The 144,179-nt window shown below is 39.0% G+C and overlaps 2 protein-coding genes across 2 annotated transcripts; one reads left to right on the plus strand and one right to left on the minus strand.

Annotated features, from left to right (window-relative positions):
• The first annotated feature begins 205 nt into the window (after positions 1 to 205).
• LOC127412637 (uncharacterized) lies at positions 206 to 23,933 on the plus strand. Its single transcript, XM_051649179.1, has 8 exons — positions 206 to 261; positions 659 to 750; positions 1,588 to 1,938; positions 2,406 to 2,751; positions 3,390 to 3,430; positions 23,077 to 23,193; positions 23,354 to 23,391; positions 23,497 to 23,933. The coding sequence occupies exons 1-8, from the start codon at positions 206 to 208 to the stop codon at positions 23,626 to 23,628; spliced, it is 1,173 nt and encodes a 390-aa protein (XP_051505139.1). The 3' UTR covers positions 23,629 to 23,933.
• Positions 23,934 to 31,872: 7,939 nt separating this feature from the next.
• Positions 31,873 to 83,513, minus strand: fgfrl1b (fibroblast growth factor receptor like 1b). The gene is made up of 7 exons (XM_051649074.1): positions 83,311 to 83,513; positions 82,918 to 83,004; positions 55,411 to 55,683; positions 36,395 to 36,475; positions 35,901 to 36,179; positions 35,312 to 35,665; positions 31,873 to 33,335 (listed from the first exon to the last, which is right to left on the minus strand). Exons 2-7 carry the CDS (start codon positions 82,985 to 82,987, stop codon positions 32,953 to 32,955), a joined length of 1,440 nt encoding a protein of 479 aa, XP_051505034.1. The 5' UTR covers positions 82,988 to 83,004; positions 83,311 to 83,513; the 3' UTR covers positions 31,873 to 32,952.
• Positions 83,514 to 144,179: the final 60,666 nt, after the last annotated feature.

Here is a 144,179-nt window from a genome sequence, read left to right on the forward strand (position 1 = left end):
TACAATTGTGTTGAGAAGAATAGCATCCCAGAATGCTATTCTGAGATGTGGGTTGGTGCTGTTTTGGCAGCACGAGGGGGGACCTCCACAATATTAGGCAGGTGGTTTTAATGTTATGGCTGATCAGTGTACACACACACACACACACACACACACACACACACATATATACAGAGAGAGAGAGAAAGCTGGATTGCATGACACAATGGTAAACTGCCAGCAGGAGGTGAAGACACCAAAAGTGTACAGGCGGCCATCTTAGTATGCCCAAACTGCAATATAGCCTCATTGACTGACAGGCGATAATACCACCGTTTAACCATCTTCAACCTCCGGATACAACAGTCGCCCTCTAGTGATAATCATTATTAACTTTTAATTTGCTCATTATGGATACTATTCGTTATAAGGGAGAAGTCATATGCAGATTGTGATAAATGCAGCTTAGCAGTGCAGCACAACATTTACCAAGGGATGTGGCGAAACTGTCCAGAAGTTATAATGTAAGTAGGAGAATCTGTAATATCTGCTTGTTATAAAATGACAACATGTTTAGGTTTAGGGTTGGAGTTGGGGTATGGGTTAGAGGTTCCCATTGATGCAATAGTGTATTGTATCATTTACAACTAAAACAACTTGCTTTACAACTTATTTTTAGTGACACTCTGTGGACATGCTCCCACACATGCCCATATGTGCCCATAACAACACTTCCAGCTTTGGACACTGGGGGCAGTAGTCTGAATTACGGTAAGTAAAGACCAAATTTAGCAGAAGATCTTTTGACATATTGTTGCTGAATTTACAGTGAGATCAGTTACCAGTTATCAGATAAGTCATCATTTTGTAAACTATAAACAACATAGATGTGAACCCTATCATTACACCTTGAGAGGTTACGTTGCAAATGTTGTGGTCGATAAATGTTGACAAGAAAAGGTAGCAGGAAGTCTGTGATGTCACAAAAAGGATGCCATCAGTGAGATTAACAGTACAGTATAATCTTGCTGTAGTTTCTAAAGAGGCAAGCCAAACAGCCAAAGACTACAGACTGAAGATGATGATACTGTGGATTTCTGTCATGCTTTTATGTAAGATGTGTAAGTATTTAAGTAAACATGTATATAGATGAATTTATTTAATGATAAATGGGTAGTTGAAAAGAAATATGTGACATGTCACGTATTGTGACATATGTCACATATGCTCCATTTATTTTCACTAAAGCAAGTTTGAGTATCCCTTAAGTATTTCAAAAGAATAAAGATATTCATATACAGTAAATACATTTTTAATAAATTCTGTAGTTTACGTTTAACTCTTTTGACAGATGGCGTGGAAAGAGGTTTTCTTTAGCTGAAAATAATGACCTTGTACATAAGTGTCACGTGTCAGTTTGATTTAATTTGAAATGCAGAAGACTTTGTTTTACTGTATGTGTTTTATTTTTTATATGTAAGCCTAAGCCTCACAATAACATCTTCAGTTTTCTGAAGAAGTATGAGTTTATTTTATTAAGCCTTGTCATACAACCTAGATGAAAAAATATTATCTTGATTATGTTCTTATTATCTCTTTCTCCTATAGACACTGCACATTCTGAGGTTGTCCATCAACCAGACTCAGTGGTGACCGTCTCTGTTGGTGATAATGTCACTCTGCGTTGCTCTGTTCTGAAAGAAGATCATAGTGATCCAATTGTTTGGTACAAGCAAACTTCAGGACATCAACCACGTGTTGTTGTACTGGTTCAGAAATTTGCGGGGAAACCTCAGTTCTATAATGAGTTTAAATCTTCACGTTTTACTATTGAAAGAGCACATGAAATCTGTCACTTAAAGATTTCAAATGTCATTTCATCTGATAAAGCAATGTATTACTGCGGCTGGAGAAAGTTTGAGACCGTTTTCGCTGGAGGCACATACTTGGCTTTGAAAGGTAAATGTTTTTAACCTTGAGTAATTAAGTAAAAAATCCCAACAAAATAAAAATAAGTTCTAAAAAAACATAGTTCTAAAACTATGATGGAAATAATTCACTATATAAGTTTCATATACACTACCGGTCAAAGGTTTAGGGTCACTTACTCATTCTTCATTATTATTTTATTTTCACATTTTAGAATAATAGTAAAGTCGTCATAACTATGGTATAACAGAAATGAAACTATAAGAATTATGTTGTCACAAAAAAAAAAAAAAAAAAAAATCAAATTGTTTTTTTTTTTATATTTTAGCATCTTCAAAGTAGCCACCCATTGCCTAGAATTTGCAGAAACATTTCTGTCAAGTGACCCCAAACTTTTGAACAGCAGTATATATATATATATATATTTACTATCTGACATTTGTTTAAACATGTAATTTTGTATATTTTAGGATAAAATGTCTTTTGTCTGTGTTTAGGGTCACAAAACAACCAACATAAATTCAACGTGTCTATTCACCAGCATCCAGTGACGGAGTCTGTCTACCCTGGAGTTACGGTGACCCTGCTGTGCTCTGTGCTGTCTAAACACACAACAGCAGATATGAAAATGTTCTGGTTCAGATCTGATTCAGGGAAATCTGTTCCTGAAATCATGTACACTCGTAATCAGAGTGATCAATGTGAGATTGATACTTTTAGGCAGAGTTGTACATACAATCTCTCCAAGAACATTGTCAGCCAAAAAGACACTGGCACTTATTACTGTGCCGTAGTCACCTGTGGAAAAATTCTGTTTGAAAATGGGACAAAAACAAATATGGGGTAAGAGCCATAATTTCTTCTTTAATTTTGTCGACATTTTGTACGGAGCTATAAAAATAGTTTTTCATCATTATAATAGCTGGTTGAGTTTTTCAGTTTCATTTTAGTTATTGCATGCTATATTTGATGGACTCTGAGTGTATGTAGCAGAAAGAACATACTGTAAAACAAAATATGAAGTAAAATTCAAAGATAACTAAAGTAGGTAGCTCTAGCCAGGGCTACTCAACTTCGGAAAGCTCAGGGGCAAAGCTGGATCCTTGTACTCTCAAGGGCTGCACTCTTAATTTTTATAGTACTTCATATATATATATATATGACGAATGATAAAAACCACGAGTGTTCAACATCACACGCACTAGAGATAAATTCAAAAACAAGAGAGATATATTTAATATTAACTCAAAAACTGTTCCAGTAAGAAGTCATAAAGATTTGTTCAACCTATGTAGCATTTTGTGGTGATGTAACGCAATTACTACTAAGCAATTGTGTGACGATGTATCAACAGTGTGATTGCATGATAAACTATTATTTTTTCCTGTTAACACTGTTATCATGACTGACACAGATTCATGCTGTGATAAGTGACTCTCTAGTAAGAGTGCATGTTTGATTGACATATTGTTTCTATACAGGTGCGCAGACAGACCATCGCTCTCATATAACATCAGCTATGGTCGGATGTTCTTTGTTGTTTATTTTATTCTTTACATCATTTTGCAGTTTATTTCCCTCTGTAACTGTGCTGTAATACAGCAATACTCGTGAAAATGCACACCTCACAATTCATACACATTTAATAGGCTATATATAAATATATTTTTGATAATAAATAATAATGTGTGCCGCAAAAGACGTGCCTGCTGTTGACTGAACTAAAAGAGAATCACAAAGCAGTTGTAGTGGGTATGCTTCGAATGCGTTCGTATTCGCTTGCGGTCAAAAATATATACTTTGAAAGGCAATGCGTTAGACTGGGCGCGATCCGATCTGGAATGCAGAAAAACTAAGTATACCCAGGTCTTAAGCCTATTGGTCATTCTCTCCAGTCCATTGGTTGACTGTGACAAACAGAATAAAAAAAAAAATAAAAAAAGCCTAAAGGAATAGATTATTTTAATTTGAATGCCTTTTCAAATTGACCTTTTTAATAAATTAATAAAAATTTTAAAATAAGTGTTTAAATGTTTGACATTAAGGATGACCTGATACCAATACTGGTATTGGAATCGGGTCTGATACCACGCTCATGTACTTGCGCTCTTGCTCATAAAAATGCTCCAATACCAAAAAATGTTACTATCTGATATATGAATGTCATTCCATAAAGTCCAGGGTATACTTAATTTTTCTGCATTCCGGATCGCACAAATTAAAATCACGTTATGTCATAGTGTGATTATTAAAATGCAAAGGCTGCGATTTAATGAGATAAATAGTTTGCATGTGCTGTGCGCTTCAAATGTAAGCACTTCTGAATGTGTGATGTTGTGCCAGCTGCTCCAACATTTTAGAGCTCCTTGGCTCATACATGGAAAAAAACATACAGTAATTATGAGCAATGCACGCACTGTTTATAGCAGATGACAGCAGAGTGTTAATTCACTTTATTTGAATATACTTATTATTGAATTTATTTATTTAGACACCATTTTGATGATAAAATTGAAATAAACAATTTATATGGAATTCAGAAAAAACAGGTATCTTATCGGCAAGTACCGAAAAGGAAGTATCGGTACTCATACTCGTTCTCAAAAAAGCATCAAATACAGTCGCTTGTGCAAGAGCCAGCACATCAGTCTACATACACCAGGGCAGTGTCATAAGGGAGGTATCACTATCAATCTTTGGATATTTGATATTTGGTGTTCAACTGCAATATGTTTTATTATACTTGTATGTATTAGTGTTGTTACATTATTCAGTCATTTAGATATTTTACATCCCTTAACCCAACCCCATTTCTAAACCTAACCAATTATCAACAATATATAACGTGTAACAGACAGGTAATTTTAGTCACAATAATTTGATTTACATTACACTATTATATAGAGACAGTAATTTTGAACACCTGACCCCACCTCTGTGCCTAAACCTAACCAATTCTCAACAAAATAAAAGACGTAATAAGCAGATAAAAGAACAGTCAAAATAATTTATACAAAAATGATTCAAAAGCACTATAATAGCATTGTGTGAGGAACAGAGTGAAAATGCTGTTAAATGGTTTTAATTGCTGGAAAAATATTTTCTTTCTCCGTGTATGCAGTGACATTGTGATCCTAGCTAGGAGCTCTACCGGTCACATCTCATCATTTGAAAGTTACATCCAAACTTGAGTTCGTTACAATCAGTCCCAAGACATGCCAGACCCAATGGCGTTTAACTTCACTGACGTCAAACCTGTGTCGTAATGCTCCTCGCAGCGGCAATTTTGGAATATGTTAGAATAAGTCGATTGTTGAATAAAAACTAAAGTTTGGTTCCGTTCTTCACATAAAGCGATTGGAAGACATGGGGTGTTTCTTAGTGCTAAGAACACAGAGAACATACTTGTGTTCTTAAGAAGAAGTTTTGACAAGCTTCCTGTCCTATTGTGAGCTCTCAACTCCAGATAGACTCATCGTTGCTGTGACAACGGTGCCGCACTTTGCACGGACCTCTGGGAGGAGGGGCCGTGGGTCATTGGAAAGTTAAGTTGGTTAAGTGCTTTTAAGATTAGAATGTTTTTTTGTGTGTCATAGGCCTATGCATTTAATCAAGTTTAATAAAATAATATTTTAAATTCAAGGGTAAACTTTAGGGTGGGTTGAGTCTTAGATGGGGTGGTAGGTGGGAAGTTAAAATCCTATTTAATTCTTGCACATACTGAATAGTTGTGTGGTTAGTTTGTCAGTAGTGTGTAGTGTTTTTTTCATCACTGAATTGAGTGATAAATTCACTTATTCTTGGTGATAGCACTGCCTCTTGATGTCTTTGGCCAGTCCAGTTAATTTACAGTGCCCCTGTGAAAAATAAATGTAATTTGCTTTGGAATTGATTGTGGTGGTGTGTTATCCTCTCTTGCCAGACACTCCTGGTGTAGAAAATTAAAGGTGATAGCAGCAAATAACAATAATAAATAAATAAATACATAAATAAATAATCCAACATTACATTGGTGGCAGCAGTGGGATTTTAGGGCCTATCATGTTTGACCCAGAAGGTGATAACACACCAGCTCCATCTTTAAATGACGGGGGGCCTGCGAGGCAAGATTTAGTTTCTAACATGGCGACAGTACGACCTGTTTTTATGCCTCAGACTTTCACAGGAGTTAGCAGGGAGTGGTCAGATTGGATAGGACAATTTGAAATAGCAGCTGAGGTTAATGGTTGGGATGACAATTTGAAATTTAAGTTCCTCTCCCTATTGTTATTTGGCAGAACTCGAGACATATATAGTGGTTTGTCCACTGAGTCAAGTAGTGACTTATTCTGTTTCGAAAGCGTCACTAGGGAGATGATGACTGGAATCATGCCAGTTTTTTCGCACGCAGGCGTTTGCATAATGAAACTGCCAGGGAATTTGGAAATGCATTGCGCCGACTTATAACAAAAGCTTATCCGTCGGCTAACAACAACACACATGATCTTTTGCTCATGATCATTTTATTGAGCATGTAGGGAGTGGGGATTTGAGAGTACAACTTCATAGTGCAAAACCTCCAACCTTAGAAAATGCAGTCAATTTGGCTTCTGAATTAGAGTTAATTCTGAGCCTGAAGAGAAATAGTTTGGTTGCTGATATAAGGTGCGAGCTGTATCTGAAAATGCTCCCGATGGTAAACAAATGGAGATGTTGTTGGGGGTAGTGGAAGGGTTGAGGCAAGAGCTGAAAACACTGCAGCAGACAGTGCAGTCTTTACAGTCCTTTCCCGAGGGTCCACAGTCTAGGATGCAGAGTGGTCCCTTGGAGACTCGTAGGCCGAGTGGGTGGGTCACTGATCAGCCTTCTCATGAACAAGAGGCCTGCTGGGAGTGTGGGTGCTATCGCCATTTATGCCGTAATTGTCCTTATTTTTAGGGAAACTAGAGGGGGTGGAGACAGAGGGCCAAATGCCTGCCCCCTCATTGAAGTCTGCAAGACTGGCCCCTGGCAATCAACCCAGCACTGGAGTGTACCTCAATGCTAAAACTGGTGGGTCTGATGTACATTTATTGCTGGATACTAGTGCACAGAGGTGGGTAAAGTAGCCAAAAACTGTACTCAAGTACAATTATTTAAAAAAAGTGCTAACATAAATAATTACTTGAGTAAGAGTAAGAAAGTATACAATTAAAAGAGTACTCAAGTAGTGAGTAACTCATTACTTTCACAAATGACATTATGGCGTTAACTCCCTACATTCCATTACATAATACACATTTAACATGTATTAAATAATAATAATAATTCTGTCATCATTCACCATCATGTTGTTCCAAACCCATATGACTTTCTTCTATGCAACACAATAAGGAGATTTTAGACAGAATGTTAGCCTTGGTCACAATTTACTTTCAGTGATTGTGTTTATATATATATATATATATATATATATATATATATATATATATATATATATATATATATATATATTGAAAGTGAATGGTGACTGAGACTGTCAGTCCCTAACATTCTGTCTAACATCGTTTGGATTCCACAGAATACAGGTCACATGGGTTTGGAACAACATGAGGGTAGGGAAATGATGATGGAATATTAAATTATGGATGAGCTATTACTTTAAAGGTGTAGTTCACCCAAAAATGAAAATTCTCTCATCATTTACTCACCCTCATGCCATCCCAGATGTGTATGACTTCCATTCTTCTGCAGAACACAAATTAAGATTTTTAGAAGAATATTTAAGCTCTGTAGGTCAGTACAATGCAAGCGAATGCAAAAAGCAAATACAGGCACCATAAAAGTTATCCTTACAACTCCAGTGGTTAAGTCCACATCTTCAGAAGTGATATGATAGGCGTGGGTGAGAAACAGGTCATTTTTTGCTAGAAGTTCTTCTCCTAGCCCAGCAGGGGGTGATATGCAGAGAAGAATGTGAATCATCAAAAACACAAGAAGAAGAATTTTATCTGGTTCTCATCCACACCTATCTCATCGCTTCTGAAGATACTAATTTAACCACTGGAGTCTTATGGATCACTTTTATGCTGAATTATGTGATTTTTTTTTTTTTTAGCTTTAAAATGTTGGCACCCATTCACTTGCATTGTATGGACCAAAAGAGCTGAGAAATTCTTCTAAAAATCTGCATTTGTGTTCAGCAGATAAAAAAAGTCATATACATCTGGGATGGCATAACAGTGAGTAAATGATAAGAGAATTTACATTTTTGTGTGAACTATCCCTTTAAGGGCTCTTTGTCAATAAGAAGAGAGATTTGGAAAACTTTCTAGTAATTATTATGGTGAAAACGTGAACAATGTCCCACAGGGAAATATAAACCAAAGCAAGATCATGTTTTATTAATGCCTATTTTCACTATTTCATAGCTTTTAGTTGTTAGTTCAGTGTAGTTACAGTTTTCAGTGTCAAAAGAATTTAGATCATTAGTTCTGTACAGCAGTACAACCACTCCCTAAACGCAGAGTATGCAGCCTGCGTAGGGCACCACACGCAGAAATGCTGTCTGTTTGCACTACAGTTGTCAATAACGCGATCGGCAGAGCAAAAGGCATTTACACTTAATGTGGATGTTTACATAGATTTATACAGTTAATCCGCCCGAAGTAGCTGCAACAGTTTCTGCGAGGGTGCGGGTTAAATGCATAAATACTGCTTATGACATGCAGGACAAAGTGCATATATTGCTGCAGATTTAAAAATATACACTTAAAAACTGATTTCACAAGAGCCCATATTTACAGAATCACCCTGAAAATCACCATCACCATGTCACAGAAAAGCCCGCGTTATCATTAGAGCCAAAACTTACCTCAGCGTGCTGCTTTAAGTTGGAGCTGCAATTTTAATCTTGAAATAGCCGCTTGACTTGGTGTTGGATGTCGAAACTATTCTTTTTGGTGTGGAAAAGCAACTTTAATAAATAAAAGGAAGGGAATGGTCACATGACGCCATGCGAGGATCGGACGCGTGAATAGCGAGCTCTGAGCACTTTGCTAGTTTTTACACTTTTAATGATATAAACTGGTGAGATTCGATACACTCTGTTCCATAACTGTTCTAGGAGGACAATATGTCAAAGAATTCAACATCCTTGGGCTCTGGAGACATTAAAAGACACTTACGTGCTCAAGCTGACATCCCCGAGTAGGCCGCGATCCTGGGAGTCGATTTGGACGGAGAGATGCGGGAGATGTGTCGAGAGATGCTGGGCTTGTCGGCAATGCTGATGAAGGTCGTTGCTGACTTGGAGGATCTTGCTACGATATGTTGATTGACCACTGCCATGGAGGTGAGGATACAAGAGTGGGGGGTGTCGAGAAATGGATCGATTATCTGGGGTCATCGGATAGGGAATTATCTGCTAATCCACTAGTGACCAAAGTGGATTTGGAGCGTGTCTGGGAGAAGTTGGAGGACATGGAGAACCATAGCCGGTGGAATAATGTCCGTATTGTCAGAATTCCTGAGGCCAAAAGGGGTCAGGATATGGTGAAATTCCTGGATGGGCTCCTTCCAAATCTGTTCGACATAAAAGGCCATAAGCTGGAAATCGAGCGAGCTCACAGGGTTCCTTCTCAGAGATCCTGGAGGGAGACAGGCCTTGATCAATTCTGGCCAAATTTCTGAGATCATGTGATAAAGATCTTGTGTTACACGAGGCAGGGAGTAAAGGAAGGCTTTCTTGGAAAAACCACAGCATTTTCTTGTTCCAAGACTTGAGAATTTGACAAGAGAGAAAGTGATCGATTCAAGGAATGCAAGAAACTTTTACATCAACGGAAGGTCACTTTTGCTCTGATATTCCAGGCCAAATTGAGAATAGAATGCTAAGGATGACCGTAAAACCTTCACATGCCCACAGCAAGCGATGTCCTTCATGAAGTCAATGGAGTGAGTGAGTAAGTCATCTCGTGATATGTTGCAGCCGAGTGGACTGGCTTACTGAACATTCACTTGACTGTTTGAGGAAACTGAGTGCTTCTTTTTTTGTGCTGGTTCCGCCTAGCGGCTGGAGTTTATTTTGTAGAGTAACACACCTTCAGGACAGCTTTATGGATGAATCTACTTACACTTTGTACTTATTCCTCCTACTGGCTTGAGTTTGTTTTGTGGAGTATTTGTTGCAAGACATTGGAGTGATTAAGTCATTTGTTGCACTCATGTTGCAGCCGAGTGGACCGGCTCACTGAACATCCACTTGACTGTTTGGGGAATTGGCGCGCTCTTCTTGTGCAGGTTCCGCCTAGCGGCTGGAGTTTATTTTGTAGAGTAACACACCTTCAAGACAGTTTTATGGATGAATCTAAACGCTCGTTGTGTTTATTTTGCCTATTGGCTGTAGTTTGTTTTATAGATTATCTTTTGCCGTGCAATTCTATCTCACAAAATTTGTATATTAACACTGGACTTGAGTAATCTGATGGCAAAGCTGTTGTGGGGGTTCTCATCGGCATGCATGGACTGTTTGAGTTTGGAGGGATGCACGCCAGTTGGCGCTGTCGTGCACAGAGTTAATGTGCATGTTTTTCTTTTTTCTGTTTATTTGGTTCTGGGGGATGTTCGAGTTTTGATGGATGCAGTAATGTTGGAATGTGGTCTTTATAATCTTGTTTTTGACACACAATCTATATTTTTATATGCCAAAATATCAAATGTTTTTATTTTTTTAATTTAAATTTTCTTCCCTTTTTCTCCCCAATTTGGAATGCCCAATTCCTAATGAGCTTTAAGTCCTCATGGTGATGTAGTGGCTCGCATCAATCCAGGAGGTGGAGGACGAATCTCAGTTGCCTCTGCATCTGAGACCGTCAATCCGTGCATCTTATCACGTGGCTTGTTGAGTACGTTACCGCGGAGACCTAGCGCATGGAGGCTTCACGCTATTCTCCGCGGCATCCACACACAACTCACCACGCGCCCCACCAAGAGCGAACCACATTATAGCGACCACGAGGAGGTTACCCCATGTGACTCTACCCTCCCTAGCAACCAGGCCAATTTGGTGGCTTAGGAGATCTGGCTGGAGTCACTTAGCATGCCCTGGATTCAAACTTGCGACTCCAGGGGTGGTAGTCAGCATATTTACTCACTGAGCTACCCAGGCCCCCCTAGAGCAACATTGACGCTTCACAGGATGTGTACAAATCTTGGTCTTACAGATATTTGGAGACTTTTGAACCCATCTTGGAGAGACTATACATTTTTTTCATCAGTCCATAAGATTTACTCTAGAACAGATTTTTTACATTTATTTCTAAGTCCCTCATTCCATCTGTTGTTGATTGCTTAACTGGAAATCTTTTAGTCTCAGATCACGCCCTGGTGTGTTTAGAGGTGTTGCCACATATGAAGAAAAGGAAATCATATAGTTGGTGCTTTAATGTATCCCTTTTGCAAAATCCTGAATTCCAACAAATTTTAAAGGCTGAAATCAATATCTATATGGAGACCAACTGGTCCTCAGTATCCTCTGTGGGTGTGGCTTGGGAGGCACTTAAGGCAGTTCTTAGGGGCCGAATCATACAGTATGCCGCATTCACCAAAAAACCCATCTTTTGCTACAGAACTGGCTCCACTTTTGCTAGAAGATTATATGGAATCATTAAAGAACGGAAAGCTTCCACCAACCACGACACAAGCCCGGATCAGTCTGATTCTTATAAAGGACAAAGATCCAAGCGAGTTACCGTCCAATTTCCCTGATCCAGCTAGACGTTAAAATATTGTCAAAATTTTGGCTAACCGATTGAGTAAAGTTATGATATCTCTTATACATATAGATGAGGTGGGGTTTATTCGGGGCCATAACTCTTCTGATAACATTAGGTGTTTCATTAATGTCATGTGGACAGTGGTGAACGATCAGACTTTGGTCGCTACCATCTCGCTTGACGCCGAAAATGCGTTTGATATGGTAGAATGGGATTATCTTTTTAAGATTTTAGAAATGTACGGATTCTGGAATACTTTTATTGGGTGGATTAAGTTACTTTATAGACACGTGGTAGCGGCGGTTCAAACGAATGGATTAATTTCAGATTATTTTACTCTGAATAGGGGCACCCGGCAGGGTTGCCCTCTTTCCCCTTATTGTTCTGTCTTGCCCTGGAACCATTAGCAGCCACAATAAGAAAGGAGGATGATTTTCCAGGGGTGGTGGTGGGAGGTGTGGCGCATAAGCTTTTGCTTAACGCAGAAGATATTTCATTATTGGTCTCCGACCCTACTAGATCTATGCCTTGCCTCCACAGAATTATCAATTCCTTTTCTAAGTTCTCAGGATACAGATTTAAAGGAATAGTTCACCCAAAAATTAAAATTTGCTGATAATTTACTCACTCTCAGGCCATCCGAGATGTATCTGAGTTTCTTTCTTCATCAAAACAGAATTGAAGACTTTTAGGATTTCATTTCAGGCCTCCTCCTCTAAACAATGCAAGTAAATGTCCTCCATTTTTTGATGGTCCAAAATGCATAAATAGGGAGCATTAAAATTATCCACACGACTCAAGTCGACAAATAAAGTTCTTCTGAACCCAAACGATTGATTATTTTGAGAAACATAACAATACTTATATACTTTTTAACTACAAATGTTCACTTCCGTACATCTCTGTGACTTAAGCTCATGAGAGGGATGACTTAAGCTCGTTGATAAGGTCACGCGTCACGTGGAGGAGTCAGGAAGCAGGAGGGAGTGTGGGCTTTGATTCTAAAAAAACATCAAGTCTGCATTTAGAGATGCAAGGGTGCGCCTTAAGCAATTTAATATTTTACATCGATTCTGTTGGAGCCCCTCTAGATTGTATAGGCATGGTCTTAAAGACACACCCACCTGCTGGCGATGCCAATCAGAAGATGGGGACACAACCCATGTTTTTTGTTGGTGTGTTAAGATCCAAGAAATTGTTTGAGGGTCCAGAGTTTTATATTTGACGTATTGGGCACTCAAATTTCATTTTACCCCAGACTCTGTATTTTAGGAGATGGGGCGGTTATTAATATATGGGATAAATATATAAGAAATTGGGCTCTAGCCAGTGTTATGATAAGCAGACAGATTATCCTTATGGGATGGAGGTCGGCTGGAGCGCCCTCATTTTGGGAGTGGTGCACGGAGATGGGCAGGGTGGCAGCATTTGAAGAAGTGTCAGATAGAAGGCTAGGCAACCTGGGGGTATTTAATAGGAAGTGGGGCAGTTATTTGACCTTTTTGGAAGGCTCTCAGGGAGGGGCAGTGGAGAGGGATTTATAGTTTTAAATGTGTGTGATTATTTATATATATATATATATATATATATATATATATATATATATATATATATATATATATATATATAGTTTTTTTGTTTCTTTGTATATTTTAGCTTTGACCACAGGAATGTTCATTGGGGGTCAGGGTGGGGTTGGTGATTGGAAGGGGGAAAGGGAATAATGGGGTTAAAAGTTGATTCTGTACATGTGTTTTATTTTTCTGTTTCATTTGTTGGAGTAAATAAAAAGTGTTAATCGAAAAAAATTAAAAAATAAACAACGGATGGCTACCGTCATTAAATTAATAAATTAAATTAATATTAATATGTGGTCATGCATTTGTTCTCTGTACACTTGTCGATGATAGGTGCACGATACAAGATATTTGTGTTGGCACTCCTGGAAGTGTCATGACGCAGATGTGTTTGTAGCATTGGATCTGTGCAGGTATGCCGTTAAGACAAATCCATAACAATGCGAGTAATGCTTCACATACATTAAATTGGCTTTCAAGGATGTATACCTTGTCGTCATGATTAACACAGGCTAACGATTGGGGTAAATTCTGTCATGTGACACTATATTTTTGTGTAAATGCCAATTTTCTCTACAAAAAGTGTTTCCAAATCAGTTTTTGTGACAATTGAAGTATTGGCATAGAGTTTATGTGCTAGAGTTAATTGGAAAAATATTATGTCAACACTTGTGAAATCTGCAGCTAATGGGGCTACTATGCATATTTTGGGCTGTTGGCAGATTATATGTCAGTTTGACTCTAGCATTAATAGGTGAATTTTTGGTGGCAGATCTTTCCACCACTAAGATCTTTGTAATGAGGAAGACTCATCAGGCTCATTAAGATCCATGTGCAGTATTTATTATGCAGTAAGCAGATCGGGGTCATAAACAGGCAGAAGCTCCAGTACACAGTAATCAGTCCAACCAGGCAAACAAATCCAAAACGAGAGACAGAGAATAAACAGGAAACAGGAAGCAAGGTAATACACAGGATAAACAGATCAGGCAGGTAAATAATGCTCAGTAATGTTCAGTGACGAGACAAGACTTCGCAAAGTTAGAGTGTGAGTCCAGGACTATTTATAGTGATCTTAATGAGTGATGGCTAGCAGGTGTGTGGAGAGTTCAAAATTCGGGTGAGGGGAATGGCGGAAGCAAATGTGACAGTACCCGTCCGCCCCCCCCCCCCACCCCGAGGCCCCCTTGATGAGGGGTAATAGTTGCTTTCCGTGGTTGACATCGAGGTCTAGGACGAGGGCAATTAGGATAACCGGTGTGGAATTCTGTGATGAGGTTGGGGTCCAGGATGTCATCGGCTGCCACCCAAGAGTGCTCCTCCAGACCATATCCCTCCCAGTCAACCAGGTAGAACATTTTTCGGCCCCGACGTCGGGAGTCCAGAAGGGATCGGATGCTGTATGTGATCTGGCCGTCAAGCTCAAGCTGGAGCGGAGGAACTGGATCGTCCATCGGAGGTTGACCAGGGCCACCCACAGGTTTCAGTAAGGATACATGGAATGAGGGAGATATGCGGTAGTTAGTGGGAAATTGCAGCTTATATGTGACAGGGTTAATACTTTTGATGATCTTAAATGGGCCGACATACCTGGGACTGAGTTTCTTGCAGGGTAGATGGAGCCGGAGATTGTGGGTGGACAGCCAGACTCTTTGCCCCGGATGAAGTGAATGGAAGGGACGACGACGCCGGTCAGCCTGAATCTTTTGTTGACGAATAGCCCGTTGCAGATTTACATGGGCAGCATCCCAGACTTGATTGCTTCTCTGAAACTAGTGATCAACAGCAGGGATGTTGGTGGGTTCTCCAGACCACAGAAAGAATGGAGGTTGAAACCCCAGCACACATTCAAAGGGGGAAGGTTTGTGAAGTGAGTTTTGTGCATATTCAGCCCAGGGCAGAAACTGGCTCCAATCAGACTGGTTTTGATGGCAGAATGTATGTAAAAAGTGGTTGATTTCCTGATTGAGACATTCAACTTGACCGTTGGATTGAGGGTGATAACCAGACATAAGACTCACACTGATGTTCAGTCTCTTGAAGAATGCCTTCCAGACGCGAGAGATGAATTGAGTGCCCCAGTTGGATACGATGTCCTCAGGCAAGCCAAAGAAATGATACACGATTGAACAAGGCTTTAGTGGTTTCCAGGGCAGAAGGGAGCTTGCTGAGAGGAATTAGACAACAGGCTTTAGAAAAACGGCAGATGAGAACCAAGATGGTAGAATTACCTTGTGATGGCGGGAGGTCAGTTAGGAAGTCGACTGCAAGATGTGACCATGGTCGGTGAGGAATGTGTAGCGGTTGAAGTAGACCCCCAGGTAGTTTTGAGGACTTCATCTGAGCACATGTGGCGCAGTTGCGTTTGAAAGTAGATACCTCTGCGGTTAACTTGGGCCATAAGAAATGATTCCGAACCAATTGAGTAGTGCGATTCTATCCCAGGTGTCCTGAGCTTAGAGAAGTGTGAACCCACTGAATGACACAGGACTGAAGAGCAGATGGCACATAGGTGTGATTATCAGGACACAGAGGGGGAGATGGTTCAGTACGTTGAGCCTCTGCTATCTCTTCCATGATGTTCGGAAGCGAACGGGAGCTACGATGACAGATGGGGTAGAACGGAAGTAGGTGTCTCAGAGTGAATGGAATCGGAGTATATACGGGACAGAGAATCTGCTTTGACTTTCTTGGAGCCTGGGAGATAAGAAACAGAGAATTGAAATCTGGAGAAGAACAATGCCCACCTGGCTTGACGTGGATTGAGTCGTTTGGCACCCTGGATGTATTCGAGATTTTTATGATCGGTTAGAACCACAAACGGATGCTTAGCTCCCTCTAGCCAGTGTCTCCATTACTCGAAAGCCACCTTCATGGCCAGTAACTCCCTGTTTCCCACATCAAATTTGCATTCAGCAGCTGACAGTTTCCTGGAAAAGGATGCACAAGGGAACATTTAGCAGGTGAACCATGATGCTGAGAGAGAACGGCTCCCACACCTGTGTCTGATGCATCGACCTCGACCACAAAGGGAAGTGAAGGATCGGGATGCTTGAGTATGGGAGCGCTGGTGAAGTGTGCTTTGAGGTCCGCAAATGCCTTATCAGCAGCAGGAGTCCATTTCAAAGAACGTGGTTTTCCCAGAGTAAAGAGGTGAGAGGTTCAACTACCAGACTAAAGTTGCGGATGAACCATCTGTAGAAGTTTGCAAATCCTCAGAAATTTTGTAATTCCTTCACAGACGCTGGAGTAGGCAATTCCACCACCGCTTGGGTCTTTGCAGAGTCCATACGAGCGCCCTCCTCACTCAGTATGTATCCTAAGAAGGAAATAGTGGGGACATGGAACACACATTTTTCTGCTTTCACGAACATCTGATTCTCTGCCAGACATTGTAGTACCATGTGTACATGTTCTCTGTGTGCTTCTAGAGAAGGGGAATAAATTATAATATCGTCAGTGTAGACCACAGCAAATTTGTTGATGATGTCTTTGAATATCTCATTCATGAACGCTTGGAATACAGAAGGTGAGTTCAAAAGCCCGAAGGGCATGACCCGATATTCATAGTGTCCCATTTTGGTTACGAACACTGTCTTCCACTCATCTCCCTCGAGGATGTGAATCAAGTTATAGGCACTGCACAAGTCCAGCTTGGTGAATATTTTGGCCTCTCTCATCTGTTCAAGAGCTGCGGGTACCAACGGCAATGGATAATTACATTTTACTGTGATGTCATTGAGCTTATAGTAATCGATGCACGGGCGTATACTGCCATCCCTCATTTCAACAAAGAAAAAGCCTGCAGCAGCAGGAGAGGTAGAAGTTCGGATGAAGCCTAGGTGCAGAGCCTCCTCCACATACTCCTCCATGGCCTTGGTTTCTGGAAGAGACAAAGGATATACACAGCTTTTGGGAGGATGTGTACATGGGAGAAGATCAATGGCGCAATCTTGAGGGCAATGTTGAGGTAGTTCAGTGGCTTTTGTTTTGCTGAACACATAACTCAGGTCTCAATACTCATCAGGAACATTGGCAGGGAGGTCTTCATGCTCTCTGTGCAGGTTTGTAGAGAGACAGCATACAGGGCGAGGAGTTTTCAGACATGCGGCATAACAAGAGGGACTCCATTGAATTATATCTCCCTCCCTCCAAGATATTATGTGTTATGAGTGACCAGCCAGGGAAATCCAAGGATGAGATAGTCTTTAGAAGATTTAGTAACAAATAGCTGAAAAGTTTCATGGTGTAGAGCTCCTACTAGTAACGACATAGTTTTCATTATATTCTGAACGGCGCCGGATTTTAATGGGCATCCGTCTAGCGCTGTGATACACAAAGGGGGAATACAAGGTACGGTATCAATAGCCAGAGTGTGAACTAGGGATGCATCAATGAAATTCCCAGCTGAACCAGAGTCAATTAGAGCAGTCACTGTAGCAGACTGTCATTATATCTTATTGTCACCAGTAAAGAGAGATGAGAGTTAATGATGGGACTCACTGTAGGATGTTTGGAGGTAGAGGCTCCTGAACGATGAGGGCAGTTGGCTAACAGATGACCAGATTCACCACAGTAAATGCATAGACCCTGGCGGCGTCGGCGTGAGGTGTATTCAGCCGATGAACATGGGTTCAGGAGCGGAAGCAGGGCGCGTCTCGGATGAAGGAGTTAATTGAGCTGATGCCAGTGGTGAGCGAGAGCATGTCAAATTGTCAATACGAATGGACAATTGGTTGAACTTTTCAAGAGCTAGCTGGTCATCACGGCTCGCCAGCTCAGTTTGGAGAGCCGGTGATAATCCTCGTTGGTAATGGGCTTTGAGTGGAGCATCAGTGCATCCACTTTGAGAGGCCAGTGTGCGAAATTGTAAAGCATATTCAGCAGCAGTAGATATTGCGATATTGCGAGCAGGCGATCTTCCACACTCATTCCTCCTACCGGATGCACAAATACTTCCTGAAGATGAGAGTTAAAGATCTCGAGAGAATTGCGGATAGTGGGATTGTTATTCCACACAGCGTTAGCCCACTCCAGTGCACTTCCATACAACAAATTAATGACAAAAGCTACCTTGGCTTGTTCGGAGGGAAAAGCGTGAGCCAGCTGCGCGAAGTAGAGAGAACACTGGAGCATGAATCCATTGCAGTGACCCGGGGTGCCATCAAACTTCCCTGGTAACGCAATGCATGGGTAAAAGTGAGTGGGTGGAAGTGAGCGCTGCATGAGGGTTGGAAGCAGAAACTGGAGGACTGGGAGTCACAGGCGCTTGTGCAGCGGTTGGTTGGCGGAGATGGCGGAGCACTTCATACATAGACTATGGTGATGCTCAGCTAACATGGCCGCTTGTGTAGCCAGCATGGTCTGCACCGCCGCCTCTGCTGGATCTATCGGTGGCGAAGCCTTCTGTAATGAGGGAGACTCATCAGGCTCATTAAGATCCATGTGCAATATTTATTATGCAGTAAGCAGATTGTGGTCATAAACAGGCAGAAGGTCCAGTACACAGTAATCAGTCCAACCAGGCAAACAAATCCAAAACGAGAGACACAGAGAATAAACAGGAAACGGGCAGCAATGTAATACACAGGATAAACAGATCAGGCAGGTAAATAATGCTCAGTAATGTTCGGTGACGAGACAAGACTTCGCAAAGGTAGAGTGTGAGTCCAGGACTATTTATAGTGATCTTAATGAGTGATGGCTAGCAGGTGCATGGAGAGTTCAGAATTCGGGTGAGGGTTCCCTCTGTCTTGTTGGGTATGGACTTCTTGTTGAATTATGGGGCAGTTATCAATTTAAGTAAACAATGTTGCAGTGTGATGGGTAAGAAATTCCCACTAATATCATCTGTGGATTCAAGTCAGCCTAAGACTGTTACGGTCCAACTAGATACAGTATTACAGCCACATAGTGAGGCCATTATTTCTGGGGTAGTGGAGGGGTTCCTCGCAGGGCCGACAGGTGGTATGTTGGAACCTTCTACTTCATTATCTAATCAATGTGAGGTTTTGGTGGCCCGGGTGGTTTGTAATGTGGGGCAGGGGATTAGAGTGATTAATGTGACTGATAATCCCTTTACACTCAGATGGGGAATGAAGATTGGGACTTTGTTGACGGACATTGTGGTTGGACAGGAAGCAGTAACCCCTAATGGACGGTGTGAGTTAGAAGTACCCCCAGGTTGGTCTATAGACACCCTTTTGTCACAATTGGGGCTGGAACAAAAGGGACTGTCAGCAGCTGAGCTGCAGTCTATTCGTGACTTGCTAAGACATCATGCCTAAGTTTTTAGTATGGGTGACCATGATTTGTGGCAGACCCACTTAACATTACATCAGATTAATACAGGCAATGCTAATCTTATTAAGATACCCCTGCGTCGGGTTCCACTTCACTTACAACAGGAAGTGCAAGATCATATTAAGCAGATGCAATAAAATGGCATTATACAACCCTCCTGTAGTCCATGGGCTGCTCCTGTGGTTCCTGTAAGAAAGAAGGATGGTAGTTTGCGTTTTTGTGTAGATTGCAGAAAGCTTAATGATGAGACTAAGGATGCACATCCCCTTCCCCGAGTAGATGATGCTCTTGATAGCCTGTTATTTTCTACCCTTGACCAAGCCAGTGGTTACTGGCAGGTGGAGATAGACGCTAGAGATAGGTGTAAGACAGCTTTTCTACAAGACATGGGCTCTTTGAATTTAACGTTTTAAGTTTTGGCCTTTGCAACTCACTCAGTACATTCCAGTGTTTAATGGATCTAGCCTTGGCTGATTTGCAGTGGACTATATGCTTGGTTTATTTGGAAGATATTATTGTGTTTGGGCGTTCATAGTATTGCTATTATGACATGACTTCAGTTAAAAATATGGGTCTCTTTATATGCATATATTCATAGGCCTGCACATTATATAATTCATTGAATAAGTTTACCTTTCAGATAAATCTCTTTGACTGGGATTGTGTTGTTTGATTTGCCTGTCATTGCTTAGTTATTCAATTATTCAAATAAATTGTGAAAATAAACAATTACATAAAATATTTGATTTCATATTTTACTTTAAAGTAAAAAACAAAACAAAAAACATGATATCAGATATATTTATACATTCTGTAAAAATCGGATGACACCTGGGACAAGGTGTGGGGGGTAAGATGGTCCCTTTTACTATTTTTCTTTTATTTGATTTTGTGCTATGACAAAAAAATTAGTAAATCTTTTTATTACCATTGATAATATGTTGATGATGATGCATCTTCATCCTGTACATGCTAAAATGTATCTATATATGTTACAATTTAAAAGTGAATGAACATCTTACCCCATCTTACCCTATACTCAGAAAATTAATGTTTTTCCAAAAAGTTATTCAAGTAAATGTAACGGAGTAAATGTAGCACATCACTACCCACCTCTGTTCATGAGCCATCAGACTTTTGTAAGCTTTCAGCAGAAAACTCTTGAGGGAAGACACAAATGTCCTTCATGTGCCAATGTAGTGCCGTTATGACGTCTGGGACTTCAAATGGATTCTTAGGCACAAGTCAACTTCCAATGCATCCTCGATATTCACCCTGATCAAGAACACATCCAGGTCATTTTATGCATTTTTGTAGGCTACTTGCATTCTTGAGAACTGAAATTAAACTTGGCAGTGGATGATTACGTCAAATGAGTCCACGAGAATGGAAGAACACATAAGAATGCACATTGAGAAATAGACATCATAAACCTGGAACAAAACAGGTCATTTCAGCAGAGCAGGCTATGTACAGAAAACAACATATTAAACATTAACCACTGCAAATGAATACATTTTGCTCAGTTCAAATGAAATGTATTATGAACACATGAAATGTGTAGCACTATAATGGTTTTATTTAAGAAAAGTAGAAAATATATTTGCTGCACAAAAGGAAATGTGGGCTTCCTGTTATCTGAAAGCATGTCATATGAAAGACCGTTATCATACATCGGTCATCAGTCAAGGTGTGATGGAGGTGTTAAACTGAAACCACATATTTCCACACACACACACACACACACACACACACACACACACACAAACAACAGGGTTTCCGTTAGCTGTTAAGTACAGTTTTTTGACTGCTAAAACGTCCTAATGTCTGACAAATTCAATAATTGTCGGACACAATGCTTAGTGAAAATATGAACACGAAGCGTCAGGAACCCTTTTAGCTGATGCCACAAGTGTACAGTGTGACACCATCCCAATGATGATAGCGCTTCACTGCCACAGAGGTTTAAACTTTCCAGACAGTTTGCAAAATCCTATTCTGGTGTTGTGTCGAAGTCTGTTCCCCCTATGTTTAATTTAACGTCACTGTCGAAGTCTGTTCCCCCTGTGTTTCCCTTTAGGTTAGTGTTGAAGTCTGTTACCCCCTATGTTTAATGTTTAACGGCATTACGGGGAACACTAACCGTAGAAACATAGGGGGTTGTGTCAAAGTCTGTTCCCCCTATGTTTCCCCTTTGTCGAAGTCTGTTCCCCCTATGTTTAATGTTTTACGGCGCTACGGGGAACACTAACTAGGGAAACATGGGGGAACAGACTTCGACACAACACCGGGACTACAGCGTGTTGTATCCCTCACACTGGCAAAAACAGTCTGAGTTATTTCCATCTCACATGCCCACAGTGAGAAGCTTCTCACTTCTGAATCACATTACAGTAAAATGCTACTTTATAAGCCTGTATTAAGTGTAAAAACATGTAAGCATATGCCAATTTTCATGTTCATAATTAATAGATAAGTGTGCTGCAAATCTATTGTACTCTATGTAGGTAATTTTTTACCATAGCATTACAATTGTCATTATTTTTAACAGAAGTGTGTATTTTCACATACCAGGATACACTTGGGGCTTCTGTCAAGAAAAAAACAGAGTATAAAAAGTAAAAGGGTAAAGTAAAAAAAGATTCTTTCTGTCATTGTAGCCCATTGTCTTGACTTGTCTGTCCTGCTGGTATTGCATATGGTAACATTACGCGTCATAACAGGTGCAACTAGAGGATCAAGCAGGCAAGTCCTGAGTAATCCAGCAGACTCAAAGGACACAGTCCTGTAAAGTACCAGTAGAGGAAGAGCCCAGACTGGAGCTGCAGTATCTGAGCCAGAGAGTGTGGGCAGGGTGTGAATGATGCTTATCTGATGTGACAGATCTCTCAGTGTTCACCACAAGAATAGATACACAATTAATCTGACAATGCCTACCTGTAGAACATTTTCAAGCAGAGACATTATCAAGCACAGAAACTATTAAATGCATTTAATAAGTGTCTGCTATCATCTGTCATCTACCGTTTTGTCCAACCACAAACATTTTAAAATACCTTTTCACATTTTTGGAATTACATAATTTGTAAATCTCAGTACTTGGTTATAACTGTCCATTATTGCACGTTGTATTTAGGAAAAAAATAAAAATAATAATCAAACTGTCCATTTGAAATTAGCCCGTACAGGAAGTAATTTTTATTACATTTTTTAATATATCATGGTTTGGTGCCCCCATGAGGTGAGCTTTAAAATAGCTGAAAATGACACACCTCATAAATAATTCCACATACACTTTTGATCTAAAAATTAAGAGTAAGCATTTAAGTTTGTCAAAATTTATTCTATCATTTAAAATAAATTGAAATCAAACAGTTGGATATCAAGGTAATTTAGCCTATGCAAACAACATCATCATACTGCATTTTAACATGGGCTCTTGCACAAATGGCAGTATTTGACACCTTAGGAGTGAGAATGTGTTGATATTTCTTATGCTTCAATCAGACAACATTATGTTTATATGCACAATTTGTTTTTCTTATACTGTACAGTACAACCAATGGATCCTGTAGTGATTGTCTTGGGAGAATTGTTGGGTGTTTGTATGGCTTTGATCACTATTCAAGCTGTTTTAAGTCATAAAAAGAAAAGACATTACTTCAACACAGGTAAGTGTTAGATTTATTTGCATAAAAGACCCTGCTGAGAAGTTTGGATTTATAGTTTTAACACTTTTAAATCAAAATAAATCTTATTCCGTAATCTGTATTTAAAACAACTACAAGAATTTGATTACAACATCTCATGTTTGTCTTTCAACCAAAAAAGTGCTGCAAGACATTGAAAAAGAACATCCGTCCAGTCAGGTGTGTTACAAAAATTAATAAAGCTTCATCATTTCATGTGATTTCATGATGTTCCACATAATTTGGAGGCAGAATACATTTTTCTGGCTTTCTTTTGTGTTACAGGACTGTGATGCAGTGCTTTTGAATTATACTGCAATTCATTTTAAGGAGAGAAAAATCAGAAGAGGGAGAGTTAAGGGAGAAGTACCACAGGACAGTGTGTACACCTCAGTGAATTATTCTGTATGTTACTGACCATAAATTAAATAAGTATAGATCCTATTACACAGGAAATTTAACTAGGCCTGATTCTCTCGCATTTGTAGCTAATATGTCTACCTTGTATTTTGATGATAATTTTGTAGCACTATAATGGTTTTATTTAAGAAAAGTAGAAAATATATTTGCTGCACAAAAGGAAATGTAGGCTTCCTGTTATCTGAAAGCATGTCATATCAGACATCAGTCATCAGTCAAGGTGTGATGGAGGCGTTAAACTGAAACCACATGTTTACACACACACACACACACACACACACACACACACACACACACACACACACACACATATATGTTGGGTTTTCAAATTTTATGAGGACTCTCCATAGACATAATGGTTTTTATACTGTACAAACTTTATATTCTATCCCCTAACCCTACCCCTAAACCTAACCCTCACAGAAAACTTTCTGCATTTTTAGATTTGCAAAAAACATAATTTAGCATGATTTATAAGCTGTTTTCCTCATGGGGACCAACTGATTGTTCCCACAACGTCAAAAATTTCAGGTTTTACTATCCATGTGCGGACATTTGGTCCCCACAACGTAGGAAATACCTGGACATACACACACACACACACACACACACACACACCCCAACAAGGGTTTCCGTTAGCTGGTAAATACCATTTTTTGACCGCTAAAATGTCCTAATGTCTGACAAATTCAATAATTGAATTTCCAGTGAAAATATGAACACGAAGCGCCAACAACTCCTAGTAGATGCCACAAATGTACAGCATGACGCCATCCCAATGATGATAGCGCTTCACTGCCACAGAGGTTTAAACTTTCCAGACAGTTTGCAAAATCCTAATCCGGGACTACAGCGTGTTGTATCCCGCACACTGGCAAAAGCAGTCTGTGTTATTTCCGTCTCACATGCCCACAGTGAGAAGCTTCTCACTTCAGAAACACATTACAGTAAAATGCTACTTTATAAGCCTGTATGCAGTGTAAAAACATGTATGTAAGCATATGCCAATTTTCATGTTCATAATTTATAGATAAGTGTGCTGTAAATCTATTGCAAATCTATTATACTCTATACAGGTCATTTTTTTACCAGAACGTCACAACTGTCATTATTTTTAACAGAAGGGTTAAACTGTGTATTTTCACATACCAGGATACACTTGGGGCTTCTATCAATAAAAACAGAGTATAAAAAGTAAAAGGGTAAAGTAAAAAAAGATTCTTTCTGTCATTGTAGCCCATTGTCTTGACCTGTCTGTCCTGCTGGTATTGCATATGGTAACATTACGCGTCATAACAGGTGCAACTAGAGGATCAAGCAGGCAAGTCCTGAGTAATCCAGCAGACTCAAAGGACACAGTCCTGTAAAGTACCAGTAGAGGAAGAGCCCAGACTGGAGCTGCAGTATCTGAGCCAGAGAGTGTGGGCAGGGTGTGAATGATGCTTATCTGATGTGACAGATCTCTCAGTGTTCACCACAAGAATAGATACACAATTAATCTGACAATGCCTACCTGTAGAACATTTTCAAGCAGAGACATTATCAAGCACAGAAACTATTAAATGCATTTAATAAGTGTCTGCTATCATCTGTTGTCTACCGTTTTGTCCAACCACAAACATTTTAAAATACCTTTTCACATTTACATAATTTGTAAATCTCAGTACTTGGTTATAACTGTCCATTACTGCACATTGTATTTAGGAAAAAAATAAAAATAATAATCAAACTGTCCATTTGAAATTAGCCCATACAAGAAGTCATTTTTATTACATTTTTTAATATATCATGGTTTGGCGCCCCCATAAAGTGAGCTTTAAAACTGCTGAAAATGACACACCTCATAAATAATCCCACATACACTGTTGATCTAAAAATTAAGAGTAAGCATTTAAGTTTGTCAACATTTATTCTATCATTTGAAATACGTTTAAATCAAACAATTGGATATCAAAGCTAATTTAGCCTATGCAAACATTACATCTGAAAAAATAAAAAATTTATTCAGTTATAACAACTGAATCTTACATTACAGTGAATGTGGTGGCTTGGAACAATGCAAACATTCACAGACTAGTGGAGCTTCATTTAAAAAGACATTAACATCAGCCAATTTAAACATATGGAACAATAAAAGCCGTCAAAATATAATTGAACACGCTTACACTCTCTACTTTATAATTCTGTTTGCAATACATTAAAAAGTGTAATGCATCTGTCAAATGTTTTGTCATGTATAGCAACACCACTTCCTTTATGAACGTAATACAGTAATACAGTACATGCTTAATTGAAGCATATATAAAATATTGCAGAGAAATATATAACTAAGCAAATATTTTTTTTTTTTTAATCCCTAGCTGACTGAAACAGGCAAACTGTTGGTGTGAATACCATACTATGAACATCCTTACATGACAAGTTTTCATGTTTTCTGGAAAATCTTTACTCGAGGTTTCTTCTATTCAATGAATTGCTAAATTTAAAAAAAAAAAAAAAAAAATAAAATATCCTGAGACAAAACTAAGAATGCAACAAAAACAATAATAAAGAGAGGGGGAAAAAATCATAATCATAATATAATAACACCAAATTTTGAATGTTTATGATGAGAATCATGTTCATTATGCAATCATAAAGGAATAATTCCTTTCTAGTGTTTGACATCAGAGTACACACACTCTGTTGTGCTCTCTTCTTTTTGCTCCTCACTCTCCGTTTTCGTATTCGAGATATTCAATGCAGAGTATTGGGGGGCCACAGCTTGAACCTACAAGTAGACAAATAATTTGTCATTATTTCAGGCTTGAATTTACATGAAAAAATAAAATAAAATAAAATAATCCAATGGTAATTTTTGACAATGAATATGAAATACTTCTTAGAAAATTAGAGAATTGACTGTATCATGCACATTTTATATTCATAAATCACAGCAAAAATGAAAGGCATTTGAAACTTGTAATACATGTTTTGTATATTGTATTAAAATTGTATATGCAAACATTTTACCTGGTCATCTGTTTGTTCATAAGACTCATTTGGTGTACCACAACCCCATACAGCAATATAGTCGGCTAAAATGACAAACTGGCACATTTGAAATAATACTTGTGACTTTTGACTTAATGCTTGTTCTTTGTGATTTTGTAATGGCAATTAAATAAATGTTACCATACAGTAAAACTGCTGGCATGTCTCTCTGTATATTGTCATGCAAATGAAGTAGACATTTACAGCAATGGAAAGCAACATTGCTTGACATAGACATACGATATATATATATATGAACCACATCTACTTAAATTAAATATGTCATTTATTTGGCATGTCTAAATATGTATATTTATAAATAAAATAAATATATGCTGTAATATTATATTTACAGGTATGGGTATAATACATTTTACATAATAAAACATTTTTTAACACATTAACATACATCCATAACATACATTTTGTATACATTATGCATTACTGAACTAAGATAAACTAAAAATGAACAGTTACAAATGTAAAAATTAACATTGATTAAGATTAATAAATGATGTACAATTTGTTTTTTCATTGTTAGTTCATGATACCTAAAGAAGAACACATTTACTCATGTTAACAAATACAACCTTAATGTAAACTGTTACCAGTTTTTCCTTACCTGGGCTTTCATTGTCAGTCTGAGAGTCTGAAAAGAACATATTTTATAAAAAACTCACTTCTAATGTAGAGATATATTCACAGAGTTCAATCATAAAGGTACACAAACTTCGTATCAAACCTCTCTGTTCTAAATATTACGTACCTCATATTCAAATCGAGATAAAACTTAAAGTTATTATTATTATTATTATTATTATTATTATTTAACAGCACTAGAAGATGAGGATACTTACAAACTGGGCTTAAAAGTGGAAGAAAAACATAGAGTCTCATATTTCAGATGCTTTGATATCCAAATGTGAAATAAAAATTCAAGCACCTATTTAAACCCCAGTTTAGATAAACAGCTTTACAGCATCATATGACTATTAACTGTATAGGATGTAGAAAAAAATCTATTCAAATATATATATCTATTCAGATCTATTATATTCAGTTTGAATCGATCAAATTATGTGTATCATACCAATAACACGTTGCTGCTCAAAGTGCTTCACAAATTATTCTGAAATGCAAGTCAAAGGGCAGATCAAAGACCATAAAAAATAAAAAATAAAAAAATAGTAATAGGGAGGATGATAGTATGACATGTGTTATTTTTAGATGTACAAGAATGAGATATGCACTGGCTGCTTTTTGAAAAGCATGCAACATGGCACAAAAAAAGACCATGAGCAAAAATAAGACTGTATCAATAGAAATTTTCAGTCCCTTTACAGAAATCAACTTTATTGCTTTCTTTTGTACTCTTTCGTATTTATAAATATATATGTATAAAACATGTTTTTTAACCCAGCTGGTCTTTTGTTCATTTTTCTTGTTACTGTAATTTATTATTGTGCTTTTAGTACAAACCAGAAATAATGGCACCTTCACATTTTTAATACTGTGTGAAATGCAGTCAGTTCTCGGTTCTAGGTATTAAGAGGCCCAAGGCAAAATTTATGTTGGAGGGTTGACATTTTTAAAAATGTTTTACTGATAATTATTATTTTTAGTGTGGGAAGGCATTCAATAAATGGTAGTTCATTCAAATAATCACTTCATCACATAATCTATCAAGCTGTATTTCTTTCAAATATTCAATAGCATAAAATTGTCTTGAAAAATCTAATTGTTTTCAGTTAGTTCTTCCTCAAAGGTGCTCATTGTAGCAACCTGCTTATTTCTAAACAAACCTTTATCTAATAAACTGATATAAACCTGTGCACCCATGTCTCATAAGAGTTACCTATAGCCGCCAGCCAATCAGAATCAACAAACCAAATCAGCGAACACCTGGTGGCTTTGTGTCCTCATGCACATGACTGACAATAACTTTTTGTATGTGCCTTGCAAATATGTGCTCTGCATTTGAAACACACAATGCTTGATGAAAGAAAGATCATCAAAGAAAGATTCTATTGGAGAGGGGTCACTGTGGCACAAAGACAGTTCTGATGTGTGTGTGCGTGTGTGTGTGGTAATGTTGGATGGATGAATGGATGTTGGATGCAGTTCAGGGTAGGATGAAGTTAGTCTATGAGAAAAAGAAAGCACGTAATACTCAAAAGAGTTTGTGCATGTACGTGAGCATGTGTGTGTTTGTGTGTTAGTGCGCACGTGGGTGTATATGTGTGCGTGCACAGGTCTGAGGCCTTTATGTTTTCAAGCACACATGCACATATGTGAACATGAACATGATGAACATGCTCCTGAACACTCAATTGTTCTCTTATTTTTGATCTCCCCCATTCATTTTCAATGGCCGGTCATTTTTGACCAGGAACACCACAAGTGTGCCATTTTGTACAAAGTAAAATCATTTAAAAACACACACTAGTGTGATAAATAGTACAGAATGGAGTACAAAAATGGAGGTGCATAAGCTCAGGTCAATGAGGCCTATGATCAATAAGCTCCAAAAAGAAATACAAAACCTGTGCTAATTGAAAGAAAACAAGCTGATGAAAAGATATAATCCAAAATTTTGTGATAATATAGCATAACGATCCATTTTTAATAGGCTGGTCGTTTTTGACCGGGAACACCAAATAAGGTAACAAATTTCAACACAGCACAAGGGTTAAAAGGCCAAATCAAACAGACCCAAATAGAGGGTCAATAATTTATATTCACAAAACCACCTATAAAAATAATAGCTGTGTTGTTGCATACACAGAAGATGAAAAGCTTTAAATGTACATTATTCATTAACATATCTAATAATTACATAACTAAAAGTTTCTTCACATGTTCATTTATGGACCGTAGGTCATGGCTAAAAGGAATATTTCACCCCCAAATGAAAATTCCACAATTAATTCAGCTTTGGATGTTCTTTTTCATACAATGAAAGTGAATAGGGTCTGGGGCTTTTAAGATCCAAAATGGAAAACAAAATCAGCAGTGGTCCATACTGTCTGTGAACTATATTCACTTTATTTTCTTTATATGGAAAATAGGGGCCAGGATAGTCTTCAAAAATTGACCTTTTATGTTCCACTGACACAAACAAACAAACAAACAAACAAACAAACAACAACAACAATAAAAAACTAACACCAAACAAACAAACAAAAAAGAATAAAGTAAAATATAAAACATTCCTATGGGTCTGGGACAATGTGAGGGTAACATGATGACAACATAAAAATTTTTGGGTGAACTATCCCTTTAAGTTGTAACCAGGCATTACTGCAAAATGTAAAGTGAAACAGGGCTGGCACAGCATCATATAATAGCCAACACTATCTAAACTGCAGTTTACAAACTGAAATGTCTTGGACCTTATCACACTTCGCATTCGCAAAGTGAAAGTCATCATAGTTGGGTAAACTATGGCAGTGATCAGGAAGAACAGTAATAACCAGTGCCACTACAGTGTTCCTATTTGCGCAAATTCTAAAAGAAAACGCACAGATTTGTGTTTCCATGAATTTCCAAAAGATGATGAACTTTGTATGAGCTCGGTGGGTTCAGAATAAGATAACTTCGTTATTAAACGAGGAAGCACTTTCATCTGTTGACAGTATTTTCAAGATGAAGACTTGGAATTGTGAAACGCTTTGAAATCTGAGCGGTTTCAGTGGAATGATTACACATCACAACCGACACGAGAGTGTGTTTGACAGGGTTAGAAGTCAGATGGAGCGGGACATGGGTCTCCCCACTCCTTCACATTCCACACCACCTCACATTAGGTATTAGTTTAACCAATTACAACTCACAGATTTGTTAACTGTGCCCTCTTTTTTGCAGTTTTGCAATTTATGGCAAAAGATTTGTAGATTGTTCCTTTAATACATTAATATATTCCTGCTGATTTAATGCACAACTTCTCAGTAATGACTTACATTCGTATTTGTGCAGATAACCCTCGAAAAACAACTTGTAAATTTTGTTGAGTTTAGACTGAACCGTTGATGGTCAATGCGGTCAACATCTCCAAATGTAAATGCAAGCAAAACTTTTAAGGACTGTAAAAACACATACACCTCGGCAGCGGCCATAGATGCGTTTACCCAACTATGATGACTTCCGCTTCGCAAATGCAGACATGTGAAAAGGGTCCATTGGCTTGGCTGAGTCCCTGTTACAAAGTACATTTATTAATCAGTCATTTCCATCATTCGTTTGCACGACTGCCTTCCTGAGACTCACAATAATTGAATTACTGATGCTTAATTATTACTTATTTTAAAGACAGTTTCCATTGCACTGACACCAAACAAGGGGAATCAACATCTGAAACTTGTATTTTGGTTTGCATGAAGCTCAAAGAACCTTCTGTTGTGTTTCAGTGGAGGATACTGTCTGAAATTATGAATAATCTGCTTTTGTTTTCCCTTTTATAACAAAACATCACAATAAATATTATATATTAGCATATATTTACAAAGACCCAAAATATATACTAAATAAAAAAATAAATTTTTTTTTTTTTTTATTTTAGCTCTATAGTAATCCAGGAACTTACTATGTTACTACATTTTTAGTTAACAGGTAGAGTAGAAGTTTTGTTTAAGCCACTGTAATTGCACATTGACTGGTAACACCAAATATTACCACTAGATGGCAGACTAGCCTTGCTTGTCTACATTGCCTCTGTAATTGGTTTGTCAGGGACTGACAGTTCTTCCATTTAAAGAACTGTTCCATTACTTCCAGTCAGTATAAAGCTCTTTTATCCTCCTTTATTTCTTGTAAAAGGTCAAATGTCCAGTGCTCAGTCAGCACTCACCTCTGGGGCTTTTGGTGTGGGGGAGAATCTTTCTTGCCGTTGTCATCCACAGGGAAAAGCCATACGAACTGTAGTCCCTCTGTGTAACCCTATCCAAATATTAATACTCATTAAATCCTGCAGGGAATATTTCCCTTCGTTCCTGGTGTCGAAAAGAATAACTTGATTTTCTCATTGCATTCCTCAGCCGGTTGAACTAACAGTGGTGTGAGGCCATGTTAGGGAGGGTACACAGTGTCAACAGCCACTGCGGTGGCAACCAACTTTCAATTCCCACCGAAAACATGCAAACTTTTGTGTGAAATATTTGGGGGTAAAACTGTAAACACACAGAGGAAAATAGAAAATTCTTTATTTTTCACAAAAATATTATTAAGATAAACTTAAATGAGCACCAAAGTAAAATTGCAGCATGCAGTATCTTAGATAAACATTTACATATCACATTTATGGACTGGAGATATTTGTATTCTGTAGACAGCATGGCTCTCTAAAGACCTGGTGGAGTGACTAGTGTTTTTGGGAGATGGAAAATGTATTATCATCAAATAGAACTGGTAAATTACCATGGTTACAGTCCATTTATAAATTGCAATAATTCAGCTTAAAATACAATGTCCATCTATAAGTTACAAAATAAAATACAGTTTGCTCATATTGCAATTAGCAAACAGTGTGATTGTATTGGCATAGAGAAAGTACATTAAAGTAATACTGCAATTATTAGAAAGTTGAGCTTGAATACATACACACAATATACATTTGAATGCTAATACAACAGAAGCCCTTACCCCCTTTACATTTAGCCATCCATCCAATTTCCCTGACGTAAGTACACAATTTCCTTGCATAGTTTCTTCACAATATAATGTTGCAAAACATAAAACAAACAAACAAACGAGAAGAAAACACCACATCTTTCTAATTTACTGACAGTAAAGTACAGAACACATTGTAAACAGCCTTGCTAGAGCCACTAGCTTTCTCTTAACAGATATCATCACAGTTTTACCAAATATAAAGTATTTCCACTGCACTTCCTGTGTAATGCTTGGCCTGACAATAGCAGAGGGTCCCAGTATTGTTCTCAAGAGCGTTAGTACTCACTTTGGTTGCTTGAATTCACTATTATAAGAATCACTCTTTTAAAATCGAAAGAACTAAAAGGTACATTTAGGTCCATTGCAGCCTTACTAACTGCAAAACATTTTCCCTGACTTGAAGAAATTCAACGTAAATGAGATCCACCAGAACATGCTTCTTTGATCCGCATTGTGTTATTGAAAAGCTTCTTTTTTTATCAGTACTCATGGGTCTCTCCACTTTGCTTCCAGTCTTGTGCAGTTCTAAAGTACATTTGTGGTCCTCAAGCGGTGGCTTTAGAGAGCTTGTGACAACATAAGCAGCAGCACTTGTCAACTGATGAAGACATTGGTAACTGGTTAACACTGGTAATGGAAATGCTGGTGAACTTTGCCCTCCATGTGTGCATGGGAGTGTGTGTGCGTGTGAGTGTGCAGGTCTGTGTAGACCTTGGTATAAATCTTTGAGGGACCACTGAGAGTTGGGGGCATTCTCATTAGTCTCTGGTTGGGTATGTCAGGGCTGATGCTGCTGGGCATGCTGGGTTCTTTGTCTGGAATGTGGTGGTCTCGATAGGTTGTTGATCTGGGAGGCAAAGTGCTCTGCCGCCTACGGCTGTGACACAACCAGAGCACGATGGTTCCAACGATGAGGAGGGCTGCAGCTGGGATGCCAATGATCAATGGCCAGGGAAGTCCGGGGCTAATGTGGCGAGGAATCACAGGCTTTTCCACCTTGGGATCTGTGAGAAAACACAGCAATTTAGAAATGACATACAAGTGGAGAGAGGCTCAAAAGCAGGAGTAACATACCACAGGTATGAGTTTTTTTTTGTTCTGAAAATTACTTTCATAATGCCACCCAGAACTGATAGAGGATTTATAGGAATTACAGACCTGTGAACACTTTCTTCCCATTAGGAATTACCAAGTAAAGTTGAACTATTTTTAAGGATTGTAGGGGTAACCATAACAATCAGAGTCTAAGCGGATTATGGAAACATGCAGGATGTGATTTGGCATACTTTTTGCATTTGGGTACTTGACAAATGGACATGAACATGAAGATTTTAGGTTAAAATGCATATATTTGTTTAAAGGAATTTATATGTTTTAGATGCTGCAACCGGTCACCATTTCTTTTTTTTTCTTTTTTTTCCCCTCCCCTTTTTCTCCCCAATTTGGAATGCCCAATTCCCAATGCGCTCTAAGTCCTCATGGTGGCGTAGTGACTTGCCTCAATCCGGGTGGTGGTGGACGAATCTCAGTTGCCTCCGCGTCTGAGATCGTCAACCCGCGCATCTTATCACATGGCTTGTTGAGCGCGTTACCACGGAGACATAGTGCATGTGGAGGCTTCACGCTATTTTCCACGGCATCCACGCACAACTCACCACGCACCCCACCAAGAGCGAACCACATTATAGCGACCACAAGGAGGTTACCCCATGTGACTCTACCCTCCCTAGCAACCGGGCCATTTTGGTTTCTTTGGAGACCTGGCTGGAGTCACTCAGCACACCCTGGATTCAAACTTGCGACTCCAGGGGTGGTAGGCAGCGTCTTTACTCGCTGAGCTACCCAGGCCCCCACCAATCAGCATTTCTTTTGATCAACCCTTTGCCTTTCATTTGCGTCTTTTCATTTCAATGGTCCTGTAGTGTGACAAATACATTTTTAACAATACAAATATTCCATGTAGTCTTTCAATTAATATGAGGTCATGAAAACTGCATACACAGTAATTATAATATAAATTGACAAATGCTGTGTAAAATTTTAATTTCCTGATTAGCAACATATTTAATCCCCAAGAGATTGTACATGACTCAATGTTGGTGACAAAATTATATAGTCAACAATATTGATTAATTGAGTCAATTTTGACCAATACTGAGTCAAAATTGTTTATGTTTGCTTTTATCTGTAAATTTGTTAGTTTATTTATTTTTTATTTTTGTATTTTTTTGGCAATATGTAAATTCATGACAAGTAATTTTTTTGAAAATAGACCACTATTATATACTACCAATATATTTAAATTATATTTCTATCAGTATTGTTCATTTTAACAATTTACATTTTTGCATTTCACAGTTCATCAACAGGACAGTTTCCACATTTTACTTTTTGACAAAATTTGTTATTTGCTGTCCAGCCAAATTATAAAAAATATAAATATAATATTTTTATTTAAAATAAAAAAACTAGATAGGTAAAGTTTGTCAAGACTGATGTCAGCTTGATAAAGATTTGTCTGAACACTTAAAAAAAGTTTCTGTGGCTTGTTGAGCGCGTTACTGTGGAGACCTAGCATGCGTGGAGGCTTCACGCTGTTCTCCGTCGCATCCACACACAACCCACTGAGAGCGAGAACCACATTATGGTGACCACGACCAACCCAACGTGACTCTACTCACCCTGGCAACCAGGCCAATTTGTTGCTTAGGAAGGCTGAATGGAGTCACTCAGCATGCCCTGGATTTGAACTTGTGACTCCAGGTGTGGTAGTCAGCATCTTTTCTTGCTGACCTACCCAGGCCCCCACAGTTTTGGTCTTTGTTTAGGTATTTTTGAAAAACCCTAAGCCATATCTGTAGAATAACAGTATGTTGGCTTTGTCAAGCCAACATAATGATTGCTTTTTTTTCTTGAGGACAGTAAAATGTCCTTGTAGACAGTAAAACAACTGCTTGTGTGTCTACAGTCTTTTACTAACCTGAAAGTACAGTGAGGTAAGCACTGCGAAAGCTGTAGCCCATGGTATTAGCCCCTAGACAGATATACATTCCAGCATCCTCTTCCCGAGCTTTGACGATGGCCAACTTGTTGAGGTAGGAACCATCAGGTCTAGACCAGACATCCCCGGTGGGAAGCACCACAAAATGCTGCCCTCCTACCTCCAGTGTGGAGTTATAGCGCCCCTCAGTGCCAGGGTCAACTCGCTTCAGCCACTGGATCACTGGCTTCACATCACTGTGAACTTTACACTGGAAAGAGGCTGTTCCACCAAATTCCACAGTTGTGTTGACAGGATGAGTACCAGTGAGAATAGGTTTTGAGTTGGTGCGCTCTGAAGATAAAAAAGATCAGAATGGAAATCTAAACTGCAATCATTTTAAATCCTCTATCCACTATGCATATCAATAAAAGTAAAAAAACAAACAAAAAACAAACAAAAAAAACCCTGATACAGCATCTCTTGAGTTTGGTATGGAATGTTGGGTTAATTGCTAAAAAAAAAAAAAAAAACAACAACAGAATTGTCCATTGTAACCATCCATTGTAATCATGGTACTATAACTCACCAATTACATCCACCTTATAGGTGGCATTGATGTGCCCAGCTACATTGGAGACATGACAGGTGTATCTGGCACTGTCCAGGGGCTGCAGATTCTTCAGAGTCAGAGTCCACTGTGGCCGTTTATTGTGGTGCAGACCGGGAAGCTGGGTCTGGTCTTTCCACCATGTAATAACCGGTTCTGGATTGCCACTTGCCAGACATTTTAGTCGCACCGTACTGCCAACAGGCTGCTCTAGCACTCGCCTGCGCATCTTTGCAGGCTGGCTGAAGCGTGGCTTCACTGCAGAGGCAATGAAAAAATTTAAAGCATGAGGCTACGACAGGATGACAAAACACATACTTTTAGGTAGTCAGAAATCTTAATCAGTGATGAAATTGCTGTCTTTTTGTGTTAAACTCTTTAAGGACCCTGGCATAAACATAGACTGAGCTGGTGAACTCATGTGTGGAGTAACACAGAGTGAAAGATGAGGAGGGTGTGTATGATTAACTAACCCAAAGGGTCCCGCAGGATTGGCTCTGCATTTGGTTCTGGTGCAGTTGGTGGAGGTTTGTTCTGTGTCATGGCTGCATCATCTGAAAGATACAATCCAAAAGTGAAAGAGTGTGAGAAATCTTTACTGTTACCAGACTGAACATACTTCATTTAGTGTTCCACACTTGTAAAATCCGCAGATATTCTCTAAGGAATGAAAGTAAGATTTTTAAAAAGAACAATAATGCATTTCTATAATACTTTACTACAATAATAGAATGTATAAGATGTCTTCTAACATCAACACTTTCTAATACCAGCCTGTAAAAATGATTTATTATTATTATAGATCAACATTAGAGTTTTGTTGCTTATAGTTCATGTCTATCAGCTTTAAAGCCACCTATATGCTAGCATACAACAAAGTGGACAAAATTAACTTTTAGCAGATGTACACATTTAAAATATACAGTTTTTTTCTCTTCTGGGAAAATGGATAAAAAATATTAATGACTTTTGCTGCACTACATAGATTTTTTGGCTACATAGACTACATAGCTGGCATGACAAAATAATTTTCATAAATGGCGATTGAGAAACTACAAAAACTTCTGTGAAGACAGCACCTTGCAAATGTGAGTTGAATGCTGAGAAAATTTTTACATTTACAAATTTAATTTATTTCATTTAAATTAAGTCAGTTTCATTCAGCCAAAATAATTTATTTTGATTAGGTCAAATCAATGTACTATAGTAGTCTTAACTTTATTCGGTTTGTCAAGCTAAATTTACTAATGTTTAATTTAATGAATTTTCTTACGTTGGTCCATCTTAATTTATTTTAATAATCATTAGTATATGCGAGGTGAGCAAGTGTAAAGACAGTGAAACTATCAAACTGTCAGTTTGATAGCAACTGCATATAGAGCTAAACAGCACTTGAATCAAACTAATATTAAAAGTCCATCCTCAACCCAAGAACAAGTGCCACTCTTCACCACAATGGTAACCACCAAAACTCCAGCCTAAGAGACACTCGTTTTGAATACCAGAACATTAAACATTAACAAACCTCCTCCTATTCTCATCTTGCTCAAAAATGCATAAAATAACATTTAATTTCAACATTTGTTCTCCCTATCCAGTCCCATGCAAAGCATGATGTGAAATGGAAATCCCCTGCCCAGTTTCATCAATGCTACAAAAAGTATTAGTGTAGTCCAAACTCAAATGGATAAAGTAAACTTAAATTTTACAAATGTACTTGGATAGAATGCAATGAAATCAATGTTCCAGAGTTGTGTTGCCTTAGATCATTTTAATTAAGAATAAAAAAAAAATCTCTGCTATGCATGGAGCAATTAAAGTGTCAGTTTGTTTCAGTATTTGTGGATTAAATACAGTGTGAAAATGTTTCATTTTTTACAGCATAAGTGAAACCACTAAAATCTTGTTTAAGCCCCCAAGTCATACACGTCAAACAAAAATCCTCATATTCTTAGCCATACATTAAAGAATAGTTTAGATATTGGTCCATAAATCAGTGGTCAGATGTTGCTCTAGCAATATGAGCTCTTTCATCTTCACACCCACTATTAATGGCTGCAAATGGTGTCATGTAAATCATGTTGAATGAGCGGGTCAATGCAAAGGCCAACACTTGGTGAGATTTATTTGTAGTCCTCCGAGAGCCAACAGAACCCCTCTGTGTGAAAATTTGCGATATTACTGGGAGATCTGTGGATTGGGAGATTTGTAAAGGATAGTGTGTTTAGCTTTGGAACGTATGAAGTTTTAGAACTCTATGGGAACGATAACTAGGCTAAACCGGCGTATTATTTTAGAGGGGATTGTGAGGTGGAGGTGAGCAAACACTGCAATATTGTTTCTTTTCTCCAGTTTCCACAATGTTTAAGACACAACACCGTATTGACTTAACCCTGGACAGGAAACCAATTAACTGACTTTAACCTAAACTGTGCAGACAGAGCTGAGAGCCCTGCTTTGTTTGGGAGGACTTTCTCTGGCAAGGAACACAGGAATGCAAAGAGAGCCCATTCTGACTCCCCCGAATCCAAAGCGGACCGAACAACTTCATACATACACAAGTGTGTACATGAACAGAGCGCAACATCTTAATGTACACAACATTACTAATTCTGGGCAATCCCAAATCAACAAGCCATGAGTCAACACTATGGCAACAAATGGTTCTCTAATGCATAGGTGATGAAACTACTAAAATAAATGCCTTCTGAATTCTTTCCATAGCTCTGTTCAAACATCCACATCAGTGGTTGGAACACCTAGTACTTCACTTAAAGGTGAAGTGTGTCATTTTTTAGATGTTATAATACTTTCTTCTATCCCTGTTTTTGCAATTTTGTTTGTTGAAGCTAGTATCAAATTACATACTTTACCTTTAAGGGGATAATGTTGCTTTTACCCCCTGTGTGCCACTGTTAAAGGTACACTATGAGTATGAACATTTGGGTACCATATACACTATATGGTGGTCTAAGGTTTGTAAAATAAGCAATAAATGGTAATAAATACAGAGGCTCCAGATGGTACCATTAGGAGATGTCTTATTAAAATTCTATGCATTTCTTGGAGAAAAAAGAAAGAAACATGTTTGAAAGGTTGTCCCCTGGCCTGGATAGATAGATATTTTAAGTGGCTCCAATTATATAATAAACATCTTGCATAGAATACATTTTTTTTAATAAAACTAATCCCAGACTTCAAATACACTACCAGTCAATAGTTTTGACACTCATGATCTTAAAAATCTTTAATCTTAATCTTTTGACCTAAAGGCATGACCAAGATGGAAACACTCACAGTTGAGCCGTTGCTGTCAGGAAGAAATGCTAGAAGAAGATGTAATTGCTGCTAAGCAACAGTACATGAATGTGGAAATAACATTAGTGAATGTGCAAGTCAAGAGGAGGTCTGAAGATACCTGCATTCCTATAACTAGAGTCTGAAGGAATATAAAGATATCTTTATTAATCTAAACTCTGGAAGATTGATAGTCCAGTATCACATAGCAGTCGTAGCGCACATGCTTCAATCGCCTGTGTATGCGCATAGAGTCAACTGAAGTATACTTTTACAGACTCACGTTCGACTGTTTACGTCAAAACCAAAGTTTACTTTGGGCTTAATACGCTTTAGCTTGAAAGCACATTAATCTCATCCACACTAGAACTGCATTTTCCTTCACCGAAAATTAGAAAAATCAGAACAACCCGAGTCAGAGCAGTCTGAAGGTTTGTGCTGAATTTGGTGGATGTAGCTTGAAAGCTCTAGAAGGAGTTACAATTGGAAATTTTGGTCTTAGTTTAGGGATTTTGGAAAACCCCCAATAAGCTTAGTGGATAACAGTATGTCATTTTTTTCAAGCCAACATAATTACATTGTAAATTGATGTGCAGAGCTAAACAAAGGGTGGCCAAGGTTGTTTTACATTGTTTAACATTTCTTGGTCACTAAACACAAATTAAGTATGGGAATTATGGGTTTGATTTTACTATTATTCAAAAATGTGAAAAAAATAAAAAAAATTAAAAAATAAGAATGATTATAAGTATGTGTGTCCAAACTTTTATGTACTTGACACAACAATGAATACGTTTGCTAATGACTTTTCAGCTTGGAAAGCCAATTTGTTTTCAGAGTTCTTCTACAGTTTGCGCTGTCCAGAGGCTCTGTATAGCTGGCGTGGAGAGCTCACCACACCTTTGTACATTCTACTCCTCATGTGCTGAGCTCTGGCCTTGCTTTCTCACCTCAGGCATTCAGACAGACCAGGTGAAAGCCAGCAGAAGTGTTTTCACCAGCCTTTGCTCCATTGTTAATGTTGGCCATGGGGTGTAGGAGTAAAAGTAAGCCGCTGGTGCTCAGGGAAGGAGGAATTTTCAGCAGCAGAGAAGTGAAATCTCTGGGGCTTTATGTGGGCTAAAGTGGTCTTATTGAGAGCCCAACCTGGACTCTCCATTCTCTGGTCTGTTGAAGGGTGAATTCTCTTAACATGTGTCCAAAATGGCAGAAGTTCTTATTGACATGGCATTTCAAAGCTGTGGCTTGCATGGGGTATGGGTATTACTATGCATGTTTCTAATGGATAAATTATGTTAGGGGAAAGCCAGAAAAGTCAGCTAAAGCCACTCTGACAGACTGAGACACTCCGTATTCACGGTCTTAGTGTGCTTACAGTAGACTCACACTTACTTACGGGTGGATCGATCTTAAAGTATCAATACTTTCGATACTGATGTTGTATCGATAGTAGCAATGCTCATAAAAATATACAGTAGAAGTGTTTTATTTAAACTAGTGATTTTATGATTTAAGACAAAAATAAATGTGTATTATGAGCTTCAAAAATGAAAATGTATTTTTTGCTTTTCTTATGTATATGTCCATTTGTTTTGTTGTATTTTTCTTATTTATTCTCCTTGTGTAAATGTCAGCCATATCTCACAGTGAAATCGGAAAGAGTAGATCGACTTTTCTTTCGTCAAATCGGTATACGTTGACCAAAATTTCAAAACACTGCCACCGGTGGCCAAAGCGGTAAGAGTTGTAGGGCATACGGGCATGTGTGAGCTCCATTTATGTCCAGGAGAGGTCACCAAAAGCTAGCAGTGATGCAAGTTGCTTTCAGCTTTACAGGATGTTATACAATGAAGAGAAAAGCATATATTTATAGATTCTATCCCCCAACCCAAACCCAAACCTTACCTTAACCATTAGTGGAGTAAAAAAGTAATGTTAAAGGGAAAAGTGAAACTTCCGAATCATGCTCGTCATTGATTATTCAAACGTGGTTACTGCCTGGCTTTGAACCTAGTCTCCCACTGCCAATCATGCCAGGTGGAAAGGTAAACACTTTGAAACCACTGCAAACATGTCTGATAAGAATGCTGCATGTCAGTGCTTTGGCATACAGTTGCCGATCCTAGGGTACCGAAACTGTCAGAAACATCATGCTGACTTCATGTGTGATCATGTTGGTAAATGTATCCATTCACACAAATGTGTTTTTGTGTCTCACTGTGTTCTTTTTCCTTTGTTTTTGTAAACTTGCGCTAGACAGACATCTTTGACCGTTGCACATGTCCAGCTGTTTTTTTTAGAATCTCATGCAGAAACATGTTTTTTTAGACACCCTGTCAGGTAAAAAAGAACATCAAATTTTAAAATTGTGTCTCAAGACACCTGTGTTCTGTTATAATTGTGGCAATGTCTCTAGCTTTTTTAACGCAAGAACGAGTTAGGTTTAAATGGCCCATAAGAAAGAAGCTATATAAATAAAACATTATTATTGTTAAAAATGAACAGTCTTAGTAAATATATTTGTGTAGTATAGGAGCTATTTTTCATTCCGCTCATTTTATTGCACAGAAATAGTAAAAGACAAAAGCAGTCTGACAGCACTCTTTCAGAGGGACAGAGAAAAATAAAACAGAGACATTTCATACTAAATAATGGTGAAGCTAAATATGACATTGCATTGGGTTTGTGTGATGTCTGTGATAAGTTTATTTACTGTTTTTAAAAGTTGTGAAAATACTGATTATATTCTATAAGTGTTAAATGATAAAAACCATGATAATTTGCAGTTTGTGCCTATTACATGTTAAAAATTATGTCTATCAAATATTAAATGATTATAATTATCCATTTTATTGTCTGAAATATCAAAATATTTTCATTTGATGGGAACATACACTCCCTGAGCGCTTTATTAGTAACACCTGCACACCTACTTATTCATACAATTGTTTAATCAGCCAATCGTGTGGCAGCAGTGCAATGCATAAAATAATGCAGATACAGGTCAGGAGCTTCAGTTAATCTTCACGTCAGCCAACAGAATGGGGACAAAATGTGATCTCAGTGATTTCAACAGTGGCATGATTGTTGTGCCAGATGGGCTGGTATGAGTATTTCTGTAATTGCTGATCTCCTGGGATTTTCACACACAACAGTCTTTAGAGTTTACTCAGAATGGTGCCAAAAACAAAAAGCATCCAGTGAGCGGCAGTTCTGTGGATGGAAATGCATTCTTGATGAAAGAGGTCAATGGAGAATGGCCAGACTGGTTTGAGCTGACAGAAAGGCTACGGTAACTCAGATAACCACTCTGTACAATTGTAGTGAGCAGAACAGCATCTCAGAATGCACAACATGTCGAACCATGAGGTGGATGGGTTAAAACAGCAGACCACGTCGGGACACTTTATTAGGACCATAGTGTTCCTAAAAAAGTTCCCAGTGAGTGTAGGTATCGTTATTGGTATTGATATTGGCTATATTGGCCTCAAAAGTATTTGGTATCACATTGAAAATAAAAGAGATCCCCTATCCTTTAAGTCCTGGCTTAGGTGTGGGAGAGGAAAATGACTATGCAGCTCTAAAGCAAAGGACAGGGTCCCCTTTACCTCTTCTGCAGCCCCATAAGGATATGCTCAGAGAGCGTCATGAGGGGGAAGGGCTGCCCAGAGAAGGTGGGTTTGGTCCAGAGAGGTCCAAAGGCAGTGCAGCAGCTCGTCTTACAAATGATCTTCATGTGGACTCAGTGTTAATAAGGCTCACATATAATTTTTTCCAACTGGGACGAACTTGAAAGCAGCGCCTTCAAAAAGCCTCATTTTCCATTCATACCTGTGCACAAACATACATTCCAGTAGTTCTGTTATATAGAGTTCCCCATGCATGGAAAAAAAATCAAACCAAAACAAACATGGAATACAAAGTAGGCTGAAACTTTGCCAGTGATTTTCATCGATGAAGGGAACATCTAAATAAAATAAACATAAAAGGAAAAAAAGTCTTATTATCTTTCTTCTATCAAAAATGTAGGCTTAATAAAATCGATGATCATAGAGAAACATTGCTGAGTTCTTTTGGCTGAGAAAACAGCTGTATTTTCGAGGTAATAATCTGTCACAAACTGAAACCATGCATGTTCCAGTAAATCAAAGGAAAACAGTGCCAATGCTGTTTGCCATAGTAGGTTTATACTACTAAGAAAAAGGTGAAGCTGGTACATTTTGTCTTAAGTTACAGGTAGTAAAAGATCAACTTTTGAAAACTTTCCGGTCCTTTCGAGTCCTTCCAATCTTTTAGTTTTTGTGCTCAAGATTTTGATGAAAACATTGCAGAGTCCTAATCTTTATTAAATGGAACACATGTATTCAAATTTATTCAAAAATGTTGGAGGGAGATAAGAGGGGAACACAAAAGAATAGATCACACTAGCATATATCCTGCCAAAAAACGAAAACAAAAAAACAATCAGATGGGTAATGTAGGTAAGCTCCCATGCTCTTAGAAAACATGATTTGATATTTCTCTCCCACAGTAAGACATATATTTTTACCAGCTTTACACACACCTAATTTACATCTGTATATTTGGCATATCCCTATGAGTGCTGATTTAAGCCTGAGAGGCAAATTAGAGAGTGATGGTGCATTCACAGCAAGGAAAGACAGAGGGAAGCAGATGAGAAAGGGTAATTAGAAGTCGTCTTGTATCTTTTATAGAGCCATAAGTGGTTTGCAGCAACAGTCGTATGGCGATTCGGGAGGAAATTGGCCAAACCTAATGTGTCTGCATTCTTTTCTTCCCTGTTGTGAGTGAAGTGGGCCTGAAGCATCCTGCAAGAGGGCCCGGCCCAGCCTCTTTTCCCTCTAATAAGGTGGATGAAAGGCCCTTTAATGTGGCACCCTGATGAAGGTGGGTAATTTGCATCCTTTTAGTTTAATGAAAACCTTTGCTCCCCCTGCAGCTGAAAGAAGGCTCAGTTGTACTCCATGAAACCAAAGCCATGATGCGATTAAGTTCTGGCTTGAATACCACATAGTAGGAAAAGCAGGGAGTGCATGATGTAAGGAAAATTTAATTTACTGAATGACATAATTTGATGAAGGTGTGAAAGTGCTAATTGGTAATCTAAAATTATGATCTAAATAAATTAATTATGAAATATAATTAATTATAGAAGGATATTTGTCACATGGGGATGCCCACATCCACACTAATCTGTTTCCTTTTGAAAATTTCAAAGTATGCAGTACTAGAGAGTGTTTTTGAAAATCTCAGTATTCAGTGGGGGAAAATATTGTTCCAGTGTAAATGTAGCAAAATCAATGCATTTTCAAAAGAAAATGTATTAGTGTGGATGTGGCCTTTTTAAATCAAACGTTCAATTACACGAATGATTGTTTTCTCTAGCAAGGATATGTTGGGGTAGGTGTATATTACAAATAAATAGTTAAAATCTGTCTTGGAGGTGCTGCAAGCAATTTTTTCATGAAAATGTATGCAAAAAAATGTTCCTACTCTCTGAATATCTCACCAGTCTCTGTGACAGCACCAGACTCTGTAAAAAACAAACAAAAATGTGTCCGCAGACCGTGGTCTCTGATGCCCTCTGCCTGTCAGACTTTTTGCATGTTCTCATAGTATTGTAGTTGCAGCTAATTATTGAGGCTTAATGCCATTTTTATGCCATGTTGCTCATAACAGTGGTCAGTTGAGGGCACTATTTTGCTGCTGTTGTCTTATACAACTGCTTCCGCTGGATGTTGGTCTCAATACAGCTAATCTGTTATCTTTTTGAAAGAGGGGGCGTAGCTAAACCAACAGCTTAGCTGATGGAAATTCTAGAACAGCTAAAATTGCTTACAGCACCTTTTAATTAGAATAATTTTTTGGTTAATTTAATATTCCAAACTCTAAAATTCTAATATCATCATCATTTTCATAATAGAGCGCAACAGTGCCCACCCACTTATTCAACTATCTGGGTTCCGGAAGTATTTTTCCCCATTCATTTTTCCCATAAACTTTTCCTAAAATCCTTCATAAAAGAGTTGTAAGCCATGAGCCAAACCAACCAAACGTTCACATAACTGGTGAAGCTTTCTCTGCTGGACCATGGGTAATGTAGTTGTTTACCATAAATTTCATCTATCAAACCATTTTTAAAAATGAAGTTGAAATAATGCAGACGTATAACTTCAACAGAAGCATATCCCATTGATGAACAAGTTTGGAGCTCAATGTAGGTCTGTCTTTTTTTTTGGGGGGGGATTTTTCCCCTTTTTTCTCCCAATTTGGAATGCCCAATTCCCAATGCGCTCTAAGTCCTCGTGGTCGCATAGTGATTCACCTCAGTCTGGGTGGTGGAGGACAAATCTCAGTTGCCTCCGCATCTGAGACAGTCAACCTGAGCATCTTATCACGTGGCTTGTTGAGCATGTTGCCACGGAGACAGAGCGTGTGTGGAGGCTTCACACCATCCACGCGGCAACCACGCTCAATTCACCATGCGCCCCACTGAGAACAATCCACATTATAGCGACCACGAGGAGGTTACCCCATGTGACTCTACCTTCCCTAGCAACCGGGCCAATTTGGTTGCTTATGAGACCTGGCTGGAGTCACTCAGCACGCCCTGGGATTCAAACTAGCGAACTAGCGAACTCCAGGGGTGGTAGCCAGCATATTTTACCACTGAGCTACCCAGGCCCCAAGGTAGGTCTGTCTTTAAAGGTTTTTGGTTATTGCTTAAAATCAATTAGTCTATGGAAAAAATGAATGGGATTTTTAATTCTGGAACCAGACTGTTGCGCTCTATAGAACTTGTGTCAAATGAATACAATAGAGCACAACAGTGGGTTCCAGAAGTATAAATCCCCTTAATTTTCTTTGTAGACTAACTTATTTTTAACAATAAATTATAAACCTTTCAAGAAAGACCTACTGTGGGGTTCAAGGTTGTTAATCGATGATGTATACTGTTGTTGAAGCAATCAGTCTGCGTAGTTTTAACTTAATTAAAAAAACGAATTGTGTTTAATAGCAGAATTTCTGGTGAATAACTACACTACCCATGACCCTGAAGGTAAACTATCCACCAATCAGAGAATTGCGGCCTACAATGCACACCAAACAGCTCTGCAGCGTCCGCCCACTTTCATGACATACTGTGAATGACGCGATCGAGTCGATAAACCCAACCTGAGAAATACTCACTGGAGTAAAAGAGTGACAGTTTTCACTTTTCTATCTTTGTCTTGCTGAATTACCTCATCTGTTATTTTCTGTTCCTCTGCTGTGGAAGTTACATACTGCTGTTTCTCTGTTATGCTTCTCACTTCCCCGCCTGAACTCACTCCTATGTGCCATTGCAAACTCTCTGTACGGGTCTCTCTGTTCAGCTTAATTTCAAGTGATTCTAGACTGGTTTCAATTCCAACAAGCATCCTTTCATCTTTCCCTTTTACTTAACTATGTCTTTCCTTCTGCTACTCCCAAGCATGAATTCATTTATGCCCATATGTGTTTGTGCTTTGAACTTGCCCGAGCTTATTTCCCTACAATGAAAGAAATTAAACAAACACGCTCTTACTGTGTCGTGAAGCTCAGTGTCACATTACAAGTAATCAGAATCACAAATAACATCAGTGTCAAAGTGACGCAGACATGATCAAAGTGAGGCTTTAAAAGCATTTTTCAGTGCTCGTGACAGTTCCTGTGATGTGTTACAAATAAAATATACTCTACTGTTTGAGTCTTTTTTTCAGCACTGCATGCTAATAGTTCATGGTTCTCCCCCCTTGGTCTGTTTAAATAGTAGAGAAGCTTTAACCAAAGTGGTGAGAAGAATAGCATCTCAGAATGCTATTCTGAGATGCGGGTTGGTGCTGTTTTGGCAGCACAAGGGGGCTTACACAATATTAGGCAGGTGGTTTTAATGTTGTGGCTGATTGGTGTATATACACTGATGAGCCAAAATATTATGACCACCTGCCTAATATGCTGTTGGTCTTCCGAGTGCTGCCAAAGAGCGCAGACCTGCTGAGGCCTGGACTCTACAAGACCCCTGATTGTGTCCTGTAGAATCTGGCACCAAGATTTTAGCAGCAGATCCTTTAAGTCCTGTAAATTGCGAGGTGAAGCTGCCGTAGATCGGACTCGTTGGTCCAGCACAACCCAGATGCTCAATCGGATTGAGATCTGGGGAATTTGGAGACCAGGGCAACACTTGAATTCTTCATCATGTTCCTCAAACCATTCCCGAACAAAGTACGCAGTGTGGCAGGGCACATTATCCTGCTGAAAGAGGCCACTGCCATCAGGGAACACCATTACCAGGTGAAACTGGTCTTTAACGATGTTTAGGTAGTTGGCACGTGTCAAATTGACGTCCACATGAATGGCCGGACACAGGGTTTTCCAGCAGAACATTGCCCAGAGCATCACACTCCCTCCACCGACTTGTCGTCTTCCCACAGTGATCCTGGTGCCATCAATTCCTCAGGAAAACAGTGCACATGTACACAGCCGTCCACGTGATGTAAAAGAAAACGCGACTCATCGGACCAGGCAACCTTCTTCCACTGCTCCAATGTCGAGTTCCGATGCTCACGTGCCCATTGTAGGTGCTTTAGATGGTGTACAGGGGTCATCATGGGCACTCTAAATTATCTGCGGCTACGCAGCTCTATACGCAACAGGGTGTGATGCACTGTGTGTTGTGACACATTCCTCCCGTAACCATCGTTAACATTTTATGTGACTTGTGCCACAGTAGACCTTCTCTCAGTTCGGACCAGACAGGATAGCATTCATTGCCCTTCCGCATAGATGAGCCTTGAGCACCCAACACTCTGTCGTCGGTTTGTGGTTTGTCCCTCCTCGGACCACTGTCGGTAGTTAATCACCACTGTTGACTGGGAGCACCACACAAGTTTAGCCGATTTAGAGATGCTCTGACCCAGTTGTCTCGCCATAACAATTTGGCCCTTGTCAAAGTCGCTCTGGTCTTTACTCCTGCCCATTTCTTCTGCATTCAACACGTTGACTACGAGAACTGATTGTTCAATTACCATCTAATTTACCCAGACCTTGACATGTGGCCTTGTTAGGAAATGTTCAACGTTATTCGCTTCATCTGTGAGTGGGCATAATGTTTTGGCTCATCTGTGTATATATAGTGTCCCAAGCTACCGCCCCTCTCCTATCCCACCTACAATGTCTTGCTTTGGCTTACGAGTATAATTTTGATACAATTATCCATTTAGGTGTGAAGGACACTGGCTAAACTGCAACACATGTAACCCACAGCCTGCAAACAAAGAACAAAAGGCCACAGCTGGAAGCCCTCCACCAGCCCCCTTATAAAACAGCAGCCCAAACCACAGTCTGACTTGAAGCCACAGTCTCTCCCACTGCGTCCTTGCACAGCACAGGCTCCTACACGATAGGTGAGTGTAATGTTCAGACAAAAGGGTGCCAATGCCAACAGAGAGGAAGTTTCTACAACAGTCTAACACGTTTTTGCCTCCATCTGTGCTGTTTTTCAATTGTTTCTCTATGTATATATTTTAAGCGTCTTGCGCAGGATCGCTGTGTTTTCAAGATGCAAAATTAAGTTAAAAATAACTTCAACTTTTAAAACTGCTTCTCAAGACACCTGCGTTCCATTATATTCGTTGTGCTGCATCTTGCCTTTTTTTAGCACAGAAACACATTTGGTCTGAACGGCCCCTTATTGAGTGTAGAGCCTGCTAGTGTTAAAAACAAACTGGAGATGGGTTCTTTGAAGTTTACTGCTGTGTTCCTGTAGTTCAACTGGTGGAGCATGTTGCTCTCAATGCCAAGGTTTTGGGTTTGATTCCCAGGGAATGCAAGTACTGATAAAATGTATATAATGAATGCATTGTAAATCGCTTTGGATAATGACATCTGACAAATGCGTAAGTGTAAATGATAGGCTGGTCCTGCATTAATTTGATATTTTTCACAATATAGACAATTTAGTTGAGGACAAAATTTGAGATCCCTGTTTGTGTGAATGCACTGGACTCCTGCATAATAGTGCAGGGAGAAAACAATGCTGGCATTGTGTGGTACTCTTTAAAATCAGTAGGGGTGTAGGGTCGCAGCAGACTCCAGGACCACCACAGGAAAAGGGGGAGTGGGGATACAGGGAGAGGCCCAGGTGCTGTGGGACATTTTGAATTTGGAGGTTTATGACCTGGAGACTGATTTGACTGCTCAGTGAATGACACACCAGTGAATGGTGAAATTGGTCAATGCAGAATAATGGTGAAACATTTCTTTTATAACATCTATAACATATTTTGGTGAATAAGCACCTTTACTGTGACAGCCCGATTCTCCATTCTTACAAACACAAATTCCCAGAGTTTCCCGTGCCAGAATGCAAAAGCACAGAATATGTGATTAACATTGGAGAGCAAGTTAACGATCCTGTTAAAATGCCATAAAGTTGTAAAACTGCACTTATCTCTGTCTATATTTAAAACTAGCGCTTTTCAGTTGCTGTTCTCATGTACAACTGCAGACATGATTTCTTTAAAAAAAAAAATGTGTTTCTATTTATGCATGTGCAAGGCACAAAAACTTTTCTAAGACTGTGGTTGAATGAAAAACTGAAGGCTTAAATTATAGCCATTACCTCAACCCAGGTTTATTGCCAAATTATTACACTAAGCTATAAGCAGCCCAATTTGATAGGGGTAAAATATCAACAATAAGTTAAAATCATACTTTCATGAGCAAATATCTAGGGATAGGTTGCATGCATTCATTAAAATAAGATATGAAGGCACAGTTCTGCCCATGCTTGCTGTAAGTGGAACTCCTGATGCAGCTTAGACCTGCTCTAATGACAACAGGTGCTATTGAATATCATATAATTCCTCTCTCCTGATACAACCAGCCATGGTTGGAGCTCCCCTGTTGTGTTTTTGGTGTGCATTAATCTACATTAAGTGGCTGTTTTACAGGGGGATCTGTGAAAAGACCACCTGTTATGGGTTCTTTGCAATTCATACTTTCAAAGTTGTTATGTAAAGTTGAGCTTAACACATTAGCTGCCAAAACCTATAATAATGTATTTTGTAACAAATTATTATATTATTAGTACTTTCACAGAGTTACATTCACAATGATACCTACTCAAAATAACCTATACAGCAAAATATATCTGATAAGTTTTATTTATTATTTAAATATACACTCACTTTATTAGAAACACTTTGGTCCTAATAAAGTGCCCAACGTGGTCTTCTACTGTTTTAGCCCATCCGCCTCAAGGTTCAACTTGTTGTGCATTCTGAGATTCTGTTCTGCTCACTACAATTGTACAGAGTGGTTATCTGAGTTACCGTAGCCTTTCTGTCAGCTTGAAACAGTCTGGCCATTCTCCGTTGACCTCTCTCATCAACAAGGCGTTTCCATCCAAAAGAACTGCCAATCACTGGATGCTTTTTGTGTTTGGCACCATTCCGAGTAAACTCTAGTGACTGTTGTGCATGAAAATACCAGGAGATCAGCAGTTACAGAAATATTCAAACCACAAACAAATGGAAATAAATGGAAAGAAGATGGGATGTTTATATTACATAAAATATAAACATCCCATTTATATATTACACTTTCTTGGTATAAATGGGAGACATAAATCTCCCATTTATGCCGAAATTACTACAAAAGGTAGTGTCCTCCTAACTATGTTCATTTTTACCAAAAAATGGTATATATGAAGAATTTCCTTCAGGATTTAGGCCCCATCATCATACAGAGACTGCACTTATTAGAGTTACAATTGACTTGCTCTTATTATCTGATCGTGACTGCATTTCTCTTCTAGTGCTTTTAGCTCTTAGTGCTGCTTTTGACATCATAGATCAAGAAATTCTCTTAGATAGGCTTGAGAATTATGTTGGCATTTGTGGACAGGCATTAGCTTGGTTTATCTCCTATTTATCCGACTGCTACCACATTGTCTGTGTAAATGAGGAATTGTCAGATCAAACTAAAGTTAAGTATAGAGTGCCACAGGGATCAGTGTTAGGGCCTCTCCTTTTCTCCCTATACTGTATATGCTTCCCCTGGGAGACATTATCAGGAACCTTGGAATTAGTTTTCACTGTTATGCTGATGATACCCAACTTTATATTTCCTCAAAACACTGTGAAATTTCACAAGTCTCCAAGTCAGCAGAGTGTATCAATGATATCAAAGATTGGATGGCTGGAAATTTCCTTCTACTCAATTCCGACAAAACAGAGGTACTAATTATAAGACCAGAAACCTCTAAAAATAAGACGCTAAAATATAATTTGACTCTCGATGGATGTACTGTCACATTGTCTTCTACAGCTAAGAACTTAGGTGTTATATTTGATAGCAATCTGTCCTTTGAAAACCACATTTCCAATGTTTGTAGAACAGAATTCTTCCATCTCAGAAATATTCATACAACACATACTCTCTGTTTCTAATGCCGAAAAACTAATTCATGCGTTCATGACCTCAAGACTAGATTATTGTAATGCATTACTGGGAGTATGTCCTGCAGGTTCCATAAATAAACTTCAGCTAGTTCAAAATGCAGAAGCTAGAATGCTGACTAGAACCAAGAAATATGATCTTATCAGCCCAATCTTAGCGTCACTACATTGGCTACCTGTTAAATTTCGTATTCATTTTAAAATACTTCTAACTACTTAAAAAGCCTTGAACGGTCTAGCTCCACAATACTTATGTGATCTTCTATCATGCTATATTCCATCACATTCACTAAGATCGCAAAATTCTGGCCTGTTAATAATCCCTAGAATATCAAATTCCACAAAAAGAGGTAGGTCCTTTTCCTATCTGGCTCCTAAATTATGGAATAGTCTTCCGAAGATGGTTCAGGACTTAGACACTTTAGCCAGACATACACCTAATTTATCTATCAACTCATAGTTATGCTGCATTAGTTAGGTCTGTTAGGTCTGCCGGAACCAGAAATACATCTCATATTCTAAAATCCTGTTTTAAAATGAAGGGCATCTACGCTAATATTATTATATTTGTTTCCCTGTCTTAACCTCGGGATACATATACTGAGGTTACCAGAGCCTGCCAGATCCAGCTCTGGTCCTGCATGATGTCCGACTCCAGTCCTGCCTAATGTCTGACTCAAACTACTACGTGTTGCTGAGTGATGAAGACTAACTGCAGCCTGTGCCAGCCAGATATCCCTTCAGTGTACTATGATGGACTTCACAGAGGATGAACTGAAGCCAGCACCATCCTTCAGACATGGGATACTTCACTGGACACTGCCTGAAACTTGGACTTAAGATGGACTCCACCAGAAATGAATCTGCCACAAGCTTACAGTTGAACTGCAGTGCACCTTTCTGACCTCTGCCTGCATCACCTTGGTCAAAGGATGGACTACATTCTTAAAATGGAATACATTGATAATAAATTAATTGCAGCCTTCATCAGCCAAATAACAATAGATGATGAATCTGTTTGCAATTCCACAGTTAATTAAGAATGTAAATTCTAAGACTTTAGTCATTAATCTTACAGTTAATGCAATATCTTTTTGTTTAAACATTGTCCCCTAACACTTACTTAGTTTACTCATTTTAAATCTTGACTTGTACTACACATAAATAACTAATATTGGCATTAGATTCAAGCTGTATAGCCAGAGGGGGACTGGCCCCCACAGTGTGCCTGGAGAAAAAAAGGTCATTTTTCTCCTTTAACCATCTTATGGAGTTTTGTGTTCCTTGCCACAGTTGTCTTAAGCTTGCTCACTGGGGGTCTAAATATGAATATAATTATTTTCTATTATTTATTTTAAGGCAAAATTTACAATCATGTCTTTTTTTTTTTTTTTAAATCACTCTATTATGACTCGAAGACATTACTATATTACAGCTTTTTCTGTTGAAGCCTAATTTTCTGTAAATCTGCTTTGAAATGATGTGTTGTGAAAAGCACTATACATATAAAAATGACTTGACTTCACTTGACTTATATGGGAAGGGGTTCTCTTCAAGTGTGTCTTATCATTCAAAGATTAATGACAAATTACTACGATGGAAAAATATATATTTTAAGTATTTTAAATATTCAATAAAATTAATCTTAAATATTTTGCTTGAAAGACACCTAGTTAACTCTAAACAATGGAGCAGCTTAAACACTCTCAAAAGAACTAATAGAGCCATTATCCCCAACAAAAGCCACAGCTTTAAACACTCAAACACTGCAATAGGAGGGTCTCATGGGCCTTTTGTTCTGTGGCTGATGGTCATTGCAGTTAATGATTTCAGTAAACTCTGAGAGTGTATTCCAAAGGGAGTCCAATGCACCATAACTCTGACTTCCAAAGTGCTCTTAGGGACAAAACAGGAAAACAGCAGGCCGCCATCACTCCCCATACAGGAGGCCCAAAGCAAGACATCAAGGGTAGGGAGTCTGAACACACTGGCCTGCTGGCCAATTAAGCAGCTGCCTCACTCAGCGGAATAATCACTGCCTTTGCATCCCCACACTCACTGCCTCGATCACCTCCCCAGTGTGGTGACCTGTACAGGAAGAGCTGAGGGCTTCTGGGTCCTCCTAGCCTCTCAACTGCACTGGACCAGCACAGATTTATGGCAGAGAAGGCGGCAGGTCATCTCCGTCTCTTTTCACTGTGCAGAACGTTTTGGCTGGAAATGCCTGCCCCATAGCCCCTCAACAGTCATCTAGAGGACCACACGTTCCATACAGCAGCTCAGCCAACACTATTTCCCCATTGCTCCAACCAGCCTCACTACAACAATATGCCTCCATACTAGGGATGTATGTTCAGGTTGCCTGAACGACTAATTGACTAGTTGATGTTAAGAAAGCCCTGTATAATTATGCTCATTTCGGGTTCACCTGATCCTGATCGAACACTTTTCTTTTGTGCCGTTTACATAAGACATTTTATTGCATTAAAAAATGGCTAGACAGAGCAGAATGGAACAGACTGTAGGAGTTTTAAGACATTTCTTAAACTTGGACTACTTTCAATGTGACACGCCATATTAAAATCGCAATGCTCATGTTGACACACTGAAAAACAGTGCGAGACGTGATGCATCTGCCGAAAACAGTAGTGGCTTGCATATTCACACGAGAACTTGTGTTATTTAGCACTATAAACAATATTTTGAAAGCTTTTAAGTGAGTCACTATTAACTGTCATTGTAATAAAAAGACGGAGCATGACTTTCATTAAATAATTTTCCTTTTGTGTTCCACATAAAAAAGACAGTCATATCAGTTTGAAATGTCATGTGGGTGGTAAATTATGATGGATTTTTCATTTTTGGGTAAACTATTCCTTTAGAGCATCACCACTAAAAATATACAAATCAAAAATAAAATGTCTGAAAAAATCTAGATAAATTAGTCGACCTCACTAATTAACTTGTCAGTTGTATGTGACGCATCGTGCCGCATACTCCCTACTTCAAACCTCATTCTCTTTCTCCTTCCATCAGGGAGGTGTGTATTAATATCCTTGCCTGTCAGGTTCTGGTGAAAAAAAGCCTCCATTACCCGGGTAAAAGGAGGAACGCTGTATTAAATTACAGCTTACATAAACAACTGCAGGTATTGTGTGACGGAAGACATGAAGCCATCCTTTGTTCTGTAGATTTGATAATGCAAGACAGCATCAGTGCCATATGTTCTCACAAATGCTAACAAGTCATAAATTGCCATCAGTAAAACGCTCTCTTGTGCTTTTTCATTTAAGGTTGCATACATGAAATCATGCATGCTTTAAAGGACTGTGCCATGCCAGTTTTTTCAAATATGATTCGGCACCAGTTTTACATGAGTCCGTCTGCCTTGCTGTGCCACAATTGGGGTTTTGTAAGGGCAACTGAAATTGCCCCTGCTCCTTTTGGATTGCAGCTGAAAGCTCATGCTTCAGTTTGTTGCTGTTTTAAATACATAGATGCCATCTGTCTAGCTGGGGCAGTAACAGCTTTAAAGGCTACCTCAAATTCTAGTGCGTGTGGAACAGTGCAGGCTTTGATTAAGCCTGGATGACTGATGTGGGATACACATGCTCTGAGTGAGCAAAAGTATAAATAACTGATAAATAAAGGGCTGTGGTGCATGTTGAATTGTGGGAGGCAGTCCTTACCAATTACAATGAGTGTGAAGTTGAGGGCGAGGCTGCCAAATCCATTGGTGATGCGGCAGATGTACAAGCCGGCATCCTCCAGTTCCACTTCTTTGATCTTCAGGCTCTGCTTCAGAACCTTGTAGCGGGTCCAGCCTGGGTTCACATTACGCCCATCCTTCACCCACAGCACCAGTGGAGGGGGGTCACCCTCCACCGGGCATGGCAGTCGCACGGTGTTGCCTAGTGTCGCTGTCTGTCTTTCCTCCACATGACGACTCACCCATGGAGGACCTGAAGAGAAAAAATTATTTAAGTAACAGTAGAGCATCTGTCCAATTTACATAACAACCAATAACCACATAACAATTGTACATAATCCAAAATGTATCATAATTAATTCAAACGTTTTTGCCTGGTCTCTGCTTTGATAGACAATACCTCTCTATACAGTTTCCCCAAAACACTTAATTAGATACTTAAGTCACATTTAAAATATATGATTGTCATTGCCTTAGATAACAAAATATCAAAGCAAATAACACTTATTTTAAAGTAATATAGCACAAGCACACATTTAAAGCAAAACATTTCAAATTATAAAACATTTTTACATTATAAAACAATACATACTGGCAGTTAAGGGTGGGTGATATAACCAAAATCCTACGTATGTCACGATATGAGTAATTTTAGATCACGATAATGATATATATCACGATATAGTTACATTTTTCTAAAAAGAACATCAATAAAATGTTATTAGATATTAGAACATGTCGCAATGTGTAATTCTGAGTAATCCAGTCAGTAAATTAAATACTTTATAAATGAAAACTTCATCTTATATAATTTTCTCTTTATTTTGAACTTGACAAACATAATCAAAGTAAAAAAATAAAAAAATAAATTCCACATTTCAGTCTGATGATATGCACCAATTTTCTTCTTTTTCTTCTTCTTGTTGTTGTTGTTGTTGTTGTTATGATTATTGTTATAACTTTCCTCAAGAAACTTAACATCTCAAAGCAATGCAAAAAGAAAAATAACATATAAATTAAAAAAAATTATCCATAAATAAAACACTTATTAGGCTCTGTGTTTTTAGTAATCTCTATAAAGAACATATAAAATATCTGAAAGAAAATATGTCTGGATTGTTTCCTGATATCAAACTAATTAGAAAGGTTTTTGATGTGTTTTTTAAAAACCCACTTGACATAGAGAGAAATCAGAATGAGTAACGGGTGTGATCTGCACTTTTTCTGTCACAGGAGCACAAATGAAGGGACTGGGATGACTTCAATACTCGCGCACACTTGCATTTCAGACTGTGTGCTCAACACTCACACAAAACACAGCTGCGCGTGTTGGGATGGGAGGCATGTTTGGAGCACGGGATGAATGTCACTGAATTTGCTTTGATGGTGGCTCAAGCGAAATTTCATGCCGCAGAAGTGTAATTTTTTCTTGTGTTCTAGACAAGCTTTTTATCTAATGATACGTGCAGCTGTCAGTGAAAAACTGCATTTCATTATTTCTATCAGTCTCACGTGAAGCCCTGACCACTGATATATACACGCACATGGATATATCGACATACACAATGAACAAATCTTGCAAATCTCTGTTTTCTGCTTGTTATCACGTTTTCTAAAGCCAAACCAATTCCACACCATGGAGGACGCACTTCTTCTCATCTTCTCATTCAAATGAATCTGAGGAACGAGTAGTCCCTCCGCCTTCCTCCATTTATCCGACAGAGTGTGTAATGCGTACGTGTTATGTGCAATTTTGCATTACCGTGAAAGAGACAATAATCCAAAATGTATACCGGTTGGCAAATTTCTACTGGTTTATCATGTCTACTGGTATATCGCCCACCCCTACTGGCAGTTCAATACTGCGGATATTGTTGACTTTGTATGACAAATATCTTGATAAAGCATCTGCTAAATGACTAAATGTCAATATAAAAGTAAATGTAAAAACACTGTTCAGAGGCTGGTTGTCAAACAAAGCATATCCATAGTTAATGTGATGAACAACACCTGTGGTTACTCTGCTAGGACACCTGTGTGGAGCTGACTTCATTTATCCACTAAAAATCAAATTGACACCAGTTGGTTGGGGGTAACTGAAAAAGTGGCTCTGCAAAGGTAAGTTGGCTTTGAGAAAAGGTCAAGCATTATTTGTTAACAGATTCCACTTGGTTTGATATTTTCTCCTATTGGTTATCTAGTGAATTGGTCATATTTTAATGTTTGGTTTAGTGTCCAGATCCTTTCTGGGGTTCACTATATAGTCAATAATATTATAGACAACAGTATTTAGTGAATTTTAATTTTTTTTTTTTGCAAACGTATTACCCAGCTTCATTTAATGGAGTGTATAAAGTATGAGATATTCCAGTGCCAACAGGTAAAGTTTTCCTCTGTTTACTCCAGGCATATTAATGGTATGGAAAAAAGAATCATGAATTGACAGAGAGACTGAAGCCTTTGAGTGCCAGCAAAGTATGTGGAGATTCATTCACCCTGTGGACTGAAAGGATCCCAAAACACTCCCAAAAAACATAATAATTCTCTGAAATGAAGAAAACACGTTCTATCCTGATTCTAACACACCTTGTCCCTCAAAATGTTGTAAGGGGGAAGTTAGGCACAATCATTTATAGGGAATTCCTTTCCCTGCAGAGTCATTGCATGCACAAGGTCCTATTCATCTGCTGTTTGCAGCTCACAAAGACTCCCATGAGCACTTGCTTTCCATTTCCTTTGGCCTGGTTGAGAAGACATAGCAATAATGTGTGTGTGTGTGTGTTGGAAGGCACCTCTCATTCATGCCTGGTACTGTCACATCCTGTTGCTGCTCTAGCAGCTGCTGTGAAAACCACCAAGATTATGGAAAATGAAAAATGACACTGCCCCTTAATGTAATTTCTTTCTTTTCTTTCTTTCTTTCTTTCTTACTTTCTTTCTTCATATCTCTCAGTTGAAGTGATGTATTTTCACCTGACGTTGCTGGTTGCCATCCAGGAAAGTGTCAGGGGAACAAGCAGGGGGAAAAAGAAAAGGTTGTTTTGGTGCTTGAATCAAATTACAGTAAATTCCAGAATGTTAGACTGAGAAGGCCCTAGAATGCTCCTAGAATGACAGAAAAATTCCTCTCTGCAAATAGAGCGGAAAAAGGTAGAAATGAACATCACAGCTTGAGAGAAGTCTGTGTTTGCCAAATAATACGCATAATTAATTAAAAGTTTAAAGCAACAGGTAGCTTAATGAATGGGAGGCTTTGGAAAGGAATACAGTTGCATGTTTATAATAAAGATTTCCTTTAATTGGTTGGATCCTTCAGAAAACAATGGATCTTTTCTCTAGCAGGTATGAGATGGGGGGGGGGGGTTGCACAGGCTATGTGACATGGATATTATGAACCTGGTGGTTGAATGAATGGAAAAGAGGAGGGCAACTCCTGAGTGTTTGCATAAGGATATTAAAACAACCTGGTGGCTACCACAGAGCAGAAGCTAAAATGTCTCATTCCCCTTTCTTCCACAAGCCATGCTTTACACACAGCACACATTACGCACATGATAGAGAATGTATTAGAGAAAAGTTGTGACTCACAGAGACTCGGGGGAAGGTGGTGCAAAAGAAGGCTTGGGACTGTCATTGAAAATTGGTTCCCTCCATCACACATAGTGACTATTTGTCCCAGAGTCATGACAAAGCTGACAGAAAAGCTTTGATGTGAAGTGGGAAGAGGCATCATATGCCATGCGTGCTGACAGACAAATATTGCCCATAACAGAGAGAAAGGTGAAAGAGGACTGGGGCCACACACATACTCCATACAACAAAACACTTGAAGCTGATGGCAGACAGGGTGGCAAAGTCTCCTACAGTATCTGTAAACAGACTCACTGGGTTCTGAGAGAAGAGAGAGCTCTAACAAAGGTTTGGGATGGTGTGTGTTTGTGGATCAGGGTCTATCCCAAGGGTAGCTGTTTAGGCAGAATATTTTGGATTAAGGCAAGGGTATGTTGTTGTAGAATGTGTAGATCATCACCAATATGATTTGCCTGGCACAGCCCAGTAATGTCATATAAAGCAACACCTGCTCTCAAAAGTACTACTAAAGTATTTGCTTTCTGAGCTCACAAAAGTCAGAATTCAAAGCAGGGTTAATGAATAACACTTAAGCTCCATTCTAAAACCTAGTAAGATGCTTCTAGACAGCATTGTAATGTGTGGTCTGATGAGGTCTAATGTGGTCTGATGTGGTCTCTAGGGGTCTAAATAAGTCTAATGGGATCTGATGTGGTCCCTAGCAGGTCTGATAAGATTTAAAGAGGTCTGATGTGGTATTATTTGGTCTAATGTGATCTCTAGAGGATGTGATGAGGTCTAATGGGGTCTGATGTGGCCTCTAGGGGGTCTAATAAATTCTAATGAGGTCTTATGTGGTCTCGGGGTCTGATGAGGTCTGATTTGGTCTCTAGGGGGTCTGATGAAGTCTAATATGGTAGCTAGCTTGCTGTTTGTCTTACTGTAATGGCTGTATAACCATCAAACTTCAAATTTTTAAAACTACTGTAGTTTAAACTTTCAGACAAGGGCTTTGGCAAACCAACATCACAAACTTTACCTGTCTAGTTAAAACTGGTGTCTTTCACCCAGTTTCTGTGTGTTATATTTTTTTGTGCTTGAATATTGCAGCATTAGCAACACGTGTTAATGCCAAACTATATTTATATTATATTATATGACCTTAAACAAGCCTAATCTGATTTGTTGGTTTTAGCTGGTCGGCCAGCTAGACAATCTTAAACCAGCAACCCATCGTTGGCTGGTTTAAGCTGTATTTTTTTCAGCATTGTTGAGTATAGAGTCTCCAGTGCACTTCCTGTGTGGAGCACTATTTGTGTGGTGTGCATAGCTGATCGTTAACAGAGTTGCTGCCTGTGTAAGGCATTTCAAATCAGTCACTTGATGAGTCATTTCGCATAGGATGCTCCCTTATGTAATAATAATAATAATAATAATATGTTTATTTTATATAGTGTTTTTCTTCAAACACAAGGTCGCTTTACAAGAAACAATATGTAGACAGTAGAAAGTGAAGCAACTCATTAGGTTTATTAACAGAAAGATAACAGATCCACTGTGATACATCTGAACTGATGTCAGATTTTCTACTTATGCTTCCATTGTTTCCTAAATTGCATCATGGTTTTAGAGAGGCAGGCAGAAAATAAAAGTAAAGAGAGAAAGAGGCATCATCTTGTCTCCATGTGCAGGCTTTGAAAGACCTCCCAGGAAACATTCTACCAGCACATTCAAGACCAAGATAATGTTCAAGACAAGATTAATGGATTCATGCTTCATCAAGTTCATACATGTATATCTGCCAGCCTCACTGTGTGATTAATGAATACAAAGACATAATTCACTGTTATTTCGATGGGCTAATTTTTTTGTCTGTGTCAGTAGACTGGACTGGACACATAACCTGTTAAATCTCTAATATGTCAGAAAAAAGTCCCATGCATATGGATTACCAGCATTTTAAGTAACCAAGCATGCTTTCCTTCATGGCCCACTTTGACTCGAACATTTTTTTTTATACGTTTTTGACTCCTGAATGGATTTATTGACGTGCCGCACAGGCCGCAGTGGAAATACTTTGAAACCTGGACAGCCTCCACAGCTTTAGATGAACATCATAAGTGTCACAGGAAGAGCTTCAAACAGAGCTTGACAGCATGCTGCATGGATAAGTGATTATAATGGGGGAAGTGACATGATTATTAAAGGCAAGAAAGGCAAAGAGAAAGAGAGAGAGAGCGAAAGAGGGCAGGGGGTGGTGTGTAAGAGAAGTATGTACAGGAGTAACACTGAAGACTGTTTGGATGCATAATCCAGGCATGACAGCCAGTAAAATAACTGCTGTTGTCAAAGGACATGTGTACACAACATCCAGACAGTCCAACCCCTTGTGAGATCAAAAGGCCATGCCACACATGTTTCTGTCAGAAGGCCCAGGGATTATTTCAGCTGTAAATCACCTGACCGCTGTTACAAATCTGTTCTACAGAGCCTATGACCACATATTAAAAATGGTCAATACAAATGGAATAAAATGTTGAACGTCACTAATTATAGTTCCAGTAGCTTAACTGGTAGAACATGGTGTTACTAACTCCGAGGTTGTGGGTTTGATTCCCAGGGAACATGCTGATAAAATATATATCTTGGATGCATTGTAAGTTACTTTGGATAAAAGTGTCTGTCTTTTGGCAGAATAAATGTAAAAATAAATTCATCAGAACTCTTTCTTTTAGTGTGTTATGTGCATAATCATTAAAAAAAAATACATTATGCTTCTAGATATTTTGATACAATCTCTTCTATGAAAAAGTTCAAGTAGAGATAGCACCAGCAGCCAATCAGAGGGCAGCTTATGCCAGGTCATCTAGAGTTTGATCTTCCACTGTCATGTGATGTAGATAGCAGCTTTATCGTCTCTCTTGGTGAATCTCCAAAAAAGGGGAGGAGAGCTGTGTGTTGACTGGGTTTCCATCCAAAATGTTTCGCATTTAAGCGCATTTCCAAACATTCTACTTAAGAAAATAGGAATTGTTGCAAGTTTCCATCCACTACGTAATGTGCATTATTATGTGGGGGCTGCCTCATCATGATGGAGCAGCTGAATGACATCTCCCTGCTTTGGGGACAGTTTTATTTGCAAGATTGAAGCAAGTATCTCATTTTATTAAATGCATCCATGAGACACCACAGAATAAGTGTAATATCTGATATAATGTGGGCTGAAATAGCTGCGATACCCACACACCGCCAGTCTCCGCATGCCTGGGAGCACCAGCTCTCAAAACTGTTCTGGCGGATTGTGAGGACCCGCTTTATCAACCAGCTGTGGGTTAAACACTTCCGAATGACAAGTGCTATGTTCAAAGAATTGTGTGCCATGGTTGGACATTTTGGTGGGCTAGTCACATCAAGCTGTCGCACACTCATAACACATGCACGATTGGTCAAAACACGTCATCGTTTTGCGAATAAACCATTTCCATCACCTTAATGTGCATTTTAACTAATGCAAAACTCTAGAAAATCCACCTCCTCCTAGTGCATTACATTTTAAGCGAATTTAGAAAGTTTATTCGCATATCAAGCGTTTCCATTCAGGATTTCTTATGTGCAATTTCAAAATGTGCATAAAAATCTTTGGATGGAAACAAACCTATTGATAGAGACAGACCAAACACTGCAGTGCCTGGTCTTAGGTATGAAATGGGACTCTTATCAGTGAGATAATGCCCGAGATTGATACCTGATGCTGTTTGCACAGGGCCATCTACTCTAACACAAACAGAGGAGATGGGAGGATGACTAGGCGAACAGGTCAACTTACACCTACACTCCTTTTTAGTTTCTCTGCAACACTCAGGCAAAATGAACACAGAGCTCTGGTTCTGTCACCAGCTGTCTCTCTACTGTGCGTAATCAGATCTTGAGGCCGACTTTGTACCATGACCAAATGCTGCCTCTGGAGCCAAACTAACTCAATAATAACTCAATAAGTCTGACGTCATGTGAGCGATTCTTCCACACTGCCATTACACTGATTTGCTCTGCAGGGGCTGTATTCACAGAAATTCTCTTCTTATGATAAATAACATTAGGTAAGAAATAATGAATAAAATATTTTTAACCCACCTGTTATGTTCGGGTAATTTTTTACTAATTTAAGAGTTAAAAACTGTGAAAAACTAATCTTAATTTTGAATTTGGTCAAAATGCTTTTGGATTTTCTACCACAATGAATAAATAAACAAATAGAAAATGTACTACATTTATAAAACATTTTTTATATTTGTGCAATGTCAGGGTGTTTTGGGTGATTACTAGGGCATTGCTAGGTAGTTGCTTGGGTATTACTAAATGGTTGCAAGATGGTTGCTTTCTGGCCCAAGTCAGAAGAGACCATCCCTAAGTCTCTACACTTTAAAAAAAGATGGTTCTTTAAAGGTTCTTTACTGACATTAATAGTTATATTTATAACCATTCCTACCTGAAGAACCCTTTGTGCTGAAATGGTTCTTTGTGTTGGACATTAGGGTATTATTCCTGCCCTTTTGGTTTTTGAATATGTAACTGTTAATGAATATTTTCAAATCCACCGCATGATTGGTTTACTCAAAGCACTGGAGTCCTGGCAGCTCAACTGACCAATTTCATACTGTCAACAATCTCCACAGGTAAACTTGATTTTTTTTTTCAATATGTTGCTAAAACATTTTAACCATTAGTAGTTTAGCAGGAAAGTGATCAGGGACTACAAATCCCATTAGGTCATTTAAATGGGAGTGAGGGTTGCTTATTCTCTTTCGTTTCACTCGCTAGTGAATTCACTTGAGAATTTAAAGTTCACAGTTTATCTAAAGTGGGCTGTTTGGGAGCACACATTTTATCAAGAGGTTGACCAAATTTGAAGTCATGATTGGTAGCACATTTGTAATGCTTTTGGTTACCGCTATGGCTGTATAACTTTTTTGTGTTGGGGGATCGCATTTTCTCAGCTCATTAAAATCCATGACGGATAAGTTAGAAAATAGTACTTAAGAAGAATTTTATTCTTATGAATGTTTCCTGAATCTGGCAAACTGGTGTTTGAGGACCATCACAATGTCTTGTGTCCCTTTTCATGTTATGAAGAGGACCCACAGCAGCTGCCCATCATCCAATGACCCATTAATTACAGTGACAGTAATGCTGCCATGTCTCACTCTGTATTCTTAAAATCGTGATGACATCCATCTTACCTAATTAAGCAAACTGGATGGAGAGGGCTGATGCCAAGGATCTCAGGTGAACCCATGACATTTCAAATACTAGCCGGGGCATTTGGTGTGCGAGAATCTCTAGCCTCATCAACCCTGCCCAACCCTCAACTTGACAGGGATATTTTGAGAGCTAGAGATGAGATACAAGTAGCCTCAATGCATAGCGTTCTTGTTTGATATTAGCCTGCCAAGGTCCCAGGGGTGTAAAGTAATTGAGTAAAACTACTGAAGTATTATACTTAAGTATTATTTCTCGGGATTTTTAATTTACTCAAGTGCAATTTAAACAGAATATTTGTACTTTTGCTTAATTACATTTCCAAAGAATAAATAGTAATTTGTACTCCTTACAATTTTATTTAGCTTGTAAAGTACTCACTACATTTTTTCTTTCATCTTACTGTACTGAAAATGCCTTTTTACTGCATTTGACAAACAACAAACAACAGATGAGAGACCAGAGGTCAGTCATTTCAAATGGAGTGTCAAATGGCTGTGTGGAGTTCCGACCCCATGGAATTTCGGATCTGATTTGAGCTTCAGATACATTGAAATATTTGTGTGACTAGACCATATGTGACCGCCTGACTGAGTGTGATGTATTCATTCAAAACTATGAACACAAAGTGAGAAACACTGATGGTTACTCCTGCTTCTTCTACAGATTGGACAGTTTTTAAGACAAAAATTATCACTCACATTGCAAATATATATATATATATAATTTATTTCTACACTTGCATATTTAAATCATATCCATGAATTTCTACTCCCTATTTGCTGAATTATTATTGTTGATGTTGTTGTTAGGCAACTATTAATTATACTATAAAACCAGCAATGAAAATGATGATAATAATGATAATAAAAATAATGGAATCTGAGTAAATATTAATTACGAATTTTATTATCTGCTCAACAGCAAGGTTTGGTAGCAAACCTCAGAAAATAATTCACAAAATTGAATTTTTAAAAAATCTTTCTCCATGTCTCAAGAGGCTGGGTGCTCTGACATTGTGATTCGTGAGTGCCCTCTCCCATGTAACGAACACTGCATGACTGTGGCAACATTTTTGGAAAATAAAATGATGTGGTTCATTACACGTCTCAGGGCAGTTCCAGAACACGTCTCAGAAATGTCCACTGTGTGGTGCTAAAAGTGAGTGAAATGTTCTCCCGAACAGATGAGGTTTTTAAGGTTAATGCTCTATCGAGATTTAAATCAACAAAACCGACCTCCCTACCCTAAACCTTGACCTTAAACCTAACCGATAGTGTCATAAAGAGCAAATGTGAGATGAAAAACAATTTCTGAAGCAACCACGTCATTTTGTGGTGCTTCTATGACACTTTCGGCTCACGTGTCGACTCGCGTGCTCTTCAGGATTCGTACCTCGGTCCTTTTTATCGCATATGCAACACTCTAGTTGAGGTACCGTACAATTTGATCACACTTAACAAGCTTGTAAATGTAGTTGGTTATGTAATGCAAATGTTAAAATGAGTCATGTGCTATAGTAAAAGTGTTTATATGTCATAAGATAGCATTGTATGAGGAACAGAGCGAAAAGTTAGTGTTTATGAACTGATAATATGCCGTTTTACTCGTGATTTGAGTGAAAGGGGATAAAAGTCATTGTTGTTTTAGCGCCAAGTGTTCATTCCACCAGGAAATTGCAGTGTTACATACAACAGGCCACATAAAAATCATTTTGTAAAAATGTAGTTATTGTAACATGATTCTTTGACCAGGTTGTGAAAGCCACTGGGGGAGAAATATGACAGTCGCCAGAGACAGTAAAAAGGCAACTTAACAAACCAATCGAATTTAACAACATCCTCCCTCACACAACCCCTCTCTCCTCTCGTGATTTCATACATACAAAAATTATAAATGGCTGAAGAATTAAAAAATTAATAATGAAACTTCTTTACAATGCACAAAATGTTGTTCGCGCCACAACACTACAGGTTTTGAAGACCTTTTTGTGTTTTTATGACACTTTACAAAACATCATTAAGTGTACAAATGTGGGCTTTCTAACTTAAATTATTTTATAAAATATTGTCTACAAAAAAGATGTTATGTAAGTGGAATATTGAATTAGATTCCTACTGTAGATTTTGTTCAAGAAAAGCATTTGCTTCAGGTAGGTTCAGAATCTTGCAGCCACTGCAGCCCGGAGGTCTGCCGTCTTTCTCCAACAGCTCGGTACCTTAATGGCTCCCTTCCATTGTGCACACTTATGGAGGGCAGCGCTGGGCATTTAACAGCAGCAGGGAAAAGAGACGATTAACTTCTGATATGCTTCACATCCGTTTCTTTTGAGCGGGCTTCATAGAGCACAGACTATTCATACCTCTATAAATAACCATCCAATGACAGGCTGTCTTACATCTCCTTTGTGTGGCATGTAGGAGAGTGTATGTCTAAAAAAAAAAAAAGTTAATTGGTTGCTCCCACGTGTTAACTGTCCAATAGCATTTTTAAACTCGACTGTCAAATGGATAAAGAAAAGCCATTGGCAAATGGATAAAGAAAAGCAACTGGCAAATGAATGAAGAAAAGCAATTCCCAAATGGTTTTTAAAATGCAATTTAAAAAGTGTTTAAAAATGACTTATTTTATTGTTACATTTAACTGCATTTTAAACATGAATTAAATACATTATTTATTAATGCACAATATTATTGTTAAATATAATTACATTTTAAATGTGAGTTAAATAAACACATTTAAATGTATTTATTTATTTGTCCATTTATAAATTAGTTTATTTATCCATGTTTTTATTTTCAAATAAATAGATTGATAATTTATTTCTTCATTCTTTTTTAATTGGCACTTCGTGGCTTCCACAGAGGGTTACTTCTGCATCCCAAAACCGGAAATGTGAAAAAAGTCCATTGTTGATGCTTTGAATCTATATATTGAAAATACATATGGAAGAAACCTTGTTTTACATGGTCTTATTAAAATATGATGGATTTTCAAAGAACTGTCATGTTGTAAGCAGTTGTAATTAAAGGAATTCTGGATACTACTCTGTTCCCACCCAGAGTGTCACCCAGCATGGCTGCTCCCAGTTGGGATATAATGTGGCCTGCCTTTTGTAAAGTGGGGTGGAGGGCCAAAAACATCATGGTTACTTTTGTAACCTCCGTTCCCTGATGGAGGGAACGAGACTTTGTGTCGATGTAGTGACAATAGGGGTCACTCTTTGGAGCCCCAAACACCTCTGCTTTTTTGAAAAAAGGCCAATGAGAATTGGCAAATTTACATGCCACTTCCCCGGAAATTCAGACATATGGGTATAAAAGGAGCTGGTATGCAACCACTCATTCAGCTTTTGTGCTGAGGAGCCGTGACCAGGTCCCTGCCATTTCAGTGGGTAGTTCAGCGTTGTGGCAAGTGGGACACAATGTCTCATTCCCTCCATCAGGGAACGGAGGTTACGAAAGTAACCATGACGTTCCCTATCTGTCACTCACTCGACGTTGTGTCGATGTTGTGATACTAGGGGTCCCTATACAAAACGCCACAACTATCTGAACTGTGTTACTTGAACTGGCGATGTGTGATGGGCAGACCGCTGTGTGCCTCGTAGCCAGTGCACCAGGCCGTCACGTAACCTCCCCCAACACTCTTATGAGCGTCGAACGGTCCATCAGGAACAAGTCGACTGCCCAACTATAGGGACAGGCTAGCCCAGGGCCTCTTTCCTTCTCTTTTCTCCCCAAAAAGAGTGGAATTTGTTAACTGACTGGGAGCCATAAGTGTCTGTGTCAGAGGGTGTCCCATGCATCGGAAGTATGTCATGTGGAGAGGTCCCATGGTAGGTCCTACCCGAAGGGGGAGGAGTTTCTACAGAGCATGGCGACCAAGGAAGATGCAGGGAAACGATTTTGCGGAAGATATCACATGGGGTCGCCTTCGGGGAACCAGCACATGTGGAGCACCTACCTCAGTACAGGGGCTCATTAGCACACGTACTGGGCCAGTCAGCGAGTTTCTCCGCAAACTCAACTGCCAGAGGGCTAAAGAGGAAAGTCATCCAGGGATCACAGTCTGTGAACACGACTGGGAGTCAAGAGCGCACGTCTTCACCTCAAGGGAGGGGAAAGGCGCTATGTGCAAGTGGTACACCCGGCCAGCTGTCCCGGAACTTACCTGCTCGTACCTGCCAATACAAAGGCGGGCGAGTTGTGACATGCAACGGGAGCGTAGACTGCCTTGACGGTTGATGTACACTACCGTTGCTGTGTTGTCTGTCCGGACCAACACGTGCTTGCCCTGGATCAACGGCTGGAATCTCCGCAGGGCGAGCAGTACTGCCAACAACTCTAGGCAGTTGATGTGCCAATGCAGCCTCGGGCCAGTCCAGGAGCCGTCGGCTGTGTGCCCATTGTATCCGGCGCCCCAGCCCATCTTGGAGGCATCTGTTGTAACCACGACATACCTGGAGACCTGCTCAAGGGGAACCCCTGCCCGTAGAAATGCAAGGTCGGTCCAAGGGCTGAAGAGGCCACGACAGATCGGCGTGATGGTCACGCAATGTGTCCCGCGGTGCCATACCAATCTCGGGACTCGAGTCTGAAGCCAGTGCTGAAGCGGTCTCATATGCATCAACCCAAGTGGTGTGGCCACCGCTGAGGATAACATATGCCCCAGGAGCCTCTGAAAAAGTTTCAGTGGAACCGCTGTCCTCCGTCTGAATGCCTTCAGACAGTTCAGCACTGACTGCACGCTCTCATTCGTGAGGCGTGCTGTCATCGAGACTGAGTCCAACTCCAAACCGAGAAAAGAGATGCTCTGAACCGGGGAGAGCTTGCTCTTTTCCCAGTTGACCCGAAGCCCAGTCAACTGTGTGCGCACAGCAACTCCCGAGAGTGAACTAGAATTAGCCAGTCATCGAGATAGTTGAGGATGCGGACGTCCACTTCCCTTAGCGGGGCAAGGGCTGCCTCTGTGACCTTCGTGAAGACGCGAGGGGACAAGGACAGGCCGAAGGGGAGAACCTTGTACTGGTACGCCTGGCCATCGAAGACAAACCGCAGGAAGGGTCTGTGTTGATGTAAAACATGTGGCAGTACGCGTCCTTCAGGTCTACCGCCGCGAACCAATCTTGATGCCGGATGCTCATTAGAGTGCGTTTTTGCATCAGCATCTTGGACGGGAGTCTGTGCAAAGCCCGGTTCAGTACTCGCAGGTCCAGGATTGGTCACAACCCACCGCCTTTCTTCGGTACGATGAAGTAAGGGCTGTAGAACCCTTTCTTCACCTCGGCTGGAGGGACAGGCTCTATCGCGCCCTTGCGTAGAGTAGCAATTTCCGCACACAAGGTAGCAGCGTTTTCGCCCTTCACCAAGGTGAAGCGGATGCCGCTGAACCTGGGCAGGCGCCTGGCGAACTGAATCGTGCAGCCGATGGTCCGGGTCAGCCATCGCGATGGGTTGGAAAGCGCGAGCCATGCGCCCAAACTCCAGGCGAGGGAGACCAAGGGAATGATCATGTTGGACATAACGGCGGGTGGGGCCTCGTGGCGGGGTGCACAGGGGCGGGGGGTCTGCCGCTGGAGCGCCATACCTGCCAAAATGGGACAGTGGTTGTAACGACGGCCATGCGCACCGGATATGTGACCCAGGAGACAAGGGAACCATTCTTTTGTCAGGCTTTTGGTTTGCGGCGGTAGACCTGAAGGATGCGTACTGCCACGACAAAAGATTCTCCTCCCTGCCTTCCACCGGGGGATGGAGTGGTCTGTCGACCAGCCCCAGAGAAGTGGGTCTCCTCACCCCTGGGTCACCCGTCTCGGGGGCGCTTCGAAGCCTTCCTCGGGTTCTTAGCGGCCGGCCGCGAGACAGGTGGCGTCTGCTTCCTGTGGAGGGTTCCATGCCGGAGCTGGCACACAAGTGCACCGCGATCACCTTATCCACCTGGGGGATCACCGAATATCCCCTGGCCGCTCCACCATCGAGGGTAGTGAGAGTGGGGGAGCTGAAAGACCGGTACCAGGCAGTAAAAGGTGCCTCCCACGATCTTGTCAGTTCCTCATGCACTTCCGGGAAAAAAGGAACGGGGGCGGGGCGTGGCCGTGGGCGGCACCCCAAGCCCAGGAACCAATCGTCGAGCTGCGAGGGTTCAGGGGAGAGTGGAGGGTTCCACTCTAGCCTGACACTCGCGGCCGCCCGGGATAACTTATCATCTTCCCGAGCTCCGAATGAGAAGCCGAACTCGTGCTGAGACGAGCCGGCGGTCTCGTGTGAGAGCCCGATTAGGGCAAGCGTGCGTGCTGGGGAATGGGAGGTCCGTGGGGGGATACCCGGTGGAGATGGTCCCATTGATGTCCCCAAATCGCCCCCAGTGCTAACCTATGCGGCCTCAAACCCGTAGGTAGAAGGACCGGTGCGGGTCTTACGAAAGCAAGCCGCGACCGCAACATTGCCATGGTCATGTTCTCGCAATGAGGACATGACTCATCCACAAGGCCGTCAGAAGCAGAGACATAACAACCGCAACCAGGAATAACACACAAACGGAAAGGCATCTTTAAAAAGATGTTCCGTGTGTGCCAATCTTTTTGTGAATGAAAATATACTCTTTTAGAATATACTCTCTTATTTTCGCTCTGCCGAAGTGCCCAGGGGTGTTCTCTGCACTCCATGGGTGCAGAGGGGGAGAAGCCGCTGAAATGTGCCGTAAATCCAGCAGTTTTTGGAGGGAATTGAATTCAGTGCACTGAATACAACCACTTGGCTCTGAAGAGAAAATCTGAATGAGTGGTTGCATACCAGCTCGTTTTATACCCGTATGTCCGGGGGAGTGGCATGCAAATTCCACTCGCCAATTCTCATTGGCCTTTTTTCAAAAGGTGTTTGGGGCTCCCAAGAGTGACCCCTAGTGTCACTACATCGACACAACATCGAGTGAGTGACAGATAGGGAACTTCCCATCAGCATCAGCTGCATGTGTTTGTGAGGAGTATCTTGCTCACACTGGCTGAAATTATGATGACTCAGACTGCCTTTTTGCTTTGTTGTTCAGTATTTTAGGCCCCCCAGTGTGATGTTGCCATCTAACAACCTGAGAAACCCAGTGTAGGGCAACATCTCCTATTTCGTCAATGTAGGACAGCATTCCCTTTTAGTTTACTTCTCAAATGGACCACCAGCAATTTAGACCACAGCGAAGGGCATAGCAGTGTGCCAAACCAGGCCTAGTAAATAGACCCACAGCTCTGCAGGTTTTTGAGGGTGATGTTGAGTAACCTGTGCTCCAGCACCGTAATGAGCACCTGCTTATTAAGCTTAGCCTTTGTGTCAAAATCCAGGCCAACAGCCATCACACGCAAGGTCTCTAATCCTGCTTTGGCTTTCTCTTCTTTTTCTCTATTTCTCTCTCTCCTTTCTTTCTTTTTCGTGAGTGTTTACATATTGAGTTATGCCTTGCAGCATGAGCTACTGCTGTTGCAATGACACTGACAGAATTGTGTGCCAGAGCATACACAGCTGTTTGCAAAAGACAAGATGGCACACAACGTATTTGTGAAGCTGATGTCATTAATAACAATTGACCCTGCATTACACTAAGAACAGAAAAAGTCCATCAATGTCTTCCTCACTTTTTTGTTTGCTTTCTTGCTGATATAAAAGCTAGGGGGTTAGGCCTCTTTTACGCCACAGTACTCACCAGGATCACGGTTTACGTTCCTGCTCTTTGTGCCCTTCCTGCCCTTAGTCTTTGACCTACTGCAATGACCCAATGAAAAGTGGACTCCAGTCACCAATAAGGGGTGAGAGACCATAAGGACAAAAAGCTAGGAAAAGAGGTGCTTCCATCCAGCCACAGGTTCTAAATTCCTGGAATGCTCAGAGGAAATGTGTCAATTACACAAATGAACAAAATTGGATACTGGATTCACTTTGAAGACACTGTGACAGTGAAGTGCATCTCTCACAGCTGACATTGAGAGGTTAATGCTGGTTACGTTGGACACCTGTAATCCTGCCGTGAAACACTAGATAATCCCTCTTTTAAATGGGGGATAAAGAAACTCCCACGAAGCCTCCTCTGCTGAGACAGGGAACCTCCCATACAGTGCAAATTGCACATGACGAATGCAGGGCCTGGTCTTGCTTGAAGACACTGCTCCGACAAGCTCAGAACACCGGGATGAGGAAAACAAAGATGGGATGGCAGCTCTCAATCTCTCATTCAGTGCAAGTTGCCTTCTCACACCTGTGCAAACACTACAGCTTGGTAGGTCACAGGTATCACACATAGATTCACAGGGGATGAAACATCGTTGAACTCCCAGAGCCATTCAACCGCTGAAACATTTTAACAAAGCCCTGATTATAAAAGATTTTTTCAAAGGCTTGGCACTCTTCCTTTATGTTTTAATACCTCCTCCATAAATACCAACACTCAAAGAGCCGCGACAACGCGATACAGTGCCGGCAAATGCAGCTCATTAACTGCTTTGTTTACGTAAACTCAATTTTCACCCACAAAACCGACGTCGTTTGTGATGTGAGTGCACATATAACATAGATCAAAAACTACAAAGACTAGCTCTCAGACCTTCAAAAGAAGAATAATGGGGACATGGGTCTGGTTTTCATCTGAGATTAAAAAATATGGGGGAAAATACAGCATTAGTTTTGCCAGATTGGGTTTATGCTGTTCTGACATCAGTGTTTTAATGTGTGTGTGTGTGTGTGTGTGTGTGTGTGTGTGTGTCTGTGTGTGTTCTTGAAATTGCCACTCACTGCAGGACCTGATATTATTAACATCATGTTCAAATTTAACAAATGCACTATTTCCCTCTGAAATGTGCTGGTTAACTTGCTCAGCATTTACAATGCCAAGGAACACATGCACATCTACAGTGCTCACTCACACGCTCCTTTTTTTCTAAAAAGAAATGAGTGGAACCACGCAATTGCCACACTGTAAGTACACTGCAAAATGCTCACTTCCAGTGGCAAGAGAGACTCCTGCAAGACAGCAGGATGTTAATAGTGAAATCACCTCTATCAACATCATAATTGTCTCCAAAACAGAGCCAAATTACAAACACATGTACACATGCTGCATGCACACACATAACATGAATTTACTCACAAAATCATCATTCTGTGAGCCTCATACTGACTTTTCCAGCCAGATTTCTTCCTGGGTCAAAAATAGTCTTCGGTAATGACTGACATATACGGTCATCTAAATGCTCAAAGTTGGTTTATTGCATAAGTACATTTAATTAATATATAACATAATTACTTAATTGAATTTCATGTTTACATTGGATTTTAGTTATTTTTCACGTATAAGAATATAGAATCTATTGAATTCAACACATTTTGTTTTAATTTAAGGTGCTAAGTGAAATCATACTAAACTTAATTTAATTAACACCTTATTTCTTTAATAGATGTTTTAGAAAGTCTAGCTTTACTGACCTAACCTCAGAAATAAGGAGCCATTCATGGTCTTACCTATGCTTATATGGCATTGCACTTTAAATATTAGGGCAAGTACATAAAGGGGTTTAAAGCCCCACAACGTTTTCCTCCTGTGTAATATGTGTTTGATATTTGGAAATAAACTGGCCTTGTTTGCCTTTAGATATTCCTAAAGATTACTTAAATAATTAGGAGTCTGATGAAAGGAAAACAATATCTGTTATAAAGTAGGAAACAAATATTATAACTAGTCTTGCTGAATTTATTGTTTGGTAGCCTAAACACATTTAAAAACTTTACCTACAACTGCCACAGTTGTAATAAAAAGTTATAATACAGTGCATCCGGAAAGTATTCACAGCGCTTCACTTTTTCCACATTTTGTTATGTTACAGCCTTATTCCAAAATAGATTAAATTCAAATTTTCCTCAAAATTCTACAAACAATACCCCATAATGACAACATGAAAGAAGTTTGTTTGAAATCATTTAAAAAAAATAAAAAACAGAAGAAAAAAAAATAACATGTACATAAGTATTCACAGCCTTTGCCATGACACTCAAAATTGAGCTCAGGTGCATCCTGTTTCCACTGATCATCCTTGAGATGTTTCTACAGCTTGATTGGAGTCCATCTGTGGTAAATTCAGTTGATTGGACATGATTTGGAAAGGCACACACCTGTCTATATAAGGTCCCACAGTTAACAGTGCTTGTCAGAGCACAAACCAAGCCATGAAGTCCAAGGAATTGTCTGTAGACCTCCGAGACAGGATTGTACCAAAGCACAGATCTGCGGAAGGGTACAGAAACATTTCTGCAGCATTGAAGGTCCCAATGAGTACAGTGGCCTCCATCATCCGTAAATAGAAGAAGTTTGGAACCACAAGGACTCTTCCTAGAGCTGGCCGCCCGGCCAAACTGAGCGATCGGGGGAGAAGGGCCTTAGTCAGGGAGGTGACCAAGAACCCGATGGTCACTCTGACAGAGCTCCAGCGTTTCTCTGTGGAGAGAGGAGAACCTTCCAGAAGAACAACCATCTCTACAGCACTCCACCAATCAGGCCTGTATGGTAGAGTGGCCAGACAGAAGCCACTCCTCAGTAAATGGCACATGACAGCCTGCCTGGAGTTTGCCAAAAGGCACCTGAAGGACTCTCAGACCATGAGAAACAAAATTCTCTGGTCTGATGAAACAAAGATTGAACTCTTTGGCCTGAATGGCAAGCGTCATGTCTGGAGGAAACCAGGCACCGCTCATCACCTGGCCAATACCATCCCTACAGTGAAGCATGGTGGTGGCAGCATCATGCTGTGGGGATGTTTTTCAGCGGCAAGGACTGGGAGACTAGTCAGGATCGAGGGAAAGATGAATGCAGCAATGTACAGAGACATCCTTGATGAAAACCTGCTCCAGAGCACTCTGGACCTCAGACTGGGGCGAAGGTTCATCTTCCAACAGGACAATGACCCTAAGCACACAGCCAAGATAACAAAGGAGTGGCTACGGGACAACTCTGTGAATATCCTTGAGTGGCCCATCCAGAGCCCAGACTTGAACCCGACTGAACATCTCTGGAGTCCTGGGAGGGGTGGAGGTATGTTATCTGGGCTTCCACTTGTGCCATGGGCAGGCACGGCCCCAAATTGATAAAACTGCAGTGATTGCAGCATACCCGAGACAAAAAAGGAGGTAAGACAGTTCCTGGGGCTGGCTGGCTACTATTGTAGGTTTGTACCTAATTATTCAGCTCTCACCAGCTCGCTGACTGATCTTACTAAAAAGGCAGCACCAGATCTGGTCCAGTGGACGTAGCAGTGTCAACAGGCATTTATGCAGGTGAAAGCTGTACTTTGTGGTGGGCCGCATTTACATACACTTGACTTCTCTCTACCTTTTATGTTACAGACGGCGCTTCAGACAGGGAGCTGGGGGCAGTGCTCTCACAGTTGGTGGAGGGGGAGGAATGGCCAGTGGTGTACATTAGTCGGAAGCTCTTTTTGAGAGAGATTAAGTACAGTACTGTGGAGAATGAATGCTTGGCCATCAAGTGGGCCATCCTCATCTCCGTTACTACCTGTTGGGGCGGGCCTTCACCCTCTGTTCAGATCATGTCCCACTCCAGTGGCTCCACCGCATGAAGGACACTAACACGCGGATCAATTGTTGGTATCTGGCGTTGCAGCCTTTTAAGTTTGAGGTGGTCCACAGGCCGGGGTTGCAGAAGGCTGTCGCGGATTTCCTCTAGAGCGATAAGAGGAGCACATGCCAGAGTCCGGAGAGAGAGAGAGTGATGCACGGAGTGTGATGCGTTAGAGTGTTTACCCATACATTAGAGTGTTTATTTTGTGAATAGTGTTTGAAGATACCTGAACCACGCTTCCTCATTCCCATACTGACCAGTCCTGTTACAATGAAATTGCTAATTTTTTTTTCAAAATACTATAGTTACTGTTACTGCTGTAAAATCTTTATCAATTATAGTAAGGGCGATGATGTGTGTTCGAAACACCTTTATTTTGGCACATTTCAAAATTATCCAGCAGAGTGGATACCTGCCGCAAATGGTTCTAAGACAGCTGGCGCGATCCGCGCCACATTCGCAAGAAAACAAAGTTCCGCTGCACGAACGCACGTCTCAGATGAGAAGCATTTTTAGAGCATATAAAGCGGCAAACACAAGATGAATATAATACATTTTGTTTCAGTGGCCCGAAATGTCAGAAATTTTCAACATTTACAATGCAGGTTCATTTGTACAGTTTTTAACTTATACAGTCTGCAGCTCTTACAGCAACAGGCAGACAATAACTCTGTCTCCTGTGCACGCAGACAGACAGGCAGATAAGAACATATCCGGTTACAGCTGTTTGTATCCTTAGGCATTTTACACTCTGTGCCAGGTACATAATTTCTCTAACACAGGATATATTACATGCAAAACTCAATACTTAGTATAACAGCTTATTGAATATATATTAGCCACAAACATGAAGACAAACACATGCATACAAATTACAGTATATGAACAAATGTGCCTGTGCATTTCAATAATTTCACTGCAATGTATAGCATATGCGAGTAAAGTTATAGTAGTAAATCTTTTATAGAGAATCAACATGATGGACTGATTTTTAAACTTTTATTTACACTCTTATTAGTAGATAAATCACTATCAAATAAGCCAAAATATTTAATAAACAAACAAGAAATCTGCTTTCCACAAGCTTTTACAAAATATTCTACAGGTGCAGATTCAGTGCAGGCCTAGTACTCATTCATGGCTTAGTATATGAGACAGCCTATGCTGTTGCAGTGCTTCTTTCTTACTTGGCCAAAGCAGTCCAGGGACTGACGCCTGTATTACTGTTTACTTGCAGAGGCAGATCACAGACACAGCATGGCTCCAACAGAGCTGCTCCATTATCATTTGTTTGATAAGCAGGGCTTGCTTGCAGTGCTGCATTATCTGTCTAATAAACCCAGAGATCCTGACACCTGCTGAGAAGCCAGCTGAAGGGAGCGCTGCATAACTGAAGTCTGATTTCCCTTGTTCTTCTTATCAAAGATAGGCTATTTGTACTTTAAAATGAACAATAGATTACTGAAGTAAATGGAGCGTGAGGCCCAACATCTCCTGTTCACAATCCCAGAGTCTGGAATTGATTTATATATTTAAAAAGAGAAAGGCCTTGTTTTGATGTTCCTGTGGCTGCAAATAAAAAATATACCACATTTTACCATATCTTAACTCTTTAAAGAGCATGACCCAGGCCTTTGATACATTTGCCACTCTAAACAGTCACAACTGTTGGATACACATTTTCTTTCTGTCATCGAGCTCTATGACCAGTGGAATGCATAAATCACAGAGCTGTATTTATTAGCATGGCTACGGTTTGTTTCCCTTCAACTTCAAGTAAATGATCTGTTGTAGCAATCATTTGCCAGATCAGAACAAACGTCAAGAAAAACGTCCAAATTTCAAGCTGAGCTGCTCATAACGACCAGGCACATTGCCACAGGAACTGAGCATTTTCTTGGGAGAAAGCAGTCAGTTTCTTTCCACCAGCAGGAAAGTTATTGAGAAACAGGAAATATCTGACCACACGAGAGAAAGGAAGCAAGAACATTTCTCAAACCACTGTGTTCACACTTTGTCTGAGCTGGCTGCTGTGCTTGTGTATAACGGTTCCTGGTAAAAAGTCAGGTCAACCTGAAGTAGCCATACTCAATGAAACTTATGAGGCACTGAGATTTAAAAAAAAAAAAAAAAAAAAAAAAAAAACCTACACTAGTATACTAGTGTATTCCATTGTGCGCAGTATCTTAAATTGACCTCTAATATTGCACTCTTAAGTGCCATTGGAAGCACGTATAGTAACAGTCGTGCCTTAAGCTCAATATCATGTTCCTCTATGACATAACAGTCCACTTTAATTAGCAATGAACCCTCTTAAAGGAACCAAGGGTACTTGTGTCTGACAAACTGATTAGTCATTTTGGAACAAAATATATAAACCACAGTTTATGACTTATTAGTGCCTGAACTAGGAATGCCACTAATTTAACCCTTTAATGGGCCTGCAGAGAAATAAAATAATGATCAAAATATTAATGACTACAGTCTTGACCAACACAAAATAGGTATTATTTTAAACCTTAGAAGCTGTACTTTACAATGCATGTAGGCATTATGACCAAAACTGAACAAATGTTTTGAAATTTTCAAACAAATCAGAGGTGTTATGTTTTGATAATGTTTTAATAATTTTGCACTGCACATTTTATTGTACATCAAACTTATCAAACAGCCATGTGTCATATGTTGTTGGAAAGCTCTCAAAGAGTAGAATGCAACCATCCATTTGTTTTACTCACAAAAATTTAGTGAGTAATAGCTTAGTACATGTCTTTGACACACGTTACATGTGTTGCTTATATGCCGCATTTTTGCTTATAACTTATAAAAATGGAACATAAAATATCACATACCACATTACTTAGGAGGAGGTGATTATCTTTACAACAAGCCCACATACAATGTAATCTGATGCATAGATCATTAGATAATCCACACAAAGCACAATGTGGCTAAAAACATGTTAGCTTTCCTGGATCAGGAAATGATGTAGTGCATTTTCCAGCATCATGGAATGCTAAACCAAACGTATTAGGATTTAGATTGCTGCAACCAGAGGTGGAAGTCATCCAAACATGGGCAGAGAGGATCGTTCACTCTAATTACATATGGCCACCTGGAGATGGCGCCAAGTACATGACACAGACTCCATGGCTCAAATGACACAGAATGGAACTGAATGAGATCTCGTTACTCATTCCTGCATGCTCTGGAGAGAGAGCATATCTTTAGTCATTGTTGTGTAATTAGTTCTTATGTACAATTATTATGTTTTATTTGTTTGGAGAAGCTTTTGCACACCAGGATAAATTATTTTTGTAATTGTTTTGTCGTATCAACAAAAAATTTTACTCAGGTACAGGTGACATGATTGGGAATAAAAGTTTTTCAAGTTTTTTGAAGCCACCTTATTTGCACCCTGAGATATACAGGTGCATCTCAATAAATTAGAATGTCATGGAAAAGTTCATTTATTTCAGTACTTCAACTCAAATTGTGAAACTCGTGTATTAAATAAATTCAATGCACATAGACTGAAGTAGTTTAAGTCTTTGGTTCTTTTAATTGTGATGATTTTGGCTCACATTTAACAAAAACCCACCAATTCACTATCTCAAAAAATTAGAATATGGTGACATGCCAATCAGCTAATCAACTCAAAACACCTACAAAGGTTTCCTGAGCCTTCAAAATGGTCTCTCAGTTTGGTTCACTAGGCTACACAATCATGGGGAAGACTGCTGATCTGACAGTTGTCCAGAAGACAATCATTGACACCCTTCACAAGGAGGGTAAGCCACAAACATTCATTGCCAAAGAAGCTGGCTGTTCACAGAGTGCTGTATCCAAGCATGTTAACAGAAAGTTGAGTGGAAGGAAAAAGTGTGGAAGAAAAAGATGCACAACCAACCGAGAGAACCGCAGCCTTATGATTGTCAAGCAAAATCGATTCAAGAATTTGGGTGAACTTCACAAGGAATGGACTGAGGCTGGGGTCAAGGCATCAAGACACAGACATGTCAAGGAATTTGGCTACAGTTGTTGTATTCCTCTTGTTAAGCCACTCCTGAACCACAGACAACGTCAGAGGCGTCTTACCTGGGCTAAGGAGAAGAAGAACTGGACTGTTGCCCAGTGGTCCAAAGTCCTCTTTTCAGATGAGAGCAAGTTTTGTATTTCATTTGGAAACCAAGGTCCTAGAGTCTGGAGGAAGGGTGGAGAAGCTCATAGCCCAAGTTGCTTGAAGTCCAGTGTTAAGTTTCCACAGTCTGTGATGATTTGGGGTGCAATGTCATCTGCTGGTGTTGGTCCATTGTGTTTTTTGAAAACCAAAGTCACTGCACCTGTTTACCAAGAAATTTTGGAGCACTTCATGCTTCCTTCTGCTGACCAGCTTTTTAAAAATGCTGATTTCATTTTCCAGCAGGATTTGGCACCTGCCCACACTGCCAAAAGCACCAAAAGTTGGTTAAATGACCATGGTGTTGGTGTGCTTGACTGGCCAGCAAACTCACCAGACCTGAACCCCATAGAGAATCTATGGGGTATTGTCAAGAGGAAAATGAGAAACAAGAGACCAAAAAATGCAGATGAGCTGAAGGCCACTGTCAAAGAAACCTGGGCTTCCATACCACCTCAGCAGTGCCACAAACTGATCACCTCCATGCCACGCCAAATTGAGGCAGTAATTAAAGCAAAAGGAGCCCCTACCAAGTATTGAGTACATATACAGTAAATGAACATACTTTCCAGAAGGCCAACAATTCACTAAAAATGTTTTTTTTATTGGTCTTATGATGTATTCTAATTTTTTGAGATAGTGAATTGGTGGGTTTTTGTTAAATGTGAGCCAAAATCATCACAATTAAAAGAACCAAAGACTTAAACTACTTCAGTCTGTGTGCATTGAATTTATTTAATACACGAGTTTCACAATTTGAGTTGAATTACTGAAATAAATGAACTTTTCCACGACATTCTAATTTATTGAGATGCACCTGTATAAAGCCAAATCAGATTTGTTTTTATATTTTTTTCAGATTCATTTTTGGCTCTTTTTTTTTTGTGTGTGATTTTTCAGCAGTTAGGCTGAGAGTCTCAGAATGTATCATAATCTATATTATTAAATCATTTGAAAAGTTTTCATTAAAATTATTAAAATGATACCAAAAACTTTACCCTGCTTGTTTATTTATTTATTTATAAGCCTTTACTTTGGGTATGCCACTAGAACAGAAAATCTTTAAAAACACCCTCAGAGCTTAAAGGGTTAGCTCAACAAGTGAGGTATTTTTACCCTGCTAAAATAATTATCTTATGGAGTATTTTTGTATTATTTTCCAGTAAAAATGTCTAAACATTCTTTAAAAAAGATGCATTTACTTGAAAAGCAAAATAACATGAGATATTTTGTCTTGTTTTCAGAGAAATCAAAATCTGAGCAGACCATTTGCCAATGGGGTAACAAAAAAAAAAAAAAAAAAAACAACAACAAAAAAAAAAAACAACAACAAAAAACTTGATTCAAAGGGAAACATTATTATTTTCTTAACCCATTGGCAAATAGCCTAATTTTTTTCTTGTTTTCAGCATAAACCTCACCAAATTTTGTTAGATTTCTCTGAAAACAAGACTTAATATCATATGACATTTTGCATCTCCGGTATTTTATTTATTTATTTATTTTTCTTGCTTTAAGGATGTTTAGATATTTTTACCAGAAAATGAGGCAAAAAATACTAGTAAGAAATTTTTTTGCAGTGCAGTCTTCTTCCACAATGTTTGATTCAAACATCTGACTATCTCACATGCCATATACCTCACTCCTATTTCCTCATTCCCTGCTTATAACACAGATAGTGGGCAAAAACAAACTGGGCTCCAGCATTCCAAGAATGGCTGTGATAGGGTAAAGGAAAGAAGCAATCCAAGGACAACATAGATAGGTCCCCCCAAGTCAGGCTCATACAAACATTTAACACACAATGAGAGAGAAACAGAGTCAACGGATGGATCAGTATACAGGGAAGACAATGGATTGTTTACTTAAGCAGAGGTCAGGCTCTGAACTCTTGGTTAACCTGACAGTCTTATGGGCTCAATAACAGTAATCACCTCTAACAGAGTAAATACTAGAGCTCACTCTTCCTTATTTATTATGGCAGACCCAATAAAGCTGTTTCAGATAAAGGTAATACAAGGTAGAGACATCCCAGCATGACTTTCAATGCATTACATTTTAAGGAATTGTAATCAAGGATAATAGAAGCTGAATCTGCATGGTCATTACAGATGTTTTATTTCAAACACAATTGTTCATTTCCTGTGAGAGACAGTAAAATGTCCCTTGGGCTCACAGCAGGGTGAAGACACAAGTTGAGAAGTTCCACACCTTTCCACAGCAAAGCAACTCATCTCCTCAATATTTACAATCCACAGAAAAGTAGGTGTCGTTAGTTGCACTCTGATTTATGCAAACATCGTTTCAACCTGGCAGGGAACACTAAGTTATGTGCCTCTAAATTTTTGCTACAGGTCAAGGAACAGTGACCTGTTCATCAAACACACCACTGCGGATATAGATGTGAAACTTCAAAAGAGTTACTTTTTGTGTGCCCACAGTTAGTCTGCTGTGTCTGTAAACAGAGCACATGGCCGCTCCCAGATGTGCTTAAAGATGTCAATAAACAGATTGGGCAGAAAAAGGTCATTTTAATTTACCTTAATACCAGCTTGGTTCAAGTAGGCAAGAGAAATGCAAAACGAGCACTTTGTGTGTAGATGGATGATAATTGTCTTTGACAGACAGACAGACAGACAGACAGATAGATCTATTTTTGACTTTATTTGTTTTATTTAATTTTTTTATCTTTTATTTTTATTTTTATTTATTTTTTTTTTTTTCTTGAATTTCCTTCCAAATTCCCACAACTGGTAAAAGTTTAACGTACAACTAAAGCTGATCCTCCAGTTATAGTTATGTTATCTATGACCCAACAATAGAAAATCAACATTAGATGAATAATACACTCATAATTGCAACATGACTCACCTCTTGCTTCACATGACAGCGCCACGATCAAAAACACGCTGAGAGTCAAGCTTCCTCCCTCTGGAAACATTATGTGATGATCCGCCACTATGAACAATTATAATAAGAATCTTTACTATGAACAGTGAAGTTTTAATCCCTATGTAGTACACCGCTAGTGACGCGAGGCACAAACTAGAACGCTCCCATTATAATCAGCGAAGCGGTCTACTCTTCACGCGCACATCAGCTACGTTGATTATAATGAGAGCGTTCAACAGTGTACAGTATGTCGCGTCGCGAGGCGCTCGTTTGCTGTAATTATAGCCTTATGAATGAAACGCTTTCGCTCACATGTTATGCACGAAGCGCCTAATGTGTGAATGCAGTGTTGTAGTGGAAGTAAGTACTTACATATCCTCCGAAATGCGCTCCGCAGTTTATAGTTATATTACGAAAGAACGAGTTTCCTTTTCACAGTCTTCTTGTAAACTGCTTCAGATTGAGTCGTGTCTTGTTTGCAAAGAAGAAAAGTCCAGGAGCAGTTAGGTTCCACTCGCCTCTTCTCTTGACATGACCCATCAGCATCCCTGACCGTGGAGAGAACTGAAGATTTACAGCTGTGAATCACAGTCTCGCTCCTTCAACCCAACAGCTGGATATGGGTAGAAATTAAACTCAAGCGCCACCTGTACGCGGCCACATGCAACCACAACTCAATAGTCTAGCATCGGTTGTGACCGTAGACTGTGGTTGTGACACTCAATAAATAGCCCAATCATTATATATATATATATATATATATATATATATATATATATATATATATATATATATATATATATATATATATATATCAGTTATCAGTTTCTATATTGAGGGCCCCAAGCTTCACACAAGTGGGCCCCAAATTATCGTATCACTTTATAATTAGAGATTAGCACTCTTAAAATATATTTATATTTTAATGATCTATTCAATTATGTGTAGTCTAATTTCCCAGTCAGTGTCACTTTTTACATAATTATCTTACTTTTATAACATTAACTGACATTGTATAACATGCATTTGCTTTATTTTAAACATCTCCATGAATAAGTTGTGTAACACCCTTGGTAATTTTTTTGTTGTCCTGATTAGCTCTTCATTGTTGGAGCTTGACTGAATGCTCTTTTAAACCTACAGCAGGGGCCTACATAATAATGTGACCGTAATAAGCTACACAATAGTGTAAAGTTTCATTTTGTTAGTTTGGCTAACCATTGTGCTAATGTTCAATTTGAAGTGGATTTTTGACAGTTACAGTTAAACGTTGTTGCACACACGCATGAACAATGCAGCCTCCTTAGACCCTCATTCTAATTAACAAACAATTCGAACCTCACTTCAACTGCCTTTGGTCTAAATGTTCAAAATCCAAGGACCTTCACCACTCAAGAGTTTTCTGAGTACCACAACCTTGTGGAGGTAGCCTCTAGCTGGTTTATGGTTGCCTAAACCTTTTGCCACTAGATGGTGCTGTAAGTATACTTGATGGCTCCAATGTCCACCTGAATTCTCTCAGAGGACTATCTGATTCTGATGGATATATAGACGATTAATCTGAGGTTCAAGGTGCATTTGCATTTTCATACCTGACTCAACTGCACACTACACATAGGCCTTATTATAATGATGAAAATATTAAAAAAGCCACATAAGCTGAAAACATTTGTCATAAAGTGTTTTATAAGTATAATAGTTTATTATAGTCCACCCCCCCCCCCAAATAGACTTCGGTCAGACGTGAACGCTAGGCGTCTACTTACAAGACGCATGACTCAAACTTCCTCATCAGCAGAGTCCTAGAGCAGGGAACATGTGCAGCCAGTTTTTCTAAGGTAGGCATGTTTATTGCAGTCCAAATCTGAGCACATTATTTTCAGGCGCCCTCCGGAGTGTTGGTCTGGTTTCAGACTCGCCTATGATTCTGTCGAACCCCGGTGCTTTTCTGTCATCAACTTGCATCATCACAAATGTGCACATGATGGAAAACACGACGCGAGTCACTATATTTGTGTTTTTTACTAATTCTGTGTCATGATGTGCACTAGAGTGAACGACACTTGAGCCTCTGTTCCATTGCAACCGAGCTCAGACCACATCCTACAGGAAGTCTCGGGTTTGGTACTGCAGTCCGCTCCCCGGTCCACAAAACAGCTTTCACATTACCAACATTTCATGCAAACCGTGCTCTGTTTCGGACTAAACTGCCAGTATGAAAACCCCCTAACTGTGCGTACTCTGAACGCGCAGAATGCACTTGTGCCTGGAATTATTTGCTCTTATTAATTGGTCCACAAAGTGAAAAAACTCACAACTGAGCCATTGCTTTCACAAAGAAGTGTTAGAAGAAGATGTAATTGCCGCTAAACAACAGGAGACAAAGGAAACAACAACAGTGGATGTGCACGTTAAGAGTGGTGTGTGAGAAGGATTTGTAGCACTCAAATCTTAAGGAATGTAAAGACATCTTTATATGTCTAAACTCCTGAATAGAAATAGTCCAATACCTCATAGCTGTAATAACGCATATGCCCCAAATGCCTATGTATGCGCGCAGTCAAATGTAGTACACTTTGAAAGGCTAGCGTTCAACGTTATGCATTCGATGCATACGTGACTAATAAAAATACCACTTAAATATTGCAATTTATTTTTCCTTTGTGCCTTCACCTAAATCTTGCCATTACAATGCATTGGTTTTGATGTTGTTCAAGGAATAGTTCACTCAGAAAGACAATTGTGTCATTATTTAATGTGATTGTGAAGACTTGGAATGACTGTTTCTATGTGTGAGTGCACATGTTTAAAAAAAAAAAAAAAAAAAAAAAATATATATATATATATATATATATATATATATATACATAGTTGTTTATGCACAGTGCTTATTTTTTGTAAGAAAATAGGTTAAGGTTGAAGGTTGACTTAAATTCTAAATTTCAAGTAATCAATTACTCTGTTTTTTTATGTGGTAGAGTATTCAACTCAAAATTACTCAAAATATCCATCCCTAGTTCAAAGATGACTAGCTGTCACTTTTTGAAATGGTTTGCAGAAAACATTAGTGAATCTAAATAAAGCATTCAAATCAATTACATCTGCATCAGCAGAACAAAGTTTTTCCACACAGAGACAGCTAAAAATTGAGAAAAATTTGAGGACCACAATGACAGACACTAGTGTCCAATTTGGGAATAGCCTCTTATAAATAAAAATGGCCCAGGAAATCAACATCGACAGAGATATTAAGACATGCATCAAACAGATGCAGGTTTAAAGCATAAAGGGAGGCCTACTTAGGGTGACCAGAAAACAATGACAAAAAATAGGGACATATGAGACATATGAGAAAAAAAAAAAAAAAAAAAAACTTGATGTGAATGTTGTAAAGATTTAAGCCTAAGAGTATATTAAAAAAAATTATCTAAACCTTTATAATGTATACAGTGCATATGTTGGCTAGAATAAACAGAATCAAATAAATGATCAACTACAAAATTAAATAATTAAATTAAGACATGATGCATGCTACAATTACACAACTAACTAAGAAAATATAATTGATGTCACTTGGCTTGTTCAAGGGTGTGTGAATTCTGCAACAAGGGCCAAATTTTGGAGCATATGTCAGGGTAGGTGTATTAGGAAGGGGCACATTTTATTTTGCAATTTGAGCTTCACCTGTAATGTGCGGAGCTATTAACATAACTCCCAATCCTGCTTCTAGCAGATGAGGAGACTTTTTTTCCTGGGATGGCAGCAGTGGTGGGAGGGGGCGGAGGTGAGAGAAGTTGCAGGGAGCCACACAGAGAAAATTACCCCATTGAAATCAAATTGCGTGAATGAGCAGTTCTTTAGTCTCTCTTGAGTAATGAACGATTCTTTTGAAAAACCACAAAGCGCAGCCATGTCAATTTAAAATACTTATTAAAAGTAATCAAACTATAGCTAAGACTAATTATAGCGACAAAAGGTGTCCCAACCTTGACTTCGTCGGGTTGCAGGACACGGCTTGTAAAATCTGGACTTTCACGGTTTTATCCAGATGTCTGGTCACCCTAGGCCTACTAGACAATTTCTATCATTTCTGGCTGAATGATTTCTTAACTTGCTCTAGCCACATTGCTGTCATTTTGGGTTCATTTCCTTCACAACCTTTCAAAACTATCCTTTTGTTAACCAATGGTAAATCAGTTAACTACTTTTGATGTTTTTCTGTACTGCATAGCTGGCCTGTGTCCAGAGCTGAAGATAACTAGTGTTTGCTCCATTTCTCTCTCTGTAGTCATGCAATTCAATGGCACTGCAACCTCTTCATGAATCAAAAATGAGATTCTGTTGTGTGCAGAGGCTCCTAGGGGGTGGGGGCTTACAGTTTCATACCCCCTCCCCTTTCACATGATGCGGATTCCCTGGGCGATCTGGCCCAGGATGAGAAACTTCACACAGGCCTTCCTACACCCCCGTGCCCCCTTGGCAGTCCTGGTGAGATATCTAAAATGAAGATGTCCTCAGCATCCACCCACTCCTTAGTCTGATGGTGGGAGGTGATTTAACTGTGCTTTGTAGCCATAGGAGAGTCTGGCTTATCTCCTCTCACTTTTCTCTTTTTTGGATTGCCCATCAGTTGCTTTGGAGTTTGACGAGAGCAGTGAGTGGTGTTCAGAAGCACTGCTGATACCAGCACCTTACAGACATAGACATAAACACTCACTCATGTTCAGAAGGCATGCATGCAACAATTTTTTTTAAAGGGGAATCAGTGGCAGTCATGGCTCAATCGGTGCCCTAGAGAAGATAACACATGACATAGTAGTACAAGGTAGGTGTGTAAGACCTGTAGGTCTAGTGGTAGAATTTTCATTTAGCAATCAATGAGACCCGAGTTTAAGTTCTTACTGAATTTATTACTTTTTTTTAATACATTTTCAATTAAACTAATTGCAACAACACTTGATGGCCAGCAATTTCAGTGCATTCTTGTTTAATCTTAAAGAGCAGCTTTAACATTATGAGATTAACTTCTTTTGTGAAATTCAAAAGGTAAGTGGGCAGATGATGACAGAATACTCAGTTCAAAGCAAATGATCTGAAGAAGCTTGTTTGACTCTATTGAACTGACCACATTTAGACATCTAAATTAGTGTTTTAAACAAATACTATTGTTTTTTTTTTTACTTTTTAACTTTTGACATTTTTTTTTTACCTACAATAATTTTGCAACTTGTGCAAAGATATAAAGATGTTTTTTGGAAGTTGCATTCAAAATCCACTTGACTCAAAAAACAGGGCACGTCACATTGGGCATGACACGTGCTATTGTCTGGTGTTAGAATGTTGTGTGACCTTTTTTTCAGAGCCAGCAATAAGTAAAACAAATTGTACAAGGCTGACTAGACACTCATTGAAAAGAATTGTGTGTTCTCCTGACATGTTCAATTGAAACTCTGCAGCGATGCAATGCATAGAGCCACACTGAAAAGAAAATGTCAAAACTCTTGTTATGTGGATCAGCCAAATACAATCATTCAAGCTGTTTGGAGGCATTTACAAGCTTGGGTTTGATTGCAGACCAATCCGAATTGTCACAGCCTTAGCAAATATTGACAGTGTTCCCACCGAGACCACCTGACAGAAGCTTGGATTGTGGCAGCATAGTGCTCCATCAGTGAAGATCCACAGACAAAGACATCTTTCTAAGTGGGCAATAGGTGAGCTGATGTTCTGTAATACAGAGAATGAGCAGCCCTGGCTGTGACTGTTGCTGGAACTGCTGCTGCATTTAAAAGCACAATACACATTGATGGCATGAGATGATTCCCTCATTATGATGTGTGAGTGTTTATTTGTAAAAAGTGTGAAAAACAGCCAAGCGTCACATTCCTCAGCCTTAGCCATACACTTAGGGAGGGAATGCAGGGGAAATCAGGTTAAGATATTTTAAGCACAAATAAGAGAGACTTTACATCTCTGTAGTACATGACTGTGCAAAAGCAGACAGCAAATGCTCTAATCTAATACAACGTTCATCATCTGAAGGGAACAGAAACAGAAAAGCTCAAAAGCTGCTTGTGGGTGTGCCGCATTTGTAAGGCTGATATTTACATTTTTAAACAATCCAGATGGATCCATAAATATTCATGTACTGTACAATAAAAGTACAAAAGTTTGGAAACACTTGACTGAATTTCTGTTTTTCATTATCCTACAAAACTTTTGATCTAAAGGTGTGTGCTTAAATGAATATTCCGGGTTCAATACAAGTTAAGCTCGATAGACAGCTTTTGTGGCATAATGATGATTAACAAAATAATTTCAACTTTATGCCTCACTGTAACCTTGAGTTTTGCTTTTTTAAAGAATAGGTGGGATGAGTTTATTTTAATTTTATTTTTTTTATGCCACAGATGCTGTCTATTCAGCCTAACTTGTATTGAACCCGGAATACTCCTTTATATGCTTGAAATTAGTTTTGTAGTCAAATATAAATTACAATTAGTTATTATTATTATTTTAATGGATGAGTCAGACCAAATAGTGAAAGAAAAGCAGCCAATAAATCTGCAGCATATACAGTATAGAAACTCTTTTAATACCATTTGAAAAGCCTCACAGGTGTTGGTTAAAAGGATAGTTTACCGAAAAATGAAAATCCTGTCATAATTTACTCACTCTCATGTTGTTCCAAACTCTATATTTTCTATAATTGTATGACTTTCTTCTTTATGCAGAACACAAAAGGATATTTTTAATGGATAGCTCTGTTTTTCTTTTCAATACAATAGCAGTGGATAGTGACTCACTTTAAAGCTTTGAAAAAGAACCAAAAGTATCATAGAATTAGTCCATGCATTTGTGCGTCATATTCCAAGTCTTCTTAAGTCATAAATTCTGAAATGAAATCTAAGTCATTTTCAGTGAAAATCTTGACGTCTGTTACACGTTCATGAGCGCATCTGGGTTATAGATTTGGAACAACATGAGGATGGGTAAATTATGACAGTAAATTTAAATTTTTGGTTGAACTATACATATAAGAGTATGCCCAGAGTGTGCAGAGCTGTAATCTAGACAAAGGGTGGCTACTTTGAAGAACTTAAATATAAGATTTGATTTTTGTACCATTTTTTTTTTTTTTTTGTCACTAAATAATTCCCATTTATTTGTGTTATTTCATAGATTTGATGGCTTTACTATTATTTTAAAATGTGGAAAATAGAAGTTTAAAGAATGAGTATGTATGTACAATCTTTTTTTGTGTGTGTGTGATTTTCTCCACTTTTCTCCCCAATTTGGAATGCTCAATTCCCAATGTGCTCTTAGTCCTCGTGGTGGCGTAGTGCCTCGCCTGAATCCGAGTGGCGGAGGATGAATCTCAGTTGCCTCCGTGTCTGAGACCGTCAATCCACGCATCTTATCACGTGGCTTGTTGAGCATGTTACCACGGAGCTATTCCCCACGGCATCCACGCACAACTCACCACGCGCCCCACCGAGAGTGAGAACCACACATTATAGCGACCACAAGGAGGTTACCCCATGTGACTCTACCCTCCCTAGCAACCGGGCCATTTTGGTTGCTTAGGAGACCTGGCTGGAGTCACTCAGCACACCCTGGAATACTCGCTGAGCTACCCAGGCCCCCTATGTACAAACTTTTGACTGTCAGAGTATGTTTTTAAAGCAGTTTAAACATTTTTAAGTTGCAGTACTGTATGTATCTTTTAGTTTGTGTTTCAAAGCATATGGCACATTTGAATCAACTAACTATAATTGCAAAATAGTTCATCTGAGTGAAAAGTCTATTACAAGAGTCCCTTGTGGTCTATTATCTGCAGACCATGTGGAAAGCAGGAATGTTTTGCAACATCAAAACATAGAGGAACATAGAGAAGAAGAAAAGGAATTACATGCTTATAATCTACACTGGCTCAACAATAATAATAAAAAAAAAAGTCAGGAGGAGGACAGTAACAGTCTGGTGGCATGTGTTTGGCAGACTTCATCTACTCTCAGAGTTTAGATAGTCTTAGCTTCACATGGTTCTCAGGTGACAGGTGTCTCTATCTATCCCTCAGAAAGAAAAAAGGATGATAGAGAAGAAAACAAATCTGGGAAAAGCTTTACAGAGAGTCTCTCTCAAACCCAACAAACCCCCTCCTGTGTCCTCCATCTACACTCTTCCGTCCCTTGTAATGATGATCTACCTCATGTTGAGCATTCTGCTTTTGCCTTTCAACTTATGAAACACTTATTTTTTACCACAGTTTCTGAAAAAGATCTGTCGCTCACATTTAAACACTGTCCTTAACCCCAACTTCCATTTGTCATTGTGGTTGCCATATCCCTTCCTCCTACTGGCATTCTTGCTCCATTTTTCATACATACATGATTGCTTTTTTCAGATTAAAAAAAAAAAGAAAAACAAAAAAGCACTCAACAAATACACAAATGTGCACAAATCCATTCAATTGGAGTGAGTGTTGTCATTATAAACTCAAGGGCTCCGATGCTCTTGAGTTGATGGCTGCCGTAATGAAGTGGCCTGTTTTACTTTCTATCTCCAGTTGACTTTCATTATGACTAAGTGTGGTATTTGGTGGATTTTGAGTGCTCCTTCTGAGCAATTTAATGAGATGAGGGCTATGATGCTCATATACATCTTATACAACTAGTTACATGTAAACTTAACTCATCTGTAATTAAAGTATCTTTGTTTTTATTTAATTATTTAAATTGAGTTATAGCACACCTTATAAAGTTTAGGAGAAATTATGAGTGGAATTTCAGTTAGCCATATGGCACATTGGATTCTCCTCAGTACTTCTTAATGCACATAAATCTGCACTTTTGTAAAGTATAATTGAGTTGTCACAGATCCACCTGACCTTCCCGCCACAAAGACTCAGCCTTTCTGCTTCCTCAATACTGATCACCCACACCTGTCTCCAGTCACCGTGTCAATCAGCTCCTCTATATAACACTCCACTCTCCCTTCAGTCTTCGTCTGGTATCAAAGCAGTATACAGACTCATTTACCTTCTACTTACCTGACTCTTCAGATGCCATTCCAGCGTGCTCCCTCGACGATTCCTCTCCAGCATCTCCTTCCTTTGGTGTTATCCTCCTACCCAAGTAATACTTCTGCCTGAATACAATAACCTCCATCAAGTACTGTTTTCTGTTCCTGAACCAGTCTGCTCATTCACCACTCACCTGCCATTTGCTGTCTGTGTTTGTGTTTCATAAACATTTAGTTCAAATAAATACCTGCTTTTGGGTTCACCACCATCTTCGAGTCTGGGTTACTGTAACATGAGTAAACAGGAATGGCTTAAATTTAACAGGCTCCAAGTTCACCAGAGGTAACACTAATCACCCTAATGGTGACTTCACACAAATCACAACTATCAACACAATAGTCATAAGAATTATGTTGATATTATCCATCCTGATAGTGTCAAAAAAAAAAAGCAAATGTGACATGAAAAATACAATTGCTGTTGTAACCATATCATTTTGTGGTGCTCGTACCCCAATCCTTTGCATCACAATTGCAACCCTCTATCAGTTTAGCTACTATGCAATTTGTTAGTTGGTTACGTAATGAAAATGTTAAAATGTATAGCCTTACAAGTCATGTGCTATAGTAAAAGAGTTTTGATGTCATATAAAATATCATTGTGTGAGGAACAGGGTGAAAAATAAGTGTTTATGAACTAATAATCTTCCCTTTTACTCGTGATTTGTGAAAAGGGAATTGTTGTTTTAGCGTGTATAGTGTTGCCGCAATATGGACAATGAGCTCCGCAAAAAGATTTTTGCAAAAATGAGACATGGTAATTTCTAGTTGGTCTAAACTGGCTATTAATATGGTCATTAGCTGTTCCAAGCTAGTAGACCATCTTGACTTGCCACATTCCATCTACCAGCTAGTCATACTAGTGTACAGTCAAGTTGATTTTTGGAACATGATGGCTGGTCAACCAGCAAATTACCATATTAGACCAGTTAGCAACCATCTACTATATATATATATATATATATATATATATATATATATATATATATATATATATATATATATAAAAACACTTGCTATTTTCATCTGGGTTTTCCACCAGGGTGTTCATTTGTGTGCCTTGATAGAAAAAAAGAAAAGAAAAAAGATTATAATATATTTTGTTTATTTGTTATCTGCTCTCTGTATACGTTATTCATAATGTTGAGGACTGACAGAAGATCATTTTTTCCTCGCACTGCCATTCATTAATTCTGAAAAATATCAAGCAACAAACATAGAAAAAGAATTGTGCTGCATCAAATAAAGACATGGCCAGCATAGTAACATGTAAGTCACAATCTTATGTTTCACCAATAGATGGCACTGTTGATCTATGTGGAGCTTAAATACTTTGTAAAGTCTTCTGAACCTTTTCAGACTTAAAGACACCATGTGCACAAATGTGCATATATGCCAGTATGCTCTTAAACAGAAACACAATACACTCCACCGACTCTCCAAATAAAACACTCCTCTAGATTGAAAGCTTTGTAAATCTCATGCACAGAATTAACTTCTTTACCTCAAGCCATTTATTATGGAGAGGAGAGAGAGATAAAGACATGATTTAGAACCACATAAATAGTTGGTTATGTACATTGTGTAGCTACAGTATCTCTTGGAATAAAAAGTTTTTTTAAAATTTTATTTCTACCATGAAAATATGGAAGCTGGAAGGAATGAAAACAAAATAATACAAAAGATGTGTGGACTGATCATCCAGTCTTTCAATATGTATTGCAAAAGCTATTAACCACATACTGTATGATGGCTAAAGCTGCTAAAATGTGGTCACATGCATGCAGTTCTGGTGACTTCTGATGCAAGATCTGCCCATCACCTGGATTTTTAGTCGAGTATAGGTATTCATACTTGAAAGCATGAGGCAAACTAAGAAGAGGAATGTTAATGATGCCATAATCCCACCACATCACTTCTGGGATTAAACAAATGCAAGTCAAAGGCAAACTGCAGTTTTGAGCTGAGACAGTAGTCTAATCTATAATAACTTGTCCTTCACATTTCACTTTAATGTAATCAAAATATATTAATCTTTACCTTTGAACATGGTCTCATCCCTAATTTTCCCTATATACTGTATAAAGGCAGATTAGATTATTTTTTTACTTTAACATTCAGGTATCTTTTGGAATAACAGACACTAAAAACTGTGTATTGGTATACACATAATCACATATAAGTTAACCTATATTCACGGCTGCATCAATTATTTTACATTTAAATAGAATAATGTTTTACTTTCACAGAACATTTCTTAAAATGACAGAATGGCTGTTGAAAAAAAAAGAAAAATGATCTCGAAAATAATTTGGAGACAAAAAGAAGCAGCAATACAAAGTTTAGTCATTTTAAACAAATCTATTTCTGAGTAATTCTATGTGTGAACACTGACACAGAAGAATATTTATGGTCATCACTCACAGGTTATCATTGTGACATCACTCTTTTATCTAGACGCAATGGGAGTTTTCCAAAGGCCAAATCACAAGGCTGGAGACTGTCCTTGTCAGATGACAACTCACAAAAATCATTGCATGGTAGCCTTCACAGTTGGTGAACAACAATGCATTGCAATGTTTTACTGCAACTAACGTCTACATGCACTCAACAATCGATTCACTTCTGTCTGGAGTCTGTTGCCAACATTGTTGAATATACCACAAAAACAAATGTTTTCTAAGAATGATTCATGTGCAGTAGGAGATCAACAATTATGAAAACTCATTTTGATTAGAAACAATAACATTATTGGTCACCTTACTGTCTTTAACTATGTTATAACCACTACGTATCTATGTATAACCATGACCCTTCAACTTCTCATAGGAACTTTTTCTACTGGTAAATTTGAATTGTCTAACTTTTTCGATTTTAAAATACTTTCTCCTATCCCAGCTTAATAGGCAGAGACAAATGTAAATAAACCATTCGTAGGTTGATCTTCCTCGAAAACTGGACAGGTAAGTGTTTCTGTGCAGCTATAAAAATATTGCTGGGTTTGTTGAAGCATCCCAACTTGCCGACATGGTAAAATTGACTCACCAGTAGCGTGAGTTTGGGGCAGGACTATCTGTTCAATCAATGACAAATGGGGGAGTATTCAGGAAAGCTGTCTGAAAACAATGTTTATTTTTGCCAATTCCATTTCGTGATGCTAGTGGTGCTGAAATTACACACTTCAGCATTGTGATTTAGTGCATAACATGTAAAATATGCTGAGCATTTACAAACTAAATCTGACACATTATCTCAGAATACCTTCTGGCTGGTGTTGATAAATAAATCAAGATTATAAATAAATTAGAGATGAATCATCCTGTTTTTTTTTTTGGAGTTGCTGAAACATTATATTCATAGGTTAAAAATTATAGCTGCAATTGTTGACATCATACAAATTATTTGCAATGTGTACACACCTCAGAACTCACCAAAACCCTTAGCTTTTTGACCAAAGTAGTGAAAAAGCAGTGAGTGCTGAATGGTCTGAGCAAACTGGAAGCACACCCCCTTTTTTAATTTACTAGAGTGTAGTCTGAGTGCATCATATCACTAGAAAATGTTCTCTTATTCCAATTATGAAAAATAAAAATCAGTGTGTGGCTTTGTACAGCTAAGAATATAATAATAACAGCCAATTGTAAATTGATTAAGACTAATAGGGTTTTGCCTTTGTCAAGTCAACATTAATAAGTTGGTACATCTAATTGACAGCATTGGTATTACTTCCTTGAGCATTCTGTAGATGTAATATGTTAAAGCCTATCAAAATGTGTAATAAACAGGCAGGCAACTGACAACTGGTGAGCAGCAAAATTAAACATATAAAATAAACTTAATTGGGTTACTATCAGTCTGCTTGACAGACTCAGACCCACTGCAGGAAATTATTTGGGATCAGAGCCACATAATCATTTCTGGGCACAAACATGCACCTACACACACAATTATGCTGTGCTAAACAGCCTTCTAAATATGAAAGAGAATGTTTTGTTGATTGGTATCTGAATGTGTCTTCACACATTCCAATGCAGTCAACAAAAAGCCAAGGGGAAGCGAATCAATACCATGTTTTGGAGAAATGATATGTCCCTAAAATACTCCTGTCACGGGGTAATACAGTGATTAAAGATCTGAGCTGGCTTAAGGTCGTAACCTAAAGTTTTCAAAACCCCCTGAAGGGGAAAGGACAGTTTCTGAGCTCCCCTTTCACCTCTGAGACCACTTAACCCCTGGTTGCTCTGGTGGGACTGTCCTTGCATTAAAAAGTGCTTTGGATAAAAAGCATCTGCTAAATGTCAAATAGCCATATTGAGCACAACTCCCCAGTGTACAATATAATCAGCAGGATGCCATCATTTTGTATACATCTCTCAGGTTAAACAGTCCTATCATCTGCAGACACAACACGCACCCAAAGCTTATTGCTGTGTTATAACAATGCAATTACATTATAGTAATACAATATAGAAAACAGCAACTATATTCACAATATTAAGTGCACACATTTTCAATAAAACCTTTTTTTAATTAACTTTTTCATTCCATTAGAAGATACAGTTCCTATTACCAACAACATACCTATATATTAAAAGTAATATAAGCAGTAGCTAAATTATTTTATGCATTTTAGCACAGCTGGAAAACTGTATTGACCAATCAGCATCCTGGACTGGAATTATGCATTTTATAATGATTTCAAAAGTTATATATATATATATATATATATATAAATGTCTATAAAAATAAACAACTCCAGAGTGAAAACTCCATTTTGTGTTTTTGTTCATTTGTTATTTGAGCAGCTTTTGTTTAGCTGAATTTTGCTGCCACGAGGGGCCTGTGATATGCTTATTAATTTATGGTGCAAAACAAAACAATTTGGAAAATTGAAAATTTGACATTAAAAATAACTACAAAGCAAGTAGTTCATTTTTAGTGTTTTGGGGGAAAGAAGTAGTCTAACAAAGTTCAGAAATGCCCATAGGAAAATTTTCCTTTCTAGGCGAGTAAGAATTCTGTTTCTTGGGATGTTTGTGCTGTTTATATTGTGTGCAAGTGTGTTTGTAGGGGAGGAACTCAGTCAAGAGAGTAATTGGTTTTAATCATGAGATGCACATGCTGAAGACAAGGACAGGAACCAGAATCAAGACTATTCTTCCTTACACGCTCAAGAGGCATCAATCAGTCTCTTGTTCGATGTCCCTCTGAAACACACACGCACGCAAGCAAGCACGCACACATACATACACACACACACAAATAGGCATACACAACCATGTATGCACACAAGCACAATCCTTTTTCGCTTCTCATTTGTATCATCAGCTTAATGACTGGACTGGGCAGTTTGCCTGAATCGCTCTCGAGCTAAGGCCAGAGTGCCAGTGGCTTTATTAACTTGGTCTGTTTCCAGGCTTCCCATTACCAAGTACAAGTCCTGCTGTAATTCCCTTCCCTTTCTGCCTTTCCTTTCTGCATCATTTCACCTGACATCACCCTATCCACTCGCATGGCCTATTTTCACACCCCTCCATTCCAAAAATTTAATTTATCCTGCAGAGAGAATGAATTGTGTTTTTTGTTTTATTTTAAAAAGTGCACAGAGATTCTCTCTAAATGTGCACGGAGCAGCGGTAGGCGGGAGTGTAACTGATAGCACAGGCAAGACAGACAGTCTGAATAAGCTGATCCACCAATCAGAACGTTCATTTCAGACATGATTGGATATTTGCTAATCAATCATATTTTCCATTTCAGTAAGGGATGGGACATTTACAGCATCTAATGCTGATACACAAGCATCCCTGGATGAACCATAATTTGCACTGTAAATTTATTTCCCTGCAAATGTAAATATGCATTTAAATTTAACGTATGCAATCAAACTTTGTGAAAATACTGCACGTTTTTGCATAAGTGCTAGTTTTTGATGCTCTTAACAGATGCTGGACAATTATGTCCCTTATTATATAATTGTATTTTATTTTTTTCTGCTGTCGGTGGAGCCTTTTTCTCGTGATATAAAATCATTTAAATTTAGATTTCTAAGTAAGAAAACAATTTCACTATACACAGAAAAGCACATTGTAGTACACATATAAAACAAGTAACCATTAATTCTTATGTAGGCTATATATGGTAATACAACATAATGTGTGAATGTGACCATTACTTCACTCATATGAGCTATACAATGCTTAACAGTTTATTGTGTATTATGTATGTATTAGTTTAATAATTACAGTAATTATAAAGTATTAACAATTTTAATAGTAGCCTAATGAAAGCAACATTAATGTCACCTATTAATTTAAATACATATTTAACATCAAGTTACCACACCATGGTTCTTAGTAGTGTACTGTACACCATGCCAGCAAGAAACTTACCCTGATATACATTTTCATGTTCATGAGGGACTATAATTACAACAGCCAATATTAACATATAACAGCCTTCATAAATTCACAGTATGCCCACCTCTTCAGACCCTGCTACACCACTGCTATATTCCACTGTGCTATGTATCTATATGGCACAATGAGAAGTGCCTTGAAAACCTCTTTCTTTTTTTTCTCTCCAGTCTGTGGGTGTTTCTCAATATCTCCATATCATCCACTGTAGAAATGAAATGAGTATAAGAGTATAGAGAGCTGAAAACACTGTTCCCCGACAGTTTTGGAAATTATACAATTGCAATGGTTCTTTATGTAAGCGAACCCAATAAATGATATATTTTACTAGTGGAAAACCCTTTGCTATTCTTTCATTGTGTTTCTTGGGCTAGCAGTAAAGGCTGTATACACTAACAAAAAAAGAACCCTTTGATATTTACTATGGTTATTCCATGGAATTCTTTGAACTGCACTGTAGTACAATGTAAATACCATGTTATATGAATATGGTAATAAGTAAGTAAGTAGTCATTTGACAGAAGCGTTCATCCAACAAAATATTCACATGGGAAATCGGCTTGTTCTAGTTCTGAATGTTTAGCCACACATTTTTTGTCCCAATGTGCCAAATTTCGGACAAGTGCCACCATGCACCGAATAACGGATGGGAATCATAAGGAATTTAACTATTCTGGTTCCGATTCTGATTCCTCCTAACGATTCTGGTTCCTTAGCAGTTCCATTAACAATTCTCTAAGTACTTTTGAGAAAGAAATATTAGAAAATAAGAAATGCAAATCTTTTTGGATTTACTATACCCTACGCAGCCAGTTACCAAATGATGAGATCATATTTTAACAACAAAAAGGTGTGTACACAGATTTTTTTAATTATGACAATTATTCATTAATTCATTCCTTTTTTTTATTTTTTTTTTAATCCCATTTTCTCCCAATTTTGGAATGCCTAATTCCCACTACTTAGTAGGTCCTTGTGGTGGTGCAGTTACTCACGTCAATCTGGAAGGCGGAGGACAAGTCTCAGTTGCCTCCGCTTCTGAGACCGTCAATCTGCGCATCATATCACGTGGCTCGTCATGCATGACACCGCGGAGACTCTGCATGTGGAGGCTCATGCTACTGTCCCCAATCCACGCACAACTTACCTGGCACACTATTGAGAGCAAGAACCACTAATCGCGACCACGAGGAGGTTACCCCATGTGACTTTACCCTCCCTAGCAACCGGGCCAATTTGGTTGTTTAGGAGACCTGGCTGGAGTCACTCAGCACACCCTGGATTCGAAATCGTGACTCCAGGGGTGATAGTCAGCATCAATACTCGCTGAGCTACCCAGGCCCCCATTTTATACATTCTTTCATTTTTGGAAATACCTCTAATGACAACAAAACACATAACGTGTATCTTTAACTACACATTGTCATATCAACAACGTTAGGTAACAGGTCTTTGTTCATTTTGAGTCAAACATGACAAAACAAATGATTTGCGTTTCAGTAAAGGCTAGGGTATATTTCGTGTTTCCGCATGTCAATATGTATATCAAGCTTTTCATTCACTAAAAAGAACTGGCTCATAAGAGTAATTCATTTGGGAGGTAGCACTGTATGTTTTGTGGTGTGTGTGGTTCAAAAGAGCCGGCTCATTAGAGTCATTTGTTCTGGAATCAGGCAACACTGGTCAGGCTATGTGTTTTGTGCTGTAGATTAGAAAGAACCGGTTAATTAGAGTAATTAGGTAATGAGACTACACTGGTCATTCTGTATGTTTTGGGCTGCAATTTTTTTTTTTTTTTAGGTTAGGATTAGGATTATATTAATCTAATTACTACTCAAATGTTTCAGAAAATCTGATACAGTGCGCGTTTCATGTCACATCCATTTAAAGAAAAAAGTTCATGCACTTGCACAGTGAGACACAACGGTAGTCCTAGTTTTGGCCACTGGAAGGGGCAGTTCAGACATTTGGAAAGCATACACCTACTGTATTTTAGCAGACAAAACATACAACGATCTCTCCTCACTTTTTTTTATAGAGACATTCCCCCTTGGAGTTAACTTGGTTTAATTAACTTGCTAATTAAAGGAATAGTTCACCCAAAAAAGAAAATTCTCTCATCATTTACTCACCCACATGCCATACAAGATGTATATGACTTCCTTTCTTCAACAGAATACATTTGAAAAAAAGAAAAGAAAAAAAGAACATCTCAGCTCAGTAGGTCCTTATAATGCATGTGGATGGTAACACGATTTTTGATGCTCCAAAAAGCACAGACAATCAGCATTAACGTCATCCATACGACTCCAGTGGTTAAATGAATGTCTTATTAAGTGAAATGTTCACTTTTGGTGCTAAAAAAGACCAATATTTAAGTACTTTTTAACTATAAATCACTGTGTCCGGTAAGCAGCAGTATGCACATTCACGAGAGGGCTGAGGTCAAGCGGTCTTTCCAGCAATGGCATGGCAATGTTCCATTCATTCATCTCTACCTCGGTTGGCATTGCCTGCATGTGCACCACCACATCTCCTAAGCTCTCTGCCTCTCTGAGGCTTGTTGTTGTGCTGCTGTTGCTCCAGCCTCCTCCATCTCCCTGTGCTCCTGGTCAGAGTTCTCATGTTAAAATAAATATGGTTGTGCAAAAACTTGTATCTCCTCTTCTCCTCTTAAGTCAGAATCTTCTGACATCTTTTTTTAAATTTGCTTCAGTTTATGTACAACGTTCCTCTTACTCAGTTGTAAACAGTGCTGCTCTTCTGGGTGTGTCGCGCATGTGTCACTTCTCGCATGAACATGCCAACGCCAATACGGCACACAAGAGACCGCGTGACCTCAGCCCTCTCGTGAACGCACATATCGCTGCTTAACGGAAGCGATTATTTATAATTAAAAAGAACTTAAATATGGATCTTTTTCACACCAAAAGCGATCATATCGCTTTATAAGACATTAATTCAACCTCTGGAGTCATATGGATGACATTAATGCTGATTGTCTGTGCTTATTGGAGCATCAAAAATCATGTTACCATCCAAATCCATTATAAGGACCTAGTGAGCTGAGATATTTTTCTATTTTTCTTCAGATATGTTCTGCTGAAGAAAGAAAGTCATGTACATCTGGGATGTCATGAGGGTGAGTAAATGATGAGAAAATTTTCATTTTTGGGTGAACTACACCTTTAAGTACTTAGAAATTATGCAGAGTAGTGATAGTTCATGTGTCTGCTTGAGGGGAGCGAACCTGCAACCTTCATGTTATCAGCCCTAGTATTGTATTTTATACTATCACTGTCCCATGACACCACCACCATGCATTTTTGGGTGTGTGGTAACATCTGTTATCACCAATGAAAATGTGGTCTGATATATCAGAAACATCCATAATTGACCACAGGAACAGTGTATTTTTAGAATAAAGATTAACAATATTTCAAACCTGTTAAAATGTAAGTGTAAAGTCAAGATTTGAGTGGCTGTTACTTTCAGTATCTAATGTGCCTCAACAACAGGTGTCTAAAGTGCTTAGTCTGTTAGTTAGTTTGACGAACATCTAATTATAACCGGCTAATTTGCATTGCATCCTTGATGAATTTCTGTTTTTATGTGATTCATCTAATTGTAGTCATTTTCTGTGCCTCACCAGTTAAAACATAACAGTATAGCCAATCCTACTCATTTTCATGTTTACACATCCATTAACATTGACAGTAATAGCTTAAGTGAGTGCTTAGCAATGTAGGTTGTACATAATGTAAATTCCTTGGCTTTCAATGTGTGAGAATTCACCATAGATTTTCTTCTCTATACCTTGGAGCATCTTACTCCCCAGACTATACTAATCAATAATGTCATTGTTGACCTTTAAAATGCCATTGCTGAGGGTCTCTGTCTTTCCATTCTTCTCTCTTGGTCTCCCTAACAAAAACAAACAAACACATGAATCTGCATTGCTCAAAATACTTCTAAAGTTCTTTACTATTTGACATTTGAGTGTGAGAAGAGACCAAATCGCCATTCTGGATCCCATTGCAAGCAATACACAGATTCACAGAAATGTAAAAATGATAAAATATCAAAGACGATGTCAACAGATTTTGTGATTTTGTTGATAACATAGGTATCAAAATCCCTGTATTGCTTGAAAGCAGGCATAAATCACTAAATGATAAGCAGTTAATCGGATTCCCAGGTGTCGGAGTGGACAACTCCTGGCAGCCATGCTGAAATCAGAGCAATATCAGATCACAACAGACCCTCACTCAGACACACATACACACATATTATACAGTCAATAAATCTTTTTACATTGCAGTTAAAACTTGCAAAACTTGTTCTAAAGACCAGTGTTTAGTAAGTTATTTAGAAAAAGTAATACACTACAAATAACTAATGATCTAAATTGAAATCTGATTATTTGACTGAATACTTCACTGAAAAGTAATCTCATATTCTCAATCTCACTAATTAGTTTACTTTTGAGTTACTTTCTAAAACACTTTTCACAAACATTTATGTATTTCCGCTCAACAAATTATCAAAAAATATGTCAAACAATGCTTAAAATAATGTCTACCCCCCCCCCCCCCACCCCCTGTTCATTGTTGCACACCCTTCAGCTGTCACAGAAATGCAAACAATGTACATATGAATATAAACTCACTGAGCACTTCATTAAGAATACATGTACACCTACTTATTCATGTGATTATCTAATCAGCCAATAGTGTGGCAGAAGTGCAATCTAGAAAATCATGCTGATATGGGTCAGGAGATTCAGTTAATGTTCACATGTTTGAGTATTTCTGTAACTGCTGATCTCCTGGGATTTTCATGCACAACAGTCTCTCGAACTTACTCAGAATGGTGCCAAAAACAAAACAAAAAACATCCAGTGAGTGGCAGTTCTGAGGACAGAAACACCTTGTTGATGAGATAGTTCAATGGAGAATGGCCAGACTGGTTAGAGCAGAGAGAAAGGCTATGGTAACTCAGATAACCACTCTGTACAATCTCAGAATGCACAACACGTCAAACCTTGAGTCGGATGGGCTACTACAGCCTAAGACCACGTCAGACACTTTATTAGGACCATAGTGTTCTTAATAAAGTGCTCAGTGAGTATATTTTAAATGTATTCTACATAAATAATATTATTTTAGAAATATGTGTAACCCATTTAATTGTAGTTAAAAGTAATTACATTAAGTTAAAGTCATTCATTGTAATATGATTATAAGAATTTAAAATGTAATGCATTACACTATTTACTAAAAAGTAATTAGATTACTGTAACTAATTACTCTGTAATCATATTACACCCATCACTGTTAAAGGGATAGTTCACCCAAAAAAGTAAAATTATCTCATATTTTACTCACCCTCATGCCATTGTAGCATCTGGACCAATCAGACACACAATTATTCATTATTTAATGAATAATCCAACAGATGTCTCAAGATCGTAACATGCAAAGGTCCAAGTAGGCCCAAGCAGACTCCGAGATATCTGCTCTCCCACTGATCATTATCAGCTTTTACTCCCCCTTTGCTGACACTGGTCCAGCAACTAGTGGACCTCAGAGACATTCCAGGTGGGGGAAGGTAGCCACATGCAAAAGCAAAGGAATGTGGGGAGAAGTAACTCACTCCATTCCCCCATAGAAAAGACACATAAAGCCCATAAAACATACTTTTCTTCATTAATTTATAGACAAACTGTTCTATAAATGAACATGCATATCCTCAGGACATTGTGTGTATGATTATTACTGTCTCGTATAGTGTATTTTGTACTGTATACTGTTTTATGCATGCTTTATGACAGAACCACTAGATAATGTAAAATTATTGGTATCATGCTTCCTATCAAATTAATCCTTGTGTGACGCCCTGCACATTGGTGTATCTCACCGCCTTATAGCATGCATTGTATGCTTGTTATATTAATCAGAGCATAAAGGGGCACAAACTGCCAGCTCACTCCAATCATGCAAATGAGTCAGCTTCCAAACAAAGGAACTTTTCCCGCTGGAAAATTGCACCTTTCTCATTGGTCAAGCCAAACTCAAGAGGAGTGACCTCCCTTAGGAGTTAAAGGGCACTGTCGGAGTGACCTCTTCTCTCTCTCTCTCTCCCTTCTTCTCCTGGTTGCTGTTCGTGTGGGACAGGAAACACCCGGTCTGACCACAAGGTCGTGGGCCAGCAGGCCTCAAACACATCAAGCCATGTGTAACTTCCTCGACCATAACGGAGTCAAACTAACACCGCAAGTTCATCATTATTTTTTCATTCAACGCGGAAGAAATAGATTACAACTTCAACACCATGGACTCAAGGAACCATCAAGACTTTCTCCTGAGACTACATCCGGGCGCTCTCTCAACAGCCGAGGAATTGCAAGTATCACACAATTAACTAACTAAACAGAGGTTTAGTAGAAGCTGTGAACCCCTTTGTTAACAAAGGTGCTTTGAAATAAGAAACTGATGGTTCTTTCAGATGGATAAATGACTCTTTTCATAGCTTCATTCCCCCATTCTGTTCCAGTTTCATTCACTTTCACTTTCACTTTTCCATTTCCCATGTATGCTTGATTTGTGTGTATGTGTTTGTTTAGATTAGTTATGTTTTTGTGATTTAGTTAAATAAAGCTTTTGTGTACATTCCTGCGAGTTGATTCTGGTCTGCTTGTAAATCAACATCAATTTAATGATTTGATCACAGCTACATGCTAATAAAGAGTTATTTTTCTGTGGCCATGAAAAATATCCTTTCTGAGAGTTGATTGACGATCAATACTGAGTGTCTGCTGGACGAACAGATTAATTGATTGTAATATTAATTCAGCTACATCAAGTTAATTCTATTAACTGATCCAAATATTTATAATTATTTATAACAAATTATGATTAATTATTCATATTTCCCTTTTGAGCTAATTTGCTACACCATCCTAGATGTGTATGACTTTCAAACAAAGATTTTTAGAAGAATATTTTAGCTCTGTAGGTCCATAAAATGCAAGTGAATGGGTACAGAAATTTTGAAGCTCCAAAAGGACATAAGGGCAGCATAAAAGTAATCTGTACGACTCAAGTTGTTCAATCCATATCTTCTGAAGCAATATGATAGGTGTGGGTGAGAAACAGATCAATATTTAAGTCAATATTTTTTTTTTTTTTACAATCAATCTCCACTTTCACATTCTTCTTTTGTTTTTTGTGATTCACATTATTCTTGAATATCGCCACCTACTGGGCAGGGAGGAGAATTTATGGTAAAAAACTGACTTAAATATTGATCTGTTTCTCACCCACAACTATCATATCACTTCTAAAGTTATAGATTTAACCACTGGAGTATAATGGATTACTTTTATGCTGCTTTTATTTGCATTTTGGAGCTTAATTTTTTTTGGTACCCATTCACTTGCATTGTGAGGTCCTCTTAGATGAGATATTCTTTAAAAATCTTCATTTGTATTCACCAGAAGAAAGAAAGATGTACACATCTGGTATGGCATGAGGGTGAGTAAATGATTAGATCATTTTAATTTTTGTGTGAACTATTGCTTTAAGGACCTTTTGCCAGTGCAATGGGAGGAAAACACAAAAACCATGGAGCAAATTAAAGAGACAAACAAAACTTAACATTCACAATACACAAGATGAAGAATGACTGGCAGTCATTTGTAATGTTAAGTTCTCTGAGATTAGTTGGAGATAAGTTGGAGCAGGTGAGTTGGGTCAACATGATCACAAGTTCGGCATGTTGTTTCCGAGAATTCCAGTACCCCACGATCAGCCAAATTATGCTGACTCACTGACAAGCGCATCTCCTATCAGACATTTTTGCATTGGCTCAATAGTATTTACATTCCCTTGTGGCACGACCAGAAATGTGTTGCATCAGCCGCATGGGAGAATTGGGTTTGCATTCTGCATTGAAACCAGGAAGTAATTGCATTCGCATAATCAGTGAAAGGTATGTTTGGGAGGTTGCATTTTCCCTCCTAACATTACATTTTTGCTCCATTGATGGTTAGGTTTAGGTGAGGGGGTTGGGTTAGTGGGTACAGATTATAAAATATGTATTCCTCTTGACTGTTTTATGTCCTGTACAGCTAAAAACAAATTTACAACTCGCTTTTGGTGCCCATCTGTGGACATTTCACTCAGAAAATGAAGCACATACATGCTTATATGCCCAACAACATTTACCGTTTTGGCCACTGGGGGCAATGTCTCAAATTTTGATAAGCACAGATCAAATTAAGATAAACATCAACCTACTGTTTCCGATTTTACTTTGAGATCAGTTGGTTGGATTCTCTTGACTGGAAGTGATACAAAAAAATAAAAAAAATAAATAAAAATAAAAAAAAGGTGGTGGGCAATGGAAGGGGTTGGAGAACATTTATACATATATAAATATTAGGAATCTGCTTGCTAAAGTCATTGGTCCTCTGTCCACTTACAAAAAAGTACTATGATAGTACGGTACACCCATGATTTTTTAGACATGCTACCATTATAATATCAATGTATTTGAAGTACCTTGGTGCACCATGAAAATTCCATGGTATATGTGTATGAATCATTATATACAATGGATTATATCCAATATCATTGAACGCCAATCTGATACCATCACTTAGATAAGCCACAATATATACAGTATACAGTATATTATTTTTTTTAAAGGGTCTAAACAGAGGAAATGCATGTGGAAAGATGGTCTGTTTCTTTGATGGCAGCTTAAGCCTTTCATATTAACTGGTGATCAGCCCACTCAAGCCATAAGCCATCTTGCTATCATTTCTCTGGTAGTGAAGGGGAGGAGACTATCCTTCACAAACTGCTTGTCTTTTCTCTTTTATATTCCCTAAGCTTCTCTCCTTCTCTAAGCCCCTCACTCTCTCTTTTGCTTGCTTTCTCTTCCTCTCTCTCATGTTAGTGGTATAACTGACAGCCAGTGGGATGAGTTTTTAACAATGTCTCATAGCACATTATGCTGATGGCTGTTAGATCCTCTCCCTCTGTATGACACACATATGCTCCTGTGTGTGCATGTGTGCACTCTCATACACACACACACACACACACACACACACACACACACACACACACACACACAAACCATGATCTAAACTAACTTTGTGAAATGTTATTGTCAGTCACGCACCCCATTTCGCCATAAATTACCAAAACTCATATTTGACTGAAATGGTTTGCTTTCTATTCCAGTTATCTTGATGTCCATTTTCTGTGAATACGTTAAGATAATATATATATATATATATATATATATATATATATATATATATATATATATATATATATATATATATATATATATTTTTTTTTTTTTTTTTTTTTTTTTAGATGGAGAAGTCTCTCTAATCGCTTAATAAATCAGATTTTTCCCCATTCATCAGACTTTCTCCCCAATGTGGTTCAGGTCACTTTATCAAGTGCGTGCATTCATTGTCTTTACCTTGCAATAAGGTCACATTGGCTCATTTGTAGTACAGGCCAAGGTCAGTTTTCCTACATAATATACTGTGTACTGTTCTGTTCCTCAAGCTATCATATGGCTGACTTGGAATGTTGTGCAAAAGTCATATAGACTACTTTTATGACACTTTCATGATGCCTTTTTGCCATTTTAGAGCTTGACAGCCCAAGTCCCCTTTTACTTTTATTATATGGAAAAAGAGCAGCCAGTACATTCTTATATATTTCTCCTTTTACATTTCACTGAAGAAAGAAAATCATACGGGTTTGGAAAAACATGATGGTGGGTAAATAAGGACAGAATTTTCATTTTGGGTAAACTATCCCTTTTAGACATTACAGTTTCTTACCAATAATTTTATGTTATGAATCTGTGGGAGCTCAAAGGGAGCTAGATTTTATCTATGGGATAATATATAATACTTCTGTGTAATATACAGTATAAATGTTAAAACATTATATATATATATATATATATATAAATACTGTAATGCAGACAAATTACGACCAAATGCCTATAAATAAAGACCCAACATGAAAATGATGGATTCATGAATAATTTGATGTATAACAGTGATTGTGCTTCATAATTGTTGCAATAATGTTAGTTGTGTTTTTTTGGCTGATTTCACAATATTCAAAGGCCTGGCAGGTACTCTGCAGCTGTGGAGCAATTCCCAATCACAACACACTCCATTACTCACTCTGCCATAATTATAGTAACTATGATTTTCATCGCAAAACCAAATTAATGTCTTATTTCACGCTGGTGAGTCCTTAATCAATTTAGAGACACTCCTTTGTTGTGGTGTGCATATGAGTACTCAATCATTCTGTATATGTGTGGCAGATACATTTGAGTATTGATGTGCATGTGTTGTGCAGATGTGTATATGTGCTTGCGCTGTTTACATTTCTCTATAAATTGGTATTTGAGCGCTTTCTGTTTTGTGCCAGAGTGATCTTATTCACATTGGTATTCATACATAAAGTGTACACATACATTTCTGCACATTTATATAGACACTGAAGTGTACAATATAATCGTATTTTAACCCTCCTATTGTGTTCAAAATCTGCATACACCTTTTGCATTCGTGGGTAAGTTTTGACACGGTGGAGGTTTAAGCTTATAAAACATTCATAATCCAATTGTTTTCATCAAAAACCATATTGTAGCTCATTGTTAACGTCTTAGCTGTTTATACATCTAATAGATATATATTTTGGGCATGTTAACTGAAAAATATAAATGTTATTATGTATGATGTCAGTTTTTTGTTTATTAAAAAATGAGAAATTCTTTAACATTTCAAAATATACATTACAGCTAAACCAGTGTGATACATGTGAAGATATATTTTTTGTATCAAGGTTTATATGAAATTTCATTTGAATATAGCATTGCATTAATATATATACATAAATCTGTGAGAGTACCACCACAGGTGACTGAGTTCAATACTCAGACACTAATCTACCATAACTTGAGCTATCAGTAAATGATGGCGATATGAAATTTTGTTCGAGAAAGACCTATATAACAGCACATTGAATTATAAATAAAATCCAGATGGGACTAATCAAAGTAATTTGTACTCTTCATATGGTTAAATGTAATCATTAAATGTAATTAAGTAGATTTAAAGCTCAACAAATACAGAAGATAAGCATTAAATAAAGGCATTAAATAAATATGATGTCCTTTAACATATCAAATGAATGTAATATAAAATAAATAAACACAATGAAATCAACCTATTAACATCAAAGGATTCATAAACATTTGTACATCTTTAGTTGATCATAACTTAAAGGGTTTACATTTTTTAATGCTTTCAGTATGTCAATATTGTATGTTTCAGTGCATATCCAAACATACAAAAATGAATATGCTTAAACCACACTTTATGTACAAATGCCTACAAAAACAAATATTTTGGATTTGTCATATCCTGTTAGACTATTAAGATGTACTGTATGTTTACCTTCAGGTTCAACCAAACAATTTTACCCAAATCTAAAAAAGTTTTTCTTTTTTTTTTTTTTTTTTTTTTTTTGGTTCTTTTTACTACATTTATTCTGGAAAACCTGTACACACAATGCTATCCCATTGTTTAGTAGTCAATACATTTGTGTGTCTTTCAGCATGTGTTTGTAATTCAAGCGATTTATTTATTTATTTTTTGACAAATGAAAGATTCAGATCCAGCTTCTTGGCTTATGTTCTTACGTTCTATCTCTAGGGGACACAGTAATGACTACCCTGGTGTACAATCAAAGTAAAATGATTATGCCTTATATTCTAAAAAAGCCTTGCAAGTAACATCAAAGATAAAGCACCTCATCGTCAGCCCCTTCATGTCTCTAGGTAGTCAGCAAACCCTGTTTTCATGGCTGCTGCCTCTTAAACGTTTTATTGCTGATGATTGTCAGAAAGAAAAACAAAAACAACAACACCTAATTAGACCATAAATGTACTCATGGGACAAGATATCCCTCAAATGACCTTGAGAGATCGCTTAATGTTTGTTAAAGCCTAAGAATGCTTACTATCAACCCAAACTTTCGCCACACTGTCAGCATACAGCCGATTTCTGCTTGTAACAGATTTACTTATTCTTGCATGGAGGACAAATATATGTACAAGACCTCTGTTTTTTCGCATATATAAATATGCAACCCATGTAATGAGGGCATAAGTGCACTATCCAACAAAATACAATCCAGGCTTCCAATGAATTAGCCAATGGAGTGGAGACTCAAGAGATATTTTTCCACTGCAAACAGCCACATGCTGTAGCCTACTTGACAATGTATCTTTAACTTCTGTCACATACATTTTTGTTTGTTTCCCCAGATGCTTGGTATAGTCATTTTCAAATGTCATCTGCCAGGCTCTGCAGGAATGCACTTTTAAAGACAGCGACCAAGTGTGATGAGCAGTAATCACTGAGAGACAGTGGAGAGAATCAATATTCCAAAAACAGACAGTGATTTTTCTGCATTAGGAGCTGACAGGGTTGATTAGCATTAACCTTGCTCACGTAACCACATTGTTCAACTGTGAAACTAACTGTCAAAAGGTTCAGTGGAATTGAAATTCCTCCTGAAGTCATAGTAGAATCACAGAACAACATTGTAATCTTTGTGTAAGAGATTAGATACATCTACATTAGATACAAAACTAGATACATTCTCTGTATTGTTGTTGTTATGCTTTGATGATATAAATATAAGGCCACGGCTACACTAATACTTTTTTGGGTTGAAAACGCATTGATTTGGCTACATTTATGCCTCTCATACACACTTAAGACTTTTGGAAATGCTGTCTACCAGATACTTTGGAAAACAAGGACGTTAGAGTGAAGACAAGCTAATTTTTTCCCCAAGAATATTTACTCATTATTCAGAGACAAACAATGGCAAAACACACATGCACACAAATATACATTGGGCATGACTCCATATTAAAAGATATGGATTTTGTTTATAACCACCCAGTCATTGCCTTTTTCTTTGAGTATACTTTCCTCGTTCATGAAGAGAAAATAAATGTATTCAATCTAAATAGAAAATCTGAAAGAAAAATACCAAGAAGCCCATCAGAGAAATGCTGTTTTTGAATAAAGGCCCACAGTGAGGTGTGAAGGTAGCTTTTTGCTTTAGAGTGTGATTATAAATGGCTTTGAGTTTATCTGAGCTCTTTCTGTAGAGGAATGGGAACAGAGGGTGCCATTTTCATCTCCATATGACTAACCCTAAAAACGAGGTAGCGCTACTCCTGACACAACACTCCATCTTCATCCAGACCACCCTTGCAAAACAATTCTGTGGTGCTGAAGAAGAATACTTGTGCTGGAAGGACATGGCAGTTCGTTCAATTAAACACTGCTGTGCTGCCTTTGAAAAACTAGTTGTATTCAAAGTTTAATTTCGTTGCACTTTCACACTTCCTGTCAGTATATATTAAGCTGTTTAATTTACAGATTATTCATCAGGGCATTTGTTTTTTCGACACAACATTTTACAGTACTTTTCCTGGCTTTGCAGGCTGCCTGAACACGACATAGTATTCTGCAACCTCAGGTATTCTGCAACAAATGGCAGAAATCCTTCTTTCCCAAGATTAGTGCCACACAAATTAGAAAATTCTAAAAAGCAACAGATACAATGGATCTCATTTACTAACTGTGCATATTTGTGTGCAAAAACTGTGTAAACGTTTGCGCAAAATTCAGGATTCATCAGTTACTGTAGTTCACTCTTACATTTTTCTAAATTCAGGATAAAATTCAAATTCAACTCAAAGCACATTTATGCAAAAACAAAAAACAAACAAACAAACAAAAAAACTATTTTTTTAGTTGTCTTATTTCAGCATAACAAAAATTATTTGTTCTGCAAAAAAGGCAGCTGATTACGTGTAGCCTCCTGTACTACAGGTGTTTATTGTGTTTCATCTGGTTTTGAGAATGGCTTGAAGATCTTGCTGCACATCCTCTTAAGCCACATTCTCACTGTATTCGACAAACGACAGACCCTAAATAATTTCCAATGGAGAGTCGTGCAGCTATGGCCATTTGCGGATGCTGAATTTTTGGGTCCAATTTGAGCTTCGGATGTGTTGAAATATTTCAATTACATCATCAGATTAGATGGTTATGAATGACATAGTCAAATTATCATTTACTTTGCAAATTTATCACAAAAGGAATTTTAAATGAAATGTGTAATTAAATGCATACATTTATTTCTGCTCATGCAGAACCTTGATGTTGAAATCATATTGATTATTTATACTCCAAATTTGCTGAAATATGATTACTATTATTTTATCATTTTAAATGATCATAATAATAATAATAATAATTATTATTATCTCACTATTATCTTTCTGAATGTGTTCTAATCCCATTTTAATAATCTGAATTACCTTTGGAATCCTCAGTCTATAGGCGCCCGAAGTCATAAACTGCTCAACTCTGTCTCCTGTGGGACTGGTTCTCTAACGGTCACACACATATGTGTGTCATTGTCACAACAGTAATGGAGTTGTGGGCTCTTGGCAGCTGTGGCGGTGTATGGCAGTGAGGCGATTACAAAAATGAAAAAGCTCCATCTCTGAGTGAGGCCTGAGGGGGGTCAGGCCAGGGAAAAGCCCCCTGGGGGGTGATTTGATTTGGGAAATGATGTACAGCCGTAAACTGATAATATCACTCAATAAACTCTGCTTGCCTTTCCCAGCCTGCACTGCTATTTCAGACCCCACCATCTTCCACTATTCACTCACAGTGCCAGGGGAAAAGAGAATATACACACATATGCATTCACGTCCGTATACGCACATACATGAACACACACAGACATACCTCTTTCTTTTCTTGCCATTGAGATTTAATCATGATATAAACCCGCTGATATACATATTTTTTGGAAGAGACTGGATTTTGATTCCCTTTGTTGCAGGGTTAGAATGAAAATCTGTTTTCAAAGGGCATAGATCACTCTGATCTAAACCCACTGTTCATTCTACTTTCTGCCTTTGCCTTAGCCATAATTTGTCTAGCTTTAAGGCATCATATTTGTTTTGTGTTTGTGAATGTGTAAGCATGCCTTTGAGTTTAAGTCTACACATGTGTGTATGTGCAAAGAAAATACATTTTACAGAGGTCAGATGGCCCTCCTGAAACAGTTTACCATTGTGGACACCACTCACATGGAAATGTGTTACACATTACTGGTTTAATTTTCCAGACTTCATGAATACTTATACAACATATAACTGAGACCTTTTATGAAGCCTGACTGTTATTACTCTCCCACAGTCACTCACAGTTGGACTAGTTTTAAAAAAAAAAAAAAGGGGGAAAAAAGTGCTTGGTAGTTTATGTCTGCCATAAGCATGTGTAATAATGCTCTCCATAGTCTCCTGAGTGCTGCCTTAGATCATGTAATAGCATGCACGATGTGATTTACTAATGCAATCTCACAGTTCCATGCAACCTATAATCAAGTAAAAGGGGTTTAAGTGTGAATGTGGGTGTGACTGTGTGCGGACATGGCTCCATGTTTGTGTGATTACAGGCCTAGTGGAAGTCCTAAACACTATACATAAAAACATCTATATCACATACTACAAGCCTATATAGTAATGCCAGCTAAGACTTTTTGTATTGTAAGTTAAATGAAAATAGATCAAGTAAACTCAGTTATGACTGGCCCTTAACATCTGATTGCCTTTCCACTGAGCAACTGATATTAGTTATTTAGTAGACATTATCCACAGTTTTCCTGACCAACCACTGGGCGACACCATAATGATTATAATTGCTGCTGGACTGTTTTCTGGTTCCGGTCTCCATGAGAAGCAATGTATACTTAAGAAGCTAAATAACACACTATCCGCTAAAAGCATACACCGATGCTAGTGAAACCACTGGAGACCAGAAAGCGAAAACAGGCTGCTATTATGAATAGTTGAGCACTGCTGCGTTCAGGAAAATGCTTGAAAACAGTTAGTTCCGGTCCTCGAATCTGAATGTCCTCAGTCCTCGAGTGCTGACATACAGTCCAGCAGAACTGAGACACTTCACTTTTTGTCTCACTACACTTCTCTGTGTTCATGGCTTACCATCTAGTGGTGGGGCTTTTAATTCCTTGTTCATTTTTATTTCTTTCTCTGAGTCGTTCAGTGAACATCCCTGAAAATTGCATATTTATGCCAGTAGGTGGCGACAAATGAGCGTCTTATATGTTATGAGTGAATTATTCAATAACTGACTCAACTAATTCGTGTTGTTCAACACCAAACCAATGGAAGTGAAAGAGAACAGAATACTTGTTCAAAAACACTGATTTGTTTATGAATGAAATATACTTAGTGTGAGTGCAGTGCAGAGTTGTGCTTGATTCTTTGGCTCTTTTGGAACTATTTTTCCCTTACGAAGGAGAAATGTGTGAACTAACTGGCAAATGTTTGTCTGTTGTCAAAGTTAGCCTATTTGGTAACACTTAACAATAAGGTTCCATTTGTTAACATTAGTTAACAATATTAATTAACATGAACTAACAATGGATAATAATTTTACAGCATTTATTAATCTTGGATAATGGTAATTTAAACATATATTAATATATTTTAAAATTGAAAGTTGTATTTGTTAACATTTGATTTAATAACTTTAAAGAAAGAGTTCAACCAAAAATGAAAATTCTCTTATCATTTACAGTACTTACCCTCATGCCATCTAATATGTTTATGTTTTGTTTTTTACTTCTGCTGAACACAAAGATTTTTAGCAGAATATCTCAGCTCAGGTCCTGACAGGCTCACGTCATTGTTTACAATAGAAACTTGCACAGAGCACAGACCAAGCGCCGTTCACAAACCAAAACAGTCCAAAACAATTTCAAAACAATATAAAATAAAATAAAAAATCATTTCCAAATGATTTTTTTATTTTAAACAAAAACAAAAAACAATGACTCCACCTCCATGTGATGCGTGACCTTACCAACGAGCTTACATCATCCCTCATGAGCGCACGTCACAGAGATGTACAGAAGCAAACATTTGTAGTTAAAAAGTATATAAGTATTGTTTTGTTTCTCAAAATAATCAATCGTTTGCGTTCAGAAGAACTTTATTTGTCGACTGGAGTACTGAGGATTATTTTGATGCACCCTAAATATGCATTTTGGACCGTCAAAAAATGGAGTACATTCACTTGCATTGTTTAGAGGAGGAGGCCTGAAATGAAATACTAAAAGTCGTAAATTCTGTTTTGATGAAGAAAGAAACTCAGATACATCTTGGATGGCCTGAGGGTGAGTAAATTATCAGCAAATTTTCATTTTTGGGGTCCTGAGTGTAACTATTTTGTGTACAGTGTGTTATAGATGTATTATAGAAACTCAGGTTGAAATATAAAAATTCCCACCAAAATACACACCTTTGGCAAAATGTATGCCGTTGGCATTAACACTAATGATCGAAAAACAAAAATGAAAAAGACAAAAATGTCCTGAAGGTTGCACAAATGTTAAGTCATGTTTTACTGTAAATTCTCCTTCTTGCCCAGTAGGTACAAAAAATGCCAAAAATCGCCAAAAACAAAAACAAGAATATTGAAGTGAAAGTGGCCATTTGTAGTAAAAAAGGACTTAAATATTTATCTGTTTCTTACCCACATCAAATAGCTTTAGAAGATGTGGATTTAACCACTGGAGTCTTATGGATTACTTTTATGCTGCCTTTATGTGTTTCATGGAGCTAAAGAGCTGAGATATTCTTCTAAAAATCTTCATTTGTTTTCTGCAGAGGAAACAAAGTTATACACATCTGGGATATCATGAGGGTGAGTAAATGATGAGAGAATTTTCATTTTTGAGTAAACTAACCCTGCTGTTAAAAAATATATTGTTCATTGTTAGTTCATGTTACCTAATGATATACTACTACCACTAATAATACTGTAATACTAATGTTAATGAATTTAACCTTATTGTAAAGTGTTACCAGTTATTTTTTTTCAGTGATTTCAGAATTGGAAAGCTAGTTATTTTACCTAATTTGTCAGCTTAAACAGCCAGAAAGAAAATGGTTTTTACAACTTCTAGACATAATTACAAATTGGGAACTGTTTCAATAACATAATACATTTTCTTCCTGTAAAACTAGAGGCCAATTCACACCAAGTGCTTTTTTCTTTTTTGGACATGACCCCTGAAAGGATTTTTCTCCCCACTTTGAAAATGTTCTGGACAAGCCGGTGTGGTTAAATCACTGTTGCAAAAGATCCAACATCCAACATCCAACAAAGAAAGAAGAAAAGAAAGATAAGAGAGGAAAGGGATTCCAGAGAGAGGGTGCAGTGAGTTAGATGGTGTCCTGTCGCCAGTGTGAGTGGAAGACTAAGAAGCTACCTGAAAGACATTCAGAATTGTACACTTTTTCTCTGTCCCCTTCATGTTTTACAAAGTGAAAGAGGTGAGCAATTACCCATCCCATCCATTCTCTCCAACCACTACCACAACACATGCAGTTCTCTTTTCTGCATTTCATTTCTTACCAGACAATATAACATGGACTTGTACTATTTTTCAGCTTCTAGAATTATTATTTATTTATTATTATTTATTTTTTTAAGCATTCAAAACCATATATGGTATGCCATTGACCTTGCTAATCTTTTCAGTCTTTTCCACTCTCTCTCTCTTATTAAACCTCTCTTCTCAGGAACTGATTCAGATGTGCACTATTATCCAACAAGGGTGAGTTGGAAAATGGGAAAGAAGAGCACCAGAGTTCACTTAGGGAACGCAAGGACATAGCAGTTCGCATCACCTCTTTTATCTCTTTCTTCTTCTTGCCCTCTCTCATCCCCTTTCTTTAATGGAGTTTTGCTGCATGGACTGGCATGTAGCCCCTCTTGGAAAATGGGAAAGAAGAGCACCAGAGTTCACTTGGAGAACGCAAGGACATCGCAGTTCGCATCACCTCTTTTATCTCTTTCTTCTTCTCTCCCTCTCTCATCCCTCTTCTTTAATTGAGTTAAAAGGAGATTGTCAGCTTTACACTAAGCTAAAATGCTATTTCTAGCCATTTTACATGCACATGTTACCAGGCACGATCATATTTTTTTAATCAAGAAAATTCAAGTTAGAGGACCTTTGATATAAGGGCAAAAATCATATTCTTGATAATAATCTTTGTATTGTTTTCCTGTAAAAATATCTAAAAATCCTATAAGATTAAGATAAATTTGATTAATCTTGTTTTAGAAACAACACTGCATAAGATATTTAGGTTTTTCAGAGAATGTATTTTTAACATGCGTATTTTGTCTTACTGTACTGGCAGAGTTTTTATAGTCAAAACAAGTGAAAAAATCTACCAGTGCTTAAGAAGTAATCCAAAGTATTTAGAAAACGTTACTGACCTTGAGTAATCTAGTGGAATACGTTACAAATTACATTTTACAACATGTATTCTGTAATCTGTAGTGGAATACATTTAAAAAGTAACCCTCCCAACCCTGTGTGTGTGTATATATATATATATATATATATATATATATATATATATATATATATACATATATATTTCTTTCAGTTATTACAGAATACCTCAAGGCAGGTCTGTTAGAGAGAGAAAGAAGAAATGGAGAAGAGCATTTCAGCCATTCTTTATTGGAGAAAATAACAGGAAAGGAAAAAATCTTCATCAAAACAGTGCTGATTACATTAAAAAAAAAAAAAAAAAAAAAAAAAAACTACCTCTATATGAAAGGTTTCTTCTATCTCTGTATATGTGTAAAAGATAAAATATGAAGTTCATTTTACAGCTCACACTATGGTTTCATCTACTCAAACTTTAGCAAAACCCTAGAGTCATGTCTCAGATGTGCCAACTGTAAAACTTGTTTTCTGGTGCAATTTAGATCTTCACCGCCTCCTGAAACACGGTATCACATTTACAAGCAGTAATTGTTCCTTGCTATCATTTATCTATGTTCAGTTCAGTTTCTTGTCATCTTTTAATGTCTTGCTGGATATAAAAGCTGTCATTAGGAGGTTTTTCAGTGGAATTAACAAACTAGCATATTATTTTCACCCCAGATTATGCTGTTTTATTTTTTTGTGATGTCTGATTTATGAATCAATTATTCTTAGGAACTGATTCCATTTGAATGAATCAATGTAAAAGTGTTTTGTGTTAATAGATTCGCAAATCTGAATCAAAATTACCCAGAACCCCGAACAGTGTGTGTTGCGTCTCCACTCCAGAATATTAATTCATAATTATTTATGCAATTTATTTTTACTTTTGGTACTTTTGAGTATTTTTCTTATGAGCTGCTTTAACTTTTACTGGAGTCAATTTCAAGAAAGGTATCTTTACTTTTACTTAAGTATGACAACTGGGTTCTTTATATGTAACACTTTACAATAAGGTTGCATTCGTTAAGTAAGGGATAAAATGTACAGTCGCCCTGAAGGGGTTTATTGTGCGATAACAACCAGCTGACTTTACATTATCAAGCTTATTACACAGCTACTAATCAAATAAATAAATACATGGAAATAAATTATTTATTTGCATTGAAATTATGTAATTTGAGAAGAAAGAAATGACTGAACTGCTAAAATCCACGTCCGGTTTGCGTCAGCATTCTGTTGGAATTTATTTTGTGAAAATGACCGTCTGACTCCTCATTATTCAGCCTATTACAAGACTACTTGCCAAATAAACAAATAGATGGATATGAATTGAAACTGTGTAATTATGTGATGTCAATTTATTTACATAACACAGTTTAAAACAACAACAGTTGACCAAAGTGCTGTACAATCATTACAACAAAAAATAAAATAGATATAATTAAGAAAAATCTGAAAACATACTAGTACATAATAAAAGAGCAGTTAAAGAAAAAGATACTCTACAAGTCAAGATGCATATCTAAGATAGATTAAAAGCTATAGAACATAAATTACTTTTTTTCTTTTTCTTTCTTTTTTTTTTTTTTTTTTTTTTACTTTGATTTAAAATCATGTACTGTAGGGGCAGTTCTAATGAAAGCAGGTAAGCAGTTCCACAGCTTAGGAGCCACTACTGCAAAGGCATGATCATCTCTCAGTTTCACAAATTGGAAGGGGCTAAACCATTTAAGGACTTAAAAACAAAGAGTAATAATTTTAATTCAATTCTGAAGTGAATCGCCAGCCAGTGTAAGTTAAATAAAGTAGGGTTATATGATCGCATTTGCGTACACCTCCCAAAAGCCTGGCAGCAGCATTCTGAACCATTTGTAACCATGCAAGAGAAGACTGGCTTATTCATATATAGTGAGAATTACAGTAGTCAAGTCTAGATGAAAAAAGGCATGAATCACCCTTTCAAAATCTTTGAAAGAAAGGAAAGACTTGACTTTAGTTAGGACACATAAGTGGAGGAAACTAGATTTGACTACAGAATGTATTTGTTTATCGAACTTTAAGTCACAATCAAACAATACTCCCAGGTTTTTCACCAATGGTTTGACATAAGGAGCTAGTTCACCAAGATTAAGGTTAGGTGTACCTGAGGCCTCACACCGGCCAAACACAATGATCTCAGTCTTACTCTCATTAAGATGTAAGAAAATTAAAAAAACAAGATTTTAAATCTGATAAACAGGCCAGCAAGGGTTCCAAGTCACATTGAATATATATTATATATATATATATATATATATATATATATATATATATATATATATATATATATATATATATAGATTTTTTTTTTTTAATGATAAAAGTTAAATAGATTTGGGTGTCGTCCGCATAGCAATGAAAAGATAAACTATGTTTCTTACAAACAGAGCCTATCAGAAGCAAGTACAGGGTAAATAAAATGGGAGCTAGAATGGAACCTTGGGGAACCCCACAGGTAAGATGGGCTTTGGAAGATGTAAATTTTACCAATCTTAACTGAAAAACGTTTTCACAAAAGATTTGAACCAATTTAGGGCATTTCCTTGGATGCCCATGCATTGCTCAAGACGAGAAATTAGAACATCATGATCTACAATGTCAAACGCAGCTCGAAAATCTAAAAGCACAAGGATTGTTTGATCCCCTGAATCAACAGTTAATAGAATATCATTCAAAACTTTTAAAAGCGCAGACTCAGTACTATGATGTGCTCTAAAGCCCAATTGGAAGACCTCAGGTATCTTATTTATATATAAAAAAATTCTGTACTTGATAAAATACTACCTTGTCTAAAATCTTTGAAATAAAAGGAAGATTAGAAATAGGTCTAAAATTAGACATAACTGCAGGATCTAGATTCAGCCTTTTGAGAAGAGGATGTATATTTGCCTGTTTCAGGTAATCTGGTTCCTGTCCTGTTGTAAGGCACTTACTGATAAGTGATAGTATACTAGGACCAACAGTATTGAAAACATGTTTAAACAGATGAGCAGGAATGACATCCATGGACGAAAAGGTAGATTTTAACTGGCCAACAATTTCTTGTAAAGAAGAAAGAGAAATTGGGACAAACTGGTTTAACACGCTTGTATACGTAGTAGAGACAGACTGATCTTGATCAAAAAGTATAATATGTGATCTAATATCTGCAATCTTGTCCATAAATAATCTATGACATCTATCACAAAGTGATGTAGTCACAGCTGGAAAGACACTAACAGGGGGATTTATAACAGAATTTAAAGTCTTGAAAAGAATATTAGGTTTATGGCAATTATTTTCAGTGATGTCAGAAAAGTACTTAGACTTGGCTGCTCTTACAGCTCTCTGAAATTGAGACAAGGCATCCCTTAATAATTCATAAGACACCTGAAGCTTATCTTTTTTCCATTTTCTTTCAGCTGTTCTGCAGGCCTGCCTGAGAGCAATTGTGGTGTCATTTAGCCAGAGCTCAGATTTAGGTTTAGGATGTTTAGCCTTCAGAGGCACAACAGAAACTAGAATGTCAGTGAAACAAGAATTTAAGCCTGTTTAGATGGTCCTCTGCACTCAGATCGTGAAACGAGTATTCCAGAGATTGAGAAACCTCCTTAAATTGCTGCTGAAAAGTCATCACTAGTAGTAGATCTTATCATGCGAGACCAGCGAACAGGTATATGAGTGTTGACAGTCTGATGTGAAAGTGAATCTGTAAACATAATTGACATATGATCAGAAAAAGCATTATCACAGATTTCAACATCAAAAACAGACAAACCATGCACCAAAACAAGATCAAGTGTGTGTCCTTGTATATGAGTGGGGCCTTTCACCAGCTGAACAAGGTCAAAAGAGTCAACAAAGCTAATAAATTATTTTGCCAGTGTATTTGATGGACAGCAAACATGTATGTTAAAGTCCCCAAGAATTAAGAATATATCACACTTAGGTATGATATCCCCTAAAAAGTTAGAAACCTCATTAATAAAGTCTCTGTTGTGTTTTGGTGGTTGATACACCACTACGATCATCAGTGAGTTTCTCAATTCCAGTTGAAAGCTATAGTTCAAAACTAGAATATGTATCAGTCATTAAAATTTGGCAACACAAACTATTTTTAAAGATGGATACAGAAGTTCGAGGTGAGTTAAAAAACTTGCAGCCAGAGGGTACAAGATCAGAAAAAGGGGTTAAATCCCCAGATGTTAACCAAGTTTCCGTTACAAACATAAAATCCAAGCCACGAGAGGCGAGAAAGTCATTTAGAAAATATGTTTTACTTATCACTGATGTAGCGTTTATCAGAACCATTCTGATCCGCAGTGAGTCTTTAGTCTGCGGTGATGCACAGTGCAGTGGTCGTAGGTTTCGTAGATTTACTCCACTTCGGCAGAGATGGTGCGACTGATGCGGAGAGAGACAAAAGAGTTTGGAATGATGGTTTAAATCCATTGATATGATACTTCAAGAGAATGCCATGAGGCGAAATGGACGCAGTTTATTCCATTTACAGTGAAGCCCAGGTATGAGTGAAACACACGTTGAGACATCAAGCGAAACTTAATTGCGACAGCTATGCCACTCCGCTTCCCTCGTCTTCTGCGATGCTTTCTCCCAGGTAGGGAACACAGCAGCCGGCGCAAACAAGCAGGTATAGATGCCAGAAAAGGAGGGATATCAGAGTATGGTCCTCTCTGATCTTGTTTGAGCAGCTCATCAGTAATAGATTGAAAACTGAGAAGAGTTTGACGATTGTACACCTGTATCGTTGACACATTCTGAATTAAAAGAAATATGAAGTACATCAAAACAAACAAATAGGGTAGTAGTCCCAGACCCAGATGGCAAGCCACACACACCGGTGCCATCTTTTCGTCAATAAATCACTGAACAGCTAAATTCCACCTCCGGTTTGCATCTGAGTTCAGTTGTTTATTTTTTAATTAGGCTAATGAACGTCTGACTGCTTAGTATGCATCTTATTACAACACTACTTGGCAAATAAATAAATGCACATGATACAATGATTTGAATTTAAATGATTTTATTTGCTTACTTTTAGAGATCGCAGAGTGCAACATGAATCAAGAGAGACACTCGAAGACTCCGGATGATCGGTCTGATATTTGGAGCTGCGGTTGTTACAAAGCAAGAAAAAACCACTAGATGGTGCCATTGACCAATCAGAGTTGAGTATTCCAGGCCGCCATGCAATAACATTAGTTAATGCATTAGGTCTCATGAACTAACAATGAACAGTATATTTTTATAGCATTTATTATTCTTTGTTAATGTTAGTTTTTAAAAATACAATTGTTCATTGTTAGTTTATGTTACTTCATAGTGCATTAACTAATGTTACCATATACAACTTTTGTAAATATTTTGTAAAAGTATTGTTCATTGTTATTTCATGTTAACTAATGGTGTTAATTACTGTTAACAAATGGAACCTTATTAACATTGTTCTTTAGATAGAGAGTAGAAATTCTCAGTGCCTCAAGTCTATACAGCACTTTAACTCAATTTCAGATCAATCTGCATAAAAAAATATTGTCACGCTTATATGTAATGATGGTTGCCACAAAGTTTTGAGAACTGCATTAAAAGACATGTTGGAGCTCTAAAATGGAAGCTTATCATTAATTTTACTAGAAGCATGTCATTAACGTCTTTTCCCTCAGCTTGCTGACCCCAGGACTGGGGAGAGGACCCTGTTGCCATGGTGCTGTGACCTTTGAAGCACCTTTAGTGAGCTCAGTGAATAATAATGACTCAAAACGAAGGAGAGTGTGTCATAAACACATTTTTTGCTGATACACAGACATAATGTGATGGTTTCAGAATAACAGCATAATAGACTTACCCAGAGAGAACACCCAGAATGGAGACACACAGATATACTTTATGCACAGACAAGGGCTCACACACACATTTTGTGGTGCCTTCATCATCAAGACAATGCCTATAGACTATAGATGATAGATTCACTAACGAATACAACACAATCTTAAGCCATACCAAAAATGGCAGCAAATGGAAAATGTAACATCCCCCCAAATACTTCTTAAAGGTGGTGTTCGTAGGTTGATTTTCCTAAACATTCCAACATACCAGCATTGGCTCAACTAATGGCCTAAATTTGGGATGGGACTATCTATTTGGCCGACCAATTTTCTCAGGCCTATGTCACATTACAGGTTAACATTTCTATGGAATATCTGTTTGCATTCACTATCTAGGTTTTCTAATGCGACCAGTTAAATGTGGAAATGTATGCACAGCAAGCAATCGGTTTGTGAAAGCATTGCTCTATGTTTTCAGAAGCCATAAAGAACAAGCCTTTGCCATTAATAAAACCCGCTGCTATTAGCCATTGACTTTCTTAAATCACCTAGTGAATGCAAGTAGAGCTTGCTAAAGTACTTTGAGTTCATCCAATAATATGAAGCCCACCAAGTCTACCCACTGTAACTTTCATAATACAGACCGCTAAAAGTAGATAGACACTGCTTTAGTCACACTTAAATGCACATATGTTATTGTATTAGATAGCAAGATAGCACAACCACATTGGTTGTCAAACATTAGTGGAACTTGTCCATTCAGAATTGAATGTAATGAGCTATACCTGTGGATACTCTGCTTGGACAAGTGAGGAGAACTAGAGGAAAATTATGAACTTGACTTGATTCTTGGTTAAAAGTCATAACAAAAATTATCCAAATTGAAGTTAGTTCAGAGAAAAGGTCTAGCATCAGGTGTTTGCCTATGACATGTGGTTTGATATCTAATGCAATTATATTCAAACGTTTTAAGTGTGGCATAAATGTTCAAATACTGTGCTTTTGGGGGCCACTGTATAAGCAATATGGAATAGATATTGCAAGTGAAAGCATATAGTGTGCAGCAGTGAAACCCACTGCCAACCTGCAAAAGATTAGAAACACACAGACAATCAAACAATGCAAGATGCTCATTACTATCAATTGGAAGACAAATAAATTAATCCAGACCTCAACATATTAATTTTTGATTGTGTCATATATGGTAATTTGACATTTTCGAGCGTCACACTGACAGGAGAAAATAAGGCAGTGATTGTGGTACTTGTTAAAAGGATAATCAAGTTGACATATTTCTGCCTTATTTATGTGATTGACATCCACTATTTTATTGTGTTCCTTTACACTAGAGAAAAACAGAGCGCTGTGGGAAGTACAGAGTGTGTGTGCGCATGCGGTAGATGTTATTATTTTGTTATGCTTTTTTAAAAATGTATTATTACCAACAGAAAGTGATACATATCAAATGTGTGGGTGTGTTTTCATTTATTCAGACAAGAAAGAAGTAGATGATACCTGATAATGGCTCTGATGGCTGACACTCTGTGCACTCTGCCCTCTTTGTGTCAGTGACTAAATGAAAAAAAAAATCTGGATGGATGAAGGAGTATGGAACCTTCTGTGCCATTTCATCTCTGTGTTTGTGCTTTCCTATATGGGGCAGAGTTTATGCATCTGTGTCCCATGTTAGAAGGATATTGAATATGAGCATCACCCTCAAAACATTGCAGTGGAAAATAAGGCAGACAAGTGATGGATTGCCTTTGCTATTTTGCATTGTCCCCTTTCTGAACTCTCACCATCTGGATCACAGCATCACTTTGATAAATCTTGATTTTGCTCTCGGCAAAATTCAAACTTCTGAGCTTTGAAACTCAAAAGTTCAATTCATATTGTGGTCAATGAGCCAAATGACCTGTAGTCTTTTTATGCATTAATGTGGATCTGTTAGATGACAGTTGTCTTTATTCTTAACTGGTGGGTCGGGATCCAAAAGACGGATTGTAGGCAGCAGGGGGACAAAAAAAGAAACAATAAAATGCAACTAACCATATAATCGTGCATTGTTAGGATAGCAGAATAAACAGGGTTATCAACTTAACTTAATATAAACACTTCCTATTTTTTGTTGTTGATTTCAATGGATGTGTGACTAGGAGGAGGGCGTGGCCTGGCCATGATGGTGCATGCCTGGCGCTGAGTTATCTAATCAGTGGGAGAGAAATAAGGAAGGGCTGGGACGCCAGTTCAAGAGAGAGTGACGCACGTGTTGTGTGTGTGTGCACGTCCTTGTTTTGTTTGCTGCAAAGCACTTTTATGTTATGTTTGAGTTATTTTCTGTCATTAAAGTTTACATTGTTCAGCCGGTTCCCGCCTCCTCCTTGCCCATGCTGTGAAACTCATTACATTGGTGCTGAAACCTGGGAAGGAGGAGGGATGTGCTGTCGGAGAGCCGTCGCCACTGTTGGAGGGTCGCGATGCCAAGGAGGTATGGTACGGTGGTACTGGAGCGGTTCGCCAGGAGGCGGAGGAGCCCGCTGTCATTCGCCAGGAGACAAATAAGCTGCTGCTGTTGGCTGCCAGAAGGCGGAGGAGACACTGATGTCTGCCGGGAGGCGGAGGAGCCTGCTGCCATCCACCAAGAGGCGATGTCCAGTGCCATCGCCTGGTGTCGCAGAGGACCGCTGCCCAGCTGGCTGAGGACCAGGCGACAGTGTGTCCGGGGACCAGCAAGCCACTTTTTCTCTCTCTCACTCACTCTCTCTACTCTCTCTCTCATTCTGTCTCTCCCGCTTGCTTTTTCTCTCCACTCTCCCACCCTTCGTCTATCTCTTAGTTTCACTGGAGGCAGGGAAGGCCGGCCAGAGGAAGGACGGCCGAAAAGGGCAACACCTCCCCTCCAGGAAGGGAGGGGGGGAGTAGGTCAGGCCGGAGGTTTCCCTGACCTGAATCTGGAGGTGGAGGAGTGTGATGAGGAGGAGGGCATAGCTGGGCCATGATGACACACGCCTGGCACTGAGTTGTCTAATCAGTGGGAGAGAGATAACGAGGGGCCGAGATGCCAGTTCGAGAGAGAGAGAGAGAGAGAGAGAGAGAGAGAGAGAGACGCACATGTCGTGTGAGTCCTTGTTTTGTTTGCTACAAAGCACTTTTGGGTAACACTTTTTAATAATGGTCCATCATTAATATGGTGGACCATTATTGCGACGGGTGAATATCCGCAAAGCCGCTGGCCCAGACGGCATAATCAGAGCATGCGCGAACCAGCTGGCTGGTGTTTTTACAGACATTTTCAACCTTTCCCTCTCTTTGTCTGTAGTCCCCACATGCTTTAAAACATCCACCACTGTGCCTGTTCCAAAACAATCAAAAATAACTTGTTTAAATGACTGGCGTCCTGTTGCTCTGACCCCCATCATCAGCAAATGTTTTGAGAGACTAATCAGAGATTACATCTGCTCTGTATTGCCTCTCTCTCTTGACCCGCTGCAGTTTGCTTACCGCAACAACCGCTCCACTGATGATGCCATTGCATCTACAATACACACTGCTCTCTCCCACCTGGAAAAAAGGAACACTTATGTGAGAATGCTGTTTGTAGACTACAGCTCAACATTCAACACCATAGTGCCCTCCAAGCTAGATGAGAAACTCCGGGCTCTGGGCTTAAACAGCTCACTGTGCAGCTGGATCCTGGACTTCCTGTCAAGCAGATGCCAGGTGGTTAGAATAGGCAGCAACATCTCCTCATCACTGACCCTCAACACTGGAGCCCCGCAGGGCTGTATTCTCAGCCCACTACTGTATTCCTTGTACACACATGACTGTGTGGCAACACATAGCTCCAATGCCATCATTAAGTTTGCTGATGACACGACGGTGGTAGGTCTGATCACTGACAATGATGAAACAGCCTACAGAGAGGAGGTGCACACTCTGACACACTGGTGTCAGGAGCACAACCTCTCCCTCAACATCAGTAAGACAAAGGAGCTTGTGGTGGACTTCAGAAGAAAAGACAGAGAAAACAGTCCCATCACCATCAATGGAGCACCAGTGGAGAGAGTCAGCAGCTTCAAGTTCCTGGGTGTCCACATCACTGAGGAACTCACATGGTCCATCCACACTAAAATCGTTGTGAAGAAGGCTCATCAGTGCCTCTTCTTCCTGAGACGGCTGAGGAAGTTTGGAATGAACCGCCACATCCTCACATGGTTCTACACCTGCACTGTAGAGAGCATCCTGACTGGCTGCATCTCCGCCTGGTACGGCAATAGCACCACCCACAACCGCAAAGCACTGCAAAGGGTGGTGCGAACTGCCAGACACATCATCGGAGGTGAGCTTCCCTCCCTCCAGGAAATATATACCAGGCGGTGTGTGAAAAAAGCTTGGAGGATCATCAGAGACTCCAGCCACCCGAGCCATGGGCTGTTCTCACTGCTACCATCAGGTAGGCGGTATCGCAGCATCAGGACCCGCACCAGCCGACTCCATGACAGCTTCTTCCCCCAAGCAATCAGACTTTTGAACTCTTGATCTCCCACGATCAAAATACATCAGCACTGCACTTTATTACCCTTACTCTTAAATCTCACACCGGACTGTCATAAATTATATTATTATTATTATATTATGTTCTCTCTTAACAACTGACTATCAACCGACAGCCTGAATGTCAATACTGTACAATACTGTACATTCTATATATATATACTTTTTAATATATTTTTATTTTTATTTTTATTGAATAATGTGTATCTATATAGTGCGTATTGTATACTGTACAGTGTATGTTATTATTTGTATACTGTTGAGTGTAATTATGTGTATAACAGATGTTTAAATTGTGTTGTGTTAATTTGATGTTATTGTAAATTGGTATATGTCTCATCACTGTCACGACTGCTATGTTGATCGGAACTGCACCCAAGAATTTCACACACCATTGCACTTGTGTATATGGCTGTGTGACAATAAAGTGATTTGATTTGATTTTAATAGGTAACTATGCAGGAATTAATGCAGGATTAATAAGTAGTAATACATTAACACTTTAGTTACTACTATTAACTAATATGGAAACATGATTAACCAATCAGTAAGTAACAGTGAACTTATGACTGAGGTAGTTCACTGTTAGGTACTAAATAATTACTGAATTTAATTTTCCTCATTGAGAACTATCAACTAACTATGGCTAATTTAAAAATAACTACTAATTAATTACTAATCAAAATATTAAATGTGCAATATGTAACAATTTTCATGTAATATTTGCCTTTTTTCTGCCAATGTGTGAACGGCTTGTAATGCAACTTAAAAAAATTAGCCCTTCCTGGACTTCCTAGGTTGCCTATTAAAGCCTGTAGACTGATTTTCATGCTAAGGCAGCGGATTGCTTTTACGGGGAAAATCCAAAGGATATGATGTTTATGCACGCTCCCGTGAGCCTTGCCTCAGTGCCTCTCTTCCACTTTTCAACAGTGTCAACAAACTGCAACACTAGGTAACGTTATCTTAGATATGGAATCCAGCAAACGTCTGGCTCTCAGCACAACACCAACTCCTACACAAACTCAGAGTAAGCCAAAAAAACAAAAAACATTTATCTACTGAATCCCATCTGGCTAAGCGGGAACGTGATTGTGGTCGAGCGAAAACTAGAGTGAACATCGGCAGGGCACTTGATTCCTGGAGGGAACTTCGTTCAGTTTTGGGGATCAAAACCGACCCTGAATTGGCATTCTTCTTATTGGACAGGTAAGCTTACATAACTGCAAAGCATGTGAAATATAGTGCCATAAGGATTGATCTGTGTAATTTTAGCTAAACTACAATAACACATGAAATGAATGCTAGACAATGTTCAAGATAATGCAAAAAGACCCATTCATTAGTGTAACGTAACTTGGTTATACAGAAAATATATAGATTCTATTATTATAAAACAATAGTGCATCGATATATCAAAATGACAGTTGTGATGGAATCACATCAATACTGAATTGTGTCAACATATTTATAATGTACATTCTATTTCATAAACAGCTACTGTCATCATCCACCAAATTTAGCTAACAGCTACTGATAAAGCTGGCTAGCTAGCTAACGCCGACATAGGCTATCGTATAAATGCAGTCAATGTATCATGCAAAGAAAAGTGATTACTTCAAACTACATTCTCACATAGTCAGACCTATATCCACACTTTGTTTTAGCCCTGTTCCAGCACTGGAGAGTCAAATATAATATACAGTCTCAAAGTTTGTAGTAAAACAATCATAACTGTGTAATTTTAATTATGCTTCCTCATCTGTCAGCATGATGCCGGTGTATCACGTTCAGTCTCTTTGTACATTACGTCATTGTTTTGGTTGATGCTCGCTTGCTCACGTCCCCATGGAGTGTGTGCACGAGCTCGAGCACGAGCAACAGGTAGCTGGCTGCAGTTCCCTTAACAGCCACAGGTGTCATTAATAACAAGGGTTTCTGAATCTTACATTCTGCACCTTTAACATGTGTCTAAAATGTGAATGATTATGATTTTATTGTGAACATGATCATGAAATGCACCTTCAGAGAAACATCCACCTCACATGTGTTCTTTGCTGGAATTGATTTATGAACATAACAGCTCTCTAAATCATGGCTACAGTGTCTGGAAGAGTATCATAGTCAGCTTACAGATGTATGTGCCCAACATGTGTATTCCTTGGGAAAAAAAAACTTGTCGGCTCCACGGATACGCCGCCCACTCGTTCCTCAGCCAGCTGGTCCACCTCTGTCTGTGATACCCGGCGAAGGCACTGGTCTCGCTCAGCCGTCCCTTTTGGTAGCCTGCTGATGAACCCGTTGCGTCTCACCAGATCGTGTATCCTTGGCACCGCGTTCTTGAGCCAGCAGCGAGGACTCTAGGACAGCATGATCTTCCTCCAATTTCCTTGGGTTTCGGCACCAGTGTAAGGATTCTTGGAAAAGGAGGATGCTGGAGCTGGCTTGACAAACATGTAGACTGTAACGTAAGGAAGGAAGTCACGAGAGCTGGATCTAGGTGCAGCGAAACAGTATTTAATAAAATAAACAAAGTACAGATTAACAGGATAAACACAGGAACAAAAGAAACAATCACGATGGGAAAAACACAGAAATGAGCAAAACATCTATGAAGGGAACGGGTCAATAAACAGGAGGTCAAAACATAACTGACAAGGACTAAGCAAACAACAGGGCATATATACATAATGGGTAATGAGTAAATGAAAGACAGGTGAAAACAATCAAGGACAGCTGGCAGTGATGAGGACAGGGAATTATGGGAAGTGTAGTCTGGGATGAACACATGACAGGGGAGAAACACAATGCAAACAACAGTGAATCATGACAGAACCCCCCTCTAATGGGCGGCTCCTGAAGCCCAAGGAAGGCTGGTCAGGGAGGCAGGGCCAAGCTGGAGCCAGAGACCAAGGATACCAGAGCAGAACAGGCAGAAGGCCGGGAGACCAGGGAGACCAGAGCAGATCAGGCGGACAGCCAGGAGACCCAGGAGACCAGAGTATATCAGGCGAAAGGTCAGGAGACCCAGAAGACCAGAGCAGATCAGACGGATGGCCAGGAGACCAAGGAGGCCAGAGCAGTTCAGGCGGACAATCAGGAGACCCAGAAGACCAGAGCAGATCAGGCAGACAGCCAGGAGACCAAGGAGACCAGAGTAGATCAGGCGAAAGGTCAGGAGACCCAGAAGACCAGAGCAGATCAGGCGGACAGCCAGGAGACTTAGAAGACCAGAGCAGATCACGTGGATGGCCAGAAGACCCAGGAGACCAGAGTATATCAGGTGGACGGTCAGGAGACCCCCTCAGGGTAGGGACTGGATCAGAAGGCCTGGTTGGCAGCCACAGGGCTGAAACAGGGTCAGGAGGCCTGGGTGGTAACCACAGGGTCGAGATAGGATCAGGAAGCCTGGGAGGTGGCCACAGCTGATTGGTCATGGCAGGTGTGGGCATCGGCTCATTGGCCATGGCAAGTGTGGGCATCGGCTCGTTGGCTGTGGCAGGTGTGGGTGTCGGCTCAGTGGCCGTGGCAGGCATGGACGTTGGCTCGTTGTCCGTGACAGGCAAGGGCACTGACAATTTGTGGGGGTCTTCGTGGCCCTACGCACCGACATCAGTGGCGGATAATTCAACTTGGAGACAAGGGCCATGAAGGGCCTCGAGACTGGGGCCATGGAATGCTTGGAGCAATGAGTCACGGAAGACTGGACTGTGACATGGCGTGGAGCCGACTCAGACGTGGATGTGATATGGCATGGAGCGGGCTCAGACGTGGCTGTGACATGGCATGGAGCAGACTCAGACGTGGGTGTGACATGGCGTGGAGCAGACTCAGACTTGGCTGTGACATGGCGTGGTGCAGACTCAGACGTGGATGTGACATGGCGTGGTGCAGACTCAGACGTGGATGTGACATGGCGTGGAGCAGACTCAGACGTGGCTGTGACATGGCGTGGAGCAGACTCAGACGTGGCTGTGACATTGCGTGGAATGGACTCAGATTTTACTGAGTCACGGCATGGAGCCGACTGTGGCATGACTGTGACAGGTCATGGAGCGGACTTAGGTGTGGAAGACTCGGAAGCCAGAACCGGGATTGAGAGAGGAGGATCCTCTGCAGTGAGTGTCTCTAAGATTAGCCTCACATATTCCTCCCACTGCAATCTCCGGTCTCCGGCAATTCCCTCCACTGGCGTATTGTTAGTCTGATTCGTTAGATGGATTTCAGGGTATCATCATCAAAACAAGTGTGGATGGCAACAGTGAAGAAGAAATGGGAGTACTCTCTTATTGATAGGTCCGCCTGGCACAGCTGTATGAAGTACACCGCTAGATCCATTTTGTGGTCAGTTGTTCTGTAACGTAAGGAAGGAAGTCACGAGAGCTGGATCTAGGTGCAGCGAAACGGTATTTAATAAAATAAACAAAGTACAGATTAATGGGGTAAACACAGGAACAAAAGAAACAACCATGATGGGAAAAACACAGAAACGAGCAAAACATCTATGAAGGGAACGGGTCAATAAACAGGAGGTCAAAACATATAACAACTAACAAGGACTAAGCAAACAACAGGGCATATATACACAATGGGTAATGAGTAAAGGAAAGACAGGTGAAAACAATCAAGGACAGCTGGCAGTGATGAGAGCAGGGAATTATGGGAAGTGTAGTCTGGAAGGAACAGATGACAGGGGAGAAACACAAGGCAAACAACAGTGAATCATGACATAGACATTTATTGTTGCACTTTTCAGTCGCACAAAATAAGGCCGCTTTTCAGCTGTACACAAAAGGTTTGCTTTTCAGCTTCACTACACATAAACCCTGTTGGCTTTTCAGCTCAACACTACACATAAACTCTATTTGCTTTTCAGCTTCACTACACATAAACTCAGTTGGTTTTCAGCTCAACACTACACATAAACAGCTTCGTTGAGTCTCTCTCTCCCTGTGTCGTTAACGCTGTAATCAGCCACAGCTGGGCGAGATAATCCACTGCAGGTGGCCAACCCAGTCTTGCTCCGCACAGTTGCCGCACAGCCCGTCCCGCTCTCCATAATTTTCCTTCCTCATGATGCCATCTATTTTGTGAAGTGCACCAGTCCCTCCTGCAGCAAAGCACCCCCACAGCATGATGCTGCCTCCCCCATGCTTCACGGTTGGGATGGTGTTCTTCGGCTTGCAAGCCTCACCCTTTTCCCTCCATACATAACGATGGTCATTATGGCCAAAAAGTTACATTTTGGTTTAATCAGACCAAAAAGTAATATCTTTGTCCCCATGTGCACTTGCAAACTGTAATATGTTTTTTTATGCTGGGTTTGGAGCAGTGGCTTCTTCCTTGCTGAGCAGCCTTTCAGGTTATGTCGATATAGGGCTCTTTTACTCATGATATAGACACATGTCTACCTGTTTCCTCCAGCATCTTCACAAGGTCCTTTGCTGTTGTTCTGGGATTGATTTGCACTTTTCGCACCAAACTATGTTCATCTCTAGGAGACAGAATGCATCTCCTTCCTGAGTGGTATGATGGCTGCATGGTCCCATGGTGTTTATACTTGCATACTATTGTTTGTACAGATGAACGTGGTACCTTCAGGTGTTTGGAAATTGCTCCCAAGGATGAACCAGACTTGTGGAGGTCCACAATTTTTTTCTGAGATCTTGGCTGATTTCTTTTGATTTTCCCATGATGTCAAGCAAAGAGGCACTGAGTTTGATGGTAGGCCTTAAAATAAATCCACAGGTACACCTCCAATTCAGTACACCTCCAGTCAGAAGATAATTGGCTAATTGCCTAAAGGCTTGACATCATTTTCTGGAATTTTCCAAGCTGCTTAAAGGCACAGTTAACTTAGTGAATGTAGTGGCTTTCCATTAAAGCCAGAGGTGAATTGGGTTCGAAGAGTGAGCAAGTAATTGACTCGTGTCAAGAAAGCAAATGTTCTCTTCGTTACTCTTTGTTTGTCTTTTATTTGTAGAAAGGAACAGTTTACAATGTATCTCACCAGTAGTTTGAAATCATTATTTGTTAGTTCCACAATTCCAATATGTTCAAGTAAACCCCAAACTATACATCGTTGAATACAGTCAAGTAGAATACAATCCAGATCAAACACGGTGAAATACATGCACGCTTAATTTCACGTTCATGGTCACACACATGTTCAAGCACATGTTTCACACCTGGTCACACCTGTTCATGTTTACAGGTATGGTTACAGTCAAAAACTGTGTTTATACATTTCAATATTTATCAAATTCAATGTACTGCCACCCAAAGGCTAACCACAGTATTACAGCAAAATGGATCCTACAGTGAATGTAAACTTCTGACCCACTGTAATTGTAATATAATCAATTAAAAGTGAAACAATCTATCTGTAAACAGTTGTTGGAAAAATTACTTGTGTCATGCACAAAGTAGATGTCCTAAACGACTTGCCAAAACTAGAGTTTGCTAATATGAAATCTGTGGAATGGTTCAAAAATGAGTTTTAATGACTTCAGCCTAAGTGTATGTAAACTTCTGACTTCAACTGTATGTGGTAACACTTGACTCATTACTTATGGGTTACCAGAGTTATTTAAAAAAAAGACCTTCAGCAATATCAAACATGCAGAAGTTAATAATTCTTTAATGAACAGAAGAGCTATCCCAAGGAATACACAGGTTGGGCACATATATCCCTATATTTCTGTAAGGTAAGCTAACTATGATCATAGCCATAACCACCATTTTCCTACTCAGCCTGTCATGTTTTGAATATCAAACATCTTGCATACTGTTGGCCTATGCAGTTCATAGTAATATCAATACACTTCAATGTTTGATTTTAAAGACTTTAGATTTTTGTTTACTATTATTGTAATTGTGGTACTGTGGTAAGTCACCATTTGATGTCCAGTGTTAAAATCTCGATTCTGAAGCAAAACTTTTTGAGAACTAAAAGAACCAAAATATTATATATATATATGTACATATTTCACTAAATAGCAGCTGTTTGCAGTTTAACAATCACTTTGTCATGTAGCGAACGGCTTTTCCAAATTGAGAAGCTACCGTCATAGCAACACAAACACTTAAAAAAAAAAAAAAAAGCTCTGCCAAAATAAATGCTCAATTTAAATGGAAAAAGTACCACAGAAATAGATCAATACTGAATATTTATGCAATATTCACCTTAATTCTACTAATAATAAATCGACAGTAATTGTATTAAAATGGTGCACTCAGTAACTTTTGTCTCTGTGTCATCTTGGACTTACACTGATACTTAGTGGCATGGATGCAGCATAATTTAAAATCAGTAGTGTTAAGTTTCAGATGCCATTGTAGAAATTTAGTATTCACTGTCAGCTATGATTAATGAGTGAAAGCAGTGGCGGTTCTGGCTTACTTGGTGCCCTAGGCGAGATCCGACAAAATAATAAAAGGGATAGTTTGCCCAGAAATGAAAATTCCCTCATCATGTACTCATCCTCATAACACCCCAGATGTGTATGAATTTGTTCTTTTTGTTGAATACAAGCAAACATTTTTAGAAGAATATCTCAGCTTTGTAGGTCCATTCAATACAAGTGAATGTTGGCCAGAACTCTGAAGCTCCACAAATCACATAAAGGCAGCATAAAATAATCCATAAGACTCTAGTGGTTAAATCCATGTCTTCAGAAGTGACGTGATAGGTGTGGGACCTTCTCAACTCCTTTTTTTACTCAGAATCTTCACTTTCGCATCTGAAAGTCACATGTGATGACTGTTTAGTTTCACTTTCACATCTGAATATTTAGAGTAAAAAGGGACTTAAATATTGATCTCATCCATGAATGTAAATGTTTCTCACCCACACCTATTATTATCATTTCTGAAGACATGGATTTAACCACTGGAGTCTTATAGATTACTTTCAGATGAAAAATTTCAAAATGAAAGTGTCAAATAACAGGACAGTTACTGAGATTAAGTGAGAAGTGTTCGATGCCCCTCTCCATGTAGAATAAAACAGCTTTTATAAGGTTACTGATATGACTGGAGTCTTCATTTTAATGTGATTGGTAATGATTTTCTATATATATTGCAAAATTACAATTCATGTCTTGAGGAGTTTTTTTTTTTTTTTTTTTTTAAATGAGGAAAAATATACTGAGTGCACCTTTAAGCAATATCTCACCTCTGTGATGCTCTATTACTGTCAGGTGAGAGGAAGGATGAAAGGAGACTTAGGTTGTGTGGATCCAAATACAGGAGTGTTTAATATAAAAACAAAACAGAATACAAAAACACTAAACAAGCAGAGTTGAAACAAGAGAACAATAACACTTAGCTTGATCGAAAACAAAGAAGAAGGCCAGACACTGTACACACGACAGGCTGATACACAAACAAGACTTGACAAGGAACAAAGGAAATGGAGCAACTTAAATACACACTAGCTAATGGGGATAATGGGGAACAGGTGAGTATAATGAAATGCTGGTTAGTATACAGGAGAGGCTGATCTGGTGAGTGAGGGATAGACTGGAGTGGGCATGACAGTTACGCAGCACTTTATTTGACAAAAATAACTCCAGTATTTGATTTTGTATTGAGCTATGAGGTTCTGTATAAAAGCACTTAATTTGATAATAATAAAAAATAATATAATATTATGTTGAAAATTATTTGTTATATTTTAATTTGATTAAAGTTTTAATGAATTAATTTATTTCAACACCATTTTGAAAATTGAAATACACTGTTGATATGGAATTTCAGAAAAAATTAATAAACAAAAAACAGGCATCGGACTCTGTATCGGTGAGTATCAAAAAGGAAGCATCAGTACTCAAACTCGTCCTAAAAAAAAATCGGGACATTATACTAAACAAAACAACAACAAAAAAAAAAAACAAACAAAAAACAAACAAACAAACAAACAAACAAAAAATAAAATAAAAGAAAGAGTTCTGGTAATAGTGCAGATAGTCAGATTATTTTCACAATCTTCAACTGCGACAGCTAAAGGAAGATCTTTGAGGGCTGAGGCAAACAGCTCTCTTGAAAAGAATCAACACACCTAAACTGTGCTTTAAGTAATCTGCAGTGCATGAGTGATGAGTGTGACAGAGGTTGTATTAAACACTTCCTGGAAATTCTAGGAGTTTAACACATTTTTTTCAGGTCACTTTAAAAGATGAAAGCAGCCTTGAGCTTGAGTGAAGATTAAGATTCACTCACCTCTAAAAAGTGGGAAAAGTCCTGTTTCTCCCTATGGCCAGTCCACCCCTGGTGTAGGGTCATAAAATAAAATATGAGATGGAAAACACAATTTCTGTAGAAACCACGTCATTGTGGTGCTTCTTTGACACTTTCAGCTTGCATGTCGACTTGTGTGCTCTTCAGGATTCATACCCCTGGTCCTTTGCTTCGCAAGTGCAATGCTCTATCAGTCTATCAGCAAATTGATCACACTTTAATAAGCTTGTAAATGTATTTGGTTATGTAATGCAAACTATGATTGAAAAACAGCCGATCTCAAGAAAAGTCGTAAGTAATTTACGAGGTGGCTATTTCATGTGTTGTTACACGATTTGGTTTGCATAAACTCATACGATTTCATCACGTGCAAATTCCTGGATGTCTAATGCGGAAGTAAGTGTGAGTTTCGCACATGAGGCATTAAGGACATGCTTATTAATATTATGCTCTTACCCAAACCCCTTATCTAAACCTAACTGATCAGTAGAGTGTGTAAACATGATAGGAAGCTGTTGTGTGTGACAGAAGCAAGTAACTGTCGCATATTAGATGTAAACAATGTCCAGCGACGTCATTGGCTGTAGTGAAAGTCATGGGAATTAAAACAAGTGCAGTCGCACGATATCATATGAATTAGCCAAATTTAGAAAAGTCGTTCGAATCCTGATGATTTCGCCAGGAGAGTGTCTTGATATTTCTGGGCCCCTCTCCTAATTTCTAAAGAGTCTTGGGCTGTAACAAATATATGCTTACAACACCTTTAACATTAATGGACATTTTTGCTGAAATAAATGAAAAATGTTCATTTAAGACATGAAAATCTTGTCTGAAGGTCATCATGTTTTTGAGTTCAAATTGTTGCATGCTGACCATGTTGACTCCAGATGCACTGACACTAGAGAAACCCTACTTAGAGCCATTTCTGTGATAACATGCACCAGCAGTTACATGCCATCTCAAATATAGATGAAAATGGTTTATTCTCCGGTTATCTGGTCCTGCTATATAGCCATCACCTCTCTATGCATGTGTGTGTGTGTGTGTGTGTGTGTGTGTGCGTGTGTGGTTTAAGTAATCATTGTGGAAACCAGCCAATGGTCCCAAAAAGAAAAATGCCTAAAAATAAATACACTAAATGTCTTAATGAATGTTTGTTTAGGGGTAGGGGATAGGAAATATCATTAGCATTTTATTAGTATAAAAATAATAGAAGTCAATGGAAAGTTCCCACCATGATATAAAATATTAAGCATGTGTGTGTGTGTGTGTGTGTGTGTGTGTGTGTGTGTGAGAGAGAGAGAGAGAGAGAGAGAGAGAGAGAGAGAGAGAGAGAGAGAGAGAGAGAGAGAGAGGAGTCAATTTCAATTTTAAAGTACTTTATTAGCATGATTGTGTTTACATATGTTGGGCGCTTCGTTCAGCAGCAGGTTTGGCTATTAACAATAATTAATAATTATCAAAGATAATTTTTAATTATTAAAATCAACAGAACACTGAGTAGAATCAATGTTAGATTTTTAATCCTTTATATCAACAATCATCAAAGATTACCATCAATTATCAAATTCAATAGAATATGAATTATTATCAAAGATAATTATTAATTATTAAAATCAATAGAACATTGATTAGAATTAACACTAGCTTATTGATCCTTCAAATCAACAATCATCAAAGATAATTATCAATTATCAAAATCAATAAAATATTAATAAGGATTAATATCACTGGGGCACCACCCTGGAATCAGGGACTAACAGTATAGCAGTCTCACTATAGGATTGTTCTCCGGAGAATATCGACATTCAAAAGGAAAACAACGAAGGCTTGAATCTGAGCACTGACATCCCCTGCCAGCCCTTGACACAGGTGCATGCAAAGCAATACCAAAACACTTCTCTTTAAAGTGCTACAAAGTTTATTGATGCAGTAATTGTAATATTGCGCTGGCGCTGGCAATGACGATGACGATGAAGTAAAGAGAACCAAGGTGCAGTTTATTTACAAAGTGAGTTATCCAAATGTGAGTACAAAACAAAACCAACATAAACGACTTGACTATAAAACAAAACATAAACATGAACTTGGCTTGGCTTGAACAATAACTCAATGTTACACAACACATCTACAGTACTTGACAATGGACAATGGAAAACATGAGGGTATAAATACATGGACATGGGAGAACAAACCAATGAACAATAAGAACTCTAAACAAGATAAAAAGACAATAAACCAATGAAAACAAGACACATGAACATGGAGGGAAAACAGGAATCACATGACTAGGGAACCACATGACATGAACCAGGAACTAGAATTTTCAAAATAAAAGACATGAAATACAAGAATCAACAAAATACACATGACATATCCCCCCTCTAAGGGGCGGCTCCCAATGCCCCAACACATGAACAAAACACATAAAACATGACATAAATTTCAAAGTTCAATAGGGAGCTGGGGGTGGTCTTGAGGCATGGCTTGGCAGGGCATGGAGCATGGGATCAGGGCAGAGCCCGTGGGGGGTGGAGCCATGAAAGGCTCGAGGGGCGGAGCCATGGAGAACTGGATACCCGGAGAGTAGCCGAAGACTCGAAGGGCTGGGGTGGAGCCGGAGGCAGGGAGGACCAAGGCGGCACCGGAAGCTCAGAGGAGCAAGGCGGAGCTGGGGGATCGGAAGACTGAGGCGGAGCCAGTGGGACTGAGGACCAAGGTGGAGCCGTATGGAAGGAGGTCCCCAGTGGAGCTGACGGATCGAAGGGACGAGGAGCAGCCAGAGGATCGGAGAGCCAAGGCAGAGCCAGGTGACCGACAGACCAAGGAGGAGCTGGAGGGTTGAGGGACCCCGGCAAAGCAGACAGGCTGAAGGACCTCAGTGGAGCCGAGGGAACGCAGAGCTGGGGCATTGTCGAGGGACCAACAGGCCAAGGCGGAGTCCAGAGCTAGGAGGGTCCAGGCAGGGTCGCAGGGTTGATAGTTCCCCTTGCCCGCTCAGGAGAACTAAGGGTGGATACAAAGGTGGGAACCATCTCCAGGTCCAACTGCTCAGATGTGGCCATGACATGGCGTGGAACAGACTCAGGCGTGGCTGTGACGTGTCATGGAGCAGGCTCAGGCGTGGCTGTGACATGGCATGGAGCAGGCTCAGGCATGGCTGTGACGTGGCATGGATCAGGCTCAGGTGTGGCTGTGACGTGGCATGGAGCAGGCTCAGGCATGGCTATGACGTGGCATGGAGCAGGCTCAGGTGTGGCTGTGACACGGCATGGAGCAGGCTGAGGTGATGCTGTGACATGGCATGGAGCAGGCTGAGGTGTTGCTGTGGCATGGCATGGAGCAGGCTGAGGCATTGCTTTAACATGGCATTAAGCAGGCTGAGGATCCGGGACAAAAGATGGCGCTAGCTCAGCAACCATGACGAGGAAATCTGGCTTGGCGGCCATGACGTGATACTCTGGCTCGGCAGTCATGACATGAAACTCTGGCTCGGCGGCCATGACGTGAAACGCTGGCTTGGCGGCCATGTCGTGGAACTCTGGCTCGGCGGCCATGTCGTGGAACTCTAGCTCGGTGGCCATGTCGTGGAACTCCGGCTCGGCATCCACCTCCCCCACAGTGAACATAGAACCAGTGATCTGCAGGGCAAGGTCGATATACTGAGCGAGGCTGAGGGAACTGCGACTGCCAGGCAACAAAGTGGAGACTGGCTCACTTAGTCCAAAACGGAAAATGTCTTTTAGGGCAACCTCATTAAAGTTCACCTGGCAGGCCAGAGCGCAGAAGTCCTCGACATAATCCTCTAGGGGACGACTCCCCTGACATAGGCGTAGAAGTAGAACTGCTGGGTTCATGGTTGGGTCAAGTATTCTGTAATGTTGTGCTGGCACTGGCAATGACGATGACGATGAAGTAAAGAGAACCCAGGTGCAATTTATTTACAAAGTGCAGTTATCCAAACGTGAGTACAAAACAAAACCAACATAAACGACTTGACTATAAAACAAAACATAAACATGAACTTGACTTGGCTTGGCTTGGCTTGAACAATAACACAACGTTAAACAACACATCTACATTACTTGACAAAGGACAATGGAAAACATGAGGGTATAAATACATGGACATGGGAGAACAAACCAATGAACAAACAGAACTCTAAACAAGATAAGACAATAAATCAGTGAAAACAAGACAAATGAACATGGAGTGAACACAGGAATCTAGGGAACCACATGACATGAACCGGGAACTAGAATTTTCAAAATAAAAGGCATGAAATACAAGAATCAACAAAATACACATGACAGTAATATCAATTAATAATCAATACAATGCAGTCAATAAACTTCCGACTTCGAACTACAAACTAAACAGTAGCATGATTAGATATGGTAACAAATAAGCCTATAATACATGAGAGGAAGGTGTGTGTGTGTGTGTGTGTGTGTGTGTGTGTGTGTGTGTGTGAATGGGTGTGTGTGTGTCTGTGCGTGTGTTTGTATGTAAGGAGTGGCGCGCACAAAATGGCGGATGTGGCTCTCATGGAGAGTACGTCACGCGATGTTTCTGGCCAGAGAATATGGCTGAGAATGTGGGCGGAGAGAGACTGGTTAATGGTGTCTGCCCGTTTAGCGTGTGTCTCCGCTTGTACGATAACTTAGGGACAAAGCTGAGCTTTATCACCAAGTTATCTACTCGCCAAATGTGTGTGCGGGTATGTTTGTGAGGTGTAGTGTGTGTGTGCAGTTAGTACGAGAGAGAGAGAGAGAGAACAGAGTGATGGCACTGAAGCCGGTTTTCGCAATCGTGGGAGATAAGGCAACTGTTAGTTTATCACTCAGAGACGTGGTGAATGGCTCATAACCCGTCTGCCATGGTCTTTGGTTCTTTGATGGATAAACTCAGTGTGCCGTCTCACCCGTGATGGCAGAAACTGCACAAACAGTCTAATGAAGTTGGACAAAAACACAGCAAATTTCATTCATGGTAACAGTACGTTCAGTAATACATTGAGCATTATTAGTAAACTGTCCATAAACTGTACAAGCAATAGCCTTGATACACTATAATAATCTATCTCTGTCCAGACGTAAACCTCTTACTTGAATCGCGTGAGGACGTGGGTAGAATGTGTGTTTGTCCGTCGTTTGACTCGGACTCGGTTCCTCGAAGCTTGGGTGATGACGGGAGGCCATTTCCTCGCTCTGTCGGTGGGTGGTATGGTGGCTGATTCTCGGCTGGCTGGCGGAGAAATCAGCGAAGTTGACTTGGTTGAAGAGGGAAGAGAAATCTTCTTTCTTCACTTCTGCAGGCAAATTGGTGAAGACGCGGATTGCTCGGCGGTCTCCTTCATATCCGTTAGCGTGCTCGGTGGAACACAGAGAGATCTCAACTCATCCAGCGAGATGGAGATTGTATGGCCAAAGTTTCAAGTACATATGTTATTTCCTTGGGCAACGAGGCTACACCTGGGAGCAGCAGAGCTGCATCTAGACACGGCACATACTGTCGCTGGAAGCAACACCCAGAAAGATCTCAGAGGTTTTTATACTCCTGATGGTTGAGGGACGCATTCTGTCATGCACCATCCAATAGGTTGAGAGTTTGATCCTTCAGAATTTCACACATACACTATATTGCCAAAAGTATTCACTCACCCATCCAAATAATTGAATTCAGGTGTTCCAATCACTTTCATGGCCACAGGTGTATAAAATGAAGCACCTAGGCATGCAGACTGCTTCTACAAACATTTGTGAAAGAATGGGCTGCTCTCAGGAGCTCAGTGAATTCCAGCATGGTACTGTGATAGGATGCCACCTGTGCAACATGTCCAGTCGTGAAATTTCCTCGCTACTAAATATTCCACAGTCAGCTGTCAGTAGTATTATAACAAAGTGGAAGCGATTGGGAATGACAGCAACTCAGCCACGAAGTGGTAGGCCACGTAAAATGACAGAGCGGGGTCAGTGGATGCTGAGGCGCATAGTGCGCAGAGGTCGCCAACTTTCTGCAGAGTCAATCGCTACAGACCTCCAAAGTTCATGTGGCCTTCAGATTAGCTAAAGAACAGTGCGTAGAGAGCTTCATGGAATGGGTTTCCATGGCCGAGCAGCTGCATCCAAGCCATACATCACCAAGTGCAATGCAAAGCTGGTGTAAAGCACGCCGCCACTGGACTCTAGAGCAGTGGAGACGCGTTCTCTGGAGTGACGAATCACGCTTCTCCATCTGGCAATCTGATGGACGAGTCTGGGTTTGGCGGTTGCCAGGAGAACGGTACTTGTCTGACTGCATTGTGCCAACTGTGAAGTTTGGTGGAGGGGGGATTATGGTGTGGGGTTGTTTTTCAGGAGCTGGGCTTGGCCCCTTAGTTCCAGTGAAAGGAACTCTGAATGCTTCAGCATACCAAGAGATTTTGGACAATTCCATGCACCCAACTTTGTGGGAACAGTTTGGGGATGGCCCCTTCCTGTTCCAACATGACTGCACACCAGTGCACAAAGCAAGGTCCATTAAGACATGGATGAGCGAGTTTGGTGTGGAAGAACTTGACTGGCCTGCACAGAGTCCTTACCTCAACCCGACAGAGCACCTTTGGGATG

The sequence above is a fragment of the Myxocyprinus asiaticus genome, chromosome 22, assembly GCF_019703515.2.
Source record: "Myxocyprinus asiaticus isolate MX2 ecotype Aquarium Trade chromosome 22, UBuf_Myxa_2, whole genome shotgun sequence".
Lineage (NCBI taxonomy): Eukaryota > Metazoa > Chordata > Actinopteri > Cypriniformes > Catostomidae > Myxocyprinus > Myxocyprinus asiaticus.

Coding starts and splice junctions, on each gene's coding strand:
- LOC127412637 (XM_051649179.1), top strand. CDS start 206: ATGGTAAACTGCCAGCAGGAGGTGAAGACACCAAAAGTGTACAGGCGG. Junction 1,939..2,405: donor CACATACTTGGCTTTGAAAG/GTAAATGTTTTT, acceptor GTCTGTGTTTAG/GGTCACAAAACAACCAACAT. Junction 2,752..3,389: donor GGGACAAAAACAAATATGGG/GTAAGAGCCATA, acceptor GTTTCTATACAG/GTGCGCAGACAGACCATCGC.
- fgfrl1b (XM_051649074.1), bottom strand. CDS start 82,987: ATGTTTCCAGAGGGAGGAAGCTTGACTCTCAGCGTGTTTTTGATCGTG. Junction 55,684..82,917: donor GCTGTCATGTGAAGCAAGAG/GTGAGTCATGTT, acceptor TTTTCTCTTCAG/GTCCTCCATGGGTGAGTCGT. Junction 33,336..35,311: donor TTACCTCACTGTACTTTCAG/GTTAGTAAAAGA, acceptor GTTTTCTCACAG/ATCCCAAGGTGGAAAAGCCT.